This window comes from Oryza brachyantha, chromosome 12, assembly GCF_000231095.2.
Source record: "Oryza brachyantha chromosome 12, ObraRS2, whole genome shotgun sequence".
Classification (NCBI taxonomy): Eukaryota; Viridiplantae; Streptophyta; class Magnoliopsida; order Poales; family Poaceae; genus Oryza; species Oryza brachyantha.
Window position 1 is genome coordinate 12,392,312 of NC_023174.2, and position 116,007 is coordinate 12,508,318.

At 39.3% G+C, this 116,007-nt stretch overlaps 12 protein-coding genes, 1 long non-coding RNA gene and 1 other non-coding gene across 17 annotated transcripts; 7 read left to right on the top strand and 7 right to left on the bottom strand.

Moving 5' to 3' along the window:
- The first annotated feature begins 34,292 nt into the window (after positions 1 to 34,292).
- On the top strand, positions 34,293 to 38,149 carry LOC102703447 (protein cornichon homolog 4-like). The gene is made up of 5 exons (XM_006663985.3): positions 34,293 to 34,688; positions 35,691 to 35,872; positions 36,613 to 36,735; positions 37,473 to 37,577; positions 37,686 to 38,149. The coding sequence occupies exons 1-4, from the start codon at positions 34,614 to 34,616 to the stop codon at positions 37,540 to 37,542; spliced, it is 450 nt and encodes a 149-aa protein (XP_006664048.1). The 5' UTR covers positions 34,293 to 34,613; the 3' UTR covers positions 37,543 to 37,577; positions 37,686 to 38,149.
- Positions 38,150 to 38,273: 124 nt separating this feature from the next.
- LOC102710653 (uncharacterized protein DDB_G0271670-like) lies at positions 38,274 to 40,119 on the bottom strand. The gene has a single exon (XM_040529641.1). The coding sequence runs from the start codon at positions 40,083 to 40,085 to the stop codon at positions 38,658 to 38,660; it is 1,428 nt and encodes a 475-aa protein (XP_040385575.1). The 5' UTR covers positions 40,086 to 40,119; the 3' UTR covers positions 38,274 to 38,657.
- A 3,781-nt stretch (positions 40,120 to 43,900) lies between these two features.
- Positions 43,901 to 47,336, top strand: LOC102703740 (ubiquitin-like-conjugating enzyme ATG10). The gene is made up of 9 exons (XM_006663986.3): positions 43,901 to 44,188; positions 44,837 to 45,047; positions 45,147 to 45,200; positions 45,282 to 45,341; positions 45,857 to 45,956; positions 46,037 to 46,134; positions 46,230 to 46,404; positions 46,816 to 46,916; positions 46,997 to 47,336. The coding sequence occupies exons 2-8, from the start codon at positions 44,892 to 44,894 to the stop codon at positions 46,839 to 46,841; spliced, it is 669 nt and encodes a 222-aa protein (XP_006664049.1). The 5' UTR covers positions 43,901 to 44,188; positions 44,837 to 44,891; the 3' UTR covers positions 46,842 to 46,916; positions 46,997 to 47,336.
- Positions 47,337 to 53,268: 5,932 nt separating this feature from the next.
- Positions 53,269 to 58,049, top strand: LOC102704020 (GTP 3',8-cyclase, mitochondrial). Of its 2 annotated transcripts, XM_006663987.3 has the most exons (8): positions 53,269 to 53,491; positions 53,732 to 53,841; positions 54,351 to 54,965; positions 55,105 to 55,272; positions 55,435 to 55,626; positions 56,503 to 56,571; positions 57,167 to 57,251; positions 57,759 to 58,049. In XM_006663987.3, the coding sequence occupies exons 2-7, from the start codon at positions 53,785 to 53,787 to the stop codon at positions 57,248 to 57,250; spliced, it is 1,185 nt and encodes a 394-aa protein (XP_006664050.1). In that variant the 5' UTR covers positions 53,269 to 53,491; positions 53,732 to 53,784; the 3' UTR covers position 57,251; positions 57,759 to 58,049. The 2 variants fall into 2 exon arrangements, 1 of the variants encoding a protein (XP_006664050.1); XR_001551605.2 differs by lacking the exons at positions 57,167 to 57,251; positions 57,759 to 58,049 and having other exon boundaries at positions 55,105 to 55,277; positions 55,451 to 55,626.
- A 100-nt stretch (positions 58,050 to 58,149) lies between these two features.
- TRNAI-UAU lies at positions 58,150 to 58,239 on the bottom strand. The gene is given in 2 exon segments: positions 58,150 to 58,185; positions 58,202 to 58,239. It is a non-coding gene; the product is annotated as a tRNA-Ile (tRNA).
- A 2,471-nt stretch (positions 58,240 to 60,710) lies between these two features.
- LOC102704299 (eukaryotic translation initiation factor 5A-2) lies at positions 60,711 to 63,683 on the top strand. The gene is made up of 6 exons (XM_006663988.3): positions 60,711 to 60,819; positions 60,948 to 61,127; positions 62,242 to 62,364; positions 62,445 to 62,501; positions 62,577 to 62,651; positions 63,197 to 63,683. The coding sequence occupies exons 2-6, from the start codon at positions 61,002 to 61,004 to the stop codon at positions 63,296 to 63,298; spliced, it is 483 nt and encodes a 160-aa protein (XP_006664051.1). The 5' UTR covers positions 60,711 to 60,819; positions 60,948 to 61,001; the 3' UTR covers positions 63,299 to 63,683.
- Positions 63,684 to 70,654: 6,971 nt separating this feature from the next.
- LOC102710937 (probable WRKY transcription factor 3) lies at positions 70,655 to 75,848 on the top strand. The gene is made up of 4 exons (XM_006664518.3): positions 70,655 to 71,405; positions 72,519 to 73,180; positions 73,256 to 73,396; positions 75,066 to 75,848. The coding sequence occupies exons 1-4, from the start codon at positions 70,977 to 70,979 to the stop codon at positions 75,346 to 75,348; spliced, it is 1,515 nt and encodes a 504-aa protein (XP_006664581.3). The 5' UTR covers positions 70,655 to 70,976; the 3' UTR covers positions 75,349 to 75,848.
- A 3,231-nt stretch (positions 75,849 to 79,079) lies between these two features.
- Positions 79,080 to 79,628, bottom strand: LOC121056062. Its single transcript, XM_040529865.1, has one exon. It carries the CDS (start codon positions 79,626 to 79,628, stop codon positions 79,080 to 79,082), a length of 549 nt encoding a protein of 182 aa, XP_040385799.1.
- Positions 79,629 to 83,878: 4,250 nt separating this feature from the next.
- On the bottom strand, positions 83,879 to 85,095 carry LOC107305450. The gene is made up of 4 exons (XR_001551606.2): positions 84,998 to 85,095; positions 84,723 to 84,871; positions 84,241 to 84,315; positions 83,879 to 84,116 (listed from the first exon to the last, which is right to left on the bottom strand). It is a non-coding gene; the product is annotated as an uncharacterized LOC107305450 (long non-coding RNA).
- Positions 85,096 to 85,409: 314 nt separating this feature from the next.
- LOC102711215 (upstream activation factor subunit UAF30-like) lies at positions 85,410 to 88,765 on the bottom strand. Its single transcript, XM_006664519.3, has 2 exons — positions 88,380 to 88,765; positions 85,410 to 85,698 (listed from the first exon to the last, which is right to left on the bottom strand). Exons 1-2 carry the CDS (start codon positions 88,725 to 88,727, stop codon positions 85,579 to 85,581), a joined length of 468 nt encoding a protein of 155 aa, XP_006664582.1. The 5' UTR covers positions 88,728 to 88,765; the 3' UTR covers positions 85,410 to 85,578.
- Positions 88,766 to 89,180: 415 nt separating this feature from the next.
- On the top strand, positions 89,181 to 91,135 carry LOC102704575 (protein TRIGALACTOSYLDIACYLGLYCEROL 5, chloroplastic-like). Its single transcript, XM_040529581.1, has 4 exons — positions 89,181 to 89,262; positions 89,339 to 89,383; positions 90,610 to 90,642; positions 90,734 to 91,135. Exons 1-4 carry the CDS (start codon positions 89,223 to 89,225, stop codon positions 90,910 to 90,912), a joined length of 297 nt encoding a protein of 98 aa, XP_040385515.1. The 5' UTR covers positions 89,181 to 89,222; the 3' UTR covers positions 90,913 to 91,135.
- Positions 91,136 to 91,369: 234 nt separating this feature from the next.
- On the bottom strand, positions 91,370 to 92,959 carry LOC102704756. The gene is made up of 3 exons (XM_040529580.1): positions 92,779 to 92,959; positions 92,047 to 92,195; positions 91,370 to 91,849 (listed from the first exon to the last, which is right to left on the bottom strand). The coding sequence occupies exons 2-3, from the start codon at positions 92,085 to 92,087 to the stop codon at positions 91,591 to 91,593; spliced, it is 300 nt and encodes a 99-aa protein (XP_040385514.1). The 5' UTR covers positions 92,088 to 92,195; positions 92,779 to 92,959; the 3' UTR covers positions 91,370 to 91,590.
- An 8,193-nt stretch (positions 92,960 to 101,152) lies between these two features.
- Positions 101,153 to 106,364, top strand: LOC102711763 (PXMP2/4 family protein 4-like). Its single transcript, XM_015843204.2, has 4 exons — positions 101,153 to 101,561; positions 103,872 to 104,100; positions 105,636 to 105,760; positions 105,842 to 106,364. Exons 1-4 carry the CDS (start codon positions 101,214 to 101,216, stop codon positions 105,938 to 105,940), a joined length of 801 nt encoding a protein of 266 aa, XP_015698690.2. The 5' UTR covers positions 101,153 to 101,213; the 3' UTR covers positions 105,941 to 106,364.
- An 81-nt stretch (positions 106,365 to 106,445) lies between these two features.
- LOC102705026 lies at positions 106,446 to 109,702 on the bottom strand. Of its 3 annotated transcripts, XM_015843203.2 has the most exons (4): positions 109,488 to 109,702; positions 108,410 to 108,559; positions 107,105 to 107,196; positions 106,446 to 107,014 (listed from the first exon to the last, which is right to left on the bottom strand). In XM_015843203.2, the coding sequence occupies exons 3-4, from the start codon at positions 107,162 to 107,164 to the stop codon at positions 106,610 to 106,612; spliced, it is 465 nt and encodes a 154-aa protein (XP_015698689.1). In that variant the 5' UTR covers positions 107,165 to 107,196; positions 108,410 to 108,559; positions 109,488 to 109,702; the 3' UTR covers positions 106,446 to 106,609. The 3 variants fall into 3 exon arrangements, with proteins under 3 accessions (XP_015698689.1, XP_006664054.1, XP_006664053.1); XM_006663991.3 differs by lacking the exon at positions 109,488 to 109,702 and having other exon boundaries at positions 107,105 to 107,199; positions 108,410 to 108,701; XM_006663990.3 differs by lacking the exon at positions 109,488 to 109,702 and having other exon boundaries at positions 108,410 to 108,700.
- Positions 109,703 to 116,007: the final 6,305 nt, after the last annotated feature.

Sequence of the window (116,007 nt, forward strand, 5' to 3'; positions counted from 1 at the left end):
TGGGAAATGAGGAGTAGCTAAGCTCTTTAGAGTAGACCCTTAATCACCTTGTTTTAACTGGAGTAAACTGCGTAATATAGCATGTGCAAACAACTAGGTTAATTAATATGGTTAACGTCCCTACGACTCAACCCACCCAAGCATGAGGACCATTGTGGTGTCCCTCACTTTATTTAGTCAGTATTGAAGCCCTTACAAATAGTAGTTCTATGTGCACAGCAGCTGTATCCTAAGTGACATAAAAATTGAATCCAAAATTCACTGCAATGATGCTACCTTTTCAGTTCATAGATAATATTAGAAATATAGATAGGTGAAGCTTCACTCACCTACCAACTCATCTTGAAACAACTTCCTTTCAAGTACATTCAGGGGCATTGGTCTTTGAAAGTATGAGATCACATACAAGGCCATCTTGTTCTGTCACAAAAATATCACCTTCCAACCACCACTTTTTATGTACTGTGATTTGTGAAAAAGTTAGCTCCGGCTAGAATGTTAGCCCATTAATAGATATTGCACAACCTGTGAGTTTTGAAATTGTGCCCAAAGCTCTTTGATTTTTGCATATGGTGGTGGTAATTGAGTACTTAGGGGTTTCAAGGACAAAGAACTTAGCTTGCATTTGTTTTCAGAAAAATGCTTAACATCATCTCTTATACCCGGTCTTTGTTGATCAGATGACCTCAGTAGATCATATCTGAAGTTCTTGGGTTATATGTCCGGCACATTTCCAATAGAAATCAGCTTTATATATATTGGCCAGTGACGTGAGAGAAAGGCAAGGAATTCTCTTGTTTTTTTCCCCAAATTTTCTTAAGTCTGCTGTCTGGATGCATGCTAGCTAATTTCTGGTGAGCATACAGAGTAGAAAATTGTGTGTACGTACTCCCGCATATTGGATTTTGAGGCATCGGGAAAATGCAGATGGCTGGAGTTGTCTACCGCCGATCCTCGTGAACGTGTTCATTTTGCAGACATATGTAAAATATGACGGAGAGATGATCGTCATGTCTTTGTCATGTGAGACCGGTAGCAAGTATTAGAGGGAGTCATTAGAGGGAGTTATTAGATGGTAACCGCGCCTCCGTCAGCGTGCAGTCGGAGGGGCTCCGTCAGTTTTGGCAACCTTGGTGACAGACAATCCTTTTTATTTTTTAAAGTTGCATTGTTTCATGAATACTATGCAGAGCAAAAGTGTTACTGAAACATTAGTTCGATGTGCAGAGCATCGTATGTGATCTTGACCTCACTCCTAAGACCCAAGTGACATTAAAACTGAATCAAAATTGAGAGAGCAATAATGCTACCTTTTCAGATCATAAATTGGAACAGATATCCATGAAGCTGCACTCAACTTAAACTTGTTGTGAAGCAACTTCCTAACAAGTACATCTATGTAGTGGTTTGAGAAAGCATGACTTCCTAAAACTTGATACTTAACCGGTTAACTGTGATTTTGTTTCTGAAAAAATATGCTTACAATTTTACCACTTTTTTACAGCCTTGTGCCTAGCAGTAGTAGTAGAAACGACCAGAGCCATCTAACTATGAAGCTCTTATTTATTGAACAATTATAACCACCTTTTTATCAAGGTTATCTAGTTTATTTATATTACCACTATAGAACACATTTCCAATATCATGTGTGACTGTGAGACTGACTGAGAGTCAGGTTAGAAACCCCAAATTACCGTCTGCTCTTGTTCCCATATTTGCGTCGGTACTCTATCTGAATCATTACCTTAATATAGTTAAGACCATATTATATAGTAAGAAACCCATTTGAGAATAGGGGTGAGAAATTAGTAAAGGCGCATAATTCTTTCGCACAACATTATTCAACAGTTCAATATTGGTTTTAACTGGAACCAAGCTTGATGATGAACAAAATGCTTGACGAAGCACCAGCAAATCATTCAGCCAAAGATGTGTTTCAAAGCATTCCAGGGATGAAATGGACCTGCAAGGTGTGTAATTACAGCTTCTAGCCATCTCGGTTTTCCGAATGCCTCCAAATCCAAGATGCACACCGTTTTCAACTGTGCATGCTGTCCAGCTTTTGCATGAACCATTGGATCAACAGTCAATAGATGGTCTAAACAAATTCGGAGTGTTGTCTCTTTGGATGAGTTCTTGTCTTGTTTATTGGCTTGAGCGGATTCCCCTCTTATTTTCAAACCAGCCCACTTGTTTTCTTCCAAATATTACAGATCTAGTTAATCTAAATCAATGTTAGTCACCTACTTTTAACAACTATCACAAGTGCAAACCACCGAGTTACTATGGTATCCTCTCTACGACTCAACCCACCCTACTCCAAGGACCAGTACTAAGGTATCCATCTCTTTGCTTAATTAGGGCAAGAGATCCTTGTAAATTAATTAATCTGTTCCAAAATATAAGTATTTATAGGATTTGAATCTTGTACCGAGATATAAACATTTCTGATACTATTTACGGTACTACCTATCACACTAATCACTTCTTATTCAAAATTCTACCCATTTTATCCCACTAAGAGTTCCCCCCCGGTAAGTTAACCCCCTCGTTTTCCGCGCGTATGCATCCCGAACTATTAAATGGTGTATTTTTTGCAAATATTTTCTATAGGAAAGTTATTTTAAAAAATCATATCAATCTATTTTATATTTTTTTAATAATTAATATAATTAATTAATATACTAATATATTACTATGTTTTTCGTGTCGGGTAAGTTAACTTATCCACCCCCTCTACCGAACGCGGCCTAAGACTCCTACCTTAAACATTTCTCATTTATTAAGAGACACCGTATTCTTTTCTTCTCAATCTTAATCACTGCTAAACAAGTTACAAATGTTTATATTTTATGATGAAGGTAGTATGCACTAAAAATATTTTCTAAAACTTTAGTTTGATGTGCTGACCAGTCTGTCAGTAGGAAAATTTATTGCAATGATGTTACCTTTTCAGCCCATATATTAGAAATACAGATTGGCATGAAACTTCACTCACCTACCAACTTACATGAAATTTGAGATTACATACAAGCCCTTTTGTTCTGTCATAAAAATATCCTTTGAACTATATTTGTCTCCCAAATATATTACAGAAACCGACTTCACTTTTTGGACCTCTTGTACTAAGATCACTCAGTATAAGTCAAAAATACTATAAATCACTCCGAATGCTTTATTTGTAATAGTTGGATAATATATAACGCAGAAACATCATTGCTTCAGATGAATAGACACATACTTGACCTAGATAGTATGACATCTGGAGGGCATGTAAGATCTGAGTATTGGAATTGGAGGTATCAGAAAATGGAGATAGTGAGGACAGTACTCTATTGGAAGTATGTTCATCATGATCAGTTGGCGATTTTTCGATCTGTTGCAACAATTATTTATTTTAACTGTGTTGACCCATGGTTGGTTATTTGCTAAAAGTGCAACCGTCAACATAAGTACAGAGAAACACTAAGATGTTTATTTTTTAAAGTGTCAAACGGTGACACACATGCCCCAATTTTCTTTGCTGGTTCATGATCAACCATCGATGATTTTCTTGAATTGTGGGCTTTCATCATACTCGTGCCACAATATTTTTGTTCAAAACTAGTTACATGTTGACAACAAAGCTATATATAATTGATAAGAAAATAGTTAGCTCAAAGCACAAATTTTATTTCCAGTATACCAACAAAAAATAAGTTTTAGAAATAATAAGTAAAACATGTAACAAAGAATAGTAACAAATAAACCATTTACATCTATACATACAACAATGTGTACTTGTGTCGTGTAATTAGTAATCATAATTACTACAACAGAACACACGACTTAAGATCTCAACTGGGACAACTGGATTAAAAAATAACGGTTTTAGATGCCCTGGCCACTATGCTGATCGGGGCAGAGCCGGAGTGAGGCCCATCTGGCCTTCCAGCCGTTGGATCCTCTTGCCGGAGATGCACGGCTGCTCGATCTGGGTGCATTGGTGAGAAACTGGCTATTTCTGTCATGTGTATCGCAATTAGTTTTTCTCGAATACCCGTCGTGTTGCGCACTGTACTAGGAAGGGGAATCATGCTACGCGCGGTACGAGGGAAGGATGGAGGGGACTGGGGACGGACGGATGACTCTACTTTTAAAGCAGTAAAGATAGTTTCTTAGCATTAACACCACTGGATCATTTGTGGATGGAAAGAGCATCATCTTGGGGGCAATCTATTATCACAACAAATTCAAATACATGAGTCTATCTTGAAATCAAATTTAATCAACATATATTATAGAACTAACCAATAAAATAAGATATTCACACCATTATGAATGTCTAAGAAGTAATTTAATCAAATGTATGAGTAATTTACATATCTAATAAAATAATTTACACATATAATGAAAGTAATTTACAACATATATATTTCTCTTTTCAAAATATAATCATGTAATATCTTGCTATAAAGATTTAATTGCAAGAAACATAATGGTGTAATTAGATTGTAGATAGGATAAGTGATTTAAGAAAATTTTATTTGAATCTTAGGTGTTAACTAGTTAAGACTAATTAATTAGTGCATATGCATTGTGTAGCTCCGTCCAAAAATATTAAAACTGAATGCATATGGGTGTAAAACTTTTAAACCCTATGTATGCACTATTTATTGGCTCCCTGTCTTTGCACTCTTCTGAATTTTAGATTATTGGTTCCATGTCTTTGCACTCTGCATAGCGGTAGCCATACCTCTTAGGTGGAGCTCATTTCTTTTACTTCATTGATTGATCATGACATATAAAGATATAATTCATTCTGGTCCATGCGGTGTTAGTTTGTAGTAGGAAAATGGTATAAAAGGTTGCAGTTGGTTCATTGTGAACTCGTACCATGCATTGGAACAGCGTTTCTATCTATGTCTCATCTCAATTTGTACATGAAAAATCTAGGGGAGATCAATGAGCACCATGCATGTTCCTTCTTACTTACTATGTAATAGGATTAGGAGACATGGGAAATATGGTAACATGCTTATGAATTGATCGATGAGCAGAATGTCTCGGTAAGACACCTTTTGTCCTGAGATATAATTCATTCCGATCCATGCGATGTTAGTTTATAGTAGAAAAATGGTATAAAAGGTTGCAGCTGGTTCATTGTGAACTCGTATCATGCACTGGGATGTTGTTCCTATCTATGTCTCATCTCAATTTGTACATGAAAATCTAGCGGAGATCAATGAGCACCATGCATGTTTAAACTTTCTTACTATGTAATAGGCTTAGGAGACATGGGAAATATGGTAACATGCTTATGAATTGGTCGATGAGCATAATGTCTCACCTTTTGTCCTGAGATGTGCTCGTCTACATTTCTCATTGGGTTGCCTCAAGGAATTTACAAATTTTGAGAGTTGTATTGCCAACAAGAAGATGTGTAAGATATAATCGGGGCATAAATTCAACCGAAGATTTGATGTGTCGTTTTGGATACTCTCTTATCTACATGGACTTGGTTGAAATTGCAACAAAGACATAATTGAGTCATACTATAATTTCAATAATAAATGAACTACCAGTGGTATGCCATGTGCTAATGGCAGAAAATATACTAGACATAATACTCTATAAAAAGTGGGGTATTGGCCTTTGGAGCAACTAATATATGTAGTGTTATAAGGCCACTTGTCCCTGATATTTGAGATGCAGTTCAAGGATGAGCTAGGTCACTGTGTTATAGTACACATCAACTAAATGTATATGTCAGTAGAGAGTGGTGAGATCAATTTGTTCTATAGATGAATGAATGATCACGAACTTAAAAACAAGAGCATTAATTTAAATGGAAAAGAACATGTTCATTTGGTAGCTAGAATGGACAAGAACTCTCAGTGAATTAATTGATGAAGTCAGTCACACAACTCCCCCGGTTTCCAGATATACCCTACCAACGGCTCTCCATCTTGGTAAGAAAGACAATTTGGCAATATCCCAATTTTGTGTAACAGTTATAGATCACAGCAACACCAGGTTGTTTTTCATCACACATGTATGATGCTTCTAAATTAGTGTAGGGTTAGTACAAACTCCTTTGTGTGTGAAGACAAACATGCATGGCAAGTAGGTTTCAATTAACAAATAGAGAGTGATTACTATGTGTAAGCAAAACTTCAAATTAAAGCAAGCACTGATCTTTGTTGAGTTCAGTTCATGTTCTCCATATGCTCATATCCTCAAGAAATTATGCGCATAAATCTGCCCTAAAATCTTTAGCAAATATGTATATATTCTCCCTTGTCATTTGATAAATGCATGGTAGCCTCTGTGTACCTAATTACAAATTCACTCATCTTGCTTGATTGGCTGTACAAATTGACCAAAAAATGTTAGACTTAATTTAAAGGTGCTCAATTTGTCAATCCTATTTAAAAGGGTTGCATATACACATCATCTTAGCCTTGAAATAAGGATGGCCATATACAATATTTTTCTATTTTAGGCTATATTTAATATTTTTCCTTACACACCTTTATGAAATGTTATACTGTCGAATAAATCTTCGAGGGAGCTAGGGTCAATTGTGTGACTGCCATTGCAAAATTACTGGAGAATAGAATCCTTCATCCTGTGTCTGGTTTACATAGAATTAAAGGAAAATCAAAGGCTGAGGATTTTCATGCTTAATTTCATCCTTGGGATGAACATGTTCATTTCTCCAAGGACACATGAACACAATATATAGTTCCTCTCACAATATACCATGCTATGTGTATGTGGGTTGAGAGGCATGGGGAATGAGAAGGACACAAGTTTGAATACTTACACGTAAACACTCATATTGCATGCGAAATCGATGACATGTGGAGTAACAAGGTTTTTTCTCGCTGCTGGATCAGGTTTATGAATTGGTCATGAGTGTTTTTTTCCTGTTTATTTTCACTTGTAAAATGTGTCCGGACGATCGATGAACATCCGCACTACATGGGACAAAAAACCATGTTCCAATAAAATCATGTAAAGTGAAGGTCTTGCTTTCCTATGCCAAATAGTAAAGTATATTTTGCTAATTCGAACAATTTCATGGAAAAAAATCAACTGTTCCTATCTAATATGTCATTTCAAAGTTCGTTTGATGCAAACGTGGACTTTAATCTCGTTTTACACGTATATCTTTGCAAGTAATTTGGTTTGTCTTAACATCATTGAATACATGGTTGTTGATTTGTTTATATTCCTGATGTCCATTTGATTATCCAAGAAAATAAATAAATAACTGATTATATATATCCAAATTTTACCTAGCTACTAGCTGGATGAAAAAGATCATGAGTTGCACAGATGAAAGAAGCAGACCTCATGTATCCACTGAACCATATTCTTCACTTCTCAAAAGAATGGCATGTGTTATGTAGTCAAGATATAGGTGAGAGTGAGATGGTAAATAGGAAGTATTTCATGGTAGTGAACTCTGGTCTCGTCCTGATCGATGCTTCTCATTCTCAACCTGTCCTATGATCTGTGCTCCTATCTCGTGCTTTAGCGAACTGAAAATTTGATAGGAAGGAAATTTTTTGCAGTAAGAATTTGTGAATTATAACTGGCTGAGAAGTGTGGATAAGGATTTTTATGCTGCATTCCATGCAGTTAGGGAGAAGTTTTTGCTCAAACTGGTTGTGTTTTTGGATGCTTTACTTATCTACTGCAATTCTGATAAAAGGATTACAACTAAAATGTAAATCTTTTAAAGTCACGCATTGGCACAACTATAACCATCATCATTCTGCCATAAATTAATGGTGTGTATGAAAAACTATAATGATATCATGGAATTGAAGAATTTCTTGCGGAAATCATGTAAAATATGTTGTGTTTTTAAGAAATAATTTTATTTGAATTACCACGTACAACCAAATCTCTTCAACAGGGGGACAATAAGTATTTTAAAAAGAATCGTGAAACAGTACATTGTTTGAGTTATAAATGTACATCTTATTTAGTTGCTTGATAAGCTAGCTCGTGGGTGCATTTGTGAAGAACAATTTTATATTTTAGCTCGTGGGGTGCATTTGTGAAGAACAATTTTATTTGAATTATTTTACTACAGGACGGCTAACATAGATTTAGCTTGTGGTGACAACATGGTGTAAAAACTACTCGATCAACGTGATTGGCCAATATTCTTTGGAATGGATATATAGGTAGGCTTCAAAATCTAGCATTCCCTCTTTTCAGTTGCATATATACGGTAATCTCTCTGTCCCTGATATTGCATCAGTGTGATCGATGCAAAAGAGGCAGGGGTATGTATACCTAATGACAAATTATTCCATCTATTTAATTAGTTTTGCACAATAGTTGAACAGACCAGCTTAGTTAGGGATGAAAACGGTCGGAAGTGGTATCATATTTTAATAATATTTTTGGAAACGGTATTGGTACGGTCGAAAAATTTCCATATTTATGAAAAATTATGAATTGCACTACTTAGTGCGAAATTCAATAAAATTCAGACAGAAACTGAAAATGTTAAATTTTAAAAACGGTAATGATCGGTAAGATATTATTTTTATATTATTATTTTCGCAAATGGTATCGATACGGTCGGTAAATTTCCGTACCGTTTTCATCCCTAAGCTTAGTGAAAGCTAGCTTATATTATACTGCTTAATTTGATCCTATATATTACTATTGCATACACATCATAGCCTTGAAATATTGCTCATTGTCATGTTAAATAGTACTACCTTCATCCTCACCTAGCTCACCACCTTCTTCACATGCTTTGGAAGTTCATGTGTCCTACTGCAGAATGATTTCCCAGTTCATGAAAATACTTTAGAATAGTTTTTATGATTGCATGGATCGATGCATCTAGGATTAAGAGATATCAGCAAATAGTAGATAACAATCCTAGGATTATGCCCGCATGGAAATATGACCCATGTCCCAGTAATCTGCATCAGCATTGGCAGTATAATCCTGACGGCTAATTGATAGCAGAAAAGACCAACTAGCATCAACTAGGGTGTAAGGTGTTGATGGCTAGCACGACCTCGTTAGGGACACCCAATGCAGGGAAGGTTCCGGGTGGTGGAAGAGATCAGTGGTGATGTCATCTTCAACAAGTAATTGATGCAAGAAAAAAAAGAAATTCGTAGTCAAATTTTCCTATTGCATAAAAAGATGGCTTTACGCGAGAGCAATAGTTGTTGGGATAAATCTCTCTATTTTGAGCAATCTTTTTTAAGATTCTAAAGACTACCTTTACAGTAGAATACCGTCTGCTTTCGGTTCTTCGCTATATTATCTCCTTTCCATAAAAGCATAAACCAGCACATATATGAGGATGGAGCCGACCAGATGCTGATCGAGCTACAGATGACTTCTTTCAAGTCTGGTCTCCCATCTCCCTCTTTGTCGGATTGTTCTCTCCCACTTCCCTTGCTTCTCTCCTGCTCGGAGATCACATTATCCATATCAATACAGAAGCAAGTTGAACTTAATTTATACCTTATATTTATGTTGTCATGAAGTTCATACTAAATCGTGCATGCATGGATCGATGTGGGTCATCAATAATAAGTAGTATATATTAGCATGGAACGTCGTTACGTCAACATTTCCGGGTAGGAAAAGCTGCATATTTTTCTTTGCGTAGCCAAAAACATGTAACTTCTTAATATGGTCCTAATTTCTTTCTGCCAAATGATATTTCCTATAAATTTTCTGAAAGTTGAAATAAACATCATTTATGAATAGAAAAATCCGCCATACCTTTAGGGCTGTTAATTCCACGATCAAACGGCCGGGTCATGTATATGCATATCCCTAGGAATTTTTTACATTGGCATAGTTTCAAATAGGAATTAGGAGAATAACCTCAATTTAGAGCAAGTCGATGATGGCATGCAGTACAAGAATTTGGAGCCATATATATATTCCCCTCTCTCCCTCTTCAACACAGCTGAACCCACCCATTAAAACTTGCAACACCCTGGTCATGTAATTAATACGAACAGACATGTATCCTCATTTTTCCAACATGCAATTCAGCATCATATGATCCCTAAGCTACAACATAATAGTCACATAGAGTGCTAAAAAGGATATTAATTGTGTACTTCTTTTATATGCATAAATTAATATAACTCCGGCGAAAACTTTCTTGTCCAAAATAAATATTTATTAAGCGGTATGATATCACCCCTCAAACAATTTAACCAAGCATGATACCGAGTGTTCTGTACCAAAAAACAAAGGAGAGGTGTGCAAACCAGACGTTCAAGAAATTTTGTCTAGTATGATGGAAATGCAAAAGGAAGATGAATGTGATCATTGCTGCCATTAAGTCGTTTGTTGATCCAGTCCAATATATGCCATGATAAACTTGTTGGTACAAACTCTGGAAAGCATTTTCTTACTTGAGCAAAAATTGAGGACACTGCATGGTATATATTAGTGATAAGTAACGAATAAGAAGATCAAAAAGCTACGGAATATACAATTATATATTTTTCAGAAACAGATATGTATCATATCTTATTATGAGATACGATGGATAAAATGAGACATCTCTGCGCCGGACCAACATGCATTTATTTATTAGTAAGATATGATGGCCGCCATACCAGTTACCGGAATTCAATCAGATATCTAAAGCAAGCCAATTGCCGCCCAAAATGAAGGAACATACCATCATGAATTGTGTGAAAAAAGGCAGGCGAAATCAATTTATGTAAATGTCGAGATGGCAAAACATTATGGGAACTGTGTCTGGATCGTTTCATCACTGAGCTTCAGATATATAAGGATAAGGTAATTACAGATATCATACTCTCCTTGCACAACACTCTCCGCTCAATTACTTACTCGACATCAATAAAGTGATTATACTCTCCTTGATGAACTCATCAAGCTACAGCAACAGAAGAACACAAAACGCATTAGTTAATTAATGATCAGGTAATAACAGAAAAACACAACTCATCAACTCTTTATATATATTCTTGCAAAAGTATATTAGTAAAGATATATGCAGGAAAATATTGTTGTAGCTCCACGAATTCTAAGCTAGCCATAAACCCTGCGTTCACTTACTTGGGAGAAAATCTATAAAGCGCGGTTAATCAAATGCTCCTTGGAAATCGAATTCAGCAACAGTAAAACACTAACAATTTCTCATTGCTCCGGAACACACCCAGTTTTTCAGTCATTCTTCATCATATTCTCGTTTGATATTTCTTTACAATTTTCACTTCTTGTGATTGTATAGGACTCAGTTTTTAGTCATTCTTCATATTCTTGTTTGATATCATATTCCAAAATATAAAAAATAAATTAAATAAATAATTACCTCATCACGGGGGGGAAAAATCCTATTCTAATTCATTAATCCTGAAATGGCCACAAACCATATAGAACGCTAATTTCTCCTGGTTCCCCTGTAATATTTAGATTTCCTGGATCTCAACTAAGACAAAATAAGTAAAACAACACCTACACACGTAGACGTAGCGGATATAGGAGGAACTCAGCTGATCTAGCGCCGCCGCAGATCCACCGGCCGATAGATTGCCGGCCGCCGGCCGCCGTACATGGAGGCGAGCACATCACCGCACCGGCCGCCGGCCGCCATCTCCTCCTCAACGCCCGGGTGCAGGAAACGGATCGAGTTGATTCCATTGCTTGCTATATACAAGCTGCGACAATGGTGTGCAGCCAACGGTCGAATTCTGGAGAAGGTAAGAGGTTGAAGACGGAGCTGCGCGTACGCATCTTGACGCAGATCGTACGGCGGCGAGGGAGCTGAGACCTGACCTAGCAGCAGTGGAGTCCCGCCGCCACGCGAGCTGAGCTGGCAGCACGCACGCATGCACTGACAGGACAGCGCCCCTCTCTTTCCGTGTCGGCTCGGCCAGCTTTAAATGCAGCTAGCCATTCCATCATTCCCCATTCCTCCCCCACCCGAAAACCCTAGCCCGCCGCCGCCGCCGCCGACGCAGCAGCAGCAGCACCCCAGCCCGACCGCCGGCGAGGTACGTACGTACGTACGTTCATCGATCGATGCTGGCTTCTGATTTTTGTTTCGGACGGGAGGGACGACGACCTTGATGCGAACTTTATGTTTTCGTTTCGAGCTACAGGGTCGTCGTCGATCTCGCTTGCTTTGCTTCCAGGATCTCCATTCCTCCGGAGAACAGCGGCTAGCCGTCGGCGAGGTATACACGTTCATAGTTCATCGATCTAGGCTTTCGTCTGATTTTGTTTTGGACGGGGAAGAGAACTGATGCGATCTTTGCTGGTTTTGTTTGGGACGTGAAGAGGAAGCTTGGTTGGAATTCCGATGGCGCCGCCGGCATCGCCCGTCCCCCGCCTGGACGCGTCCGCCGTCGACCCTGCGACCGTGGCGTACCTCCGCGACCTCGTCGGCGCTCTGGAGGGGAAGTGCTTCCACCTCGCCTGCGACGGCCAGTTCGCCGGCGACGTCACCGACGACCTGTTCCGCCTCCGGCCAGAGCCCAACCTGCTCCACGGCGTCCCCGATGTGGTCGCCTCGGCCGTCAAGGCCCTGGAGGAGATCCTCCGGAAGGGATGCGCCGCACTGGCGGCGTACGGGCGCCACATGGTCCGTCTCAAGCGGGAGCACAAGGAGGAGGCGCTCGGCGACGCCATGGCCGAGCTGCTGTCCGTCGACGACGTGATCGTCGACAACTACGACGCCTTCGACGCGACGAGGGCGCACCTGCTGGCCACCATGCGCGCCAAGCAGCATCTGATCAACCAGATAGCGGCCGTGATAACCTCGCCGGCAGGCGGCGCCGGCGACGACGACTGCCTCACGGCGGCCCTCGCCGCGCTGACGTCGCTGCTCCCGAGGCTCAGCCAGGCGCACCAGAGGGAGGCCGAGCTGCAGATCGGCATGAACAGGATGATCCTCTCCTTCCTGAGGATGTTCTGGCACCTCCAGATCGCCAAGGCCCGAGTCGAGGCCATCGAGGCGGCGCTCGCGGCCGCCGGACCGCCTCTTTCCGGCGACTGGAGCTACGACGTGCAGCTCGTCCGTGACGCAACGGCGCGTTTCGAGGAGAGCGCGCAAATCCTTCGTCAATACATGGCCTAGCTAGCTAACTAATTAACCTGCAGCCACCACCGATGTAATGATAGATTAAATCGCTGTGAATCAATGAACCTTGCTGTGTGTGATATTGTGTGATGAATTTGGAATGATGAAAATGATTGTTGAACTCAGTTTGATGATCGATTTGTGTAATCTGGTTTGTCTCCAGTATCTGTGTGTATCTCACATTATTAAACTTACACATTTTCCTTTCTTTTATATCTATGTGTATCTCACATTATATATTACACTTACACATTTTTCTTTCTTTTACACGAATGTTAATGGTTGTTGGATGACCATGTCGATGGGCCACCACCGATACAAATTATCGGAGAAAACTATATATCCACTGTTTTTTTCTCGCATGCAAGAAAAAAAACTTATAAGTAAGAGATAAAAGTTTTACAAGATGTGATCACAGTAGCATCAAATTTAGACTGCATTCATTTGTAGAGGAATGGTCCAAAATTCTACTTGATTTCTGTATAAAAGTTGCTTTAAAAATTATATTAATCTATTTTTTAAGTTTTGTAATGCTAGTATTCAATCAATTATTTGCTACTTAGCCTCCTTATTTTGTGTGATCATCTTCATTTTTTGTTCCATCACCTTCAAGAGGCAGAAAAGGGATGCCTCATATTTATTGTCACGCAGAAAAACCCTAACAAGAAATGCTTCGTAAGGTTTTATAGTGGTAACCCTAAACTCGTCTGCATCTTGCATCGGTGCATAAGATGAAGTTATAAACAATGGCAAATCTAATAAGAATAAAAAGGAGGTGCAAAACATGCAGAGATCAACTCAGCTTCAATGGTTTAACAAAAGAGCATTTTTTTTCCATCCTTGAGTAGGTACCATAAGATACCACTGTTTTCTATATAAAATTGAGTACCTTCTAGTATCTAAGATACCAAGAGATACTAAATTTTATATAGAAAACAGTGGTAACTCCTAGTACCTTTTCAAAGATGGTAAAATTGCTCTTAACAGAAAGGCCAGTACAATTTGACTTCCGCAATTAGCAAGGGGTGGTCTTGTTTATTCCAAGTTAAAAGGGCACACGAATGACATTTCCTGCCCAATCAACTTGTGAGTTGGAATTTGCTTACTTCAACAATGTTTTGATTGTTAAGCTAAATGCCAATTTAATTGGTTGTAGAGCTTCCAAAAAATTGGTGAAAAAAATTAGTTTTTGAATCGTCAAAAATATTCTTCAACATTACGTTTCTTACTAATTTGTTGATGGGATTTTAGGATTTGTGGTAATCCTTGAGAATTGATGTTAATTCTATAAAAAAACACAATGAAAAATAGTGTGTGAAGTCAAATACCTAAATTATTCCTTGGTAACATGTTTTTATTATGATTTGTTTCTAGAAGTTCAAAATAAAGTCAAAGATATATATATCATATTTCCAGACAATCCCTTCAATTATTTTTAAAATTTTATCTAGTACTTTACAATTTCACCAATATTGTACACCATATTTACTTTAGTCTCAACTATTAGCATACTGCTGGTACTTGTTTCATAGACCTTGTCATTTTATTTATTGAAAAATATAGTTTAACACAGTCTGAAAAAAGTCCACTGAGCCCCACTAACATTTTCGGTCATAGGTCCAAGAAAAGAGGGACTGAAGTTCCATGTAAAAGTTAATTCATTGATTGCTACTCGCTGCAACAATTGTATGCAATCAATGTACGAATTTTGGAGAAGGTAAGAAGTTGAAGACGGAGGTGCACGTACGCATCTCGACGTAAATCGTACGGCGGCGAGGAGATGAGACCTGACCTAGATAGGGGTGAAAGCGAAGCAGTGAGTCCGGCCGCACACCGCACAAGCTGATCGAGCTGGCAGCACGCACTAACAGGACAGCACTTTTATTGAAAAATATAGTTTCTTTTGGATCCGTCCTAGAGCAGGTGATGTGCAACTCCTTTTGCGTGAGTTCATGCAGTGCCACGGAATCAGATAAATTCGTTGGGTGATTTGTGCCGAGTATGCAATACATGCCACAAACAAGCCCATATCAGAGGGAACAACACGTAAATTCATGCATGGCATATCTCATGAGAACCATGTTGTATTTATACTGATGAATTGACTATGAATCATCGAAACTTGTAATCTTGTGTGATTGATTTCGATCAATTAATAAAAATGATTATTAGTGTCAACTACTCATTACTTATTTGAGTCTTGCCTATTGTCAAAATATATGTATGTCATAGGGTTTTTCATTTCGCTTTAAATAATAGTATGTATATGCATAAACAGGAGATAAATTATCCAATTCTCTAAAGAAAAAATATAAACGGGAGATAAACCTTTTTCAAATACCTAAACAACAAACATGAATAGGAACTACACTTTTCCAACTTACTAAACATAACATAACATAAATGGAAGGTACACTTTTTCCCATTATGTAAATAAAAACCATAAAACACAGGGGACACATTTTTATCTAAATAGAAAACATAAACATAGCACAAAAAATGTAGAGTACACAATACAAAAACATTATTAATAAAGTAAATGGAATAATAATCCCATAGAAAATTCAATGGTAACTCAACCATGACATACCTCTGCGACCTCGTCGATGCTTTTCAAGGTAAGTGTTTCCACCTAGCCTATGGCAACTAGTTTGGCCAGCAAGATCATGGATGATCTCTTCCATCTCCGCCCGGCCAGAGCCTTGGCTGCTCCACGACATCGCCGGCGTGGTCGTGTCAGCCATCAAGACTCTAGAGGAGGTTTCCTCCAGTAGCACTGCTCACTGCTGGCTATAGATGGATGATGCTTCAACACTGCCATGCCCGAGCTAATGTAACTCGACGATGTGATCATCAATAACTATGACTCCTTCTACGCAACGACGAGAGATCACTTGCAAGCTGGACATTGAGGAGAGCCTCATAGTGGCCATCTCCTCACCGAGGTCTCTGCTTCTGAGCCTCTGGCAGGCGCACCAAAGGGAGGCAGAGCTGCACATAGGGATAAATAAGATGTTCATGTCAATCCTGCAGATCTTTTGGCACCTTCAGGTCGCTAAGGTGCACTGAGCAAATCCACTTCTTTCATGCTACAAAAAGAAAATATATGACCACAGGAAGATCAAAGAAAGAAAGAAATTGAGATGCACGACGACGTGATGTGGGGTGGTCGCCGGGCAGATATGGCTGCAGCGTGGCTACGAAAGGCAAGGGAAGGATGGCCACCAGATGGATTTAGGTGCAGCGAGGCAGCAAAGGGGTGGCTTCTGGCTAGATTTGGGTGTGGAGTACGGGGATGTCAGGGTAGATTATGACGAGGTGATCAGCGAGCACATCTGCCATGACGGTGAACTAAGAGTCCTTTGTTGCTTATCATCGCCATGGTGGCAAGTGCCTTGTCTTGCTCCTCATCTGCACTGTCATCATGGAAGTGGCGGTGACCGGGAGGAGGATCTAGAGTGCTGGCCAGATATGGTGGTGATAGGGTCATTTCTATTCTTGGTCACCATTGATGCCAGCGAAGATATTCATGGATGCCATGGATGCATCGTCGCCATTTAAGGGGGGCATTGATAACGCTGATGGACACCACACATCTTCCTCAAGGCAATGTTATGAAATATTCACTCTTTGAGTAAGAATCTAGTGATAGTGACACTTTAAATGTTAAGATCTTTTTGAAGGCACCATGTTGGAGGTACTTCTGGTGGTGCCCCCATGGATTGGATTCATGTAATAGTTGTCACAAGATTCGGGTGGATGGTTGATTTATAGCTCAGCTAATCTCCGACGTTATCTTCTGCTTTAGTTCTATGCCAATCACTACCTATGATTGGAGCAGAATTCGATCGATTTAGTATGGACCGTTGATTTTGAAGATCTGTTATAATAATTTGAGGAATACAAGGACTACACACAATATATTCTATGTATTTTTCTTGTTTGAATCAAGTTGTTAATTTCTAATATGAGGTCATTTATCCTACAATCTCTACAATAATTGGATGTAGCTTTTGTCAAACAAAGGCTGGAGTGAATGAATTCCATTATTAAAAAAACATTCAAGGAAAACCTGCCAAGTAGCCAACCTTAATTCCTTCTGTTCAGATTGCTATGTGGTTTAGACTAACCTGAATTCTTCAAAGGGGTATATAATGTTGATATTTTTTATGTATTGAACGCAGGGTTTATGTGTGAATTTTAGTTAAAAGATGTTCTCCTTTTTTACAGATTAATTTTCTAGCTTAAGACCAGCAAATTTATCATCAATTATATGATATTTTCATCAAATCTTACTAATAATGATTAATGAATTCGAAAATAGGTGCCTCTCTTGCTGTGTGATGAATAGACAATACATGCCAATCAGTAACAAGAAAAACAACAAAATTAATAAAATTAATATACAACCTAGCTACATGTCAACTGTGATTCATTTTCCTCCTTTTCTCTTTAATCCTATATTATATTTAACTCTGAGTACTTTTAGAACCTATATATTCAACTAGACAAACTAACAAAACTAGTCCCGGGCCGACAAAATGTAAGATCATAGTCATGATATATATATTGTGATGAACAATTGGCTTGTAAAGTGATAGAATTTGGTCTGGAAACGGGTATGGTGTTGTGTGAGTGTGTGTGACTAATGTGGATCAGGTTGCAATATCTGTGCCCGGAAGCGGTTGGTTTGTCTCTATGTGTGCAGGTGACTTGAGGTCAACTGTGGTCAATGGCGAGAACCATGACTAGGTTCAGGGAGGAGCTGAGGTCTGGATGGTCGAGATACGGACCATGACTAAGTTCAGGGATGAACCGAGGTATGGATGGTCGGGATGCTATGTGACATGATTGGATAGAGTCGTGATTCTCGGAGGTCAATACCGGTCACCGGCGCTGGGATCGTGACTAAGCTCAGGGAGGAGCTAAGGTCCGGACGATCAAGCATGCCGGGTGACAGTGTTGAATACGAGATGGCACATGGTGGAGGAACACCGTGTGGGATGGAATCGTAACGGACTTCACATATTGCATGTGTAAGCGCTGAAAAAATCGTGAAGTAAATCGGATTAAAATTGAAGTTTAATGGACGAAGAAATAAAAGGAAAGAAAGAGATAGAGTTGTGCTACAGTACACGTGCTACAGTACCGCGCTGGACTGTAGCACGGTTGGTGTCCTGTACGTGCGCAAGAGAGATCGGGGTCTGTACGTACGTGTACGTATGGGCTTGTTGGCCCGTGCGGCATGGATGCAAGGCACGATCGATTCGGTTTCGACGTGCGGGCGTCCGTGAGCTTTGGAGATAGAGAGAGATTTAATTTTGGTAGAGCGTGGGACTTCGGTTCAGCCGGCCGTGCGGCTGCGAGGGCCGGCGACCGAGTCCGAGTCTGATTGATATATTTATTTTATTATAAATAGATATCGAGGGGTATGTTCTCGATGTGTTTTTGGAGATTTAGAATTAGAAAATTAGAGTTAAATAGTTGTTGATTCTAGATCAATAATTTTGAGAGGAGTGTTGTTGTTGCATTTTGTAAATACTAGTTGAAGCAATAAAGTTGAGAGCATTCAATCTACAGATTCTGCTTTCATCTACCGGTATTTCTCTGGATCTCGATGATCTGATTGACGGCACAGGAGCAACGCGATCAAGTTAATTTCAGGAGCGGCGTAACCAGATTGGCGGCATAGGACGGCGTTACCAGAAGTAATCGCAGGAGCGGCTAATCAGAGGTAATCTTTTATTCCACGAAAGATTTTTAGGTTTTGGTTTTCTCTACCATTCACCCCCCTCTGGTAGGTCTGTTTAACTCTGTTTCGATCCTACACAAAATTTATCAAACGAAATATATATATATATATACGAGAGTACTACAGTACAATAACTCTTCGTTTACTTTTGCTAGTTTTTAACAACCTAATTATGAATAACATGACATCTATTTTTTTTCCGACAATGCATGCTTTACAAGGCGAGGAAATTTAGCACAAATTGGTTAATTGTTCCATCACAACTACAGAATTAAAGCGCGCACTTAACAAAATTAGTTTAGTTTTGTAGACTGTGTATGCAAGCGCTGCCACTGTGGATTAGCAATTTAGGAACACAAAACAGCTGAATGAAAGCACGGGACTGCCAAAAAGAAAAAAAATCAGTGTTACACCTGCAGATTTTGATTCTCCTCTGACACCAAATGAACTAATCCCCTATATGCTTCTCGCTTGGTGATTCTCCTAGTTTTATCCCAAACTCTCACCCAAGATGAAACCAATTAGTACACTCAAGATGGGAACCATGCAGTGGAACACATAATATGAACTTGATTTTCACAAGAGGATATTCACGATTAGTTATTTTGTTGACATAATCAAACCAACACAGTACATATTGAAACCAGAGGTTTTCAAACATTTTCAAACGTAACCAAACATACGGATGTGTTCGAAACAAACAAGTGGCTTAGACTATGGTTTTATTTTGGAAGCCAAATTATGGATCAAAGAGATTAGAAGAAAAGCAACTTACAGCCAATAACTACTAACATTACGAGCCGTGACCAACAAAAAAATTTGAGAAGCCTGGTAGATAAATCAACAGTCACCCAACAAACACTCTCTTCTTTGTTAGACATGAAGTTGATGAATTAATATTGGCATGAAGCAACACCTCTGTTGCAGAAATGACAAAACATGCATGGTCAAGATTTACTCATTTCTGACACTCCAGATTGCACAAATTAACCTCACATGGCATGGAACACATATATTTGTAAGGAAATTCAATATTAGCAGCAAAGTAATTTGTTTTGTTGGCGGAATATATCAAACCGGCCAACTTAGCAACAAATATATTGAAAACATATTCTTTAATTTAGAGAATTTTAAACCAAACATAAGAGACATATTGAAAGAGTTTTTTTACCATACTTAAAAAAGTGCCTTAAGATACCATATTTTTTTAAGTATAAAAATTTAGTACCGGTACCATAACCCGAATTTTGCATTAAAATTTTTGGTACTTTTCGAGAATCGTAAAAGGCCCACAATGAAAACAATCAAAGGTTGATATGATGACTACAACATCTCCTTAATCTCTTTTTATTAGAGCTAGCGCAATCCAATCACAGAATCATTTCAACACACGCAGCAGCTTGAAGCAGATTAATTCTCCATGAATTCACAAACTTGGTTACACCAAATATATATGTCAGTACGCTGCTTCTTGCACCTTCATGAATCTGCGGAGCACACGGAGGCTCTTGGCGAAGCGCCTCTCGGCCTTGAACAGCACGAGCACGTCATCCCCGTCGCCGGCCAGCTGCGGCGGCATGGTCTCCAGCTGGGCCATCTCCTCCTTGGCGTCGTCCTTGGCCATCTCCAGCTGCTCCACCAACCAGGGGAGCGACGCGCGGAGGCTCTCCGCGGCCGCCGCCAGCGCGGCCTCCTCCTCCTCCGCGCGGTTCAGCCGCTCGAGCAGCGACACGACGGCGCCGGTGGCGGCCTCGGCGCCGTCGGCCCCCGCGGCGGCGGTGGCGAGCATGTCGCGGTGGCGCCGCGCAGCGGCGCGGGCTGCGCGGAGGCGGCGCTCCTTCGCGTCGACGGCGTCGCGGCGGCCGTCGAGCTCGCCCCAGAGGGACCGGACGCGGGCCATGGCGGCATCGACCGAGTCCTGCTGATCTAGCCGCCTGTCCCTGATCTCCTGGCGCTCGTAGGCGGCGAGGGTGGGGCTCCCCTTCCAGAGGAGGTCCTCGATGGCGTCGAGCGCCCGCGCGACGTCGGCGGGGACGGTGGACGGCTCGGGACGGTGCCGGAACAGGTCGCCGCCGTACTCGAGTGCGGTCTGATCGAAGCAGGCATCCCCGAAGCTTGTCGTCTTGAACTCGTCGACGAGATACCGGATGTACGCCACCGCCGCCGGGTCGACCTCCACCGCCTCGGCCACCGCCGCCATCGCTGAGAATTCCCGGACAAGACGAGAGCTAGATCTGCCATTGCAAAGCAAAAGCATGGATCTCCATCAAACGGAGGCAGGCAGCAGCACACACACAGAAATATATATGATCCTAGCCTCCCAGGCGCTTAGCTACGAGCCTACGACTTAACGTGCGTACGTACCTACCTCGCCGCCGGCCGGAACCGGCGCCGGCGATCGAGCTCAGGAAGAGACGATGGGGCGGCGGCGGCGGCTAGGGTTTGTGGGGGATTGGGGATGAGTTTGAGCTAGGGATGCGAGAGGCAGAAACGGAAAGCAAGCGAAGGCGTAGTGCACTGTTGCTCACTTTAATACACTTTTTGTCTCGTTCTTACAGCAGCGGCGGGGGCACAGGTTCGCACTGCTCCAAAAACTCCTCTCGACTTTGAAATTTTTGAAAAAAAAAACAACTGTGAAAATCATGAGTTTTGGATGGAAAAACGATTGTGTTTTTATTTTCGATTAACAACACACTAGTCGATATGATATTTCGTGCAAAATTCGAAACGAGTAGTCCATATGATCATGCAGAAAAATTGAAGAACAAGACACGAGACACCGGTGTGCCATGGAGAGCATGTGTGCCGGTGGAGAGAGAGAGATGCATGAATGCTCGTAGATAATTGAAAATGAGACTATCTGTGAATTGGTCACTCGGTCTTCAGGTTTTTAATGAAAAATCATATGTACAGATTTCTAAATTAAACCACCTGATCAGCAAATTAGCTGACATTAGAAAACTATGAAACGCATACAATATATTAAGTAACAAGATTAAAACAATAAGTCTCTTGATTAGACAATACAGCGTCCGACGCATTTTGTAATCAAAATTAGTTGATCCTTTTCATCATGTTTTTAACCGTACCCTTGAGAGATTCCTTATACTATGATAGCAATCAAGCAGATGTAATATATTACCAAGGTTAATTTAGATTGTTATTTTGCACAAATTATATTTCCCAATTTACAACGAAATAGTTTTATTTGGCTGCCCAGCCCAAACAACAGTGCATTTCTCAGTCAGTGGCAAGCAGGAGTCATGGGATCACATATATGGCCAAGAAATCGACAAAATTTGAACCAAAAATCACCCGACAGATCGACAGCGAAATCGCATAAAAATACCTTAGGCCCCCTTTGATTCAAAGGAAATTCATAGGAATTTTAGAGGATTTCATTTCTATAGAATTTCTTCCTACAAAGCCCTTGAATCAAAGGAATGGACCCTATAAAATCCTATGAAATTCCATTGAAATGCTTCTTCCTATACAAGTTTTGGATGAAATTTAACAAGAGGTTGAACTTTATAGAAAAATCCTTTGAGTCTTTCTCTCCTCAAATTCCTGTGTTTTTCCTATAGTCCAATCAAACGGTCATTCCTACGTTTTTTTTTTGCAATCCTTTGTTTTACACTTATATTCCTGTCAGAATCCTATATTTTTACTATTCCTCCGTTTTTTCATTCCTGTGATTCAAAGAAGTCCTTAATTGGAGAGTAGTTATCACTTATCCGCAACCTCCATACCCACAGCCGGCCGGATGATATTCTTCTTCTCCTACCTCTTTTCTTCTTCGTAGAGAAGGCATCTGCTGCATATGCCTTCTTGTCCTACCATTAACGGAGGAAACGGTGGTAGAGATATCTTCATGTGATTTGTATGTGTCCGTCAACTTAGCACCAGAACCAGAATAAGTATTAAGGGGGCATATTAAACAAAAAATAACTTATGAACAGAACTTTTATATGTGTTTTCTTAGCGATTAAAAAGCAAAGTTGGAAACAAACTGTGATGGAAAAAACTTAAAAATCAACTCTAAATTGAAGACTAAAATTTAAATTTTTATTTATAAGCATAAGTATAAACGAAGAGACGAGGGTGTATTCTCCCCTCTTTGCTCGATGTATGCTAGCTAGCTCTTGCACTTAAGACTAGCTCATATGATTTTTATATGTAACGTTGCGACGTACGCAGGTTTTACCCTTGTGCTTCTGTTTTATCGTTCTGAAGATTTCTTGTATGAGATTAGAGGAAGTAAAAAAATTAAAGATCCATAAGAAAAAAGTAGTGGTACAAAAAAAATAACAGGTAAGTTGATGTTTTTAGATGGTTGAAAACCTTCATTTCGAACCTGAAACCTACAAAGCCGATGATTTTCAATGTACAACTGATTGGCAATATGATAAACTAATCTATTCCATGTCATACATAAGTCTTAGCCCAGTTTGTAGCCTTGAGCTGATCGAAAAGCTTAATTTCAACCATAACTTATTACAAAACTTCAAAATTCTAATTGCACATCCCACATCATGACGAAAAAAAAAAGAAACCCGTGAAAATTAGAAGTTGAGGAAAATAAATATCAGGCACCCAATGAGTGAATAAATATCAAGGCCCGCTTGATCATCCTCTCTTACACATATGTCCCCCTTTGTCTCACATGTGTATATATATCATATGAGAAACAGCGTGCACGTACTTTGCATTGTGCCGACCCTAAAGTCCGATAAAATCAATTTTATATGAATGATCAAATTTTAATTAATTTCCAGTCCAAAAAACAATTGAGCTAAGTATTCACTTGGATTTTCTCTTTACTCTATTTTATACAGAGTATATTGTGAAACGAGCTATCGTTGTATACTATGAAGTACGTACGTACGTAGTTCTCTTAATGCTAGCGTACTAAGTGATCTAAGTCATATGAGAAACTCTAGTGAACGTTAAGTTCTCTTTCTGATAGAATTGATCCCCAGATTAAGGTGAGTTCCCTAGGGTTAACTCTAGAGAAACATGGTTAGTCCATAGAATTTTTGGGCTATGTCCTAGTGTATTTGGCCCTAGTGAGACTAGTGAATTCTAGTCGTACTACTATTCGTCGCTGATTGGAACAGCTGATGTGAACAGTGCTAGCTGTTCATGGCCTACTCTTATGTTTGAGTTGGTTAGGTGATTATTGATTCCCTCTTATCTTTGGAAACAACCTGTTTTTCGTTTGTCTTATTCTCTAGGTAAGCTTTGCAAATACTGTTGATCGATAAGAGTTTCTCTAATTTTTCTTTGCATATAACATAAAACACTCTCTTTTTGCTTGTGATTTACTTTCATCTTAGATGAATATAAGTTATTGACAGGGTTGTAAATCACTGGCTATAGTTGCTGCTATCTCCAGCTATAGCTGTTTGAGAAAGTTTTAGCTATTTGCTCTCAAATACAATTTAGCCGCTATAGCCCCATTTAGCCTGCTATTAGAGCATCTCCAACAGTGCGCATCTCCATTTTTGGCTCTTTATTTGTCTATTTGGTCAACTAGCTAAAAAGATTTCTGAGATTTCTCTCCACATGCATTTGCTACACACTCCAACAGTATCTTCATTTTCACTCTCTAAATTCTCCGTTCCCTCTCAAAGAAAATATAGTTCACATACAAAATCTACCTGCATTGAAGTTATTTCCTAAAGAAAAGTACAACAAACTTTTGCTAATATAGTATGTACTAATTGAGAGCGAGAACAAACTCTAATCCATAGTATATATACTGGTTGGGAGGGAGGGAGAACGGTACTGACATGAGGGGAAAAAGGCAAGAGTGTGAGGCCATGTGTGGGGCGCAAGGCACTTTTGGCTAGCCAACTTTGGCTAGCGGGAGAAACAGTTTGGCCAACCGGATGGCTTGGCCACTCGGTTGACAAGTCTGTGGGGGCCCAAATTTTAATCAAAATTGCTAAAATTTAGCTTGAAGCTAGGGGCAAATATCAACTCTGTTGGAGATGCTCTTAGTTGTTTAAGTAGACCAATGACTAATCACATTAGCTGGGTATTTACAACACTGGTTATTGTACTTTGTGATTTGTTATAATTATGTTGTGTTTGCAAATTAAATGGATCTTATGAATCATGACCCTACCATTTAGAAAAGTGGAGGAGCTTATATTATGATCCTTATGGGTAAGGATGGGTGCAGATCAACCTGAGGGTAATCCATGGTCGGCTCCAGTTCAACTAAACAAACTAAGTTTTATTTTGACATCTAAAAAATAAAACTTAATTTATTTAGTTGAACTAGTGTCAGTCACATATTACCCACAGGTCAACCCACACCCATCCCCAATTACGTGTGAATTATGCAATAGGACCAACCAGCCCTTCATGAGAATAGGCAAGGGTATAAAGGATTCAAGGGATAGTTGTTTGTAAACTGACTCTCGACATATGAACCAGGAGGCAATTCAATCACATGGCTATTACAACTCGTTGCCCATGCAATCACCACAGTTCAATGTAGCGTTTATTTCCTTTTACATGCACTGATCAGTACCACCAATTCCTTTCTCTTTTTGATCGCCCTAGATACTCACAACACTAGATTAATAAGGTGTCAGTATCGGGTCTAGGGTGATGACGATCACTTTATCTCCAAAACCCTAAACAATCATGATCATAAGCTAAGCGTTGGAGGGCGTTCGTAGTGCATCAGCCCTTGGATCAGCTGAAATGCCTACTGTGGCAGGTAGGTGATCCTGTACCAAACGCTCATCGCTAGATAGTATAGTATGACTACTTCGTCTACGCCGTGCCGACAAGTACAAGAGCAGTCTGAGGATTGTTTGCTCTACTTCAGCTCCTGACATCGTAGAACAAATCATAATGATCATAACTGTAGCTTCTCAACACGCTAGTAATTAGTACCCCTACCCTTATTCAATAGGGTGATCCTTACGCTAAGCACATTTTATATGTAAGTAGATATATATCTCTACGTTGGTATATTTGGGACTGAGTCATTTGTGTATAATACATAAGTGAATGTGAATAGTAAATTTTGCTATAAGAAACATCCGTGGATATTTTATTTTGTTTTTCTAAGGATTGGGTGCATCATGTGCATTATGTTTGTGTAGTACATATTCTTCAAATTGTTGTTTTGCAACTGTAACAAATGTAGATGAATGCAAATAGTAAATTATGCTATAAGAAACAGTTGAGGATATTTTATTTTCTTCTCCTAAAGGTTGAGTGTGTCGTGCATATTATATTTGTCTAACATATATTTTTCAATTTGTCGTTTTACAAGTGTAACTAATGTGGATGAATATAAATAGACAATTTATGCTATAAGAAACCACCAAGAATATTTTCTTTTCTTTTTCGAAGGATTGAGTGTGACGTGTATATTATATTTGTGCACATATTTTCCAAATTGTTGTTTTGCAATTGTAACAAATGTGGATAAATGAAAACATGAAAATCAGATTCATAAAATCCTCGGTGCAACCACATGCAATTAACTAGTATAAAAGCAACATGCAATGTTACCAGAAATTAACCAAAATGAGACCAAACAATTGTTTTCACTAATGAAAATCGACCACACACTATTCCAAACTACACCCATTAGAGAGCATTTCTACTATAGTAGTCATGGCTCCAGCTACACCATGGATCCACAAAGGATGCCCTTGCAATCCTCCAAACGCACCACGGCCTCGCAGATAAACTGCACGTCAAGCCAATAGCCGAGCAGCACCGGGAAGGCGTCGTGCGCCGCCTCAACGGCCTCGATGCGGGCCTTGGCGATGTCGGTGTGCCAGGCCAAGATGTCGAAGTTGTGGATCGTCCTCCACAGCGACATCTCTAGCTCGGCCTCCATCTCGTGCGTCTGCCCGAGATGCAGGAGCAGCGATATCAGCGCCGCCGGGAGGCCGACCTCGTCCCTGGCCGGCGAGCCCACGACGGCCACGATCTAGTGCAGGATCTGCTGCTTGCTGTGCTTTGCGGCCTACACCAATGCCCTCGTGGCGCAGAAGACGTCGTACTGGTCAACTACGACCTCGTCGAGGGACTCCAGGTCGGCCATGGCGGCGACGAGCATCTCCTCCTAGCGAGACCAGTTTAGAGTTTCGGCAGATCATGTAGTGCGTGTACAATGCCAGCGCCTGGCTAGTGCCCTTCCGGATGAGCCCCTCCAACGTGTTGATGGCCAACACAACCGTGTCCAGGATGTCGTGGAGCAGGGTGGGCTCCGGGGCGGAGGTAGAAGAGGTCGTCGGTGACGGCGCCGGTGATCTGGTTCTCGCAGGCGAGGTGGAAGCACCCCTGCAGAGCGCCGACGAGGTCCTAGAGGTACGCCCGTGTCACAGGGTCGACGACGGATGCGTCAAGTGGGGGACGAGCGATGCTGACGATGCCATTGGAATTCCTCCAAGGAAGCGAGATCGACCACCTAGCTCGAATCAAAACCAGCAAATATCGAACCATGTTTTCTTCCCCTCCAAAACAAAAACCCAATCAATGGCGTATATAAACTATAAATTGACACACAAGATTACAAGAAATCAACAAATGAGTAGATGAGTCCAATAATAATTTTAATTAAGAAAAATCAACCACACACGATCACATGTGTTCACCAATCCAATCTCAAATTGCATCCATTACATAGCATGCAGTACTTTAGCACCGATTGCGCCAGCTACGGCATGAATCCATGGAGGACACCCTCGCTGTTCTCAAAATGTGTCCTGCAATCATGGATATGTTGCATGTCGGGCCAGTAGCCGCGTTGTTTACACAAACAAGTCCAAGGGCAGTTTGAGGACTGCTTCCACTATTTTCTTCTTCGAAGGATTGAGTGTGACATACACATTATACTTGTGTACATATTTTAATTCCAAATTCTTGTTTTGCAACTGTATCAAACCTCGATGAACGAAAAAACATGAAAATCAGATTCATAAAGGCCTCGGTGCAACTCACATGCAATTAGCTAGTATAAAATCAACATGCAATGTTACGACAAATTAACCAAACGAGTAAATGAGTCCAAATAATTATTTTCACTAATGAAAATCGACCACACATGCACTATTCCGAACTACTGAATTACACCCATTCGATAGCACTTGTATTGTACTAGCTAGCCATGGCTCCAACTACGGCGCCATGAATCTACGGAGGACGCCCTCGCTCTCCTCGAAACGCGCCGCGGCGTCGCGGACAAGCTGCGCGTCGGCGTCGGGCCAGTAGTCCGGCAGCACCGGGTAGACCTGGAGCGCCGCCTCCGCCGCCTCGACGCGGGCCTTGGCGATCTCGGTGTGCCAGGCCAAGATGTCGAAGTTGTGGATCGTCCTCCACAGCGACATCTCGAGCTCGGCCTCCGTCTCGTGCGCCCGCCCGAGGCGCGGGAGCAGCGATGCCAGCGCCTCCACGCTGCCGTCCGGCGAGTCCACCACGGCCGCGATCTGGTGCAGGATCCGCTGCTTGGCGTGCCTCGCGGCCTGCACCTGTGCCCTCGTGGCGCGGAAGACGTCGTACTGGTCGACGACGACCTCGTCGAGGGACTCCAGGTCGGCCATGGCGGCGGCGAGCTTCTCCTCGTGGAGGGACCGCTTCAGGCGGACCTCGTGGCGCGCGTACGCTATCAGCGCCTGGCTAGCGCACTTCCGGAGGAGCCCCTCCAGGGTCTTGATGGCCGAGGCGACCACGGCGGGGACGCCGTGGAGCAGGGTGGGCTCCGGGCGGAGGCGGAAGAGGTCGTCGGTGGCGGCGCCGGTGAGCTGGTTCTCGCAGGCGAGGTGGAAGCACTTCCCCTGCAGAGCGCCGACGAGGTCGCGGAGGTACGCCACGGTCGCGGGGTCGACGACGGACGCGTCCAGGCGGGGGACGGGCGATGCCAGCGGCGCCATGGGAATTCCTCCAAGGAAGCGAGACTACGAGTTACGACCTAGCTCGAAACACAAGTACAAAACCAGCAAAGTAATATCATTCGAACCAAGTTTTCTTCCCGTCCCAAACAAAATCAAAGGAAAGCTTAGATCAATGTATCTATAAGCGAGACCGATCGACCTAGCAAGCTCGAAACAGAACCAGCAAAGATCGAATCAAGTTCTCTTCCCCGTCCAAAACAAAAAAATCAGACGAAAACTTGGATCGATGAACGTGTATACCAAGCCGACGGCTAGCTGGTGTTCTCCGGAGGAGTCGAGATCGTCGAAGCAAGCGAGATCGACGCGCGACGATCTATAGCTCGAAACAAAAACATAAAATTCGCATCAAGGTCGTCCCTCCCGGCCTCCCGTCCCAAACAAAAATCAGAAGCTAGCATCGATCGATGAACATACGTACCTACCTCACCGGCGGTCGGGAGGCGCAGCCTGAGCTAGCTAGGGGCCGGGCTGGGCAGGGATGCTGCTGCTTCGGCGGTGGCGGCGGAGGCGGCGGAGAGCTACGGGGCTAGGCCGCTAGGGTTTGCGGGTGGGGAGGAATGGGGAATGGAGTGGCTGCATTTAAAGCCGAGACGAGACACGGAAAGCGAGGAGCGCTGTCCTGTCAGTGCCAGCTCAGCTCGCGGCGCGGGCGGGGGGTGCTCCGTTTCGCCTTCACCCTAGCTTGCCTTATCTCGGCCGCCGCCGTACGATTTGCGTGGAGATGCGTGCGTTCGCACCTCCGTCTTCCACCCCCATCGTCTTCTCCAGAATTCGACCGTTGGTTGCAAACCATGGGGATGAGAAGAAGGCGGCGGCCGGTCGGCCGGCGGCAGCCAGCAGCCAGCCGGACGGTGGACCGCCAGCGGGGGGTGGAATGCGGCGGCGACGGGTGAGCTGCTCGATCCCTATCCGTTACGTCCACGTAGCGTGTGGTTTTAGTTACAGTTTCTCAGTTCAGATGCAGGAAATATAATCGTAGTTAGATGGCAACCACAAGAAATTAACATTCTATACGGTCTGTGCCCAGGTCGATCGGGATTAGTGAATTAGATTCTTCCCTCCTGTGATGGGGTAATTAATTTAATTTCTTCTTATATTTTTCGAATATGGTAGAGGAGCATCTTCCTATTGAACCAGAGGAACTGAAAATTGTTAAAAGAAAATCAAACAAGAATATATATAAAGAATGAGTGCAACAAACTGGGTGTGTTCCAGAACAAAGAACAGCTGTCAGTGTTTTCCTGTTGCTGAATTCCATCTCCAAAAGTCATTTACTTAACCGCTTTATAGATTTTCTCTCGACCAAGTGAACGCAGGGTTTTTGTGCAATTGATCACTATTGGAACCTAGCTATATGGCATAGGATCCACACATTCCAGAAGCTAATTATTGTTACCTGCACCAGTACGATTCGCCATTTCGACTTCTACATAAATTGATTTTTTTAGTAACTTTAATTTAGTCATTCATATAAAGTTCTACATGTTAATACATGATGATGGTGATGATTACTTAATTTCCTTTATTTTGGAGGGCAATTGGCTCGCTTTAGATTTCTGATTTAGCTAGCTTGAGTAACATCATAATAAGATATTGCTACATCATAATAAGATATGATATATATCTGTTCCTAAAAAATATAAAATCATATATTCCGTAGCTTCTTTATCCTCTTATTACTTACTGTCACTACTATATACGCAACATTAAATTATCCTGAAACATTGCTCGAATAAATAAGGAAATGCTTTGCTGAGAGTTTGCATCCACAGTTTTTTCACTGTATTATTTGAACAGATGAAAACGATTAATGGCAGTAATGATCACAATCATCTTTAGATCTTGCATTTCTATTGTGCTAGACAAAATTTCTTCAACATCTAAGAGATGAACATTCAACAGTCACACTCGATATGCAAGCATGGTTAGTTAGAGGTGAGATACCGCTTAATAAATATTAAATTTGGACAATAGAGTTTTCGACAGAGTTGTATTTATGCATATAGAAGAAGTACAAAATTAATCTCCTTAATTAAGGACTTCTTTTTTAGTACAGTATGTAACTATATTATTCTGATTACAACATTCAGGCATGTGATGCCGTATTCCATGTTCAAAAAATGAGGATATATGATCTGTTTGTATTACATGGTGTGAATATATACCCTTTTATTTGCACGCAGCTTGAAATTAAAGAGTTATTTGTTTTTGACAAGAAGACTCAAGAGAGCCCTGCTTTTATTGAAAACAAATTGAGTTTATCCTGGGGATTCCAGCTTACATCAAAGCACAAAAAGGTATGGTCAGATAAAGACTAACCACGTTACATGCATAACCCCAAACTAGAGAGAGAGAAAAAATCGACAACATTTCCAGTAGCTTCTACATGTGATATATATGGAGTGATGTGTTGCAAGTTTTAATATATAGGTGGATTAATTTGCAGATGGAGGGAGGGAATATATATATGGCTCTGATTTGCACAATTAGACAAGCTCTCTGCTCAGTGGAGGGAATATATATAGAGCTGTGAACTGACAGACCACACCACATGCTGTCGTAATTCGATCTCCTAATTCTTATTTGAAACTATGTAAATGTAAAAGTTTGCTAGCTAGGAAATTAAAAAGAATCTCTCGCAATTAATTTACGTTGACATGGGTATATGCATATACTGATATACATGACCTGGTTTATTGTGGATTAATATAGCCCTATATATACGTATGATGGCTTTTTCTGTTCCCAAATTATATATGTTTATTTCACCTTCCAGAAAAAATATAAGAAATTCATATGGTATAAAGAAATAAGGGCCGTACCATATTCAGAATTTACTTTTCTTTTGAAGCACATAGAAATTTCAGCGGCTTTCCATGCCTCCAAACTTTGACGTTATACATATTGATGACACGTACATTAACATCTTCATCAATGAATTTAGTATGAACTATATGAACAAAAGATAAATTAATTGCTTCTGTCTGGTCTGGATATGGATAATTAATGTGATTTCAGAGTATGAAGCGATCGAGAAGCAGCGAGACTGATGGGAAATTGAGGAGCGATCTGAGTGAGAGGGAGACTGGAGATGGTCGAAATTAATTTACGTTGATATATATATATATATATATGACTTGGTTGACTGTGGAATAGTCCTATATACGTATGCTATTTTTTCCTGTTCATAGATGTTTATTTCACCTTTCAGAAAATTATAAGAAATCGATCATATGGTATAAAGAAATAATGACCATGTTCAGAAAGTTACTTTTCTTTTGCAGCAGAGAAATTTCAGCAGCGTTTCCTGCCTTCAAACTTTGACGTTATGTTGATGACACATACAGTAACCTCTATCAATGAATTTAGTATGAACTATATGAACAAGATAAATTGCTTGTGTGTGGATATGGATATTTCAGAGTAAGGGAAGCGAGAAGCAGCGAGACTGTAATATATGGGAGAGGAACGATCTGAGTGAGAGGAGACTGACATAATCGAACACAGGGTTTTGTGCAACTGATCTCACTATTGTTTTTGTACTAGTAAGGCATATATAGCTCACTGAATGATCCTTGCATAAGTTGCCATTTCGACATATTTACATAAACTGATTTATGCCGCCTTCAATCATACAAAATACTACATTTTTTTTGGATAAAAGACTCGTTTTAGAGTCCCACTTTTACTGAAAGCATAAAAAGGTTTTGCTGAGATTACCAGCTTACAAACAAAGTGTAACAGACAATTAACATCAGTGGACAAAAGCAGACATCAGAATCACGAAACTTGAAAACAACTGTCATAAACTCAAATGTTAACTCGAAACATGAATAAATTTAATCAAAATAATAGCATGAAATCACATTCAACAATATATGATCGCAAGAATAAATAAATATATAATGAGAGGATAAGAATAACACGGTATTCTATTAACCACATATCAATTACACGAGTTCAGATCATAAATAAAAAATCAAATTAAATTCTAACTATGCATGGTACGTATTTGAATGATTTAACTAGAGAAAGAACAAAATCATAAAACTTGAAAACAACATCATAAAGTCAAATGTTAACTTGAAACATGAATAAATTTAAATACAATAATAGCATGAAATCATATTCAATAGTACATACGATCATATAAATAAACATATAGTGGAAGGATAATAATAAGATGGTATTCCATTAACCACATATTAAATTACATGAATTTGTCATGCACTTCCCTTACGATTAGACAATGGCATTGGAACCCTCCAAACCTAATAAAAAAACAACATTGGAAAACTAATTCAAAAAAATGCCATGCTAGCTACTAAAAAATAAAGATAATCTCTCCATATTTAAAACTAGAAACCCATGATTTTCGATGAAGAAGCTTAACCTAAACTCTCACTATTTATGTCATAACGTTTGAGCCACTTATAAAAACAGCAAATAAATACATTTGTAGCATCTATAGAAAATCATTTATAACTTTCATGTTGAGCAAAATATGTAATTATGCATCTATCATTGTCAGATTTGACTATATATAGTGCTGGTTTTTTACCTAGACAGCAAATAATGTTTTGGCAACCGCTCTTAAACCACTAATCCAAATTGGAATAAAATATCGCCATTAGAAAGATTTAAAATTTTTATTTAGGTCATAAATCGTGATTCTTAATATATTAACACCAGATTTGAGAAACAAAATTAATAAAAGCTATGTGCCAACAAGGTAAAAAGTGGAGTTTCCTAATCCCAACCATTTTCCGTCCCGATTTTAAGCAACGGTCGGTGGAGCTTTTTGGTTGAACATAAACACCCACATGTGAAACAAGATAGTACTAGTACATGGGTAATTAATTATGTATTAAATATTATAAATTTAAAATACAGATTTTAGAAAAAAGTTAAATATAATTCTTTTATAAAAACAATTGTAGTTCACTAGTTCTGATAACATTTTTCTATAAAAGAAATAAAAAGTGGATTTTCCGAATCCTAACCATTTCTCAGTCCTAACTTTAGGCCATTGTCCTGCGAAACAAATAGTTAATTAAGTATCAAATATTGTAATTTTAAAATACAGATTTTAAAAAAAACTTAATATAATTCTTTTATAAAAACAATAGTACTAGTTCACTAGTTCTGATAATGTTTTTCTAAAAAAGAAAAAGAGCAAATAATCCGACAATTAGGCGGTTGGATCAGGAACATTTTTTTAGTCTCTTGACGTCGAATGTTTGGACGTTAGTTAGAAGTACTAAATATAGGATAACAAAACTAATTATATAAATAAAGTTTATTTCACTAGATAAATTTTTTAAGCCTATTTAATTCACGATTAGCAGGTTTACTGTAGCATCATATTCACTAATTATAAATTAATTAGACTTAATAGATTAATCTGATAAAATAGTCCGAAATGAAAATAGTCCAAGCTGCGAGACGACAGATGGGAAGCAAACAGACACTCAGACAGCTGAAAGCCCAGAAGGGAATCTCACTTCGCTTCTTCGGTAGAAAACGAAAAAGAAAAAGAAAAAAAAAAGCCTCTTTTCCTCTCTGACTTCGCTCCCCTCGCGTGCATCGGCGATCCACCCCCACCTCCTCCTCCTCCTCCCCCCGTCTCCGGCGAGGCAACCGCCGCCGCGCCATTGCGCCCGGGCGAGCTGGTCCTCCCTCGGGGCTCGTTCGACCGCAGAAGCGGGTGCGTGTGTGTGTGTGACCGGAGCTGAGGGGAGGGGAGGTCAGGTCGGTCAAATCCTCAATCCCCAAGGGGTTTCTTGGATTCTTGGCGGGGGAGGGGGGCGCGGGCCAACCAGCCATGTCCGTCGAGCTCATCCTCTGGCTCTTCTCCTTCGCCTCCATCATGGTCCTCATCGGCCTCACCGCCTACCAGGCAAGCTCGCCCTCCCGTTTCCACTTCTGTGTCGCCGGTCACTGTCAGTCCGGGATCCGGCTAGGAACTAGTGGTTCGATCCCCCGGGATGGTTTCCGATGCGGCTAAGTTAGAAAATTTTTGTCTGGATTTTGCTCGATTTGATATGCCGTTGGGTCAACGGTGCAGTTCTGGGTGTTGTTGCTTACCTCGTTAAGCGGTTAACAGGACAGGTGGGAGGATAGGGTGTAGGTAGCGTCAGCTGCGAAATAGTATATTTCCCCCTTTTGTGATTCGTGCATTTTTGTTGAGCTGAAGGGGAAAAAAGAATCTTTGTATGAAAATTGCATGTTAGATTTGGTTAAATTGATCTTAAGTTTGTGCAGTAGTGGATTTTGGTTTTTCGCTGCCATGTTAGGTGGCAAAATATGTCCTTTTCCATAGTGTGTGTTTTAGATTACATAGCTGTGGGAAAGAGGCCTGACAGATGACTGATACCTCATGTTCATCACATCTTGGTGATTCATATGAACTCAAGGGAAAAAATTATATGTAATTTGCCTGGTCTGTTTGGTTAAATTGATCCTCAGTTTCTGCATTAATAGATTTTGGTTGTTTGCTGCCATATTAGGTGGAAGAGTCTTTTGTTCTTTTTCATATCATGGTTTAGATTACATAGCTGATAGCTCCAAATGCAAAAGCAGCACCAATGTTCATATGCTCACCGCGTATCAGTCTGAATACGAAATTGCCACATTGGCCTTGGTGGTTGTGTTATTGCAATCAGTGCTAGGTGTCATGCACTAAGGAAGCAACAATTTTTGAATTCCCATTACAGAGCAAACTTTCATCTTAGGATTGTAGATTCTAAGAATCGACCATACAGATATTTCAGCTTTGTACAAATGGAGTTTACAAATAAATTTATGCTCTTCCTAGAGTCTTGCAAGTTGCAAGATAGGTTGTAATCTCATTCTTCTCATTTATTGCACTGATTTTGTCTTCTCTTTCTTTCTGTACCAGCTTATATGTCTATCTGATTTGGAGTTTGACTATATCAACCCATACGATTCTTCATCTCGCATCAACTCAGTGGTCCTTATAGAATACTTACTCCAAGGGGCCTTGTGTGCTTCTTTCCTCTTAACACTGCACTGGTTCCCGTTTCTAGTTATGGCACCTGTAGCATACTACCATGGCAAATTGTACGTATTCCTTGCTATTGCTCTGAAGTTAATCCATCCAAATATTTGTTCTTATGTTGTCATTGCCTATCATGTTGATATTTGTTTGTATGGTTAGATTGATGTGCTAGATTAGTTCACATATGAAATGATCTGGTAAATCTCTGTGCATATGGATTTCAATAAGCATCAATGTATTGTGCATTACACATTCAACTTATGGACATAGGAAGGATACAACATATTATGAAATGCTCTTTAAATAGGTAAGCATAAATTGAAGTGATCTAAAAAACTGCAAGAAACAACTGGCTGTGATTTTGTCTATTATGGTTGATGATATTGCACTGAGGCATGCCATTTGTAATTGTACTCTATTCTAGCGATTGGATTTTGGATTTTTATTTTCAGTTGAGGCTTGAAATAAAGTACTCCTGGTGCAATGGAGCTAGGTATCATTGAAAATTGAGTAAAATTATTTTTGCCAAGCATTACAGATATTCTGTCTTTTCTTTACTTAATATGGTCAAAATCAAGTGGAACTGTATAACCTTTTCATCGAGATATATGTTGAAAATGATTGTTTTATTGGTCTAGTAAACATTGCTTTGCATTATTTTTATAGCAAAGATGTTTGCATATAGCATTTTAATGACAGTCTTGTACTGACTACTGAGATGTTAATCATGTAATGTTTTTAGTGCAGCCCTTATTTTTTTTTTTGCATTTATCATGATTATAAAATAAATCTTTTTTATCAGGTATATGGATCGGAAACACCTTGTAGATGTTACCGAGATATTCCGGCAGCTCAATTGGGAGAAAAAATACAGGATGATCAAGCTTGCATTCTACTTTAGTTTGTTTATTATAACAATCTACAGGTATATGGATCATTCAATACTTTTTTATCATTGAATATGTGTATCCTGCTATGGAATTATCATTTTTTAGTCCTCAACATAGTTCTTATATCCTCAACATGGTCCTTCTAAATTGGGAATTTTGTTGATGTTCAACTTCATTCAATAGCATTTCAGAATTTGTCATTCAATTTCACCTTGTGTGTGAGTTATGCTGCCTAACTTATGGAATATCCTTGGTTTTTTTTTCATCAATATAACTTTGAACCTTCCATATCTACAGATGAAAGATGATATAATTAAGACTATAATTAATAGTGAATCTTCCATGCTGTGTGATACAAATTTTTCCTATTTAAAACTTTCATTTTTTTTATAAGTTTGTTGAGTTGGCCCTCGTTCCGAAATGATCTAATATTGAACCCCCTGTTGGTGGCACAAAGGGATGATCTTTTGTCAGTCTTATTTCTTCATGTCACCATGGCATGTTTCATAGCATGGTACCAAAGAGGTTGTTTTTATATTTACAAACCATCATGAGCAGACATTGAAATATGCAAATTTATTCAGTATTATAAATGCAAGCAGCGAATCGTGTCATAACATGTCTTTCTCTTGTTACTTATTGTGTGTGGGGGTGGATTGATTTTCTGCAGATCTGAAAAATTAGTTCTCATTCAAGAATGTAGTCCCTGCCAGTATCATGCTAAATTGCTGTTGCATAAGCTAACTATTTACATATTTGTTCCATCTGACAGGCTTGTTATGACGGCTGTAATGCTATTTATTGATGAGGATGCAAATCTGGTTGACACTAGAACTATATAAAGTTCATTACCAACTTTATCACGCAAGATGTTTAGGTATTTCAGTGTCAGATCTTGTCATGTATCATTTTTGCGTAGCTCATAAAATTTCTTTCAATTTACCTGTTCAGAAACTGACCTTTGGTCCTGCTTTTCTTTTGCAAGGAAAATGTTTATGATGCAGTGAAGTAAGTTTTGTGGTGTGCATCATTGGACAGCAGGTTCCAAGTTAATATTATCAGCTTCGTGAGCAAAGAATTCAGTACATTGCTCTGGCTTTTAGAGAAAGAAGATTCATTAGCCCACTAGCTGGGTACTGAATCTGCTCTGGCAGATAACCAAATCTGCTGTACAATGTACTTTGATGTGTTCTGGGTGGCCAATGACATCTAGCTAAATTTGATAGCCGGCGATGCTGCATTTGGAAATCAGTTATTCATACTTACATCCCAGATAGTACTGTTGTTGTATTCAATTGAATACTGAGTTGTCTATAAAACCGACTCAAATCTGAGTGTTGTTTGTATCAAAGCATTTGCAGTGGAACGTCACCATCATGTCATTGTGCTTCATATATTTTTCATATGAGATTTGCTCCAGTCCAATAAAAAGTACCTCTCGAGGTACCAAATCATTTCTTACCATTGGATCTAGCTGAGTAGAATATGCATTGTTAGATTTAACGATCAGAAACGATTCGGTACCGTGAGGTACCGATCTTGAGTTACTTTTTAGACCGTAAAATTGCTCCTTTCATATAAACAAACCAGCTGGACTGAGTGTTATGCTACTTCAAGTTATCTGAACTCTGAAATTGTGAATTTCAGCAAGACTGAACTGGAATTCAAATCTCATTTCACAAGAAAAGCAAGTCCAGGATTCAACCTGCAGCTCCAAAGCAAAGATTGGGCTTGATTCACAGTCACACAGAGAGAACAGCAAACACAATCATTACCAAATTCCATCATGCTACATCTAGGCCTATTTGGATATGACGAATTTCGTAGAAATTCTATGAAAATCCTGTAAAATTCATGTGTACCGAATAAGTCACAAACCAAGCAAACCACTGGATCATCAATTGCCAAGAAGAGCAAAATCTCCATGGAAATCAATCTTGAGCTTGTGCTACTGCTGCTACTTGCCAATCTTGGAGATGAGTGATTCGAAGGCGCCGACGAGCGCCTTCACCCTGCTCTTCCTCGCCATGACGAGCTTCCCGGCCGTCTCCTCGATCACGCTGTTGTACAGCCGCCGGCTTTTCTTCTTCTCCAGCGTCTTCTGGTGCCGCAGCGCCACCGCCGGCACCACGAACCCACCCGCCGCCGTCCCGCCGCCGCCCCTGCTGCTGCCTCGCCTCCGGAGGCTTCTGATCCTCAGCTGAATGCCGGCGCCACCGCTGCTGCTGCCGCCGCCGGCGTCGCCTCTTCTGAAGAACCTGAGCCGTGTCGCCGGAGCTGGTTCAGCTTGTTCCGGTGGCGCGGCGGTTCTGCTGCTCTTGGAGCGGGTGACCTTGAAGCTGCTGGTGGTGGTGGTGGTGGAGCTCCTGCTCCCCTGCCGCGTGAACGGGAAGCGAACGGACTTGCTGCTGCCGGCGATGCTCATGCTCTTCGCTCTCCGGTGCGCCGCCGCCGCCGTTGCTGTCGGCGCCCTGCCTGAGCTGTGTTCTTGGCCGAGAGGGTGGTGTGGTTTCTCCTCTTTGGTATCAATCGCTGCTGATGAAGACGAAGACGAAGATGACGATGAGTTTTCATGAACGATTTCTTGACCAGTTTCGACGAGATTCTGCTTCGGTTTCGGAGGCTTCACGCTCTTCGTCGTCGTCGTCGTCGTCCTGCTCTTGATCACCTTCTGCTTGTTCTGGTCAGAAGGGGAGGCCGCTGCGTCGCCGGATTTAAGCTCCGGCGAAGAGGCCTTGCCGGTCAGCTTCGACCCGACGGACTTGATCAGCTTCTTCTTCTTCTTCTTGGTGGCGGCAATGTCGTCGTCGATTTGTTCTGCGACGATCTTGGCCTTGCCATGTGGTGATGGTTTGATCGGATTCTTCCCCTTGGCCACGCTCACATCCTTCATCTTCTTCTTGGTGCCGCCGCCGGCGATGGTGGTGTTCTCCGGCGGCTGCGGGGATGAGTCGTACGCCACGATGTCCTTCCACACCACCGCGCCGGCGTCCTTCTTCCCCGTGTCGACGTCGACGACGACGGTGGAGGAGGCCACCGGCTTCTTGCTGCCGGCCTTCTCTGGCTTGGTCAAGTCCCCGACCCGTCTCCGCGACGACGCCGACCTCAGCTTGGCCAACGCCACAGCCGGCGTCGGCGTCGTCCTCTGGCTGATCACCGGAGCCGCTGCCGCCGCCGCCGGCTGCGGCTTCCGGGGCCTCGGCAGCGCAGCCCGGCGAGGCTCCCTCTCCTCGAAGGTGTGCGCGCCGCCGTACTTGCAGACGTGGTGGCACGACCCAGCCGACGGCCGGAGGTAGCCAGGCACGGAGGCGGCCGCAGCTCTCGCCTCGCCGTTCTCACGCAGGCCACGGCGGCCGTCGATGCTCCCGGCCGCGGTCTCCTCCATCGGAGCAAAACGAAAATCACAAAGCAGAGCAAGAGCAAGATCAGAGGCAGCGCCCGGGCTGCAAGAACTCGCCGCCGCCGCAGCCGCCTCAGACGCCGCGCGCCATGGATTCCCCACCGTGCTGCAAGAACGCGGCAGAGGCGGAGATAGGTCGGTAGGTCAAGCAAGCAAGGAGTGCGCGCGAATATATCTTCACCGGCCATCGCCATCGCCATCGCCATCGGGTCGGATCAGGGTCAGGTCAGGCGCGCAGCGCTGACCGGGAAGGGGCGGGCGGAGACGGAGCGAGCTCGATCGCTCGATCGATCGAGGGGTCCGCCATGGGCGCGCGCGCGTGGTGGGAAGGAGACGATCGGGTCAAGCAATGGAGGGAAATTAATTTGGCGGGAAGACTTGTGGAGAAAAGCGTCGACGCGGTCAAATACGGCGGGGGCGGTAGGTGTGGTGGTTTGGTGGGTTCGCGCAGTTTGACTGGTCGCATGGGCCCACCTGCAGTGTCACGCGACTCACACCGCGAAGCATAAGCAAAACAGATATGTTCGTAATAAAAAATAATTTATAAACCGTCCTTTTGTTTTTTAACAAATGTTATAAAATAAATTATAAAAAATTCTAAAATAACAACATAATTCAGATCTAAAATTGTTACCTTTGGTGCTTTATAAAAAGCAGGCTCAGGCCTCCTTCCAAAAAAATAATTTAAATCTAAAATTTAAATTTTGACATATAAGCTTATATGAAGTTGCCGAAACAATGAGTCCATGAATTATTTAAGGTGAATCCCACTATAGTGTGTTCGCAGCGATCATCAGAGATCAGAGGTACAACTACACGATTCAAATCCGGTTGATATTAGTGGAAATTGTGACGTATTTTTAAATTGGATAAACTTATAAGGTAGTGTTTTTCGTGCTTGGTTCATTTGTTTTCCGAAACACTATAGAAAAAAAAAACATATGTGTCTCGTTGTCAAGAGTTATACTACTGAAAAAATTAATTATCCATAAATATGAATATCCATATTAAAGCTATTATTAATATGAATAAGCTACGGCCACTTGGCTACTTTGTTCAAATTGTTTTCACTGAGGTCAATCTAAGCTCACATCTTCTCTTTTTTTAAAAAGAATTCGGGTGATCTAAAATTGACCTTGAGTGACTTGGGCCATTTCTAGGCCAAGTTCGACCCATGGATAAGTTAACTTATCCTTCTCGTTTTCCACGCGCACGCTTTCCGAATTGCTAAACGGTGTATTTTTGTAAAAAAATTATAAAAAAGTTGTTTTAAAAAATCATATTAATTTATTTTATATTTTTTTAATAATTATTTAATTAATCATGTATTAATCTATTACTATGTTTTTCGTACCAGGATAAGTTAACTTACATCCATGGAAACGAACACGGCTCTGTTCGTTGCTCCCGGCCTCGTCTTAATTCCTTGCCCCCCCCCCCCCCCCCTCCGTTAATAAATTAATTTATTTGTCGATTTTATCATTCATGGCATCGATCATGCCTTCTGAACTTGACCAAGTAAATATTTATAAATCACAAGAAAAAGATAAAGAACAAACTCTCGCCTAAACCATACGCAAGGTCAGCGGTGGAAACCGGATTTTATAGGGAATTTCAATTCAATCCAACCTACTAACTCCTCAGCAAATAAAAAAATCAACTGTATGTCATTAAAAATGCATTTTTTGTGTCCTAATTTGAGTGCTTTTATCTTCCAGCTGATATGCGATCAATCTGTGCCTTGCTGCAGTATCTTTTGACATCTTTTGATGAACAAAGGACACTCAATAAATAGTTCAAGGCGTACAGTACAGCCCAACCGATTATATTTTCCAGGAAAAGGCTGAGAGATGTATGTGTACTTTATTTTGTGATTTTTAAAATACTTTTTGGGATTCTCTCCTATTTCCACCTTCATCGTAGCATATTTGCACGAAAATAATTTATAAATAAAACTTTTTATGTATACGTTCTTAACAATCCAAAAATATAGGATGGAAAGTATTATAGTGAAAAAAAAAGTCTAAAATCAATTCTAAATTTAAGTCTAGAAATTTAAATTTTGTCTTATAAACAAAAGTGAAAACAAAAGGACATGGCCCTTGGTTTGAAACTTTGTGAGATTTATGATACAGTACTTATGAGTCATGCGTGAAACATAAGACTATCCTTGGATGATATCAATGATACAGTATCATAACTATAGTACCTCCACTAGGATATATTGACCATACTCTTTGATATACAATGGCACTTGTGATACTTGATGCTATCTTTATATGATAAAAAATAATACTTGGAAATATCACACGAATATCAAGATATCTAAAGGGTATCACTGTAGTATTATTTGTTTCAAGGTGTAATTTTAAATATAGTATCAAAGTTTCATGGAAATAACATTAAATCTGATAAACCTAAAGTAATCATGAAGTTTTCATACATCGAGGTATTATGGAGCTCATATCTATGGGTGAAGACACTGCAGAAATTCGTGATCATATCATACCTTTTCCATAAAAATAACATAAAATTATATCTTTTCCGAACATTTCTATTCATAAAACTTTATTTTTTTTCTAATTTATGTCATGTTATATTCATAAATAAAAATTTTAACCGTGTAGACTGTTTTCATTGAAATAATTAAAAATAATAATATAGTTTACGACTGTTTTATCCTTACTCACATCCCTCTTGGCTATGCCTACATGCTATACGCTATAGGCAGTACTCAGCCATATCATGGGAGCGAGCATCGCTAATATATATACTTAGGTCTGCTAATGGTTTGGATTGAAATGATTTTAATAGATTGGTTTCACACTCGGATGAGCTTTGGATGGATAGAAATTAATGGACTACAAAGTCTAACGGGCTAGGGCGGGTTGAGAAAATATTTGGATCGATTAGTCTTGGTTACATATTTTCGAATCCAATTGGATTCAATCGATGGGCTTCCACTCGATGTCAATCCATTTCTATAGTTGTCAGCCCATTGTTGTCTCTGTCTTTTCTAGACCGCCAAACTAAGCACAAACGTAACAAGTAGTCCCCACCCTAAGCAAGAGCCCTACCGTCACCGCCTATTTCTTCTCCTCGAGTAGTGTAGCCACCCAATCCACGATGGTTCGCGTAGCCTAGATAATGGCCATAGTGGCTCATGCATGGCACACCGCAGCCACAACACTCACTCCTATGGTATGGGAGCACGCGTTGTCCTTACTCCCTGCCGCCACTGACAAGAAGGCCACCGTGTAAAACGTAGTAATAAATTAATATATGATTAATTAATTGTTGATTATAAAAAATTATAAAATAAATTAATACGATTTTTTAAGCAATTTTTATATAGAAAATTTTTTAAAAAATACACCGTTAACAGTTCGGGAAGCGTGCGCGTGAAAAACAAGAAGAATTGAATAGCTTGTCCGGGCTGCCAAACGCAGCCCCTAAGTGTGCCCTAATCTCAGTTAGTCCCTCCTCCCCTTGTGCCCTTCAAAATTCAAGACCCAAAGTTCGATTATCAAATCTCCCGTCCAGAAGTTTACGCGCGAAGTTTGAGCCATCACGCTCCAACTCCTCGAAATCCCTTTTATAAAAAAGAAAAAAAAAACTGAATCCGACCCAAAATCCCGCAAGCGGGCCGCCACCTCCCTCCGGCCCAACAGCCACTGACTGCGGCCGGCCCAAAACCTTCCCTTCCTCCTGGGCCAACCGCCAGCTTCCCCGGCCCACGCCCAGCGCCTCCTCCCTCCCTCCCTCCCTCCCGCGCCTGCCTGACAGGTGCTCGACGGAAAGCCGAGCCGGCCGACGTTGCTGGTGCCGCGCGATCCACTCCACCGCCGTCCACACCTCTTGTCGCCTCCGACTCCGACCTCGCCGCCGCCGCCGCTACGCTGCTCGGCGTCCGGCCTTCGTCGGATCTCGTCACCTCGCGCGAGACGAGCCGACGCCGGCATCGGCTGGGGTTGGCGGTTCGGCCCCCTGGAGGCTCCAGTGCTTCAGTATCCGGACGGTTGGGTCCGGGCTCTCCGTCCCGCCCCCAATCCCTCTCTCGAGGTCTCTCCGCCGGCAAGAGTCAAGAGGTAGTAAAAAATTTCTGAAACGAATCACCCTCTCTCAAATCCCCCAATCCCTTCCCCATTTTTGTTGGTTTGAAGTTTGAATCTCAATCGGTCACTCAGTCAGCTGTATCTGAATTCAATAGGTAAACCTGTTCGAATTCCGATTAAAGATCAATTTTCAGTGTGTTATGGCATGAGCAATGTGTCACCATGATCGCTATATAGTCGCTAAGATCAATTTTGACCCTTTGTCTTATTCAAATTATTTTTGTAAATATGCCAAATTGTAAGTCATGCTTAAATTGTCTTTAGTAATATCTCATATCATAACAAAATAATTAATATTTAATAAGACAAATAATTAAGCGTAGACCTAAAAGTCAACAGCGTCAAATAAATAAAATTAGAGGGAGTACTATATTTTAGGAGGAGCTTAACACAGTACTCATTCTTGCATATAGTACATGTGCTCTGAGTTTATAACTCTCACATAGAAAAATCTGGTTAGACTCCTACTTCAATGTGTGCTTGGTATCGTTAGTTTGGTTTGCATCTGGAAATCAATTAAAATCTGTTTAGATTAATTTCTGCTGCATTTTCATTTTGGTTACATGGTGCTATCAACTTTAAATTTCATATGTAACAATATTTGTGACTATGAATACACAGCCGTGAAATCCTTAATCCTGAGTTGGGCACTGGCATTTGGCTCAGTGGTTTTGTGATGGGAGGCTCCTCAGTTAGGGATGGAACTCTGTCTCTTGGTGACTTTGTGGCCTCCACAAAGGCCCTGGTTGAGAAGTGGGAGAAGATTGATGTAGGCAGTTCTCTTCCTGACTGGCAATGGAAACCTCGCTGCAAGATGGATGCTCAATCTGAGGTTGTGCTCAGTTATGAGTGAACTCTACTCTTTGTTTTTTCAGATTAATTTTATGTACAAGATGGTGATCACTGATTTTCTTGCTTGTTCTTTATGTAGGAAGAGGGCTACCTAGCTCTTGAAGGAGTATACCGCAATCATGGAGGAAGGCAGGTCAGTACTTTCCTTGTTTATGTATTTGTATTGCGAGTAATATGAGCTTCCAAATTAGTGTTGACTTGAATCATCCTCTAGGAACAAATCGAAGATGGCAATGACTTCAATGATGCAGACAATGTCACGGATGATACCTGGGTAAATTTTCAGCATTCATTGTTCACTTTATGCTTCTGTTACCTGTTTAGGTTAGATACTTGCTCTTAACCTCTGCTATTTCCATATCTTTAGAATCCTTTTCCTATAAGAAAAGCTACCAAATAGCTAGCGTAAGGCATTAGTTTGAATTGATTATACATAAGGGACTCAATGTCTCATACGAAAGCCTATGTTTTAGACAAGCCATCCAAAATTTGTGATGACAGAAGTACATAATATCTATATATCTATGAGCAATTGATAGTGATGGTCTGATGGACATTATCCAGGTCCAGTGTATGGTTGTGGGCCTTTGGTCCTTGGGGTACAAAGCATGATCTAAATAACTACAAAAGATTATTTTGGTCTCACACCATACTCTAGGTTTTAGGTACAAGTGATAGTTCATAATTTTCTCAAAAGCAACCGAAATAAATTTTTAATTAAGATCTTAAACTTCATTTTCAAATTCTCATATGCTCTATACTCCAATTATGTTTTCCTTCTCTTTGCAGGTCCAGAGCTCTAGTGATAATGTTCATGTTTACGATTATCATGTTGTCTACAGCTTTTCTTATAAAGTTCCGGTGCTATACTTTCAGGGTCATCATGCTGGTATGCATATTTCAGAACATGAGTGAAATTTTATTCCTTTACTGTTCTGTTGACAGACAACATCTGCAACTTATTCTTAGGTGGCCAGCTGCTAACTCTAGATGAGATAAAAGAGGACCTTCCCTCTCACTCACTTAAAATATTAGGTGAATCAAAGTGGACGTTTATTACTCGAGAGGTATGAATGATTATACTATGTACCCTTTGTTAAAGTTTTACACTCCCTAACTGGCTAATGTTTGGTGTAATTGAACCATGCTTGAACCCCTTTAGGAACATCCCCACTCGAGTAGACCATGGTTCACTCTGCATCCCTGTGGAACCAGTGATTGTATGAAGTTACTTCTTGAAGGAATAGCAGAAAAGGATCAACAGTTGCAATACTTACCGGCATGGCTATCTGTGGTTGGCCAGGCAGTAGGACTAAATATCCCACTTGAGCTTTATGGTAAGAACGAAATTATCCCGTAATAATATGGTGGCTGTTTGGCTGTAGGGAAGTGCTCGACTCTTATGTTGGTGTGTTTAAGTTGCCAATATTTCCTGTATTGTGTCACTTGACATGGCGTGCAAAAATTTGAACCAAAATTAAAAATACCCGCTAGTTGATCTGCGGCCATTTGAGCACCCTGCCCAACCTGAATCTGTGAAAGCATTGACAACGCTTGAACTTGACCTTCTCATATAATGTGCTCTTGGGTGGTGCTGAAAGAGTGCAATATACCTCAAGATTCATATTGTTACCGACTAGTGTTCAGGTGATATTAGCATTTTTTTACTGTACAAACTGAATGCCATCACAGGCCAAGGGATTGTTTACCTGGTTACAGCTAACTGTGTGCCTTTGTGTTTTGGACAGCTTCTGGGTTGAAGACACAGGAGTAGCAATTGGTTGTCAATCTGCCATTTTGGTTCTTGCAAGTACGCCAGCAACATATTCCTTTTGCGCCAACGCATCTGGTAAGGCTTATTTCTAGATCTTTCATTACTCTTTATGTTTCATCTTCAGAATTATGAATGCAACATATAACATTATTCAGAGATGCATGTCTCCTGGAGGCAACTGCGGATCAACTTCCTAAAAAGCAAACTGAAGATCAACTGACCTAGTACTGGACCATATCAATTTTGTTTATAAGCTAAGGGATAATCCAGGTTCTGATTTTTCATTACCAAAACTAGAAACTGGATCATATCGAAGGCCAGCCTCAAATGTTCCATTTTCCTTTGAAGATTCATTAGTCATAAATGTTGCTTTCTCGACCGGAGCATTTAATTTGAAGAGTCACAAACATAGTGATCACCCATGTCAACACTATTGCTTCCCATTAGAAAAGAGTTGACGAATCTGAGGATTTGGGTAGTTGAAAATAGATACTAACTTTATGATTTTTTATGTGATATTTTATATTTTAAAAAAAATCTTTGAAGTTTAATTTCGATTGTTTGTTTCTTGTAAAATATATTCCAAAAATAGCCATTAAATTAGTAATGCATTTTGTGTGAAAGCACTTTAAATAATGAATGTATGGTTACACTTTTTTATCTATACTCCTTTAAATTAAAATAAGGTAGCGGTGGCGGTGAGCGGTGATGATGGATTTGTTACCTCGTCTATTCACATTGTATAGTTTGCAAATTACTCGTTGAACTTCCTAATATTAAGATTTAAGAAACAATCAAGAAATTTTATTTATTTATTTTGGATAACATTATAATATATTTTCTTTTATCTACACTACTCTAAAAGAAGTTAGTGGTGGTGGCGGTGAATCTGTCATCTATTTTTTTAGAGAGAATTCCCTGTATGCCACTAAAATTATACCATGTTCCTTTTTGCCATGCAAAAAATCGAACTTCCCTCTATATCATTCACTTAATTTTTTCTTCTTTACGTGCCACTGTGGTTAAGTTTTCTATCTAACTCCATTAACTTATTTTGCTTACGTTCCTTCTATGCCACTACATGCCAAATGACCCAAAACATAGAATTGAAAATTGGTATTTTTGAATAAAATTTGAAATTAAGATAGCAGAATTGAAAATTGATATTTTCGCATAAAATTTGAAAATTGATATTTTTCGGATAAATTTGAAATGACCCGCAACATAGAATTGAAAATTTGAAAAATATCAATTCCCTACTTAGAATTTTTCAGAGATTTCTGTCACTTTGTTTACTCATTTAATTTTTTTTCTGACATTTAAAACCATTTTAGTTTTTGAAATTTTTCAAAAGGTTTAAAAAAGATACCCTGGCTATGATAATTAGAGACTGAGGTCAAATATTGCTCTTTAGTACTCTTCAAAATTAGGAAAATTGATATTTTTAAAATTTTTAATTCTATGTTACGAGGCATTTCAAATTTATCTGAAAATATCAATTTTCAAATTTTATTCGAAAATATCAATTTTTAATTCTGCTGTCTTAATTTCAAATTAAGAGTGCATCTAGGCCCCTAATTTGTTTTGGTGATTAATGACAATCAAATGATGAGGACTAATGATGTGTGTGAATGTGAATGTATAAATAATCCTCATAAAAAAGTTGTCGTTGCGTTGCTCACGTGAAAAGAGAAGAAAAATCGATACATTCGTGTTGGCGTGTGTATTTACTTTGAATTTGAGTCAACTAGAAATGTCGTACTATAAAGAGGGTGCGCAAGTGAAATCTAGGAATGAATCCGGTGCTTGGAAATATTTTTAAAGTGCATCTTTTGTAATCTTTTTGAAGTTGTGCTGGAATTTACGGAAGTTCTGAAGGTACCGTCGGAACTTTCGAAGGTACTGTCGGAACTTCCGAAGGGTCAGAATCGGTTCTGCATGATTGACGGAAGTTCCGGAGGAGCCAGAATCAGTTCTGTATGATTCAAGGAAGTTCCAAAGGTCTTGACCGCAACTTCCGTTGACTTGACTTTTTGTAGTTGACTTTGAATACCCCTAACCCCTCAAGCTAGGGCTGCTGCTCCCATTGTTCATTCTCTTGGCCCTTGGCTTGATTTTTTGAGATTCATTTTGAGCCTTACTTTTTCATCTCCTTCTCTCCACGGATCTAATTGATTTGGATTTTGTGTGTGTGAGAGTTGGTTGGTTTGAGTTGGTTTGAGTGTTTGGTGTTGACTTCATGAGAAATTTCTTGAGCACTAGATTCATCCCCAAGATCTCTTTGCTAGCTTATTACTCTTGGTGTTTGAGGACACCTAGACGGCTATGCGTCGTTCCTAGAGCCGCCAAAGTTCTTGTGGTGCGCTGGGAAAGTTTTGTAAAGGTTGGGTCTCACCTCCGAAAGGGAAGAGACACCTTGAGTGAGGGGGAGTGCACGAGTGCAACCCCGAGAAAACGGTTGTGGAACCCGGCTCAAGTTTAAGCTCCTCAACGGAGAATACAATCCCCTCAAGGATCGAAACTTCGGTAAAAAGTCTCCGTCTACACTTGTGTTGAAATCTCTCTAACTTGTGATTTGAGTTTTGCTTTTGGTTGCCGCGCGTACTCTAGATGTTGTTTGTGCAAAGCTTGGAGGTGGTTTGCTTATTTGAGATTTGGTTGGCTATATCTACTCATTTTTTATTCTAGATCTGGTGCTGTCGGAAGTTTCGAAGATCAACGGAACTTTCAAAGGCCGGAAGTTCTGAAGCCTCTGACCGGAACTTTCGAAAGTCTTAGCTTCCGCTTTTTAGTTTTTTTTAAAAATCACCTATTCACCCTCCCTCTAGGCCTTGATATACTCTTTCATAAATTTTATTCGAAAATATCAATTTTCAATGCTATGTTTCGGGTGATTTGACATGTGGTGGCATAGAAAGAACATAAGCAAAATAAGTTAACGGAGATGGATGAAAAAGTTAACGGCAATGGCACGTAAGGAAGAAAAAATTAAGTGAATGACACATAGGGAAGTTTGATTTTTTGCATGGCATAGAAGAAACTGGGTATAATTTCAGTGGCATATAGGAAATTCTCTCACTTTTTTAAGTATATAAAATATTTCAAAATAGTCCTACATGTTAGTTCTATTTTTCACCTCCAAAATACAAGTTATAATTCATATTTCTTCGTAGAAAAGTACGGGTATTTAATTAGCCCATAATAAAGCACAAATATTCAGCTATTTTACAATTAAAATATAGAATATGCGATTCGAGTAATTACTTTGTTAGTCAAAACATACAGAGTTTAACAATTTAAACTTATAAAAACACATCGACGAGTGCGATCCTTGTGGAGAAGATCTCTTCCTTTCTAAATCATCCAAATCATGTACGTAAGCAATGATGTATGAAATGTGCATATTTTCTAAGTCAACCTCCCCAGCAGAATCATTGTACGAGCACGGCACTGGACTTATTATAATTCTTTGCAAGCTACGCGTGTCATTTAGGCCTTGTTCAGCTGCTAAAAATTTTTGGCAAAAGGGTCACGTCGAATATTTGACAGAATGTCGGAAAGGATTTTTGGATACGATTGAAAAAATTAATTTTAGATTCCGCCTGAAAACTGCATGACGAATCTTTTGTGTCTAATTAATCCATCATTAACACATGTTGATTACTGTAGCACTTATGGCTAATCATGTCCTAATTAGGCTCAAAAGATTCTTCTCATGATTTCCCCATAACTGTGTAATTAGTTTTAATGTTCATATATATTTTATACTTCATTTAGATGTCTAAAGATTCGATGTAATGTTTTTGGAAAAAGTTTCTAGGACTAAACAAGGCCTTAGACCATTATCACTTATTCCATGGAGTTTGCGAAATATTCCTCCATTAGATATTATAAAATTTTCTGTATTTACCTAGATTTATCTATATATCTCAATGTATATGTTTTATATATGTATTAGATTCGTTAGCACACATATGAATCTAGTCAAAACTAAAAAGTCTTATAATATGAAACGGAGAGAATAGTAATCGTGATGAAGTAGATATTGCTATACACGAAAAAATTGGTTTCCTCTTTTTATTTATTCTTTTAGCAAGCATTGTTCATATGTAAACTTTGACTATTCGTTTTTTCCTTTTTTAGAAAATACATTAATAGATGTCATGGTATCAAAATGTATAACTTACTCTATGATAAAATATAAAGAGTTCTGAGTATAAATCTGGAAGAACAATTGTCTAAATTTTAGAATTTTAAAGACGGAGGTAGCATATACTAAGTATGAGTATTAAAATTCGTTCACTATAATCACATCATTTGAATATTATTATATATGCTTTATATTATCTGTAGATTTATATGTATGTTAAATAATTTGGACACATATAAAGCATGTTCATGGATCCATGAATAAATTTAGGTAGAGTTAAAACATTTTATAATATAAAATAAATGGAATATTAGTAATATATGTGTGTATCATTAGTGGTCAAAACTGCTAGTGGAAAAAACTTTGACCAAAAATTCTAATATTAAGTTGAAAAATCATTTTATTTAAGATAAGTTAATACGTAGATAAGAGCTTGAGAGGTGCTACATCCGTTTCATATTGTAAGATTTCGTAGCCTCACCTAAATTCATTCGTTGATGAACATATATAATTTATATATGTGTCTAGATTTATTAGCATCTATATGAATCTAGATAATCCTAGAAAGTGTTACACTGTGAAACAGAGCGAGGGAGTAATAATGAACGAAATAAGATGATGCTCACTAGTCATATAAGCTGCCAATACCATGGCCTGAAGACACAAAATCATGATCATCTTGGTGGCAAGGTGCCTCTGTAGATGCTTTTTACCGTTTTTCTCTTAACCATCCAATGAATCGACGGACACGTGGATGTCTTCTCGTAACAATCAAACTTTCATTTTTCTACACATAACACACATGCACAACTTCTAGTACCAACCAAAATAAATTCCAACAGGTGATTGTTTGGTTTTTTAATGAAAAAAGTTAAACATTATATTTATAAACGAAAAATATTTTATGAAGAAAATTTTTATAGACATATTCTTATTGATGTAAAACCCAAGACTAAAAAAATAAACTAAGAATGAAAAAATTAAAAATAAATTTTAAATTTAAGATTGAAAATTTAAATTTTAGCTGATAAGTATAAATAGAAGCGAAAAGATAGATACTAATGTTCCCACGTATAATGGTCTAGCACGTGACAACCTATGAAACGATTTTCCAATTATGTATGTAGGTTCCGTAGACACATGTTCACTTTATCCTACCAAGTAAAAGGATTTTTTTGTTTGTGTCTTTGTATAACCATTCAAGTACTAGTGTTTTAATTTTCATTAAGTAATATTAAACTCTATATTCTACTTTACGAACAATTTGAGTTTATCATGATTCACTTACCGTGGTGGTAATATATAAGAGCACGTGTGAGATTAGGACGAAAATTAGTCGGTGTGTTACCCACCTATATCCCTCACAAACTTATATATAGCTATTTAATGATGCATTAGTAAACAATATAAAAACTCTAGCATCACCAAATTGTTCGGGGATAGATCTGTCTCACCATTTTGATGGGATTTCTCTCAAATCCGGATCTAACCCATCCCACCCATCCAGCAACAAAACGTGATCCGGAATAGATTAGCTCTATCTCAACCCATCCCATCCCTGTAACCAAACACATGCTAAGAGCAAATATAATAGAGATCTATATGTTAACTACAAACTTATATGTGGAAAAGAAAAAATATAATAAATAAGGACGGTTGGCTCTCATGTAGAAGCTAGCTTACGCATGCTCCAATATAAATATATTAATTAAATAGATATTAAAGAGAAAAGGATAGACCTTTACAGCTAATCTATTATATATAAGCTCCAATATTAATTTTTGTTTGTTAGTTCAACTGCTAAACTTGCTCTAAACAATGGTTAGTACTCTCTCCGTCATTTTTGCTATAATCTAAATTCATCTGTTAATCAATATGTATTGTTTATATATGAATATATCAAATCCTAAAAAATCTTACATTATAAAATAAAAATAAAGGTAGTATCTGTTAAAGAAACTATAGATATTTATGTCTTGGAATACGAAAAAGTATGAGATGGTGATTTTTTTTTGACTTTTTAGAGAAAAATCCAAATGAAATTTTCGCAAACAAAATGTAATTTATAGATAAAAACTTTTTTATACACATGTTCTTAGAGATTTAAAAGTAAAGACCAAAAGATAAATTATAATAAAAAATTTAAAATTAATTTAAGTTTAAGATTAAAAATTTAAATTTAGCCAGTAGGCAGAACCATAAGTAGGAAAAAAAATGTGCGAGAAATTTGGATAGAGCACACCGTGGGTCCCACCGACGTACACCGGCTGGCCACCGAGTACCGATCCTTCCTCCTTCCTTGACCTCTGCAGCTCGGGAAAGCCCATCCATCGCCGCCGCCGCCGCAGCTTCACCTTCACCTTCACGTGCGCGTGCGCGTGCTCCACCACCTCGCTCTCTATCCATACATACTGCGGCGAACCACGGTGCCTCTCCGATCCCCCGCCCCGCCCCACCCGTGCCACGGCTGCGCCGGCCTCGCCTGCCGGAATCCCCTAAGGTAAGGTAATATTAATTCTCCCCGCTCGCCGCCCCCGCCGCCGCCGCCGTATCAGCCGCTGGGGGCAGAGGCACACTGGGCTCGGGCTGGTTCTTCTCGCTTCGGTGGTGGTGATGGTGGAGGGAAGAGAAAAGATCCGAGCTTTCCTGGGATTTCTGGGACCCAAACCGCAGCTTGTCTCTTCTGTTACTTGGATTAACTAATCCCCTTCTGCCTCCCTTTCATGCCTGCGTCGTGCAGGACTACTCTGGTTCCATTGCTGGAGAGAGAGAATTCGGGTTACGATTAGGAGGATGATGCCGCTGCGTTGCCTCTCCGAGCTGGCCCGCCGCCGGCGGCCTCATCGCACGGTGAGATTCTCCCTTTTCTTTGGATGAATGGAATTCCTGCTTCTCATGAGAGTGGAGGGGTCAACAAAGTACGTCACTTGTTTGGTCCAGTATCACAACAACGTATTCACATCTGTCTTGGTTAGTAGTAGTAAGTGATACCTCCAAAATATAAGTATTTCTAGGTCCTTTAGTATACACTAAGGATGTCAAAAGATTTCCTTTTAGTCACTTGAGTAGTATTTTTTTTTAATTTTGAATTGATTTGATTCCCTTTCTAAGTATCTGATTGGCTCCGGAATCATTGGAATGATTGGAATCATATGAGTCAGTGTAGAAATGCTTATGTTGTGGTACAAAATTTGAATCCTAGAAAATGCTTACATTTTGGAATGGAGATAGTAGTGTATTGATGCAGTATGACACATCACATCGAAGGAGCGTTCTTTTGTTGCTACTCATCTCTTTTCCAGTCACAAATGAACTGTTTCTTTCTTTGTTGTAATGTAACAGCCAACCAAATTTTGCAGTTTGATGCTATGAGAGTGGGGCTCCAATATTTCATGACCACTTGCTCCTCAACCAAAGCTGCTGATAGCAATAGGCTCTCCAATACTTATGCAACTTCTTGTGCTAATGTGCCAGAGGTTGCACCTAGTGAGGCGCCATTGTCAGATATGCTTGTTGATTCATTCGGGAGGTTTCACAACTACTTGAGGATATCCTTGACCGAGCGATGTAATCTGAGATGCCAGTACTGTATGCCTGCCGAAGGAGTTGAGCTTACACCAAACTCGGAGCTCCTGTCGCGTGATGAGATCATTCGAGTTGCTGATCTTTTTGTTACTTCTGGTGTGGATAAGATCCGGTTAACTGGTGGAGAACCAACCATTAGAAAGGATATTGAAGATATCTGTTTGCATCTTTCTGGCTTGAAGGGACTGAAAACTCTTGCAATGACAACGAATGGACTTGTTCTTTCTAAGAAGCTCCCAAGATTGAAAGAATGTGGACTCAATGCTCTAAATATTAGCTTGGACACATTGGTTCCTGCAAAGTTTGAGTTTATGACAAGGCGTAAAGGGCACTCAAAGGTCATGGAATCGATAGATGTTGCTATTGAACTTGGATTTAGATCTGTCAAGGTATGCAGATTTTTGCATACTAAAATTTCTGCAATCTGTTGTTTAACCATACCTCAAAAGTGGAATTGTGTCCACATCACAATATACTACTTTCCTTTGTTTCTTTTTAATTTGTTCTATTTCTCCTTTCTGTTGCCAGGTCAACTGTGTTGTCATGCGTGGAATGAATGATGATGAAATCTGTGATTTTGTTGAAATGACAAGATACAAGCCTGTGAATGTCAGATTTATTGAGTTTATGCCATTTGATGGTAATGTTTGGAATGTCAAGAAGCTGGTTCCTTATGCAGAGATAATGGATAAAGTGGTAAGGTACACCTCTGAAATGTTCACTTCCTTTGTACATTATACATTCATTTTCTTCTGCCAGCATCTATCATCCTAGCCAGTGTATGTGCATGCGGTAGATATTTTATTAGAGAAGCTACAAGTAATATATATATTTTTTATTTTCACCCTTGTGGATCAGCGTCAACGTTTTGAAGGTGTAGAGAGACTTCAAGATCACCCGTCAGAGACCGCAAAGAATTTCAAGATCGATGGTCATGCTGGAACAATTTCATTTATTACATCAATGACGGAACACTTTTGTGCTGGTTGCAATAGATTACGATTATTGGCTGATGGGAACTTGAAAGTGTGCTTGTTTGGCCCCTCAGAGGTATGCTAGATAGTTTGCTTTGTGAAAACCCTTGACTTGTAATCCAGCAAATTTTCCTACCTTATTTTGAGCTGATATGTTAATTTTCTACTTTCAATTCCATGAGGTTGAATTTTTGTTCTTTCACTGATGTTGTGATCACTTGTGTTAGGCAGTGTTACTGTTTCATGGATGATCATGCTAACTTGAAATGTCTCAACAATTTTCATCTGCAATTTTGATTTATTTTCAGATAGGTCCAAAAATATATATTCTGTAACTAAAAACGCTCATGATGTTCCAAGCATGTAGCACACTATGTATGTTAATCATCCTTTCCTTAACATGAACCGAATGAAGGAATGAACATTTGGATGATCGAACGGGCAGTCATGTTCTTTGTTTCCTTCTCTTGCTTTTGGAATTTCTGTTAAGTATTCAGTATGCGGCGCCTTAGGTCTGAAGGTGAAAGGTAAGTGCAAGGCAGATCTAGCATCCATGATATACAAAACTGTTTTTACAGAGTAAGGTTTGATTGTTTTTGTGCAAGTCTTATTGGTCCATTATTACTGAAAATTATCTTCGTTTCACATTATAAGATGTTCGGGCCCTTTCTAGATCTAAGTGGATGCTAATGAATCTAGACAAATAATATAAAACATAGTAATTGATCCATGGATGAATCTAGGACCAAAACATTTTATAATATGGAACGGAGGGAATATTTTAGAACTAATGTTGTTGATTTGATGTGTTTCTTTAAAAGCTAAATCTCCCTTTGAAATTCTATTTTGCTGCCCAATATTATTGTCCTAGAATGAATAAAAAAGATAAATGAGTTTTCTGTGAAAAATGCTAAAAACAAATAAATGAATTCAACTATTCTAATTTCTGCAGGTGAGCCTGAGAGAGCCTATCCGTACTGGTGTTGATGACGCTGGACTCAGAGAGATAATAAGCGCTGCGGTATGTGTAGCAATTAACTTGGTTTATATCTTATGTACGAAAGAGTAATCTATACATTTTTCCTTTTTGTCAAATAGCTATCTTGCACCACCTAGTTGTATCCACTCCTATTCATTTCATAGAACACAATACCAATAGAGTTTTAACCCTTTTTTCTGTCTCAATTGTGTGATTTTAAGATATGAATTTGAATATAAGTTTATTTTAGAAGAAAATCATTGTTAAGTTAAAAGACTGTTTTTCTTGACAAAAATATAAAAGTGGCATCAGAAATAAGCACCAAAAAAGCAGTAAAATCTCCTTAGCTTATAGATTTCCAATGAGGAAGGAACAGCATGCATTTTTTGGTTTGGACCACATTGGATAGATGTAAAGCAGAGGTTAGCTGGATACATTTTTTCGTTTGCCAACACCATTTTGCGTCCATTAGAATGGCACAGAAAATAAATAAATATTTGCTATCGTTTGCTCTGCCTGCACCTAAGGCAACTCTGCATTCCGACAGTAAATAGGGTTTCATTGTTATTAGTTATAAATACAATGTTTGCTTACTAGCCAAAGATGACATGCTTAATCTCCACCTTGCTGTACCCAGGTTAAAAGGAAGAAAGCTAAACATGCTGGGATGTTTGATATTGCTAAGACAGCAAATAGACCTATGATTCACATTGGTGGCTAAGGTATCTTCTTAACACTACTTCTAACTTTTCTTTGACAAGGAAAGCATTGAGAATATCTGAGGATTATCCTTTTCGTTGACTCGAAATTGTACTGCTGGGAACTTTTGTATCCCTTTATGTGTTCTAATCTTTAGTAGAGAACCATATATGCAAATTTGAGAAACGGTTTGCTGGTTGCTTGCTATAAACTATAGGTAGAATGGTGTCATGAGCAACAATTGCCTTTTGATGTATCAGAAATCTGGTGAAGTGCTTGTACAAATTCATTGACTCCATGGTTTTGATCTCTAGCATGACTAAACATACTGTTGTCAGTTCGTTATGCTTGTGTTAAAGTTTGGATTTGAAATCTTAAAGTTTGGATTTGAAGTCTTGCAATTGTTCCTGTCTGGCACTAGTTCTTTTAGGTTACGAAACTGTAGATGCAACATGCGATTTCTAGACCTGGCTAAAATTTAAGGAATCGGTATTATCCATGCTTATCTTACCAGCTACCACTTGTTTCAGATCAGTTTTACGAGCTAAAAATACGCCGTCTCCTCTGGATGATGACTGCAGATGAACTATCAACTTTTACTTGTTTCCTGACAAAACAAAGATTACATGGAAAACTCAAGACATCAAAAGGGAATACACACAGTTTGTAAAAAACCTCACAAAGGTCACGACGGTGTCTGTATTTTCGTACGTGTACGACAAAGCTGTACTCTATTGTATGTTGTATTGGTCATAACGCTAATGTGTAACTAAATTATTCTTTTTGTGACATCTCACCGGTTAATAAAACGAAATTCTTTACATTTTTTTTCTTTTGGGTGCTCTATAGTTTCTGCTCCAGATCAGGTGTACACGTGGCGACCAAAGTTGCCACTGAGCGTTTCATCATCGCTGGGGGTTTTGGGGTGAGAGAGGCTCGAACTCTCGACCTCAGGATCACTCGCAATAATAGCTATAAGACCTACGCGCTAGCCAACTGCGCCACCACCCCCTTGTGTTAGGACTCGGTTATCTGGGCCATCTGAATTCATAGCGATATTGCAGCAATTTTGCTTCCCCAAAAGAAGGCCCTTTTTGTGGTCGTCCAAAGAAAATTTTGGGATGTCGTCCAAAGAAACGTTTGACCGGATGTGGAAAGGGTTTTTAGAAGAAATTCGCGAGAGGAATCTTTTGAGCGTAATTAGTTTATGATTAGCTTTGCAATAACTCATATATGCTAATAACTGATAAATTAGGCTCAAAAGATTTCTCGCGGTTTTAAGACGAGCTATGAAATTTGTTTTTTCATTAGTGTCTGAAAGATTCTTCCAATTTTCGATCAAACGTTCGATAAAAATTTTTGTTTTTATAAACTAAACACACCCTTAAAAATAAAAGAAGCACTAACTAATATACTAGTGCACCCATAATTAAATAGGATCTTATGCACGATTGTTTTTGCTTTACTGCTTCTTACACATGAGTCCAATAGCAAGTGAAGATGAAGCCCATGTATAGTGAGCAGTACCGCAGATAATGATGTTCAGGGCTTATGCATGATAGCTGGCATGGGTAAGAACATGGGTGGACCCACTCAAGATTAATACTCAGTGTATTACTAATATAGAATTAAATAAAAATATTTTGAGCATAATAACAATTCTATTAAGGTGTCCCCACTCGATTTTCAGGTTAGGTGCAGAGTTTGAAGGCTGAGGCTCTGACTTTAAACATGCAAGGAGACGCGAGTAGGCGCAGGCGTGAATTTTTTAAATTAATATTATTTTAATGAAAAATCACAAAAGTAGAGGTCATTAAGAGAAAATCGTGAATTTAAGGGTCTATCGAACGGTGGGTGTTCGATTGGGGCCTGTCGAATAACTGATGTTCGGCAGGCTAACCTATCGACTGTTGAGCCAGCCAGGTCTATCGAACTGTCAACAGCCGCACTAAATCATTAGTCCGATCTCCTTTGCAGTCACGTACTGGCCGTTCGAAATACACCCGTTCGACAGACGCCTATATTCACGGTTTCCCTGCCTGGTCACTGCTTTTACGATCTTTCACTAAAATAATATTAATTCTTAAGAAAAAAATTCTGCAGGTGTGATGGATGGACCGAGGAGCACCGATTCGCGATCGGACGGCGGACACCCCTCCCCCCCGGGCCAGATATTTTCTTCGGCCTCGTGACGCATTTTTGCACACACGCCCCTTGCTCGCCTGACAGATTTTTCCCCGCCCCCCACCCAAGTTTGCTTCCCCGTCAAAGTTGCAGCAGCAATTGATTTATGACAGCACACTACTCTGCTGCCACAACGTTTTTCTTGGGTAGGTCTTCTTATTTTTCTTACTCCATTTTCTTTTTATTAGGAGATATTTTGGGTGTTTTATTAAAAAAAACCTAATGGTATATTTTTAATAAAAATAATTAGTAAATAAAAATTTATATATGTATTCATAAAGTCAAAGCTGGAAAATAAACTTGGGTGAAAACCATAAAATCAACTCTTAAAAGTTAAAAGTTAAAATTTTGATGATTAAGTATAAGCGTGAGAGAAAAATATAGTGGTGCTACAGTTTGGAGCCATTAAAAGTGGTCGTACTTTTTTCCCGTTCCATTTTAAAAATACAGCAGCTATTGTCATTTATTTATTATTTTAAATTATAGATATTTTTCTACTTGGTTATTTTAACTAATCATCACCATTTGTTATTTAATTTTGCGGTCTCCTTAATTCCGTAAATAAAAGTTAGGAGTGCTTACATATTTTGTTTGATAGATAACTTTTATTGGATTGGTCGTGTCTTTTTAAATGTTCTAACACTTTTACAGGGAGGTATAGAAGTAATAATATAAAACCCCAATTAAATTGCACTTTGAACAATATTTTTATTTTCTAAGTTTCACTTTAGGTCATCCTCAAATCTATTCTTTTAGACCTTACCCCTATTTTATACCACTCCTGAATAATGTTTATTAGTATACATAAAAGATGTAAGCGTTTCTACATTTTAACTTCGACAAAGCCAAATTTACCCGGTAGAAGGTTGAAAGAACTTACTGCCTCGGTAACCAGACGCAACATTTCTAGATTGTTTACGTATATCAATGTTAAAAGAAAACCTAAAATTAATGAGATAAATACTATTGTAAATTATGCCAACCATATTTATATTTTCATATAAGATTTAAATAAAAAATGCCGCTTTGGAACGGAGGGACCAAGTAATAAAAGTTTCTAAAGGGACGAAGATGATCGGTTAAACGACATATTTGTAAATAAAAAATTTATATATATATTTATTAGTAATATAGATTTTAAAGCTAAAAAATAAAATTTGATGCAACACCTAAAATTAATTTTAAATTTAAAGTTAAAAATTCAAAATTTGTGCCATATGCACGAATAAAAACGAAAAGATAGGGTGTAATACCCCATTGCACAATGTGATAGTAACCGGAGGGCCAAATTGCATAATAACATCACCACCATCGACAACTCAACGCCGATAATATATCCCACTCCGTCGCCACTCTCCCTCCCCGCCGCCGCTCGCCGCCGTCGACCTCACGACCTCATCTCCCAAGGTACCAAGCCCTAAACCCCGCGCTCCCTCCTCCTCCTCCTCCTCCTCCACGTAGACCAGCGCATCCTCTCTGAACTCAACTCTGACGGGAGGAGCCTCCCCAATTTGCTCGGAAATTTTTTTTTTCAGGGGGATTCCTTCTTCCCGGCGCGCGGCTGTTGTCCGGGGGGCGAGGAGCGGGAGATGTCGGACTCGGAGGAGCACCACTTCGAGTCGAAGGCCGACGCCGGCGCCTCCAAGACCTACCCGCAGCAGGCCGGCACCATCCGCAAGAACGGCTACATCGTCATCAAGAACCGCCCCTGCAAGGTATCCATCCATGGCTCCATGGCTCTGCTCGGTTGCTCCTCGCGGTGGGGTGTGTCTCGCTCGTTCTCGGTGCCCTTCTGGCTAGATCTCGATCCGCTAGGCGTAGTAGCTCTTCGAGGTGGATCTGTGTGTGGTTGACTGGTTGTGTCGCTGTCTCGATCGGTGCGAGTTTGGCAGTTCATCTCGACTGCTGGTCCGTGTAAAATCAAGTTCCTTGGGATGTGTTCAGTGGTCTTGGAATCGTTGTTTCTTTGTTTCATGCGTCGTTATTATTAGTTCTGATGGATCCTAAGTGAAGTTCATTTCTTTTCTGGTTCAATGTGACTGTAGGTGCTACAGTAGGGTTGAATTCCCAAGTAGATATTGCTGTTAGATACAGTATGTTTTGATTGCTAATCATTTTGGTAAATGGATCGCCAACAGTTGTTTGTTCAGGTTTTTGAGAAGTTGATTATGCCGGTGGTAGGTGCCAGCAAATGTATCTTGCATGTTGAGTGTTATCTTGCAAGTTAGTTCTGTTTAGCATCATACAGGATATCGTGGTCATGCTGCAATGAATCAGATTTTTGGTTTGTTTCACCAACTACGGACAGTGCCATGTGAGGACAGCTACACTCTCTGCAACTTGGTACTGCAATCAGTTTAGCCGTTGTGGTAACTTACTTATTCTGTTGTGTATGCTGTACCTGCATATAGTAATTTCTGCATGGTGGTCCATGCAATTTCATTTCTTGAACCACTTCTTGGGATAGTGTCAGGGCAGCAAACTTCTCTGAAAGTCGGTACTTGCACTCTACCAGGTAGTACTCAAGGGTGACCTGGTATATTCTTGCTTTGAATTTTAGTGTTCAATTATATCTGACTATGTGAGAAAGTGCATTTGTAGTTTATAATTGTTTAAGTCTAGGAATGCTGGGATGGCTCTGTAATTACTTTTATGCTTGTTGTCTCTGTAATAAGTACCATTTTCCTTCAGTCTCCTCTTTAGGATTTGGATGCCAAGATCTGTTTTACACGGCTAAACTTATTCTTCTCCATCTAGCCTTGTGGTGATGGTTCATTCCTTCACTAGATTGTTGATGTTTAATGTCATGCATTTGAAACAACTATGCAGGTCGTTGAGGTTTCAACCTCTAAAACTGGGAAGCATGGTCACGCCAAGTGCCACTTTGTTGCTATTGACATCTTTACTGGCAAGAAGCTTGAAGATATTGTGCCATCTTCTCACAACTGTGATGTCAGTACATGTCTTCCAACACTTAACAGTTAATGTTGTTTCCAGTGACACAAAAATATGAAATTGTGACTGTTTTACAGGTCCCGCATGTGAACCGTACTGAGTACCAGCTCATTGATATTTCTGAGGATGGATTTGTAAGTTTGACTATTTTCTTCATGACTCATTTATGTTTATTTTGTGGATGTTGTATTGATTTTAAACATTCTCAGGTGAGTCTGCTGACTGAAAATGGCAACACCAAGGATGACCTGAGGCTCCCTACTGATGACAGCCTTCTTAGTCAGGTAAGCACATGTTTTGCACATAGTTTTGGCTTCTCACATTTGCATTAGAAATAGGTTTAGATGCTTGTATCAATTCTTAATTGATAATAGAATGTCAACTCAATTTGGCAGCTTATTTACATCAGTTGACTGGAAAGACTCTTACTTTCTTTCTATTGCAAAGCGGTTGTTTTTGAAAGTTTGTTCTTTTTTAGTTTCAGAGATGAATTGATTCTGAATTTGTCAATCCATTTTTGTATATAAAAAGGGGAAAGCTCCTTTGGTATTTGCTTGTTTTACTCGTCAGCATTTTGGATGCAAGTCCAAAAATCACTGTTATTCAAGGAACATATTACTATTAGGCTGATCAATGTTATTGCCATTTTTCCATACACGGGCTATTTCTATTTAGTATGCCACCATGATACAAATTGCCCCCTCATATACAAACAACGATGAACACAAAAAGTCCAAAACTGCATTGATGAACAAATTATATTTCTTCATAATATTGTGTCAATAAGAATTTAGAGTATTTGGATCATCGCTTTCTTTTGCTTGTGCAGATCAAAGATGGGTTTGGAGAAGGGAAGGACCTGGTGGTGACTGTTATGTCTGCCATGGGAGAGGAGCAGATCTGTGCGCTGAAGGACATCGGCCCGAAGTAACCTCCTGTATCCCTGCATGTGATTACTACTGGCTTTCGGTTATGATGGTTTGGGTATGTAGGAACAAGGATTCCTTAAAAACATACAAGAGTCACAACCATTAAGGAATTGTATCGCAAAACTCGTCCCCAGTCAGGCTCTTATTTATCTGGGTTTCGTCAATTCGCTGTCATAAATTCCCTCAGTTCCTGTACCCTAAAGCACCATCCCTAGGGGTTTGTTAACCCTCTGGGTATTGGTAGCAACTTTCAATGTGGAGTTGGATTGTGCTTAAGGTGAAAATATCATTGTGATAAACCTCTTGCATTCTGTCAACCATAGATTTTGTTCTGATGTAACCATGACCACTGCTAATAGCATCTGCAGGTGCAACTTTTGACAGTTACACCAAAGCTGCTTCCTGCAGGCTGCAGGGAAAAGAGAGCAATCTGTCATGTTATTGGCTGAAAATATAAACTGAAGGATACATATTCTTTGGGACAATTGCAAGGTAATCACTAGTTTAAAACGTTGTTGCAAAACTATCACTAGAAAATTACAAAAATATCACTAGAACTATCTTTCGAGTGTTATCCTTGCAATTTAGAAAAAAAATAGTGGCAAATTCGTAAAAGCCCCATATTCTTTTACTAGGACAAATCTCTCAATCTGGGCTTTGCTGCGGTTATCTGTTATTCTAGCGAGGTTGCTTTCTATCGCTGTCACAGTGTTCTTGTACGGCATCTCATCTGATAGCTGATGTTCTTATCTTGCTGCGTAAGAGTTTGTAAAAATCTTCCATGTGTTTATAAAAAAAAACAAATCTTACATGTTTTCTTTCTTTCTAATTTTACGGCGTCTTGAAGTTTGGTTGTGAAATTATGAATCAATGGTGGCGTCTGATCTAAGCAATGTTCAGGAATTTGGGTGAGGTTTATCAGACAACGGTAGATGCTTGTATGTTCTCACATGCATAGTTAGGCCATGTTTAGTTCCTAAAAATTTTTCCCTAATAACATCACATTAAATCTTTGGACACTTAAATAGAGCATTAAACATAGATAAAATAAAAACTAATCTTACAATCATGTAAGAAAATCTTTTGAGCTTAATTAATCCATGATTAGTCATAAGTGCTACAGTAACCTACATGTGCTAATGATAGATTAATTAGGCTTAAAAGATTTGTCTCGCGGTTTCTAGGCTAGCCGTGAAATTCGTTTTTTCATTCGTGTCAAAAACTCATTCTGACATTCAGTCAAACGCCTGTTGTGACACCACAAAATTTTCATTTCTCCAACTAAACATCTTGTTATACAACGGCTGATGGGTAAGTCATCTACCATTGAAAAGAATAATCAACCATAAATTCAAAGACATGTCAGATTTATGGTTTGAACTTGGGGATATGAGTCTAATCAGTCGAGCTACATCTACTTTGCATCTTGTCTCTCTAATTATTAAGTACATAATCCATGTGAATAATCAAACGAATATATGTTTCAAATGGGGGATATTGAAGCCTTCCATCCATCTGAATCAAAAACATCTATGAATTCGGTGCTATTAGAGTTGTATTCTTCTAGTAATAAAAGATTATCTAATCTTATAATAACTATTTAGCGATATAAACGATTAAATTAACTACGGTGAAACATTTTGGATGTGTGAGTGTCATTTTCTAGGTGGGTTTGATTCTGACAGCTCGCACAGACGAGATGACCTGATGGATCCCCGACAGTGCCCATAAGTGATACTTTCTGTTTCAAAATAAACCAATTTTTTATTTTTTACCTATAATTTTTGACTCCCCGTCTTATTAAAAAAATTTTGCGATTGATATTTTTATTTTTATTAGATGATAAATTATAAATAGTACTTTACGTGTGACTAATTTTTTTCTAATTTTCTAAATTTTTTTTAAATAAGACGGATGGTCAAATATTGAACACGAAAATTAGGAAATTGGTTTTTTTGACAGAGGGAGTAAACTATAAAAGTCGCTACTAGTTATGTAGAGTATCACTAGAAGCAAACACGATCATTGTAACAAATGACTAATGCAAGCTTTACCAACATCTAGCTAGCTTGCTACGGACATCAAGCTTCCACGTTGCTATCGGTATTAGGGTACGTTTAGTGGTAGAGTTTAATCAATGGTGAGTTTAATGGTAGAGTGTATTACGAGTCTATCTTAAGTCATATCAGCAGAAAAAAAACTTCTTATACAAATATTGGTATCTCAAGCTGACTCTTCATAATTATAGATTAATTAATTTTCTCGTTCGCATTCTATCTGGTCAATGTCTTTGATTAGAGCCAGCACACATACAAAACAGATTTTTTTAGCTATCTCCTTGTTTTATGCGCCAATAGTCGATATTTTGCTGACTTTATATAAAACAACTCATTTTCTCTCTCCTATCGTCCCTCTTCCATGTTAGCAAGCATGTAACGATAGAGACACAACAAAAGCCATTTGTACGTGCATTAAAAGATGTAGCATCCAAATAAGCTGGCAGAAGGCTCACACAAGGGGTCCCACTACTAAATTCTACCCAAAAAATAAAAACAAAGTAAACAAGAGATATTCATGCCAGAAATATTTGATTAGATATGAAAACCATATGCAGCCAAAGGACCTTGGACAACCAAAAGCCAACAACTGTTTATGGATTTGCAACATGACAAATCACCTTTTTGTGATAGATTTGTCCAACAACCCGAGCAAAAAAGTTTCTATGGCACGTGCTGCATAGCAGCCAATGGCACAAGGGTAATCATGTTCATCGTTTCGAGCCAAAATTTAAACTTTCAACCTTAAATTTGAGCTAATTTTAGTTTTTTTAATTGTAGTTTATTTTCTATCATTTGCTTTTAGATCACTGGTAACACAAATATAAAATTTTATTTACAAATTATTTTTCATTTCCAAATTTGGCATTTGAATTTTTACCTAAAAAGTCAAACAATCACCCCATTGATCATGGCAATTTTATTACTCCCTCCGTCCCTAAATGTTTGACGTTATTGACCTTTTTATACATATTTGACTATTCATCTTATTCAAAATGTTTTTAAAATATGTAAATTATAAATGAAATAATATTAAACTAATTATTAATTATGTAAGTTTTTTTAATAAGATAAATGGTCAAACGTGCATAAAAAAGTTAACGGTGTTAAACATTTAGAGACGGATGGAGTATCTTTTTTTCTTCTTGTTACGCCTTCTAGCAAATGCATGCATAAAGATGTGAGAGATATCCAATTGCAACTCTTCGATTTTGACACAAGAGCATGTCTTCATCTTGGCCCATTTGCTTTCACCACTTTTGTGATTCATTCATCGCTTGAATAAATCAACCACTAAAAGGTCATTTGCATGCCGTGGTATCCATGTAAAGTTCAATGGATGTTTGTCTGTGCTACACTAAAATCAACTTATGATCTCTTTTTTTGTTGTTGTTGAAAATAATTTATTATCAGTGTAATAATAATGATGTCATTTCGACAGGAGGGGTGTTATTTTCTCAGGTCAGTGTGGAGAGTGGGGAGGCGAATAATTAAATTTCATAAGATTTTTCAAAGGTGTTTATAAATGAACCTGGCTAAAGTTGACGAGTTCCAAATAAGCATTATTTTATTCTTCGCGAGCTGCACTTTTTGACCTGAAATCCCTCAAGGATCATTGACTTGCAAACATTTCAAAAATCTCTTCAATAAAAACTTGGTTGCGTTCTTTTTAGCTAATGGCTGTTGGGTTTAATTTTGTGCGGATTATTCATGCCAAAAGTATGATTTATGAACAACTTTCTAAATCATCTATTATTTGTCCACATACATAATCAATTATCTATATTTTGTCCATTCTGTCCATAATTGTATATATCCGATTGGATATAGAGATCGGGTAAAAATACCATTCTCAAAAAAAATCTATAATCTGTCCAATCATACATTTCGAACGTATGCACACGGTGTGGGTGAGTAAGCTTTAAAAACTATTGCATTTAACAGTCTATTTTTGAGTAAATTTCACAAAAGGTCTCTAATAAGCATATAAGCATAGTTTTGTGAATTTTACTCTCTATTTTTTAACTAGTAAATTAAAATACAACCGAATACATGTTCTATACAAGTAGGAATTAATCGTACATGGATCCTACTCTCTCTAGTTTCATAATTCATATTATTTTGGACATGGTTCATGTAAATATTTTAAAACGTTAACCATCAATAACTTTTAGTAAAATATTTAGTTTGAAAGCACTATGATAGCAAATAAAAATCGTAAGACGAATCTTTTGAGCCTAATTAGTCTATGATTAGTGATAGGTGCTACAGCAACCAGATGGTTAATTAGGCTTAAAAGATTCATCTCGCAGTTTTTAGATGAAATATGAAATTCGTTTTTTCATTCGTGTCCGAAAACTCAAATCGAAGTCCAATCAAACGTCGGACGTGATAAAAAAAAATTGTTTTCGTGAAGAGCCTAATTCTTATCCTCGATGGATGAATGGATGCACAGCTGGTCGGCAGTCTGGAATGTAGAAAAAAATTCCCCAGTGTCCTTGGCTCTCTATCAATCAATGCAATGTAGACCTGGATGGATGGTTAGCAGATTAGTCATCTCTTGGATAGTTATAAATTAATTAATTGCCGTGCGTCGTGAGCCGCACAATGACGACCCATCTTGGACTTTTTTTCTCTCTCTGGGGTTGGGTAGGTGATTAACGCCATGGTTTTGACAAATGGAGGAAAAGGTAGGAGAGGGAGATCGATGTTTGCAGTTCATGTTGGACAAGAGAAATTAAGCTAGTTGGTTTCCGTCTTGGTTTAGAACAAAAGTAAACAAAAGGACTTTTTTAACATACTCTCGATTGATTATGAGTCGTTCATTGCTTTATATCCAAGTAATCTGATTGTATTATACTATCTTGGTAGCATGTGTAGTAAAAAAATTATATAAGTAAAATTGAAACTAAAATATATAACATTATGATAAATTTGTGTGTCATATATTACGTTAAAATAGATGAGTTGGTAAATATATATTACCAAAGTTTCAAATAAAATGTTTAATATACTTATTAAAATTATATAGTTTGGTTTAAATTTACTATACTACTACCGCCAGTAGTGTGAGGTATCAGAACATTGTCCTAAACAAAACATAATTACTGGAATATAAAGTAAATTGACCGTATTACTTATCAGATTAAATTGAACTAGTCGGTGCATCTAACTTTAATATGCATGGTATGAGAGTCATAAGTCTTGAGCTTAACCATGACTGTTATGGACTTAAATAAAAATTACAACACAGTTCTGTTCCACGATGAGACTTGAGGGGGCCTTGAGTGGGGATGTTAAAATAGGAAGAAATTTTTTTTTATCAGCTTAAACTTTTAGGTTGAACTAATCGTTACATGTAACTCAATAATAACAATGAGGACATGCATTATTCTAATTAACATTGGTTTTCTTATTCAAATATTTTATTAATATTACCTAACAATAAACATTAGAGGATTAAACGGTATTGGCGACATTAGGAATAGTTGTTCATACTATTTCAATATATTGGCGAGGAATGGTTTAGCTATGCCATACTACCGTTATCTGGAGGTCGGCATGGTTTGAGAGCTGTAAGCCTGTAAGGTCCCCTAGTCCCATTTGTATCAACGAATAATGGTTTTGTTTTTTAAAAAATCAAACGATATATTTGTAAATAAAAAGTACATTATGAATAAAACTTTTATATACGTGTTCTTAGTGATCTTTTATTAAAAAATAAACTACAATAAAAAAACCTCCAAAATCAAATTTAAATTTAAGATTAAAAAAATTAAATTTTGGCTTATAAACATAGACAAAATAAAAAGACAAGCATGGTAGAATCGTGATATCATGTGTTGCAACGGATCTCCGATAAGTATATTGTAAACCTCAAATAAAATTTATATACTACTTTAAATGTCTCTAGTGGTGGTGGCAGTGAATCTACCACCACATTGCTTTCTACAATTCTTTTGTAAATTTGGTTCAAACAAGTGATATTAGTATAGTTGATAAAAAAATTCCTATAACACTTGTAATACATTTCCATAGCTAAGCATGAGTATTTTGCTAGTTATATATAAATCCAAAAGAAATGTTGCACACGAGAGTTCACCTATACTCATGTGCAAATGTGTAATTTTTAAAAATAGTAGATACTATATGGGATTAAATAAGTGAGGCAATGTGGTTAAGAATTTCACTCTAAAACAAAGTTTAAGGGACGGGACTTCTTTTCTTAAATATTATTATAAACTTGAGAAAATTAAAAAAATCTGTAAGACATTTTGTTAGGATTTCTTTATAGGGTTTAAAAAATCGGATAGAAATAGTTTTCTCCAAAAGTAATTGAAAAGATCTTCTAAGTAACATATTGAGAATGCTGACCAATGGATTTTTTTTCCCCGGGGGAGCTAGATAAACTAAGATAATTTTACTAGTCATTCCTGGATTTTGAAAAAAAAAGATGAATTTATAATCCTAATTATAAATAGTTCTTTTTCCATAAAACAAAATCGATTCAAACAAGCGACGGATTGAGCGCACTGGCGCGAAAGCATTAGTGCATCCGTTTTCTTGCTCGAAAAAGATGATTCAATCTGACTTTATCAAAGGGGAGAGCAAATAGTTTTCATTCACATAAAAATCGTGGCATGTTAACTGGTAGTTCTCGTTGGAAGTATGCAACGGGCCAATGAGGCAGGGTCCAACAGACGAAGCCCATACTGACTCGCTTTTGTCACTTTGCAACCAACACTTTCAAAAGTGCAGGATTGTTCTTGGATTATAGGCGATTAAAACATGCCTAGGTCCCCCATTTGGAAGACCCACAGAGACCCCAAGAGCATAATTGGAGCTCCCTTGTCACGTCAGGCTGTCATATTAAAATTATTGTGCCAAAATGACGCAATTTGTCTATAATCCCTCAATTCTTGTGTACGTATGTTGGTTAGTTCATTTTCATTTTAAAAATAGAGGTATTATGATAATAAAACACATTTCAGAGAATAAAAATCTACGAGCACCAATTACTTACATATATTTGGAAAAGCAAAAGTCACTTTTTAATATTGTTGCTAAGAGGGTACGAGTTACTCCTATGACTTACATTAATGAATCAATTAGTTCTTTATTAAATTATCTTTTAGGTAAAGATAATATCACGCATATCCTTTGTCCTCAATCATATGAAACTAACCATATGTTCTAATTGAATGAATAAACTTTCGTTGTTGCAACTTAGGGACACTCTCCCTCTCTACCTACATATGGTGTTGAAGTGCTCCATCTGTCTCTCCTCCATTAGATTATACAAGTTAAACATGATTAGAAGTAACAAAGGTGTCCTCCCTCCCCCCTCTCTCACCCTAAAGAAATACTCTAGAAAACCAAGCCAAGAGGAAAAAAAAAAGAAACAAAAATTTTCTTCCTCCATCCCTCCTCTTCTTCCCTCCAGCTGCAGGAGGTGGAGGAGAGGGATCAAAGTCAGACTCACCCAAACCAGAAACCAAGGAAAGAGAGAAGAGAGAGAGTGTTTAGAGAGAGAGAGGGAGAGAACACTATACAACCAACCAAAGTCAACGCCAAAGGAGCGATTTTTTTTTTTGTGGTCTTACTCCGGGCACCGGCGGCGACCATGTCCGCGCGACCGCCGCCGCCGCCGCGCCCGAGGCTGGCGCTGCCGCCGCGCTCGGCGGCGGAGTCGCTCTTCACGGGCGCCGGCGACGCCAGCCCGGGCCCGCTCACGCTCGCCTCCGCGCTGTTCCCGTCCGAGCCCGACGGCGGCGGCGGCGGCGGAGGCGTTACGTCCTCCTCCGCGTCCGGCGCCACGGGGGCCACGAGCTTCACGCAGCTCCTCATCGGCAACCTCGCGCCTCCTCCTCCTCTTCCCCCGCAGCAGCAGCAGCAGCAGCGTGAGGCGCGGGGAGGGGTCGCGAGGGCCGGGCCGGCGCTGTCGGTGGCGCCGCCGCTGGCGGCGGGGGCGGCGTCCGTGTTCACCGTGCCCCCCGGGCTAAGCCCCTCCGGCCTTCTCGACTCCCCCGGGATGCTCTTCTCGCCGGCCATGGTACGCCCGCCTGAGGAACTCCACTTCTTGCGCTTTTTCGCGCTGCAAAGGCTAAAAGTTTGAGGAGTTTTAGTACATGAAAGATTGGATTTTTGGGCCCTAGTTCCCTCTCTTTCGAGAGGTTCTTGAATTCATCTTTACTACCTTCGATCGAATGAATAAGAGATTATTAGCCCTTCTTATTTTCAAGTGTTTACAATTGAAAAATGAATGCTTCATTTGTGCACCATGTTTAATAATTGTGAGCTCTTAATCACCTTGATAGGTGTCATTAAATTCGTTTAAGTGATTGAAATCTGATTATCGGAAAGATCCATGTTTACCATTCTTCCGTGATGTTTCAAATATCATGTGGTACTATAAATTAGGTATCTGGAAGTGACGATTGTACTTTCACCGAGGTGACGACATCTAGTGTGCTGATCAGCCCCATAGGTTTGCCGGTTTGTACGACTCTTTGCTACAATTGTGTACGGTGCTTTGGCAATTAGAGAATCTCAACCTACAAAGAGTGGTGTTGGTTCTTCATTTTTTTAGGTGTACCAAGTGGTGTTTTGGCACATTGCCTTGTTAGTATCAATAATTGTACTTTCTAGTGCATGATACAATGGCAAGTGGGCATGATATGTTACTAGTGATGGGACAACTTTCCAGTTTAACTGTATTGTCAGTTTCATGCTTTTGATGACCTTGATATATTCATACTTGATAAGAGATCCTTCAAATACTACCCTTCAAAAAATATCCTTCAATAATACGCTGCTTAGTTTGAGGAGGTTATTGTAATCACCTATTGCTCCGGAGAGCATCTCTATCATCAAAATAGTTCACTATTTTTGTGTTTAGTATTCACAATGGATAGTAGGTGATGCTCTAAAGCCATGTGGATGTTTTGTAGTTGGACGTGTACTTTGTAAAAACAAGTCCTGAAGTAAGTTCATTTGGTATGAACAGACTATGTAATAGATCATTTGATGCTGAAAATCAATGAGCGATTATACAACTTAATCTTCTCGCTAAACAATGTTCATGGCTGGACCATCATTCTTATTTTGAACAATTAATGCAAATCAGAATTTTACTGATGACGAAACATGTCCTGTATTTCTTCAGGGGGGATTTGGGATGTCACATCGGGAGGCTCTTGCCCAAGTCACAGCTCAAGCAACCCATTCTCAACTCAGAATGTTCAATCACACTGAACAACCATCATTCTCAGCAGCTCCAACATCATCTGAAGCTATGCAGCATATGAATTCAGCAGTTAATATGGCAGGAGTTTCAGATATGGTGACGGGAGCAGCAAACAATGAGAATGCAGCCTTTCAATCTGCTGAGGCGTCTCAGAGGTATCAAGTCAATGCCCCTGTGGACAAGCCTGCTGATGATGGCTATAATTGGCGGAAGTATGGTCAGAAGGTGGTTAAAGGCAGTGATTGCCCAAGAAGCTATTACAAATGTACTCACCCCAGTTGTCCAGTCAAGAAAAAGGTAGAGCATGCAGAAGATGGTCAGATATCTGAGATCATATACAAAGGAAAACACAATCACCAACGTCCACCTAACAAGCGGGCAAAAGATGGCAGCTCTTCAGCAGCTGATCAGAATGAGCAATCCAATGATACCACTTCTGGTCTGTCAGGTATTAAGAGAGATCAGGATGCTATGTATGGAATGTCTGAGCAATTATCCAGTTTAAGTGATGGAGATGATATGGATGATGGTGAATCTAGGCCACATGAAGCAGATGATAAAGATAGTGACAGCAAAAAAAGGTATTTCAGATGTCAATAAAACTCCACTATCTGATTACTCTGCTGTTTTCTTATAATTTTTTCCTTCTTATTTAGGAATATACAAATATCTTCACAGAGGACTTCAGGGGAAGCTAAGATTATTGTTCAAACAACCAGCGAGGTTGATCTTTTGGATGATGGTTATAGATGGCGCAAGTATGGGCAGAAGGTGGTAAAAGGAAACCCTCATCCAAGGCAGGTTACCTCTGCCACACTCTTTTTTTGTGATTTTGGCAAATGTCCAAGTCTAAGAAATGATATCGACAAGTGCGAGTTCCATGAAAGACCATCGTACAAGCGACATTGTCCTAGAAATGCATTGTTCATCTTATAGCACTTAATGGGGGGTTGCTAACAGAACCCTAACAGTGATGGCATATTTGAGACAATCGCTTGTACAATGACATTTCATGGAACTTGCACTTGTTGATGACATATCTTGGAATTGGATGATTCCCAATGGCATTTCTTGGATGTTCTCTTTATATTTACACACACACACTCTTCTGTTATACTGGTTTTCCCAAGTCCCAAAGCAGGTGAGGCACTCGTAAAATTGGGATTTAGCTGTTCCTTTGTTGATGTTATGGTGTATCCTAAGCTACTATCTATGGGGAAACATATTCCAACAGTTATGACATATGTTGGATCCTCTTTTATTCTTACATTCAATACTTTCTAATTTAAGTGTGGTTTCAACATTTTTTTTGTTTTAATGTCGCTTGCATTCTTTTCTTTTCAGACCACAGATCTTAGATTGTTGTTTCCATCTTGCAAGTACTTTTCATACCGTCTGATGTAATATTAGTTTCATGCGTCCTGGTTTTGTGTAGCATTCTTTCATCATGCCCCTTAGAAGATCAGTTTGGGCTATTCTTCCCCACAAATGAGTCTGATAGGACTCATATGCGTGCCTAAATGGGAGGATGACCACCTCATTTTTCCTTGTCAAGTTTCCTTCTTTTTGTGAGTTTTTTTTTTCCTGGAGGAAGATCATGGCAGGAACCGCATGCTCCATGTGATCATAATAGTATTCAGGCATGCCAAAATAGTAAATAGATTGTGTAATTCTGTAGCAACGTTATGTGCTTAAGACAGGGGAAACCAGTGCACACAATACCTAATTTTCTGCTTTATCCCCACTTTGGTCGAATGTTTGTCACCTCTTTCTGTTAAATTTCACAAATTGAATCCTGTGTTATTCTGAAATACGTCTGTGCACCGCAATAATCATTTCTTGTGAGACGAGTTTGGCTTGTGCAGAGCTCTCTTCACAACACTGTGGCAGATGGAAAAATATATGTATAGATTGTCCTATCCATGACAAAATGATGGTAATGGGTACAAACCAAAGACTAATATACTACTCTCTCCGTCCCAAAATAGATGTCGTTTTAGGATCCAAAATTTGTCCCAAAAAACTTGTCGTTTTAGCAACCTAGAATGTCGTTGTAGCAACCTAGAATGACGTTGCTACCATGTTAGGTGGAATTTAGTAAAATGGGTAGCTCCAATGAGATCCTAGTGTGGACTTAGGGAGAGATACTAGTAGCTAGAAAGAAGATTATTCTAACTTGATTTTTTTTAACAGTTTATGGCTTATGAGAGAGAATGACCTTTTCTCTGCATGACAGAACACTCGCTGTGTCTGCAGATTTAATATATGTGATTGCATCCAAACTTTAAACTCCTAGAAAAGAATCTACCTACTTTTATTACTTCCTATTGATTCTGGAACAAGTACTATTGATTTTCTTATCAATCAACTATTAGCTAGCATCACTTATTTTATAATTTTACGTATGGCTCTGTTGATAAACCGTAATATGTGCCTTTCGTTTTCTTTCTTTTCTTTTTTCTGCAGGAGTTACTACAAGTGCACCTATGCTGGATGCAATGTTAGGAAGCACATTGAGAGGGCTTCATCGGACCCCAAGGCTGTCATAACAACTTATGAAGGAAAACATAACCATGAACCACCAGTTGGTAGAGGAAACAACCAGAATGCGGGAAATGCGGCCCCTTCAAGTAGTTCACAACAGAATATGCAGAATTTGTCTAGTAATCAAGCGTCACTTGCAAGGGGAAACTTCAACAATATTAACCAGAGGCCAATTGGGGTCTTACAATTCAAAAGCGAAGAGTAATACTGTCCAATTAACTTTCTTGGGTCCCTGATATGGCAAACTGGTATTTGTTTGATTTCTTCAGGCAAATATTGGATGCCTGCAATTCTTATAGTCACTTCTCCAAACGTTCTTGAGGTTCCATAATACAACTGTTTCGTGTCTGCAATTTTCCTACAGATACATAGAATTCCTAAAACTCCACCTAGCCTTTCTAGCCTGTACATGCTGTTAAGTTGAAGCATACTCAATGTAACAACAGCTAGGTGGATGCTCTGTATACACACGTATGATGTTGCAGATGGATGGGCCATATACAACTTTACTTTGTAATTTGTTATCCAGAAAATTCCTGCATTGTAATAATGTTGAATAGAGAAGGGAATGTACAGATGCTTTTCAGTATTTCTGTATATGTTTGTTGTAATTTGTAGAAGAGTAAATCTACATAAGAAGGTATACTATGGAGAATACATTAAGATTCTTTCTCAAACATTGATGCCAAATTGCTTTGCTATGTATTCAAGATGCATGTTTTATTTCATCTGTTTAAATGCACTTCTAACTTTCTACCTGTTTCATCTGCATTAGATTGAGCTACATGTGCAGATGCCTGTCACTATTCCTACTTCTGTTCTATTTCTTGTCATACTAATCTGCAGTTGTGATTTACTAAATATCAGTATGTGAGTTTCATATTAAAAAAAGACAACCTTTTCTCTCTTTTGCTTTTGAAAATGCATGGTAATTTCAGCCTCAGTATCTAGCAATCTAGCTGCATGTGCTTCATGCATATAGAATCTGAAGCTGTTCAGACCAACCATTGAGCCTTGTGGCCCCACCACTACATGAGGTACACAGTACCTTTTCCTCAACTTTGGCACATTTGTTTGTTTCTGTCCTAAAGGCAAAAGGCTCTGCATTATCTTTTTAATAATCTATGTAGCTTCTCATGCTGCTGTTTTGATCTCCAGGTGAGCATTATCAACTGCAAAAATTTCAGGCACATCACTGTCAGGATCGGCCAGAATGTCCTTGTCTAATACTGCTGCATCTGCTCAGAATCTCAGCGTACCATTTGGTTAGTTGATCAGTTGATCTTGGACCTTTTGGAAGGAAGAAACATTATGCCATAACATCCATAAATGATTTAAGAACGAAAATTTTGACATAGACGCTTGATCCTATAGTAATCTGTGTCTTTACTTATTTTATTCATCATGGTTGTAGTAGGCTTTCTCAACCACACTTGAAGCTGAAGTTTCTTTGATTAAATGATTCTTCTCTCCCGGTATGATAACTTCACCTAAGTAGGATTTATGCATAGCATCTTTGAATTTTGAGCTATTTTTTCTTTCCTTTTTTTTTTCTGTTGGAAACCAGACCATGATCTCAGTATCACTGCAAGTAAATCAGATGATGCGTTGCCTACTAGCATCATATCAATTTTTAGATGCTGTGACAATATGTACTGATATTCTCTCCCTTTAGAACCTCATTTGAAATGGAAACCAGGTTGCACACTCGTCGGGTAGTTGGAATTATTATTTTAAAAATCAAATTATTAGTAGTCCTTTTTTTAAAAGAATTGTAGTTGTCCACGAATCCTAATTGTATGTACGTCCTTATGTCTACCGTCGGTCTTTCGTCACCAGGGTCTTCCTCTTAATCTCAACCGGCGAACTCTCCCCTCTCGCGCCACACCCCATTAGTCCGGTGACCTAATTCAGCTACCTCGCCGTAGCAGTGACGGTTCTAGGGGTGGTCTAAGTGGTCCCGGATTTTGACCAAGAACACCCCTATATATAATAATTCATATTTTACCTTATACTTTAGAATTTTAGTGGATTTATTAGATGATAAGATATTATTCCATATTTGTGTTATGTTTTAAGCAAATTTTGTATATGTACATTGAGTTCACGATATTACGGAGTTTTGGAGCCTTGTATAGGACCACCATCCATCACTGTGCGGTCGCAAGTGGAACACTGGATTGAGATCCAACGGCCAGGATCACGCGACAAGGTTTAAGAAAATCTCAGTCACATGATGTATAGCAAAGAGCCAATAATTCAGCTTTAAAAAAAATTCATGTGTATCCATCCCCATGACAGCATAACATATCACAACTGAGGTGAGGGATAGTCACACTGAACAAAGCAAACCCACTTTGCAGTTTCTCCCATTTGGTAACTCCGAGAGCTTTGTTTTCTTTATGATGCCCTAACTTTTGGTGCACCCATTTATTATGTAATAACCTAGTCCCCAGGTCCATCCTTTTGTGCTTCAATGGTACTACGGCCGGCCATTCGACCCAGATTCATTAGTTTTTCACACGCACGTTTCCTGAAGTGCTAAACAATGTATTTTTACGAAAATTTTCTATAAAAAAGTTACTTTAAAATCACATTAATCTATTTTATATTTTTTATAATTAATAATTCAGTAATCATGTACTAATCTATAACTATATTTTTCGCGCTAGACTATTAACCCTCGTACTACCTAAAAGTCCATGTCTCTACTCAAACAATACATATTATGTAATAACCTAGTCCCCAGGTCCATCCTTTTGTGCTTCAATGGTACTACTACCTAAAGTCCATGTCTCTACTCAAACAAAGTTTCTTCTAGGCATTATGACAGTGGGAATCTGCATGAGACAAGTGGTAGTAACCATTTTTTTTTGCCCCCAGATCTGAAAGAAAGGATTGGATTGGAGGACTGAAAGTTTAACCAAAAGGCAGGTAGAAATAATTGGAAGTTTTTACAGATCAGTCACCACTAGGGCTTTGGCCAGGCTGGTGACCTCTGCAAGCTGATACAGAGATGTGTAGCATGCTTATGCCTATTGGCCTTGCTTTAGGATCAAGGAAAGGAGCACTTGGAAAATGGTGGGCTCAGGATCTTAACAACTGACCCAAATTGCTGGTGCCTTTAGGTGACATGTCAGGGTGTGTGTGGATCTTAATCTTATCCATCAGAATTCAGATAAAACTCAAGATGCAGGAAGGGCTGAAATATGTAAATTAAGAGTCAAAACATGGAATTGATTTTAGAATATGTGCTTGAATGATTTATGGTGAAAATCCTTCTAGCTAAGGAAAAAGGTATGGTTGTGGGGCATCCATACTAGTGAATCCACCGGCGATGTTTCAAAAATTCAAACAAATGGATGATGAATGTAGTACACACATATTATGTCAAATAATGTAGTACGCATAAAATCCGTGCAAAGTACGGACCCGGAAAATTTCAATCCGAATCCATCTTTAGTGCCAAGCACAAAAGAAAACACAAAGGTCAATTTGTCTGACCAATTAGCCAAGTCTCTCTTAAGAAGTCAATTCAAGTATGTGCCTAGTCAAAAAATAATACTCCTAGCAAATATCCAAGAAGCATCAGAAAACAAAATGGCATGTTTAATTTGAGCAATATGTTAAGATTGTATATAATGCATACCCAAAGTATTAATCATCCATTCACATTGGTACTAAATGTTGTTATAGACCTTACTATCCCAATTAATTACAGGTTGACCCTCTCTGCCACCTGATGCTCTTCCTAACACTAACAGCATCTCTGCCCCAAGAACCAGAAATTAACCCCTTAATTAATTAACAAGATGGATCAAAATGATATGAACCAAAACCAAAAAAAATTATATATATATCAATGAGCATCACCATCATCATCATCAAGCAATGATGTGCCCTAAGCTCTAGTGATTAGAATTTCTGAAGAAAAATTCAGGCTTCCAATTCCCCTTTCTCCTCCAGCTCCAAGAGATCACAAGAATGGCTGGCCTTGCAGGTTTGGTACACCATGCAGGTGATGACAGTGTCAAGAACACAGATCATGGAGTGGATGTATGCAATCAAGAACCCTTCACAAACCATTGATGATGTCAGCCTACCGCCGTTGAGCGTGTACGGCCGGGCGATCCTGAGCTGGAAGAGGCCCTCTACGGCGGCCGTGGCGAGCGTCGCCGGGAGCGCCACGGCGACGGCGGTGGCGGCGTCGCCGCGGACGAGGAGGACGGCCCTGAGGACGGCGTGGAGGCCGCCGCGCCCGCGCTCGGCCGCGGCAGCCACCGTGGCGAGGTTGCACACGGCGGCGGCGTTGGCGAGCGCCACGGAGTAGACGATCACGCCGGCCGCCGAGAGCGCGAGCACGGCGCGGCCGTCGGAGCCCACGCGCAGCGCCTCCGCGGCGTTGAACGCCGCCAGCAGCGCGGCGAACACCGCCGCGTGCGCGAACAGGAGCGCCGCGAAGTTGGCCAGCTGCGTTCGCGCCATCGCCGGGTAGCTCGCGCGCACCAGCGGCATTATCCCCTGGGGCACCACCGCCCCCGCCGCCGACGCCGCCGATGCCGCCGAGCCGCCGCGCCTCCGCCCGCGCCCGCGCACGACGGCGTGCACGGCGTAGGCCTTGGCGAGGAGGAGGAACGAGAGCGCGAGCGGCAGCGTGGCGAAGAAGGAGAGGATGGACTGGGACAGCCGGTGGTTGAGGAGGAACAGCAGCTGCGACGCCGGCGGGAACCCGGCGGCGACGAACACCCGCCGCAGCCGCCGGGAGAGCGCGGGCTGGAGGGGCGCCGCCGGCAGCAGCAGCGCCGGCGAGCGCGAGACGAGCGCGGCGGCCGAGAACGGGAGCGCGAGCAGCGCGGCGGCGGACGCCGCCGGGTGGTAGTTGCTGAAGAAGGCGTGCAGCGCCATCCTCACTATCCTCGTCGCGCTCCCCATTGTCGCCCTCCCTCCCTCTTGCCCACTCTCTTTTCTATGAGCGCGTGCTTATATAAATACTACTATTTATTTATTTATATACTACTACTTTTTTATTTATATATATTTATACTACTATTTATATATATATACACTATCTATTTATTTATATATGGAAGTGAGTTTTCATGCATAGGTGTATGTGCCTATGTCTGTAAGTAATATGCATGTGACACTGACGGTTTTTTTATAAATAGAAGACACACGCATATAATACTAGAGAAAAAACACAATCTTTATAATGCGAGAGATGAAAGTTGACGATACATCTATAATTTTGATAAAATTTTTCAAGAGGTGCACACGCGGTTTCTTGTGGCTGCGATTTGTAGGGGTTGGAGGGAATGGTCAATGGTTTGGTGCTCGTGGGTTCTTTGGTTTGGCTGAATTGGTGGTAGATTTGCTTTGAGCTTTGTTGAGATTGGGTTTTTGGTTTGGTTTGGTTTTGTTTTGTTTATGAGTGCTTTTTGAGGGGGATTTGGAGTGGGAATGTGTTGGGGGACAATGGGTGTTGTTAGGAGAGGAGGGGTTGGGCATTTGCTTTAATAAGGGGAGTAGAGAAGCAAGAGATCTGGATGAGAGGATGAGTGAGCACACATCATTTCTCTCTTGCTTCCTGTTGGGTAGGATGTGGTATTCCCCACCAGCTGACCCAACAACTCCTGCAAACTGTGCCTGGTTTGGATTCTACTGGAATGAGAATTTTGGTTGTTTTTTTTTATTATGTGGCTACCTCCCTAGATTCTACTAGAATGGAAATTTTGGTTGGTTTTTTTTATTATTTTGCCCATTGTTTTCAGTTGGTCAATTTATTCTTAGTCGGATTAGTTTATCAGTTAAAATTCCACTTCTGTTATAAATTTATAGCAAAATATTCAGCAATACATACATGGTGAGAATTAAATCTAAACTACTGTAGTACTACCTCTGTTTCGTATTGTAAGATTTTATAGTCTTGCCTAAATTCATCAATTGATGAATGTATATAATTTATATATATATATATATATATATATATATTCATTAGCATTCATATGAATCTAGATAAGACTAGAAAGTCTTACATTATAAAACCAAAGAACGAAGAGAGTAATACTTATTTTTATTACACCGAAAACACATGCTCACCATTACATATGCTATATAAGTGTGTCCGCTTAATACATGCTAAAAACATGGGGGACCAACAACAAAACTCAACATCACTAAGTTCCTATTGTGAGAATATTTAAGGGGGCACTTTCTCAAACCTTGGCCTGATGTTAAACATATCCATATATTTTTTTATATCTAATGACATTTGATAATTCATTTTTGTAAACCTAATGAATATAGCTTCTATGAAAGTTAATTATATTAGCATTATGCCAACATAGATTTTTGTTTTATAAACTATGCCAATGTGGTTGCTGTTTGTACGCGGAGCCGTGACCAAAAAAAAAAAAACATAGCTTTGCCATGGAACCATTGGTGATGGGTCAAAGCGAATAATATTTGGAAATGAGTTATGGCAAGGGTTTATTTTTTTAAAAAAATAGATCAAATAATCATCATTTTCTTGCCAGAAAAAAAGATGATTTATAATTGGATCCCTTATGAGCTATTTTTTGTCAACAAAATGTTGGAGTGAGCTCTAAGCACAGCAAAGACAATCAAATCTTGGGGTAGTTTCTTTGTCAGCAGTGCAATTAGGTGGTAATTTTTTCTCCCAATCCATCCAATATTCCAATTGGATCAATTGGATTAGGTAAGTGATTCTATGGACAGAAGACTATTATGAACTTTAAGACACATTTTACAACACAAGAAAAGAGTGTCGGAACGTACGTACACACTAATTAACATGTTAGCCTTCAAACAATAGTAGATTAGGTGAGGAGGCCGAGCTGTTTTTGCTCCTAAATCAAGAAGGAATAAAATGATCTGTAAAAAAAAAATCATTTTTACTGAACCAGAATTGAAACACAGTAAGATTCTTTTTAATACCAAATATGTTATTAAAAAAAAATCAAAACTCACTTTATGCTATTTTTCGCCTATGTTAATGTTCGTGTTTCCTATATCAAATATGGGTGGTACGGACATCAGTTTATGCCTCTATATGCTTGGAAGCCTTACATTTCAGTACATGAATGAAGTGTTTGAAAAAAGAAATAAAACGTGAAAGAAAGAACCTTACAACTCTTGGGAGCACTCAATAACTTTCAACTTTCTTGGACTTTTTGATTTTGGATTTCGTACATTAGTCATGAATTAAACCAGCTAGATGCACGTTCTCTTGATGAGGTACTTCCTTACATATTGAAATTTGAAAAATATTATTATATGGAGTTCACCCTCGTCTTTTTTTTTTACTTATACTTATAAGTTAAAATTTAAATTTTTAATCTTAAGTTTAGAAATGGTTTTGAGTTTTTTTTACCGAAGTTTATTTTTCAACTTTGGCTTTTATATCGTTAAGAATACATATATAAAAATTTTATTTACAAATTATGTTTCGTTTGCAAATATGTTGTTTGGAAAATCCAAACGATCACTCCAAAAACATGTTATGATCACACGTACATGTGTGAAAATATGCTCCTTTGTGAGGTCTTGTTCCTAGAGTCAATTCAAGGTCTTCATAGTTAACTTTTGGCCATGGATTTCATAAAACACTCTTTAGCTATAAAATCAATATTATGCGAAAGTACTTTTGACGGAAATCAACAAACTTTAACATTAAAAAACATCCTATCAACAAATGATTTAGAAGTACATTTGAAGGTGATTTCCATTGATTTATCCATGATTCGATGGTAGATAGGCACTACTTACCTCTTTTCTAGTCTTGTTGAAAGGTAAGCGACATCCCTCCCTTGTCCTATCCCTAGCCAACCCACACCTTTCCTAATCTCACAGGTTTATCTTAACGCTGCTGCATTCTTTAGATAGACTTTTCTCAAATTTTTCGTACGGATACACGCTTCCCAAACTATTAAACTGCGCATTATTTTGCAAAAAAGTTTCTATAGAGAAGCTCATCATCTCATATTTCTAAATTCTAAAGTATATTTTTAACTTTAGAATAGTTAATTCTATTGTTTATATCATTAAATAGCTATCAGAAAATCAGATAATTTTTTTTCTTTCATCAATAACCTTCAAAAGAACACAGTATTACACTCAAGAGGTAAAAAATGAAAAATTTATTAAAAATAAATTATTTTTTAAAATATATTTGAATTTGGTGGGGGATTACCACAGTGGTAAGTTACGGTTACTAGCGATATTGTCGACCCCCCTCTCTCTTCGTAAGGGCATTTTGCTACTAAGGCCTTTTTTTTAGACAACTTTTCGGTGTATTTTACTGATAGTATTATAATACTAGTAGAAATTATACTACCTGTAGAAAAATAATATTTTTTATTTTGTTAATTACTTGATTTTGATTAGTAGTATTTTGTAATTTTATTTTTTTCAATAAAGATCACAACAAAAAAGACGATATTACCTCTTCAAATTTCTACTACACCTAATATTATTGGTAATATAATTTAATCACAGTCGTTCGATAAAAATAGATCAACGAATTCTACTACCACTAAAATGCATCGGAGTCGATCCCCTTTTCCAACCTCAGCAAAAAAATATTTTCAACTAACTAATTTCTTTAAAAAATATATATAACTAACTCAGTACTAAAAAAATAAATAATTAAGTACTACAGTGCTAGAGCACCCAACACCGGACAGGCTAGAACATTGCAATTACAACGTCCATGCTACAGTTGTCCATCGGTACCAGCATCTACACTGTCCAATCCCACAGTGGTACTACACTTTGGTTTGGTGAGGCGTCCAATAGCAAATGACCAATTCTGAGCTGGTTCATGAGTTCAAGTTTTACCAATGCAAAGCGTGCACTATTGTCCTATGCCCTTACCCAATAAATTCCAATCAAATTCGTACAAAGTAGACTGACCTTGCTGCATGGGACTGTATGAATGAGTGCCAGTAATACCTGCAATGCATAGCCAAAGTACAGATGAGAAAATTCAAGATTTTGACAAATTTTGAGGATTTGATAGAAACAAGTGAGCAATCTTTCTCAAAAAGGACAGCCGCTATCGAAAGGTGACGGCGACCTTGTTCAGTCTCTAAGCGACCACCATTAACCGACATGTGCTCTGATCACCAGGCTCACTAATTAGCAAGTGTACCTGAAATAAATAAAGGACCATTTCAATCCATAGAATAATATATTTGGGGATTATCATTACTCACTCACCCTGGTTCTAATAATTTGAGTGTCCGTACGTCTTAACAATGGAATCCCAACAGATTCACTCAGCTGATGCACATTGATTTTTGAAAGGAATTGAACTAATTTCAGTGAAAATAGTGTACCCAAAACTTCAAGGTGGGTCCCACATGAGGCCACAGTAATTTTCCTGAATGGATTCTTATCTTTTCAGTAAGTTTTTTTTGGATGATTAATGATTGGAACTGTAGTTTACAGAAACTTAAATTTTTCACAGACAGATAATGATTGAGGCAAACAAATCGATCAATGACATGGACAACAGCATGAAAAGGCATGTTAGGTAAGTTATCTGGGTGCACGAACCTGGGAAGGTAGAATGATCACTTTGCCCCTTGACATAACAAGCCTCTCCGCACGCTCTATGTGTAGGGTGTGATATCATATCCCCAAACACACAATACAACAATGGGAAATGCTGGGAGCCGCAACGTGGAGCATGTGAAGCAGCTCACCTGTTCAAGCAAAGAATGGCCTATTAAGTCCGCACAGCATGTCAGGCACTATTAACACCCATTTCACAGGACCAGAAACTAAGTGAAGGAACAGTGCCCTGCACCAAATTTGTCAGAAACACGAACCAGCTTGAGAATGCGACGCCTGGCTTGCATCGACTGAAGGAAGAGATTCTCTCCTGGGCTTGATCTTGATGAGAATCATGTGCAAAAGAACTCTCTGATATTATTTCCTGTTAGATGAACAGTTTGAGACAATAATAGATCAGCAACATAGTCTCCATTTCAGCAGTGCAATAATTAGCAAGCCAAAGACAAGTACAATATACCTTTTTCCTAATTGTAGAGCCTGATTATCACCAGACAAGGGCTTTGCTTTCAGCTATCATCTATAATGCATTATAGTCATATATGGAAAATGGTCAAATGTGATGATGCACGTCCATCACTCAGGTCTAAAATATAGCAGTTGAATGTGATGTAAACAGAATAGGTAAAGGACCCTCAAAAAATAAAAAAGAATAGGTAAAGGACATACAAAAAAGCCAACAAACCATTTAATGGCAATGTTAGATGAAGATGTGTGTACAAAGAACACGTTTACCATTCTTAAGCCAGCACAAGGCACCATTCATTACAGGTTTAGCTAAAGACACTGATATAAGTCACAGCTAATACAAAAAGAGCAAAGATTTACATAAATCCTATCATTTCTGGAAATGAGGATTGAGTAACCCAGAAATTTCAAGAAATCCAACACGATCACGTCCTCCAAATATCTTCTTCAGTTTCTCGTCGCAGACAATTATCTTCTTGTTGTTTGGATCCTGGTCACAGAAATAAATGGATTCAGAAAAAATATGTGTTACATGGAATAAGACAAAAAATGCAACTTGCAAAGGCAAGCCATTGAAATGTTCTATCATGCAATGAAGATGTATTTTATAATGCAATTTAACAATGCCAGGGATTCCAATGTTCCCCTTAAAGAAATCTGACAAATCCAACATAACGATTATGGGATTTTCACAGGTTTAGACAACTCTATATGTTCTACATCCGTGATTTATTTTGGATGTTTTAACATGGCAATATGGTATACTACCACTGTCCTGAAAATAATCAACTTCTGAGTCATCCCTACAAATTGATTTATTTTGGAACAGAGGAAGTATTCACTAAGGGGGAAGCAGTGCCCTCAGGCACCAGGACAGCACCAATTTTATAATGACTGGTATAAGGGCCAATCAGGAGCAATACACAAACTAACAAGAATTAAGATAGTTAATGAAATATCTTAGTGATTATCTTATCGGATATAACATATACAATTGTCTTACACTGAAGAAAAACAACTATTCAGCTAATTTTTGATAATTACGTGGGATGCTGTAGTAAATTTCTTGCTAATGACATGACATGATTCAAAATCATCTCAGGAGTTCTTTGTACATAGTACATATATACCACATTTGTATCCACACTGACAAATAATCTGATAAGTTTCACAAGTTAAATAAGACAAATTAACAGGATTTCAGAAGAAACTTTTAATGCAATCCATACAATTTGTAAAGCTAATGATGGCCTGATTAAAAACTTTAAGAAAAGCATTTTGAGTATATTACTAACTTGTTTCCTAACAAAAGTATTTTGTGCTCGTGGTCCCTGCCGATGTCAGCCAATTTTTGTGGGCATAACAATTCATACTAAAGCTGAGACAACTTTTGGTAAAGTTCACACATTAGTAAGGCAAAATCATATTAGCATGTTGGCATTCTGGGCTGTCCCTTCCTCTATATAAACTGCATCGTTGCATCTTCCATATCCTTATTAATGCAAAAGATTCAGGGTGATGTAGTACTGGGAAATTATTTAAAAAGATTCCATTTTCATTTTATTTTAAAGAAATTGTGCAAAATGCTTCCCTTTTTGTGCCTACATCTGATGTCAATGAAATAATAGGATTGTGTGTATTACAGGGATCTGAACAAGTAAAAAAAGTACAAAAGATTAAATATGTTAGTGTAATTCAGTGATCTTTACTTAATATTTTAGTGTAGCTGATCAAGTGATATGTGCTTTCAGATAACTGAGCTGGGCAATGTGTTACATATCTGGCAAGTGCAGGGCATACTCCAAACATGAAAGAAAATCCTAATTTTGCTCATTTCATTAATTATTATCTATAGTAATGATGGCTTAAAAATTGGATTCAGATTTCTGCATATGCAACTTCACAATTTTAAACAACCAATTCTATTGTGTTTCTCATAGACAGGTAAGCTTATAGATTCAATGATCGTTACAAAATCTTTTGGTTATATGACAGAGAAGTACTAGACTGCGAGTTCTACATTTTCCACATAGACTGAAGGTATCTTGACAGACATCTACTACCGCCGTCCTGCAAAGAGTTGATTTGAAGCACTCAAAATTTGTACCACAATGATTTTATTTGGAGCTTTACCCTCTCCCCACTCCACAAAATTAGCATGTTAATTGTCGCATGTTTCCTTTTTGATGAAGCATCCGTAACTAATGTCCACGGTAAACTGCACACCCATTAGTCTTTCTATGACAATTTACGAGGGGCACCAATGTCATTTCTCCTCACTACTAATCTGTCTAAGAATATAAAGAAAGTCTTTAAGGAACAGAGGTAGTATAATTTATTTGCTGGCCCTGCCATACTGCACGTATTCATTGCTCAATTATTTTCATAGGTGCGTCTACCTCAAATGATCTGACGGTGATTACTGGCTCAAGCCTAAGCTCAACACTCCTTAGCATAATGCCTATATAAAATAACACAGGCAGTTGGTGAGTCAGATACTTTTGAATCCCTTCTAGGTGGGATAGGTCACACATCCAGCAGTGCGGACCATGGCAGCAAGTGTAGCCGTTGGACACCCTCTACCACGTATTATGCAGTTCTGAACACAGGTGCCACTGCATCATTCTTGATATATGGAGTAGCCAGTAGTGACTTGCAAGACTCGTAGCTACTCCCCCGTTTCAGAATGTAAGGTATTTTTGGTTTTTCCGTAAGTTTGACTAAGTTTATCGAAAAAAACATAGCAACATCTACAAAACCAAATTAATTAATCAAATCCACCTTTGAATATATTTTTTTTGGTTTTGAAAATATTGCTATGTTTTTCTAAAGAAATTTGATTTACAAAATTAAAACACCTTACATTCTCAATCGCCGGTAGAACAACTTAAATGGGAAAAAGGAAGCATTGCAACCAGCAGAACAAAATCATGTACCGGATGAATCTAGAGCATAATTAATCCAAACCAGCCACAAATAGAGATTCTATACATACAAATTACAGCCTTGTAACATATCAATACTGCAGAGCAACTCGTACATTGCAAAACAAAATACCAAATTTACACCTAAATTCCAGGAACGAAACCTGCGGACAGCTAAAGAAGTGGCAAATAAACGCTATTTAGAGAGAGAGAGAGAGAGAGAGAGAGTTTGGAGTGACAGATGGACCTGGAGGTTGTTGCCCTTGATGTGAGCCCAGATGATCTTGAGCGCCTCCGTCCTGGGCAGCTCCTCCGCGCCGCCCACGAACTCCTGCAGCTCCGGCGAGATGGGCTTCGGCTTCATGATCCCGCTCGCCGCCCTCTTCTTCCCCTTCCCCTTCCCCTTCGCCTCCCCTCCTTCCACCGCCTCCCCCTCCGCCGACGCCGCGGCCACCACCCTCATCGCCAATCGCCCCGCCTTCCTCGCGGCCCGCCCCGTCCTGAACGACACCGCCGCCACGGGCGCCGCCCTCCGCAGAGCCACCGAGCACGCGAGCAGCTCGCCAGAGCGGATCGCCGTCGCCGTCGCCGACATTGCCGGAGCAGCAGCAGCAGCAGCAGCCGCTGGGTTTTCGAGTGGGTTTGGAGATAGGGTTAGCCAGCTCGAGTAGTAGTAGTAGTAGACCAGGTGGACGCGCCTCATCCGTCCGATCTCACTACTGTCTCCGATCGGACGGTCAGGGCGCGCTCGAGTGCAACCTTATCCGTTTCGCCGCGGGAGGCAACGGTAAATATTAAAATCGCGGGAGCCCCCGCTGCGGGCTCCGAACCGTCGGCCCCACCTGTCGGTGAGCCATGGGCGTGACTGGCCTGGCCCATGGGCCCACTTTAGCCGATGAATTGGGTATGGGCCTATGGGCCTCGAGCCCAGCTTGCCCCACGAAGATGGTGACGTCACCCGCGTCGTCTTCGCCAAATCGATTAGGCTTCGGCTTCTCGAGCTGGCCTCTCGTCAGCTTCTCGTCGGGCTTTGGGAGCGGAGGAGCCGCGAGGCGGGGGAGGGAGGGAGGGAGGGGGCGGCCGGCCGGCCATGGTGGTGAACAACTTCACCGGCCCCGGGATCGGGCTGGGTGAGCGCTCCGGCCGTCGAAACCTTGTTCCCCCCCCCCCCCCCCTCTGTCTTGATGTTCGATTTCGGTGGTGCAGGGTTCGGCATCGGGTGCGGGTTCGGCGTGGGATGGGGGTTCGGAGGTGAGAAGGACGCCTTTTGCCTCATGGATTCCTCGCACTGTTTATTCTAGTTGGAATTGTTGGAACTGTAGGGTTTGGTCGGTGGAACTGAGAAGTTGAGTCCGTTCGAATTGAACTCATGGCAGCTCTTGATGGTGTATGGTTTAGATTTTCTTATGCTTGCTTGGATTCTGATGTCACTCCGAGTTGGTCGATGTGAAGTATGAACCCTAGTGGAGTGCATTTCTAGTCTCGTTTATCGATGACCAGTGCTGAATATTGGTTGGGATTCATTGTCCCTCGATATGTTCTATTTCCGTGCGGTTCAGTCGATATTTGTACTGTTTGAAGGCTCTTAGAAGTTCTTTGGATTAAGTACTGATTAATCTCGTTGCAATGTACTACAGTGATGCAATAGAATGCTGTTATTTCTGCTGGGTATGCTGATGAGGGCTCCAAAGTATTTTGTATTGGTTTTAGTTGATTGCTGAATTGGCGATTAAGTCGTAGCCTTTGTAGGTACTGTTGTTGGACTGATCCAATGTCGAACATGACCATGCCATAGCCACAGACTACATGCATTGTTATTGAATACAAACTGGTTTCCTCAGATGTGGAAGGTGATCTTGTAAATTTTGGGCTTGGGAAATTTTGCAGTCCTTGTCCTCGAGCAGTTTGTACGTGTCAGCCATCAACGTCTGTGCAATATGAACCATTTATGAGAACATGGTCTCTCTAGTCCCAGCTTATCTATACTACTATAAACATTGCTAGTGGTGGTGGCAACCATCACCAACTCCTTGTATTTTTTATCTATACTCTATTTTTAAAAGAAAAAATAATTGTGGATTCCATATATTAACCGTTCCCACTAACTCTACTTATTATGAGAAGAAAAGGACCGTGAGATTAATAGACTCATATGTTAATAACAAATATACGTAACAATTAAAATATGACACATGCAAAAAATAATGTTAACAACATGTTATGATATTTTTTTAAAATTAAATCCCGTTGCAACTTACAGGCAATGTGCTAGTAGAGATAGGCTTTTGTAACTGGCTTGGTCTTGATGAATAATTTACTGGGAGCATTTTATGTTCTATTGTGAATTTACATGCTAAGAAATGGTTTAAGACTTCTGCTTATAGTTACCATGTTTTTAATTCTTTAGTGTCACATTTTCTTTGGTTTTATCCATTCACAGTTAGAAAATAATGTGTTCTCTTGTTTTTCTATAACAGGAATGCCTCTGAATATGTTTGGCTTGGGCATCGGTACTAATGCTTATCCATTACTGTATTAATCTACATCACCTGCTGTCCTGCAGTATCTCAGTTTTCAATTAAATTCCTTCTTTCTTTTAAGGTGGCGGATGCGGAGTTGGTCTTGGGCTAGGGTGGGGCTTTGGCAAAGCTTATGGTTGTCAGTATCGATCTTCTAGAGTCCAGTTTCAGGGCATTGAGTTTCAGAAGAAGACTGAAGGAGATGAAGCATCAAACCTTGTTTGTCCAGATCGTGTTAAAAAATCTCGTCCTTATGGGTAGTATGGCTTTGCCTTATAGTTCACATAAGCAAACCTTCCTTTCCTCAATGTGTCTTAGTTACCTACCTGCATGTTTCTTTGGTAGCATCTTGTTCTTAATCTCAGCTTTGGCATTTATTGTAACAAGAATGATGTTAATGGACAGGGTTTTCAACTATGTTATTAGCTTATGTTCTCTGGATTCAATTGTCAATGCATTTTTCCAGTATTTTGAAACTCTAGCTCATATATCTGTAGGTCATCCATTTTAGTTGAAATGGACCAAGTTGAAGATTTATTTAGATGTAAAAATGAAGAAAATATAATTGAAACTGTTCAGGTTTGTTAGGATCTTCCAGGTTCGTTTATCCCTGAAAGTTGGAGAAATGAAACCTTAAGCTATTTTATTTTTGTGAATGTTAGGATAACTTTTTGCTACGAACTTAAAATTATTAGCTCAGAGCATACCAGATAACAGATGGTACCAACTGGGAGAGTTTTCTGTTGATTAGCCAACAAATGGAGAAAAACAAAGGAGAAAAGAAAGGCAAACTTTATTCCTGATCTGTCGGTGGATGCCACACCTACGCACTGGGAATCAGAACAACTGCTTCATAGGATGCATGCACCTTTCATAATGGTAAGAACTTCCACAACTGCATCTTTAAGTGATTCTTCCAGTTCAAAGCCTCTCATGCTTCTACACAAATGGGTGATCAAAGGCAGTGGCATCATTTGATGTGGGAGAGCTCGCTGTTTCTGTGTCGCCGCTCCTGAGCCAGTACAGCTGCCTGAATGAAGCTGCACTGCTGGGGACATCCTCCATGACCCATTCAAAGCCTTTGGGATAGTAGATCCCTGTTCTTGGGTGTGGCACCCACAATGCTGTCTCTGCTGACCTTGCTTCTGAAGGCTGCACCCGGCTCATAAGGTTAGAGCTTTGTTTGTTCTTGATTTCCCTGCATATTTTATACATCTATTTCAAAGAACTGATATGGTCTTGCTTGTGAGAATTCAAGTATTTTACTGTATAAATTATAATATGTGCTTCAGTATCAGAGCTCAGTCATGCTTAAGAGCATTATGATGGAATCAACCAAAATGAAAGTTTGATCGCTATCTCGCCATTGCAGGTTCAGAGTAGATGACTAGTTACCGGAGCAGACCAGCCGATTTTGCAATTGCACTTCGGCCCATTGAAGCAGGGTGGGAAACACAAAAAAGGTGCTACTGGCAGACCTTTCCTCCTTGGTAGTGACCAGCTGATGGCAGTTCCTTCTTGCTTGGTACCTTACCTCCCCAGCCCTGGTATTTATATGTCAGTTTTAGCTTTGTTGGTGCAGTCTTACACCATAATCAGGGCAGTTACCAATATGCTGCATACTCAGTAGATTATGAATGAGTGAACAGGATAACCTGCCAATAAACTGTGTTTAGTACTTATCTGGAGGATTACAAATTATTTTGTTTGCGATCACTGCCTTCTAGTTGAGCAACTAAAATGAGGTTTTGAGCCTGATTGGACTCCTTTGGACAAAAATATCATGGAACTGATGCTCCCAGAATCTGAAGTCAAATCTGGCCAAGTACAGTCCTGGGGTGGTACTATTGCTACTTGTAGAATCATCAGACAGCACAAATTACGCTACGTGTCATCTTATTCTAAAAGGAAAGAACACAGCAAGAACAAATCAATTACATTGTCTTTATGCAAAATGGTGCTATTGTTATGAAGGATATTTTAGGACTTTTTGTGAACTCCATATGAATAGTGACTGACATGTCTGACTCCATTGATTGGTTGATTCAGTTTATTGCACATCTTCTGGTGACTGACTGAACTAATCTCAAGCTAGAACTTTATATATCCACATGGCAGAGATGTTACCTTACTAGATGCTGTGCAGTAAGACCTCAGGAATTTTCGCATACGGTACTTCCTGACCTGATCCATCTTCCACATACATTCTATCTGATTAGGATGATCAATAACCTCTTTGCTCAATAATGGAGGGGATGAGCATCTGATTCTTATTGTAGGATGGAAATATAGCTGTGGCGCAAAACTAAAGACACAGCATTTCGATTGCTTCTTGTCTCTTCTTGCTGCAGGGGGAAAAATAAATATTATCCCTCCAGATTTGATACTAGGGGGTCAGTGATACTAAGAGAGGTCTGACAATGGAATAAAGCGCACTTCTTGTATTCTTGTTGTCATCAGTTTTGATTCTTCTGTTCTCTCCTTTGGTTTCAGTGGAAGGCTACGGTGTAGGATGCTATGCTGCTTTACAAACTACAGTACACGTCTCATTATCTCTGGGATCTCTATGGTTTTACTTTGTCAGGAACATTTGATGAACTAACATTGTTACACGAGCTGTGAAATTTTTGCTTCAAATTATGTTTACAGCCAAAAAATTTTAGGGGGTATGAATGAAAGGAAAATTTGTCAGTACTCAGTAGACCGACCCTTTTTGAAAAATCTTGTGTGTTAGCTGGGACAAGTTTTTGCCATATTGTCATGTCATGTAAATTGTTTTATCCCAACGGCGTATGCTTCTTTTCTTCAAGAAAATCAGAAGAAGCAAGTTTAACATCATACGAAATTACTTTTGTAATCAGGGTAAGACCAGGGACGTGAGTTTGGCCATCTCTAGTCCCAAACATCATTTAGAGATATGGATATGGAGGTTATTTGGTTGCCAGCCACAATTTATCATGTGTTAGCTTATGCAACTTTGAATAACTTTAGCAGCTATTTGGTTACAGTTACACTTGTGGGCAAGATTTTGTTCTAACAAACTAAATCTTGCAAAAAAAAAAGTGTAGTAACAAATTTCTTTAGTTTTGCTATGGTGCTGCTGAGAATTTGATAACATTTGACTTATACCAGTATGGCAACTTATATCGGCTGGGGATGACTAGCAACCAAATAGGCCTATATAGTTTAAAAGTTCATCGGTCGGTGTGAGTCGATGTAATCGAAAATATTGAGGTATATTCTCTCCATTTCACGTTATAAGACTTTCTAATCACTTAGATTTAGATTTATGTGTACTAATAAATCTAAATAAATATACAAAACATATATATTGATACATAGATGAATCTAGAGAAAACCAACGAATCGAGTACTTTAGAAAGGCGGTAGTCTCGGTTTAAGAATGGTCCAAAACGAAATTTTAGCATTAAAAGGTGGCTTCAGCCTTCAATTTACCATTGAATTAAATCCTATAGAATTGCTGCCAAAATAGAGACAGACAGAGATAGAGCATCAGACGCTGCCATGTGGGCCTCTTTCCAAAGCGAAAGCTCGTAGCTCCGTTCTGACGTCATGGCCGCCGTCGCCGCCGCGGAGCTCCGGCGCCGGCGGGCGGCGAGGCGGTGACAGGCTCGCTCCGCCACCCGTCCCTTGCCCTTCTCTGCTTCGCGCTCGCGCGTCCAGCGTCTGAAGCAAACGGCTTATCAGATCTCCAGGAGGGTTTGGTTTTTTTTTTTTGTTCTACTTTGGGCAGGGTTTAACTTGAGGTCTATCGCTTCGCATGAGGTGGCACTTTTTTTTCTTGGATTTTTTCTACCTCGTCTAGTTCATGTGATTTGGTTTGTTGTCGCAGGTTTGGCAAGGTTAGGGCTCAAGAAGAGGAGAAAATTGGGCGCTTTATTTCAGCTGGCTCAGGTGTGTTTCTGATGCAGTATTTCATGTATTGAACCGATTGTGTGTCGTTGGTGCTGATTAATCTGGGGATTATAATGTGAGGAACGCATTCTTGCTAGCTGAAATTTGGGTTTGTTTTAACGGATGGTATCATGCTAATGTGTTTCAAACATAGATGACTCGTAACTAGTGCAGACATGCAATGCAGTCAATTTTTGAATATTCTGAATTTGTTGAGCATTTGCTGAAAGAAAAATAAAAGGGCGATTTGTGAAAGAAAAAGTTCATAGGACTTTATAACCATGCTATGAAAAATATTGTTGTTTCCTATGGCTGCATTCTTTTTCAGCTTTTAGACGAAAGATTGTTTGATTTCTGTGATAGCTATTTAATAGTGTAAACGATGGAATTAGCTACTACAAACTTGAAAATCTATTTTAAAAATATAAGATGATAAACTTCTATATAGAAACATTTTGCAAAAAATACACAGTTTAGTAGTTTAGAAAGCATACGCAGAGAAGCCAAGCAAAATCTAAGAAAAATCTAGACTAAAGTATGCAACGATAAGTAGCTGGACCTAACTGTTCCATCAGAACAATCAGCACTCGCTGCTTTTATGATATGCCACCTTTGTTGCAAGCAACTTTCTAGCAACCTCTTGCATATTAGGCCGTTCCTTGGGTAATTGCTGTGTGCAAGCAAGACCGATCTCTAGCATTGATTGTATACATTCGTGCACTCTCCCATCGCAGGCACTTTGGGCTTCTTTGTTTAAGGTGTCTCCATCTTCTTGCAGGTACTCATCAATGATGGTTGTTATTTTATCTGGGAAGTTCGTTTGCACAAAACTGATTAAGCTAAGGTCGTCCATGAAAATGGCATCAGTGGGCCTTTTCCCAGTGAGCATCTCTAGGAGCAGAACGCCAAAGCTATACACATCAACTGCAGTCGATATGTGGCCACCAGTTGCATATTCTGGAAATACAGAATGGTCAGCTAATCAGCTTATGTGGAAGTGAAACCATGCTAAATTTTATTGCAGCAACTCTATATGAATGTATGACACAAACCTGGAGCAGCATATCCAATTGTCCCTCTGAAGCCAACTGAACTAGTTGAGCACCCTGCAGATACTGAGGCGCAATCATTTCGGAGTTTCGCTAGACCAAAGTCACCAATATGAGCTCCCATATCATCATCCAGAAGGATGTTGCTAGGCTTCAAATCACAATGAACAACCAATGGTTTTGTGCTGTGATGCAGATAGTCCAATGCATTTGCCATGTCAATCGCTATGTTCAGCCTTTGTGCCAGGATAATGTGGCCTACACCATGCTCATTGCTTTGCTGTGAGTGTATGTGTTCATCTAAATTTCCATTAGGCATAAACTCATAAACAATTGCTTTGAATTCATCTCCTCTGGGGTCTATGCTTGAACAAGCAGTGAGTACACCGACAAGATTCCGATGCTTTATACCTTTCAAAGTTTGACACTCAGCTAGAAAAGAACGTTGTGCTCTGTGCATTTCAAGGTTGAAGACCTTCACGGCCACATCTGTTTTTAGGTGACTGATGAAACCTCTGTAGACAGAGCCATGTGCTCCTTTTCCAATCAAGTTAGATGGGGAGAAGTTATTGGTAGATTTAGCAAGATCCATGTATGAAACTTGTGGTAGATGCATATCTAGAACTGAAGGCATCATCAAAGAATTCTGTTCAAGTTTCTTCCTACATAAGAAGAGCACAATGATAATCAGTGCCAAAATTAGCATTGGGCAGGCTACTAGGATTACTATTTTGCGAGAGTGAGGTAGTCTCCTCTCCCTGGAAGGCTCAACAGGACATGGGGACAAATGGAGCTCTGTAATTCCTCCACAAAGGTTTTGGTTTCCAGTCAATATTAGAGCAGTGGCATTTGTGAAAATCCCATTTTTAGGTACTTCACCCTGTAGATAGTTGTAAGACAGATCTAATGTATGAAGCATTTTGAGGCTACCAAGAAAACCTGGTACAGTTTCAGACAAGTTGTTATGAGAAAGATCCAGTAACTGTAAGTTCTTCAGGTTTGCAAGGGATACAGGAATTTTTCCTGCAAGGAAGTTATTTCCCATTATAATAGTCTCAAAAGATTCACAGTCGCCAAGAGTCTCTGGTATTTCCCCAGATATCTTGTTTGATGAGATGTCTATCCCAGAGAGTTGCTTTGCATTCCCAATTTCTCGAGGCAGTATTCCATTTAGAATGTTGTGCGACAAGTCGAGAGTGATTGCTGCAGGAAGGTTGAACAAGTCCACTGGTATGCTGCCATTAAGTTGATTGTGACTAATGTCCAAAAGCTGTAAGTGTTGAAGTTGTCCAATAGCTGCTGGTATGGACCCGTCAAATTTATTCGCTTCTAGGTTCAAACTAAAAAGTCGAGAAAGGTTGCCGAGGGATGATGGAATTGGCCCAACAAAACTATTTCCGCTGAGGAATAGTTTTTCCATGATTTTGAAATTTCCTACCCATTTAGTAATCGAGCCATAAAAATTGTTGGAATCTAGTCCCAGATTAGTAATGCCTTGAAGGTTCCCAATGCTAGAAGGAACAGAACCAGAAATTTTGTTGTGACCCAACAGGAGATACTGCAGCTGGGAAGATAGGTTGCCAACAGAACTTGGTAACTGCCCTGATAGCTGGTTTTGGTATAGTGCAAGCACATTGAGCGAGCTGCAGTTTGTCAGCGCATCCATAAACATCCAGCTTCGTTTGTCATCTGCTACAAGATAATTAAATTCAAGACTCAACCACATGAGTTTTCCTAGACTTCCAAGAGTTTCCGGCACATGACCAGTAAAAGAATTGAAGGACAAATCAATTTCTGCAAGGTGCGAAGCATTGGAAAGTGAAGGAGGGATTGGCCCTGCGAACTGGTTATAATCCAAGTAGATTAATTGCAAGTTGTGGAGAGTGGTGCCAAGATCAGATGGCAAGTATGGCATCCTCAACTGATTTCTCTCCAGGGACATTGCTTTTAGAGAAGAGAGATTGAAGATACTTTGGGGAATTCCTCCCGAGAGCTTGTTCGAACCTATGGCTAGCACTGTCAAACGCGACAGCTGACCCAGTTCATTCGGTATTCTTCCTTCAAGCTGATTCTCCGTCGTTATAAGCTCGCTCAAACTTGATATATTGCCTAGCGAAGGTGGGATCACTCCAGAAAGGTTATTCCGTGACAGGTCTAAAATGCCGAGCTTCGACAAGGATGCAACCTCTGTTGGAATCTCTCCCACCAAATGGTTCATGAGCAAGTATAGCTCCCTCAAGTTTGTGCAGTTTGCGAGGTCAGCGGGAACTCTTCCTTGCAGTGAGTTACTCTCAAAGGTGAGGATTTTGAGACGGCGCAAATAACCGAGAGGAGGTATTTCACCAGCAAAGCTATTGTATGACAAGTTGAGCACTGTAAGGAATGTCATGTTCCCAAGAGAGGGTGAGATCATGCCAGCCAAACCTTGGCCAGAGACGTTCAGGATGGTGGCACGACGCGGATGCTTGCTGTTGCGACATGAAACCCCTCTCCATTCACAGAAGTGACTGCTGTCATTCCATGAGGCCAGGGTTCCATGAGGATCCGTGGAGATACTCTTCTTGAAATTCAGCAAGGAAATGTGATCTATTTCTTCTCCATGTGCATTTGAGCAGGTGTCTATGTGAGCTCCAGAAAACAAGGCAGATATGATGAACAACAGCATCTGAGTTGTTAACTTCATTTTGTTGACCTCTGCAGTAACAAGTAACAAGTTAAGTCGTGTTAAGAAGAACAATCCGGGCAAAGAAGAATCAGCCAGATGAATACAACATTCTATTTGTGGGTACTTCCAATTTAGGGGTATTTTCTTTCTTCCTTCCTTCCTCTTTTTTTTTTCCTTTTTGCTGCAACAGCCATGTTCAATTCTTTGTTTTGATTGTGATAGACTGAAGAACAAGGTTAAAATGGAGTCTTAAAAGTTCATTATAACATTTTGTTTCCAAAGTATTAGACCTTCAAGAAAATTGAGGCTCAACCTGATGGATTTATCTAGAATCCTCTAAAAATGACAATAATAGCAAGAAGGCAGATTGGGCCAAATTTGATTAGCTTTCAATACAAATTTAGTCAGGCCAGAGATTTAGCATTGGCCTCCGTCTTTTTAAGTGTTAGTTAGCGAGTATAGTCATGCTTATGTGTTTTGAGTGCTTGCATCTCTTGCATAAACGGGAAAAAAAAGAACCCAGTAGGATATCAACATGCAGTTACAGCAGCAGGGCAAGAAGGTGCTGGAACTTGGGTCACTCCTGGAATGACAACCAATTTGCAGAACACCCAGAAACAATCCTGCAAAAGTATAACATAAGAGGTAGGAAGGGCTCATTTCTTTGAATCTATAGTTATACTCTTGTGTTCTTAAACGGCCTTTTTTCTTACTTTAGCCCTTTGGGCACCCTCTTGTACATTGTACATTCCCTACTTAAATGAAATTTGGATGGCCGTTGGCCATCCCGGCAAAAAAAAAAAAAAAATACCGTGGGTGTCTAAAATGAGCCCACTCATCCGACTGAAATTGTTATCTTATTGTTTATTTTGTTGTTGTCTATTTTATCATTACATGTACTTTAAACATGACTTGCATTTTTTTTACAGATTTACATAATAAGACAATCAAACAGACAACAATGTTAAAGATTAAAAAAATAAAAAAAATCAAACGGAGTGTATTGAAACACGTATTAGTTGCTGCATAGCATGGAGCCATTAGACTCTTAATGTGATGCTTAGCGTAATAATGATTTTAAGCACCTATCTGAGCACTTGTGGTTGAAGATGACCTTACATACATTGTACATGGCAAATTTCTAAGGGGCTGTTTGTTTAGAGTCCTTTTTAGCTCATAAAATATCAAACATAAGGCACTAAAAGAGACTTCTATAAGTTTCTAAGGAAGGTGCTAAAAGCGACTAAAGGGCTATAGTACACTTACTCTACTGCTCTAGACCTATAGCTATGCGTGTGTGATGTGTACTATTAAGTAGGTTATTTAATGAGGTTTTAGTTTCTTTTAGTCCCTCCAAACAAATAAGGTAGGACTAAGATAGACTTACGTTTTAGTTCTAGAACTAATTTTTAGTCCTAGGACTTATAAAAACAAACATCTAAGTTTGTCGACTTTTTGTAATTGGATCCAATTGTCGTGCCCAACGCTCCTAAGGTGAAGTGTGGTTTCACGCCTCCACACATCAGTAGCGAGCTTCTACGAAGGAGAGAGGACGATAAGTGGATGGCTTAAGTGTGGTTTGAAACGTTATCGTAAAACTATTACTAAAAATCATAAAAATACTAATTAAATTATTAGTCCAGTGACATCCTTATAATTTAGAAAAAAAACTAATGATAAATTTACAAAGCCTCCTTAATAAAAGGACAACAGTCATGCTCCAATGCTATTTTGTGGTCTCGTGACCGTCAAAAATATCAAATGCCAATGGCACTTTATAATTTTCATCGCAATTTTGTTTTCACTATCCTCGCAGGCTTCTATAGCATGACAAAAGCAAAACTGACACTATCTGAATAATTAATTAATTAATTATCACGCTGTAATTTACTGTTCTTAACATAGAACGCTTGAGACTCATTATATTTTCGCTTGACCACCCCAGCTTTCATGAGCGGTAGAGAGAATACTTAGCAAATTTAACTTTTTATAGAAACCACGAATGTCTATTCCACAAAATAGATATTTTTAGTGCCAAGCTGACACAAATAACTTGAATTTCACGGATCAATCATTTTTTTATATTAGATATCGTGTATTGTTTTGTTGGGGTTAAAATTGGTACTCCCATTGTACAACATAGTTTGGTAGCATAGTAAACATATTTAAGGGTTTCCGCAATCATATTTACTACAAATAATTGTCTGATACAAATTTAAATATGTAGGGAAATATTAAAATAATATAACTTTTTAATGAAACACTCCTTTCAATACATTCAACTATTCATCTGGTTAATATATATATATATATAATTATTATTTATCTATTTATTCAATTTATTCTTAATATATTGTAATCACAACTTACATATTTACACTCTTTAAATAAGACAAGACAAATGAAAGAACAAACCTATAGGAAAAAAAACCAACAACATCATCTACTCCCGCCTTTCCTAAATATTTGACACTGTTAACTTTTTTATACACGTTTGACTATTCGTCTTATTCAAAAAATTTACATAATTATTCATTATTTTTATATCATTTCATTCATCGTTAAATATACTTTTATACGTATATATAACTTTACATATTTAAAATTTTTTAAAAAATAAGACGAATAGTCAAACATGTATAAAAAAGTCAACGGTGTCGAACATTTAGGAAACGAGAGAGTATTAAAAATCTCTCGAAATTGGATTGATGGTTTGAAATCGAAAACTAAAAAAATCTGACCACAGAAAAAAAACGCTTTCCAAGTTTGGAGGACGGCCACTGCCACGTGGCGGCACCACCGCGTCCCCCCTCCTCCTCCACTCTTCTTCCGACCCGAGGCCTCCAAACCCTCTAAACCCCCGCCGCAAACGCAGGCCAGCCAACCAGCCAACCCCCTCCCCCCTCGCCGCCGCCGCCGCCGCCGCCGCCGCCATGGCCCCCGCCGCCGGAGCCCTCCACGCCGGCGGCCGCCACCTCCTCCCGCTCCGCCGCGTCCCGGGCGCCGCCGCGCAGCCCTGGTCCCACGTCCGCTCCCACCTCATCTCCTCCTCCAAGCCCAGGCCGCCCCCGCCGCCGCCGCCGCCCGTGTCCGTGCCCGTGCCGGTGCTTCCTTCCTCCTCCTCCTCGTCCGCCGCGTTCGCGCAGCACGCGGGGAGGAGGGGCGGCGCGGTCGGGTCCGGGGTCGTCGCGTGGTACCTCGGCTCGATCGAGGCGCGGCCCGTGCTGACCAAGAGCGTCACCGCCGCCGCCATCTTCACCGTCGCCGACCTCTCCTCCCAGGTGGGTGTCCGGGTATCTTCTCCCTCGCTCGGTCGCCCGTAAATTCATGATTCTTTAACCCTCTCGTCGGTCTCACCTCACGGCTGCAACCGCGGCTTGGTTTGTGATAATTTGTGGCGTGGGATTTTGGAACAGGAAAATGCGGCTCCTCCTTTTCTCCCTGATGAGAGGGAATACTGTTGTTTTTAGTACGTGATGTTTGTATTCAATGCAAATTTGATCGTGCTGCGCCACTGCGTTGTTCCTTTATGGTTGTAGAAGCGCTAAAGAATCAGCTTTTGTGTGTTATATGTCATAGGAAATGCGCTACATGTTTTCTTTAACATATAGTAGCCAATGTGGTGAGCGCCTACAATGTTTTAGATTATGTTTTGATACACCTCCAGCAGTGGTATTAATAGAATAAGATTGTAGGAACAGGTAATCAATTCAAAAGATAAACTTGGTGAAGTAATGGGGATCATGCTTCCCCTACAATCTGAGACGGGATACTAATGCCTCTGTCTTGCATTTGGTTATGATAAGTTGACACTAGTCATGTATCTGCTAACCTTCTGGTATATGGGTTTGGCTCGTTTGATATTGCCTGGCAAATTAGCTTGCAGTAGGAATTATATTGGACAGTTTGGTTGGAAATCAGAATAATAGTTTCTTCAACTATCTGTATTGGCTGTGTACAAATTCAAGATAATGGAACTTGTAGAAATATAAGGCAAAAACAATGATATTGCCTTCTGATTTTCCTGTATTCTCAAAAGCATTGTGTCCATTAATGTTATTCATACTACTTGTCCATTAATGTTATTCATACTACTACTTTTGAAGAGAACACTGAATGTATGTGATAAATGACGCATTTTTCTGGGCTTTGAACTGTTATAGGTGTTGCATATTTTGTAGTTGGAATGTAATAGTTCTAAATCTGGTGGTATTTATAGCACTCAGTTTTTTAGTTCAAATGAGTCTGCATTCATTTAAAAATAATAATAATATTGTGCGGCAGTATCGGCTAAAGCTCAAAACATTTGTACACTTACAGGAAGATGTCCTGGTAACATTGGCTTGTCAGGGTAGAAGGGATACTTAAACTAAGAGGATGGACACTAGAGATAATAATGGCCACCTTATATAGTTAAATAGAAGTTCTAGATGAGTACATCTGAAAGGATATAGGGAAATCTAGAACATAGCAACTAATCGTTCTAATCTTCTAAATAAATACCTCTGGCTGCCCAAAACAACTCCATGTACCTGATCTCTTAGCCTCAGTTGGGCATTGGTTCATGCCCATGACATACCACTGCCAGTGGCTACTGTTGCATCAGAATTGTGGGCGAGATTTGAATATCTCGCCCACAATTCCAATGTTAGCTAATCGACAGACCACAGTGGTTGAACCGTGTGGGCTTCAGCGTCTGTGGCACAAGTTTGATCCCTGTCCTGTAGTTCAAAGCATCACCCGAAGCCATTATGCACTAGCTGCACAACCGGGCCAATGTTGCCAGTGAAACTTTTGAGCCCATACAGCAAACGTGAAAGTCTGAAAGGTGTTGGACTTTTTGATCCGCGAGGTATTACCAATTCCAAACTGGTTTATATAAGAAATCATATGCTCAACCTATGTAGCAGACAAAACATTATAATAAATTAACTAAAACGCATAAAATATTCGTTGTGTAAAAATATGGTGGGCATATAGTTGAGTCCGGCTCATTCTCCAGGCTGAACTGCTGAAGCAGTAGCTTCCTTTGATCCTATTGGTCTTAATTTAATTCAATTTTTAGCTGGTTGGAATTTAATTTAATTTTCTTAGGGGTAGCACTTTCATAAAGGTTAAGAAGAAAAACCTTCCAGCTGTTTCTTATTCTTGATTACCTACTAAATACCATATCATCCAGCTTATTATCCTTGTAAGAGCTTTTGTGGTAATCCATTATTTGTAATGATCAATACAGGTAACCTACCAAAAGAAATGTCACCAATAATGGGTGGCACATGTCCTTTAGCTACATAATATGGTGCAGATGTGCATCATCCTGAAAATATGTCTGAATTTACATGTTTATGAAAATTCCTACTGGAATTCAAGAAAATTCCTGCCTTTCAAATGGGACCTTAAGCTAGATAGATGCTCTCCTGAAACAATATTAGAAATAGGATACATGATTAATTTTACATGTTGTGTCTGGTCACTACTTTGATCATTTGACTCTTCTTATTTAGGCTTCTATATTTAATTTACAATATTTTTGTTTTGCGTTAATATGTTTCTTGTCATGTGATTCTATTTGTTTGCTCTTGCCTCATCAGATGATCACACTTGGTTCTGAGGATTCACTTGATCTAGTCAGGACTATGCGGATGGCTAGTTATGGGCTGCTGATCTCAGGACCTTCCTTGCATCTTTGGTTCAACTTTATCTCAAAATTGCTCCCCAAACAGGATGTCGTGAACACCTTCAAGAAGATGTTTCTTGGGCAGGCTGTTTATGGACCAATTATTAATTCAGTTTTCTTCTCGTACAATGCAGGATTGCAAGGTATGATGCACATACGCCTATGTGAACAAACATACATTCTTTTTTTAGAAAAACAAACATGGATTCTTAGAAGCATGTATGTCTTGATGTTTATGTGCTTTTGCATGTGCAAATCATTGATCAGAATTCAATTTAGGCTTCTTGTGACTTGCTTCTATCACTATATCTTAGAATGCAACTCTTAACCGTTACTACTATATGATGCTTATGCTGACCATTGCTGATTACTTTATTTTGATAGTACATAAACTACTGATTGAGAGTTGGGACTTGGGACTGCAGCATATAGGATATAACATGATTAACTTGCTATCTTTTGTAGTATTTTTTTATCGGCGTTCAACAGTGGGGTAAAGCTAAACGTATGAGATCTCATTAGACGTGTTACACAAGTGGTCCAAATTGCTCACTAGTACACCTCTGATGCAGCAACCATTCTGTTAAAGCGGTTTCTGTAAGGTGCAACAATTAATGTCTTGGGTAGAAATCACCAACATCGTGCATCTTAGCTATAAATTCTCTGTCTCACTGTCTGCATTATGTGAACACAAAGATATCCATGTCACTACAGGTTTGCGGTTCCAGCGAACACTGTCTCTTTGTTTTTTAGGTATATCTTGAGTGGGAAAGGACTGAGGGTAATATTTCGTGTTCATATTTATCTGATTAGTTCAGGACCTTGAGGAAACTATTATTTGAATACTCCCATGTCAAACACTCAAACATGGTCAACAGGTGATTAAAGGTTCAAAGTCATAACTATTTGTAGTATCATCCATGCTTTGATTGCTTTATAGTGTCACAACTCACAATCAGTCCTTTTTTTTTAAAAAAAAAACAAAGCTTTATATGATGAAATGTGGCTGGTTTGATACACTGATATGCTTTGCTCATGTTGAAGCTTTAACTTCTTGCAACTCATGTATACCTTGATGTGCATTGTTCGTTGAGGTTCTGTTAGTTATCACTAACTGCAATTAAAGGTGAAAAATCTCTACCAAAATATATTTACATGAATCCATGTGATTACTATATAAAATGATTCAGGACCTGTATCAGACCCACTAGTAAATTGACTTATGCACATCATCATGTGCTATGAAACATCACGAATTACCATTTGCAGTTACACATTATTGTATAAAACATATAAATATGTAAATATAGCGATGTACTTAGCAAACATATGTAAGTGAAGTTGGTAAGTTGCTACTTTAGAGCGCCGCCAGTTAGTTCTTTCATATATAGCTCATTATGTTCTTACCTTTTTGATGTAATCATTTCAATTGAGTTCTGTGAAGTCTCTAATCTATGCATTATGGACCACAATTCTATCAAATTTTAGGATAGGGTTGCGTGCAGTATACATTTATAGCCACTATGTACTGTTTAGCATGGTGGGAGAAGCTATGTTCAGATAAGCTTACATGCAGTACACTTTCCCCACTATCTTTATCACATAGAAACTTTTCGTGTTGAAACTTTTGTGGCAAGCAAGCTCCTGTGTCTAATTGCTTGTTTGATATGATTCATAGGTGAGACCATGCCAGAGATCATTGCAAGACTGAAGAGGGATTTAATCCCGACCATCAAAAGTGGACTCATATACTGGCCACTTTGTGACTTTATCACTTTCAAGTTTATCCCTGTTCATTTACAGGTAACATCCATTTCCCAACATTTTCTACTTACTTGAACACATTATCTGGCAGCAGTTCTGAACTATATTTTTTTTCTGCAGCCACTAGTGAGCAATTCCTTCTCATTTCTGTGGACCATCTATATAACATACATGGCTAGCTTAAAGAAGGCAGATGTTAATGTGGCCACGAGTTCATAGTTAGAGGCTGAATGAACTCCATGCATCGACTGGGCTATCTATTAATATTTCCACAGGATAGTCTTCACAGGCATAAAGGACTGATGTGGGCATGCGGCTGGCTATATCACTATCAGCTTTTCTCAATTGAAGTCTAGAAATAGAGATGGACTTCTCCCTATCAATTATTTCTTTTCTTTAGTGGTGTATAGTGTCCACTTGGCTTCTACCTGCCCTCTTCTCTTTTATTTCTTTTCCTTTTAACCTGAAGGCCTTTTGTCTGGATGGTAGAGTGATACTAGGCATTTATATCTCTTACATGCCTCAGAAACCAAGCAATTTTCACCAAATTTACTGTAATCAGTGATGGAGGTGTAAGGTAAATTTGTTATTTTCAGTAAGATGAGTGGGACCGAACATATGATGCAGCTTTTGTTGAAGAATATATTCTTTGGATTTTCTTCTTCTCTTTCTGAAAAAATGAATGTGTATTTTCCACTATACTTTCATAGGGTCTGGAGTAGCATTTCATGTTGCTTGTTTTCTTTTGTGTGTGTTGTCTTTCGCTCTTTTGAGCCCTCCAGTTACTCTGAATTAGTTTGTCATATACATATACATATAAGAAGCCAATTTTTGTCTGAGATTTTTGAGCTTTTAAACACTCATCAAGCCACCCATATAGCTAAGTCATCATGCCATCTTCAGACTTAAACATTGATAGAGCCAAGGAGACTGCATGAGCTGATCATCATGCCTCTTGCTCTCATTCTGAAACCTTATGGTTACATTGGACTCAGGAAACCGCTGCTCCGGCTCTGATTCAGCAGAAGTTGACGACGACACTGTTGCTCCAGAGTCTGAGTTGGATGGCTTCTCCTGCTTCCTTCCAGCCCCAGTTGCCAGTGTGAGCTCAAGGTCGAAATCTTCGACGAAGGGGGCCTTCTTCTCCCCTGAGTTTCTGTACCATTGTTGATGATCCATCTCCAATCTTGGTTTGGTTCTATTGTCTGCTTTTGCTTGAGCCTGGGTTGAGATGCTCTGCATCTCCAGCATCAGTTGCTTCTGAATTCGGTACACGCGATGCAGCTCGTTAACCTGCTTCGACGAAAAAGAGAATTATGCACTTCAGAATTTTAGAAGATTGTACTATGTTTGAGCAGGCATGGTTTGTTAAACATGGTATACCTGTTGTCTGAATGTCTGTTCCTGCTTCAGGATGGCCATCTTGATGTGTTCTTTCTCCATTTTTCTCTTGTCAGCTCACTGGCATGGGCAGTCTGCTTCATGAGAAAGATGACAAAGTAAGTACAAACGGTTGCTGTTGCAGACAATGGCAATGGCTGACACTGCTACATCTACACTGCAATTATTGAAGCATTTGTTTAAGTTCTTGCTGGTTGCGTGGATGGTTTTGTGAGTTCCTTCTCTGATCTTTTTTTCCATGTTTGTGATGGGGACAGTGTCTGCTGCTGCTAACACAACCTTTCAAGTGAAGTCTATTTTCTCATTCTTAGAAAGCCAGTACCTAGCTTTGCAATTAAGTCAGGCAGGTGATACCATGAAGCATTTAAGTTGCATTAGTTAGGTAAATGAGTATCCTATGTAAGCATATATGTAATGTGACCTAACATCAATCGTTTGTCAGCTTGTGTTTATAGGCTTGCAAGTACACTGGTTTTCAGTAGAGCAACAAAAATTTGGGACTCCAGCTTGAGTGAGACTTCTCTTCTTGATAATGTGTTATGTTGAGAATCGCTAAGTTCTTCTTTGTTGAGAAAATGATGAAAAAAATGCAGGATGTAGATGCCACAGACAAAAAAAAAACTTTGACATTTCTGTAGGATACTAGAAGAACGTTCAAAATATTTGATTTGTGCAAAATAATTATATGTAATTTGAGATGGCATTCAAGAAGTGCTGTACTTTTTAGGTTTTGTATCAAAGATAACTTTTGCAAGGTTGTACAAATTAACTATGGATCTTACTGTACTGGAATTCCCATAAATTTTATGTTCAGCTGTCACAGAAACAGAGTGACTCTTAACAAACATGAATTCCCTACTTGATGTCTCAAATGAATACCTACAAAATCTGCACCTTGAACGGCACCGATGTTTAATGTTTTCAGACATAATTATGGAATAGGAAACGGGATATATATACACCATAAGTCTGCATGTGTTGCATTTGATTATGATTCAAAAAGGACTACTAAAATGCTCTAGAAGAAGCAAGGGAGAAGAACAGCCTCAGTTTCCTCTGCAAACTGAAAGATTATACCACTTTCTGAAGGGCAGAGCAATAGCTCCTCCTTGAACATGATGAAATTATGAAAATCTTGGAGCACAATATCAAAAAACAGGCTTCGCGAAACTTTTGGAAATGCTATCATGCTCCATGAAAGAGTTCAAGTGCAGTTCTTTGATGAAAAGAATCATGAGAGAAGCAAAGAGTAAGCAGGGAGGAGGGTCACAGGAGCCTTGTGCTCACCTCTACCAAGGATTGCTACTTCTGAATTCCTCTGAAGGAAGAAGGCCAAAGCTACCTCTCCTCCTCCTCTTCTTCCTCTTCTTCTTCCTCTCACAGCAAGATCTCCTGCTGCTGTGGCTACTGCTAGGCCAAGGCAAAGAGCTTCTGGTTCTGCAAAGGGGCAACAGGTTGGCATGTATCAAATCTGGTGAAGCAGGGGGGGTGGATTTAAGATTCTCTCCTGTCATTAGTTTTACTGTCATGGTGGGGCCTTGTGGGCTTGCCAAACAAATCCAAGTCACTTAGGCCAATGGAGTTCAAGTATGATAAAGGTGCCAAAGATGCTCCTATGTAGTGCCAAGAAAAGGATAGGACCAAGATAAGAAGCCCCAGCTATTATATTCTCAATTTTTGCAGCACCAAAAATCCTATGCTCACCCACTGATGCCACATCGCTGAAGATTTTTCGATCGTCGAAGGGCTGAAATCTATATGTTATTTGCTCCGATCCAACAAAAAAGTACCTCAAGGTACCAAATCGTTTTTCACCATTGGATCTAGTTGAGTAGGATGCGCACTGTTAGATCCAACGATCAGAAACGATTTGGTACCACTAGGTACCGGTACCTCGAGGTACTTTTTGTTACTTTTTATTGGACTGAAACAAATCTCATATGTTTGATAGTTCAAGGGTCCATGGATCTGTTCATACTGTGATATGTCAGGTTTGTTTTTACAGCTGTTTACTGAAACTGTTGGTCAGTCATGGGGTTGTGTAGCCATATTGGTTTTGAATTTTTTTTTTGGTTTGGATCACAAGCATCAGAAGGATCACTGAACAGACAGCTAGGAAATGCTATGTTCAGATCTCATGCTAACATGTGCATTGGAGATTAAGATTGCCATAACCACTTGTCCCAACTAATTTAAATACTTACAATATACTGTCTCTGAAAGTCAGAACATCTCCCTTAACTTCACATGGAAATAAAGAAACTAAAATAACAAAAAGCCGCCCAACTGTTTGCAACAACGGCAGGATGCAAGCAGAAAGAAAAAAAAAACCTGCCATTCCTTACAGGGTTAAACGCTTACTTACAGTGGAACGGACAGTCAAGATTTCATCTGACTTGAATCCTGCAGGAATTCAGATCCAGCAGGTCAATCCCTGATCAGATTCAGAATTGAAGTTGGATCTTGGGTTGGCTTATATGCAGCTCAAGATTGGGCAATGTGATTGGATAGTGAGTTATGTGGAGTAGTTGGTAACAATAACATGTGTTGGTCCCCCTCACACACACACACACCTTCTTCCTTCTTCAGATTTGTGAGGCCTGCAATTGCAAGCAAACTGTTCATTCTGAATGGGATCTGTATTATTGTTCATCCCAAGGATTTGGACAAGGCCAGGGCATGGAAAAATCCAACACTGCATGATTAGTTCCAGACCATGGTGTCAGCCCTGTCATTGTCCATCTCATTGCTTTCAATCCTATCAGATGCATGTCTCTTTCACCTCCTCCCATGGATTAGCTGGATTTTTTTTCCAGGTTTCAAATATCTGTAACCTGGCTTACGCAGATGCATGAATTTGTTGAACACGTGGTAGTTCTTCATGCCACAAAAATTCTTTTGCATCATTGCATGCATTATTGGAAATTACTGTTGCTTTGTTTCCAGCAAGTATTTGTTACTTTGTCGTAATCTCTCTTGTACCATACGCAAAAACAGAGAGAAACAACAACATTTTCTTACCTACTTATGTACAAATTAATTGCAGAGGTTTTGAAAATAAATCCTCATTACAAGAACTACATGATCTGGGGGTAAACTGATATTATATGAACTGTTCATGTTTAATTGGACTATATATATAAGTAGCTGTACTTGGGGAGTATCAGGTAGACTGCACAAGAACAGATTTGTCATAAGACATAGGTACTCGTTGTCGGACAGGTCCATGTGATTAATCTTACTGTAAACAGGACCAACCTATCAATCAATCAATCAATACTATTAATTAAACAGATTTTACAACAAAATTTTGTTTCAGATGACTTGAATAGCTGGACAAAATGAGCTGAAAATTGCCTTGAAATCAACACTGCAACATTCCCTTGAAAGGAGGGGGTGAACAGAAAATCGATCAGAATCTTTTACAATCAACCAGAAACAGATCAAACTATTTATAAAAGGAACAATGAACATTAAGATAGACATGCCATAGAAATGGAACCGCACAAGGGTCCTAAAAAAGGCCAGGCAGCTAGCAGCTGAGCATGCGTGATGATGTTTTCTTGGATTAGACGACTCAGAAGAGAAAGACGACATAATTTGGCAAGCAAAATATTTCGTCTAGTCATCTCATAATCATGTGCAAATCTATATCCAGAATGTCAATCATGTAAGGAAAAAAATCTTAATAAAGAATCCATCTAAGCATGTTTATCCAATATTTTTAGACTATTATTAATCAATGGATTTCACTTCCTCTTTTTTTTGGAAAAAAAGAATACCTTTTGAGGTAAATTCTCTTCAGTATTGACAATTTACACCACACACCCAACCTAAGGTGAAAAAATTCAGCAGGGCCCACCTGTCAATGTCAAAAAACAAGCATGTCAGTGCAAGTTATTGTACTATGCTGCCCATATGGTCATATGCACTCTCAGTATGTAACAAGAATACAAACACCAATCCAAACAGATGCATGATGCCTTGTGTAATATGCTCACTGTCACTGGGGTGATCCCTGAAACTCAGTGCAAGGGCCAGTGTCTACATGATTGTGTCATGTCCTCACATCAGCACAATTAGATGCCATGTCAAGGTCTACCTTGGTCCCTCACCCTGTGCTTGGCAAAAGAAAACAAAATCCCCAGATCTACCTACCTACAAACCAATAATTTCTTACATATATACATGCAAGCACAGTTGAGATTGCACATGGGTCCATCCATGCATGTGTATTCGTTGATTATCTCTATTCATTTTTATGTGCACCTTTTTTTTTCTAATTTCTCAACAAGCATCTCTCCTTTTGGGATTAATTAATTATATATATGTATGCTTGAGCACAGCTGGGAGTTCAGTGTGTATGTTTATATCAACGGTAAATTCCTGTTTGCTGCTAAAATTTTACAAATTCAACATTTGGTTAATATGTATGCAGCCCAGTGATTTGTAGTGCTCTAGTAGTACCTAATAGCTCTTAGGTTTAACTCTCCCCAGGAGCAAAATTTTAGAGTTGATTAAACGAAATCACTCACTGGCCCATTGGTTAAAACACGTATTCATAAGCAGGCCATTGTATATGATGCAGGAGTCTCAAAGCATAGTAAAAAACAAAGACCGGACTGGCGGTTGAACCAGAAAAAAATGGAACCAACAACCTTGACAAGTCGGTTCCGCTAAAAGGCCGTCCCTACAATCGAACCGGTTTTTACCGATTTTTTTTAGTGTCAAACCGATTTTTAATTTGTCCTATAACAATATTACATTATGAATTTATTAGTTTACCTTGCTATAGTTATTTTTTAAAAATATTATAACCGATATATTGATTTATTTATACATATTTTACAAATTTGTGATGATTATATTTAAAAAATAATATAAATTAAGTATAGTGTTAATAAATAAAAAACTGGTGGTTGGATCGGTGAACCGGCGGCCAGAGCAGGTCTTGTTTTTTTACTGTCTGATTAAGGTTGAACCATGGGGGGGGGGGGGGGGGGGCAGATCCACGTGTGATGGTTCCTCCCAGGGTTAGTGGTCTTTCTCGGCTTGCTGGGTTTGGTTTAGGTTTCTTTATACTGCAATGTCGTGTAAGTGATCTTTTCCTATCAGTCGAGGCTTTTATTTCAAACACGCGTGAGTTCAGGGCCCATATGAATGTGAGACATTACAGGCACACGAGGGATCATGTGGGTTTTTAGTTGCAAATAATGAAATGGTCATTGCATCGCAATTAAGGTAGTATTGCATTGAAGGTGAGAGCATTATTATACTACATTCCATAACTCAAATGAAGATTCCATGATCACACCTGTATTTATTTTAAAACCACTATTTTAATTCTATACTGAACAGGGGCACTAATAATTGTTGGTCCAGAGTAAATCCCAAATTTGGAAGAGCCCCTACCTTTGAAAGCTTCCAAAGTTCCAATCTTTCATTTGTAGTTGAAACGCTGCAGATGGTGAGAAACCCCATTCTTTCTCTTAATAACTACTTAATTGCTTTGGATCTTATACACACTGTTGGAGGATCATGACAATGTACTTATCTTAATCATTTATCAAGAACACTATTCCTTCAGATGATTAATCTAGGTATATACCAGCTGTAGTATGTGGATAATACAGGACTGACAATTAGCGCAATACTTCCATCTAATTTGCTCGTTCCAAAAACTTTATGTCAACTGATTTCTGTGCTCCATCTTATCAAGACATCTATCAAAGATCAATTTCAGAACTATTACCTCCACATTACTATGTTAAGATGACTGTGCATCTGTACCTTTTGACTTTGTACTATAAATAAATATTTAGACATGGTTATGCTGAAACCTTTCATTCAAATGCTTACCGAAAAATATTTTCACAAAGTTAATAGTTTATCTTTTTATATATCTCATCATAAACCCGGCTAAAAAAAATATATCTCATCATATAAATTAGTGGCCAAAGTTGCATTTGGGCATTGTTTGCTTGGATCACAACTATGCTAGGAAAAGCTTATGAATGAACCTAGTTAACGCTATGTTGGGATAAATTTGTTTTAGCATATAAATTAAATCAAATGGATTTAGACTATTCATCAGATATTAGTAACAATATTTGCTAATTCAGTACACATTTACCTCCTTTTTGTAGAACATTTGCCCCCGTTTAAGTTCTCACTGTCTCCAATTGGTAGTTATTGAATGAATTGACGATTAAATTGGCTATAGATGATTTGGAGCATTCGGCTATATTATTGAACTTGCTCTTATGGAAGCTGTCTTTCAGAGAAATATTCACTTTACTCCCTAAACCATTTCATTTATGCCATTAACCCCCTGAAATGTTATTTTTGGATCATGTTGTTAAATAAGCCCATAATGTGTCCATTTCTTATTGTCTACTCAGACTGAAGCTGAAAGGCTGAAACTATCCCAAATCATTGCACACATAAGTAGACACTACACACTAAAAAAGAGAGCCTAAATACATGCCAACACCCTCAACACTTTGACATGAAAAATGGGAATTTCACTAACAAAGGTACTACTAATCACAGATCTTCTCAAATACTCCCTCCATCTCTAAATATTTTAGGCCGTTGACTTTTTTTATACATGTTTTGACTATTCGTCTTATTAAAAAAAATTACATAATTATTAATTATTTTTTATTCATTTATTGTTAAATATATTTTTTATGCATATATATAGCTTTACATATTTTACAAAATTTTTTGAATAAGCGGAAAAGTCAACGGCGTTAAACATCTAGGGATGGAGGGAGTACAGTAACTAACCAGTAGAAGAGGTGGTACATGTTCTTCCCTCTTTTAGAAAACAAAGAAAATGCAAGAGAATAGATGGATGGATGGATGGATGCTTCCAAGTGATCAACACATGTGGAATCCACTTGAGATAATATAGGGCAGCAATGGAGGAGGAAAGAATCTTTCTTTGCATGCATCTGATCTCATCTTCTTCTTCTACCCTGGGTTTGAGGGTGAGGGAGGCCCCCCAGACAGTGGAGCACGCCTTGCCGGGTTGAAGAGGCACATCGCCTCAATCCATGGTGGGGGCCATGGCAGGCAGCAATTGGATTGGGGCTTGCATTTGCAGGCATCATCATTCATCACCCCCAATCTGAATAGTACCTAATCCTTGAGGGAGCAGACAATAGGAAATAATTTAGACCCATGTTAGTAAACATGCTAAGGTGCTCGCTACTGGCAGTAGAATCAATCTTGTTAGTAGAACTCGTAAATCAATGGCTCCTATTGCTTCTATTTAGCCATAAGGTTGACAGTGGAAGTACAAGCAACTGTAAAACTACCTATTAATTTAACCACTTGAGTCTTCTGTCTGTAAATACTTATTGATATACATGCATGTGTATATAGGGGAATTGCTGTATGCATTCTAATAGAGTAGGCTGGTAGAAGAACATCCTGATGTTCTTCCATTGAGCTGCAAATGTTATATTCCACCAATCCTTAGAAAAATGGTGTTCCCGAATGCTTGTAGTAAACCTATATGTAGAAATACTAGATTAGATTTGTTAAGGATAACATCTACATTTGACATAAAAATCATTTTCACACAGTTATATATCTCTAATGATATTAATTGAATATATAATTACAATATAATGATCAAACATGGATACTGATCACTATATCAGTATCCTAAACCAGAGGTAAAAAATAACAAAAATAATCTTCCACACTTGGACAGAATCTAGGAATTTCATACCAATTGTTTGGCATCAGGTGAAAACCTAGCAAGTGGATCTAGGACAGATCAAAAGCTCCAGCAGATCCAGATATAGTGGAATGAACTGTTGATCCATTCCACAAAGTTCAGAGAAAATATTGGCATTAAATGGCTGGGAAGGCTTTGTAAGCATAGCATAAAAAAAGGTTTGGTCAAAAAGATGGGCTCAGTTTGCTGTAGATGCTTAGAAAGCTAGGGTTCCAGAAGCATTATCTCTATCCAGCTAGTAGCATAATAGTTGCGTTGTCTCCTCATAAAAAAAAAAGGAAAGAAAGAAAGCAAGAGAAAGTTGCGTTGTCGATCTTGAATTATCTTGGTTGCATTTGTTTCGGTGCATCCAATGAATTGTGTAGATAAAAAAAAAGAAAGAAGAAAGGTTGGGAACTGTAGCTATCATGATTCCTGACTCATCTCTTATCTCTACCTTGGTACCCCACTTCACTTACCATTCATAATGTGTTATGGAAATAAAATGTTGATTAATTGTGTTATGGAAATGGAATAATGTTCAAGCTCCAGTGTTAAACCAAACTGAAAAAAAAATACTACAACTAAGCTGTAACAGTTTAATCCTAAAGGGAGAAAAGAATTTAGATCCAGAATTTTGGCTGAGCACACAAAACAATATCAGCTGCATGTTGATATTTTTCTTTCCTTTAAAAAGATCATGCACCAAAAACTAAACATGATGAATGTGTTATTATATAACCAGAATTAACTTTCAACTCCTTTTAGCTGTATGAGGTTGCACATGCTATCATGCTTGGTTTTGCGCCAAGAGATACTGTCAGAAGAAAATAAACTAACTTGTTGAATTAGTGATGGAACATTAGTGGTTCTTCAGAGGCCAACATATAGAAAAGCCTACTGTGTAGTTATAGATACACCTACAGGAATATTACTGTAATTAACTGGAGATACTCCACAACCAACTACTCCTATTGGCCAGCCAAAAGCAAATGTGAAACTCATCATAGACATCATATATTGCGATTGCGGCGGTGTTTAGATTGAGAAAATTTTTGAGAGAAGTGTCACGTCAAATGTTTGACTGGATGTCGGAAGGGATTTTCGAACACGAATGAAAAAACGAATTTCAGGGCTAGCCTAGAAACCGCGA

Excerpts from the sequence above, each read along its gene's own strand:
- LOC102703447 (XM_006663985.3), top strand. The coding sequence starts at position 34,614 with ATGTCCGTCGAGCTCATCCTCTGGCTCTTCTCCTTCGCCTCCATCATG. Across the intron at positions 34,689-35,690 it reads TCGGCCTCACCGCCTACCAG|CTTATATGTCTATCTGATTT; the intron begins GCAAGCTCGCCC and ends TTTCTGTACCAG. Across the intron at positions 35,873-36,612 it reads GCATACTACCATGGCAAATT|GTATATGGATCGGAAACACC; the intron begins GTACGTATTCCT and ends CTTTTTTATCAG.
- LOC102710653 (XM_040529641.1), bottom strand. The coding sequence starts at position 40,085 with ATGGAGGAGACCGCGGCCGGGAGCATCGACGGCCGCCGTGGCCTGCGT.
- LOC102703740 (XM_006663986.3), top strand. The coding sequence starts at position 44,892 with ATGGGAGGCTCCTCAGTTAGGGATGGAACTCTGTCTCTTGGTGACTTT. Across the intron at positions 45,048-45,146 it reads AGATGGATGCTCAATCTGAG|GAAGAGGGCTACCTAGCTCT; the intron begins GTTGTGCTCAGT and ends TTCTTTATGTAG. Across the intron at positions 45,201-45,281 it reads GCAATCATGGAGGAAGGCAG|GAACAAATCGAAGATGGCAA; the intron begins GTCAGTACTTTC and ends ATCATCCTCTAG.
- LOC102704020 (XM_006663987.3), top strand. The coding sequence starts at position 53,785 with ATGATGCCGCTGCGTTGCCTCTCCGAGCTGGCCCGCCGCCGGCGGCCT. Across the intron at positions 54,966-55,104 it reads TTGGATTTAGATCTGTCAAG|GTCAACTGTGTTGTCATGCG; the intron begins GTATGCAGATTT and ends TTCTGTTGCCAG. Across the intron at positions 56,572-57,166 it reads GAGAGATAATAAGCGCTGCG|GTTAAAAGGAAGAAAGCTAA; the intron begins GTATGTGTAGCA and ends TGCTGTACCCAG.
- LOC102704299 (XM_006663988.3), top strand. The coding sequence starts at position 61,002 with ATGTCGGACTCGGAGGAGCACCACTTCGAGTCGAAGGCCGACGCCGGC. Across the intron at positions 62,365-62,444 it reads CATCTTCTCACAACTGTGAT|GTCCCGCATGTGAACCGTAC; the intron begins GTCAGTACATGT and ends ACTGTTTTACAG. Across the intron at positions 62,652-63,196 it reads ATGACAGCCTTCTTAGTCAG|ATCAAAGATGGGTTTGGAGA; the intron begins GTAAGCACATGT and ends TTGCTTGTGCAG.
- LOC102710937 (XM_006664518.3), top strand. The coding sequence starts at position 70,977 with ATGTCCGCGCGACCGCCGCCGCCGCCGCGCCCGAGGCTGGCGCTGCCG. Across the intron at positions 73,181-73,255 it reads GATAGTGACAGCAAAAAAAG|GAATATACAAATATCTTCAC; the intron begins GTATTTCAGATG and ends CTTCTTATTTAG. Across the intron at positions 73,397-75,065 it reads AAAGGAAACCCTCATCCAAG|GAGTTACTACAAGTGCACCT; the intron begins GCAGGTTACCTC and ends TTTTTTCTGCAG.
- LOC121056062 (XM_040529865.1), bottom strand. The coding sequence starts at position 79,628 with ATGGCGCGAACGCAGCTGGCCAACTTCGCGGCGCTCCTGTTCGCGCAC.
- LOC102711215 (XM_006664519.3), bottom strand. The coding sequence starts at position 88,727 with ATGTCGGCGACGGCGACGGCGATCCGCTCTGGCGAGCTGCTCGCGTGC. Across the intron at positions 85,699-88,379 it reads TCAAGGGCAACAACCTCCAG|GATCCAAACAACAAGAAGAT; the intron begins GTCCATCTGTCA and ends TTCTGTGACCAG.
- LOC102704575 (XM_040529581.1), top strand. The coding sequence starts at position 89,223 with ATGGTGGTGAACAACTTCACCGGCCCCGGGATCGGGCTGG. Across the intron at positions 89,384-90,609 it reads CGTGGGATGGGGGTTCGGAG|GAATGCCTCTGAATATGTTT; the intron begins GTGAGAAGGACG and ends TTTCTATAACAG. Across the intron at positions 90,643-90,733 it reads TATGTTTGGCTTGGGCATCG|GTGGCGGATGCGGAGTTGGT; the intron begins GTACTAATGCTT and ends CTTTCTTTTAAG.
- LOC102704756 (XM_040529580.1), bottom strand. The coding sequence starts at position 92,087 with ATGGGCCGAAGTGCAATTGCAAAATCGGCTGGTCTGCTCCG. Across the intron at positions 91,850-92,046 it reads AAATCGGCTGGTCTGCTCCG|GGAAATCAAGAACAAACAAA; the intron begins GTAACTAGTCAT and ends TAAAATATGCAG.
- LOC102711763 (XM_015843204.2), top strand. The coding sequence starts at position 101,214 with ATGGCCCCCGCCGCCGGAGCCCTCCACGCCGGCGGCCGCCACCTCCTC. Across the intron at positions 101,562-103,871 it reads TCGCCGACCTCTCCTCCCAG|ATGATCACACTTGGTTCTGA; the intron begins GTGGGTGTCCGG and ends TTGCCTCATCAG. Across the intron at positions 105,761-105,841 it reads TTATCCCTGTTCATTTACAG|CCACTAGTGAGCAATTCCTT; the intron begins GTAACATCCATT and ends TTTTTTCTGCAG.
- LOC102705026 (XM_015843203.2), bottom strand. The coding sequence starts at position 107,164 with ATGGAGAAAGAACACATCAAGATGGCCATCCTGAAGCAGGAACAGACA. Across the intron at positions 107,015-107,104 it reads AACAGACATTCAGACAACAG|GTTAACGAGCTGCATCGCGT; the intron begins GTATACCATGTT and ends TCGTCGAAGCAG.